The sequence below is a fragment of the Humulus lupulus genome, chromosome 6 (genome assembly GCF_963169125.1).
Source record: "Humulus lupulus chromosome 6, drHumLupu1.1, whole genome shotgun sequence".
NCBI classification, from domain to species: Eukaryota; Viridiplantae; Streptophyta; class Magnoliopsida; order Rosales; family Cannabaceae; genus Humulus; species Humulus lupulus.
In genome coordinates, this window is record NC_084798.1 from 115,845,580 (window position 1) to 115,989,758 (window position 144,179).

Below are 144,179 nucleotides of genomic sequence, written 5' to 3' on the forward strand. Positions count from 1 at the left end.
ATTTTGTGGTAGGGTTACCCAGAACCACCAAGCAGCACGACTCTGTGTGGGTAATATTTGATAGACTCACTAAGTCCGCCCATTTTCTGCCAGTCAAGACCACATACTCAGCGGACCAATATGCATAATTTTATGTAAATGAGATAGTGAGACTTCATTGGGTGCCAAAGTCGATAATTTCTGATCGAGGGTCAGTTTTCACATCGAACTTTTTTGGAAGGGGCTACAGAGAGCTATGGGATCAAGACTAAGGTTTAGCACCGCATTTCATCCTCAGACCGATGGGCAGTCTGAGAGGACTATACAAATTCTAGAGGACATGTTGAGGTGTTGTGCTTTGGACTTTTCATAGTCTTGGAACCGATACTTACCCCTAATGGAGTTCTCTTATAATAACAGTTACCAATCTACTATTGGGATGAAGTTGGGGAGAAATAGATTTTAGGCCCCGAGGCGGTTAGGGAAGCCAGTGAGTCAATAGAGAAGATTCGACAAAGGATGCTTACCGCGCAGAGTAGGCAAAAGAGCTACGCTGACCTTAAGATAAGGGACATCGAGTTTTTAGTGGGCGAGTTTGTTTTCTTGAAAGTCTCACTGATGAAGGGTTTTATGCGTTTTGGAAAGAAAGGGAAGTTAAGCCCTAGATATATAGGTCCATTTGAGATTTTGGACAGAGTAGGGAAAGTTGCTTATTGTTTGGCACTTCCTCTAGCATTAGCCGAAATGCATAATGTCTTTCACATCTCAATGTTGTGTAAGTATGTGTTTCCCCTCTCATGTTTTGAGTTATGAGCCGTTACAACTGAAGAAGGACCTAAGTTATGATGAACAGCCTGAGGGCGTTATTGAAAAGGGAACCAAGGAACTGAGATCCAAAAGGACTCCACTAGTTAAGGTCCTGTGGAAGAATAGTACAGAACGAGAAGCAACATGGGAGTTGGAGGAAGACATGAGAGAAAGATACCCTTAATTATTTGGTAAGAAAGAATTTCGGGACAAAATTCCTTTTAATTATTTTATTTATTTGTAGTGCACCAAAAAAATATAATTATTAAATTTTATGCTTTATTTTATTTAATTGTTAATTATTGTGAATTATTTTATTTATTTGTTTGTTTGTTTTAAATTAATTGTTAGAATTGTTTGGTAGAATTTTGGGAATTTAATTGTTAATTTTTATTTATTTATTTATTTTTAAAATGTGAATATTTGAGTTTTCATTAAATGCAGTAAGGTGCATAGTAGATAGTGATGCACCCTAGTTATTGAGTGTGTGCATGTGCATGGTTGCATGATGCACATGTGTAGAATTTCATACACACTTGTAGTTTCCTTTTTATTAGATTTAATTATTTATTTGAAAAAAAGTAAAAGAAAAGGGAAACAAGGGTGTGGACGTGTAAGCATAAGTGGGAAAGGAGGATTTCAAATCCTATTTTAGTTGGGACAATTCTAGTTAAAAATGGAAGAGATTTTGTCATCTTAATTCCATACCAATTAAAATAAAATCAATTAAATAAGAATTAAGAGAAAATAATTAGGAATAGGAAACTTACCCATTTATTTTTATTAGGCTATTATGAGTAGATTAGAATAAAGAGGGAAGAAAAAAGAGGGAAGAAAGCCATATTGTGCTTGGTGGCTGCCGAAACTAGAGAGAGAAGAGAGAGAGAGAGAAGCGTGTTCTAGAGAGAGAATGAGAGAAAGGAGGAAGAAGAAGAAGGTCTTAGGTATGGTTTTTTTTTTTTATATTGGTGATTCTTTTAATGATTTTAAGTCTAAGGTTTCTCTTCCCCGCCATCCTAAGTTTTTTTTTTGTTTTCTTCTTCTTCATGGGTTTCAAAAACCCTAGGGTATTCAAGAGTGATTGCCATTTGGGTGTTGATTTGTGTTCTTGATTTTACATTCAAGAGAGGTTGTAACGCCCTGGATAGCCAAAACTGTTACACTGTATACTTATAAAGGTGCAAGACTTGCTAATCAAGTCAATATTTTACGTGCCACTAAACATGTAAGAGCTAGGGTAAAAAGGTTTTGGTCTCAAAAGACACATTTCATATATTTAAACTATAATAAACACGGGATCCCATAAGAAAGTAGAGTTAAAATAAGTTTACAGACTCCCAAAAATACATGAGTATTCACTAGCCATACTACGGCAAAACAGACAGTCTTCAGGTTTCATGTCCTTGCCCAGACCTCAACCGTGGCGGCCGAGCACCTGGCTATGTACATTCTGCTCGTTGAGCTCTCCAATCAAGGTTGGTCTAATTTGCCCTTGCCTTTACCTGCACCACGTAGCACCCGTGAGCCAAGGCCTAGCAAGAAAAACATCTTAAACAACTCAATCAATGAAAACAGACAATTAACTCATTATGCATGTATTCCCATCAGATAATCCCCAACAGATATTCAGCGTATATAATCAGATTCAAGATACATTCTATCACATATAACACTCATATCACATAATATTCAGGGCCGACGACTTAGGCTGCACCCTCTGTTTAACCCACTGACTCCGACCCACTTAAACCGAGCTCAGTGCATAATAAGCTGTCCTCGGCTACCAGTGGCCGAGCCGCGCCCTGTGCACTAGTGAAACCCTTGGCACCCTTAGGCCGTTGGTTCACTAAATGGCTTGCATGGCATAATACCATCTTATCAAGCATTTACAATAGGGAGCCCTTAGTCCCGTCACATATATTCAACCAGGTGCAGTTTTCTTACCTTTAATCTGTGCAATTATTGAATTATGAGCAACGCCTCTCAAGCACGATCCGTTCCCGAGCCTAAGCCTTTATCACCTAGTCACAACCAAAGTATAGGGTTCCATTAATACTCCAATATAGGTTTCCAGTTACAAAACTAACTCCCGGGATTCCAAATTCCACCAAGCACGGTGGTGAAACCAAACCCGAGCACACTAGACCACTTTCCCGTGCCTAAAACCCTCAAAAACTCATGTGTGCAACCAAGGGCTGCGGCCCCTGGAGCCTAGCCGCGGCCCTTGCTTTCGGCGCCCTCCCATGGCCGAGCCTTCTTGGCTCTTTTTCATCCTAGGGCCACAGCGCTCTAGAACAGAGCCGCGACCCTCCCCTTCATGCCCAGAAAACCCATCATTTCTAAGCCTGAAACCTCACCTTAAACCATCCCAAAGCTCCCCAACTCCTAACCAATTAATCCCAACTCCTTTAGCGTGATCTAAACAACATAATTCCACAGAAAACACAGCCTAGCACACACTAATCTTCTCTTTTCAATTTCTGAAACTCAAGAGCTATAAACACTCAAACCATCCATTCAAACCCAATTTAAAACCTCTAAACCAAGAGTAGAAACTTACCTCTTCTGTTGAATCACCTCACCAAGCCAAAGCCAAGCTAAGTCCCCAAGTTTCCTCCTTAATTCTGCCTTAGGACATCAAAACCATGTTTGCTTAAAAAACTTGACCAAAACCCAGCTAGAACTCAGAATTCAACCACAGAAAAGAAGATTAGATGCTTACCTTAATCCCTGTTTTAGTTCTTGATTTACTCCTGAGCTAGACCTCCAAATCCTCACCACAAATCTCAAAAACTCCAGCTTGTTCCCCTTACATTTTCTGTGTTTTCCCCTTCCCTTTGTTTTCATTAGACCGAGTTTCTCACAATGGGGTTCTCTAGTGTTATTCGTCAAGAAGAATGATGGATCTCTTAGGATGTGTATTGACTATAGGGAGCTAAATTAGGTGACCATTAAGAGCAAGTACCCATTACCTAGGATCGACGACTTATTTGACCAATTACAAGGGAAAACAGTGTTCTCTAAGAAAGACCTTCAGCCAGGCTACCACCAGTTAAGAATTGAAGAGGAGGACATACCGAAGACCGCTTTCCACAAGAGAATTCCTGGACACTATGAACACTATGAATTCCTGGTTATGTCCTTTGGATTAACCAATGCCCAGTAGAATAGGGTTTTTAAGGACTATTTGGACAAGTTTGTGATTGTGTTTATTGACGACATACTACTGTACTCTCAATCAGAGGCAGAACATGAACAACATTTACGCCTGGTATTGCAGCGGTTGAGAGAGCACAGGTTATATGCTAAGTGCAGCAAGTGCGAGTTTTGGCTACCGCAAGTCATGTTTCTGGGCCATATTGTCAATAAGGAGGGGATTCTAGTTGACCAAAGTAAGATTGATGCAGTGAGGGATTGGCCTAGACCGAGTAGTGTCCTGGAAGTTAGGAGCTTTCTGGGATTAGTGGGGTATTATCGGCAGTTCGTAGAGGGGTTCTCTAGGATAGCCACACCGTTGACTGAATTGACGAGAAAGAAGACTAAGTATGTGTGGACAGGCAGGTGTGAGAATAGTTTCAAGGAATTGAAGCGGCGATTGATCACCGCCCCAGTATTGAGTCTGCCGTCAGACAATGAGATGTTTGTGGTTTATTGTGATGCTTCCAGACAGGGTTTAGGGTGTGTGCTGATGCAAGCCAGAAAGGTGATAGGCTATGCATCGAGACAGCTAAAGGAGTATGAGCAGAGATATCCCACACATGATCTGGAGTTGGCAATGGTGGTATTTGCACTTAAGGTTTGGAGACATTATTTATATGGTGAGAAGTGTGAAATATACACCGACCATAAGAGTTTGAAGTACTTTTACTCAGAATGATCTGAATATGCACTAGAGACGGTGGCTGGAATCGGTAATGGGTTATGAATGTGATAACCTATACCATCTTGGGAAGGCTAATGTAGTGGCTGATGCATTGAGTCGAAAGGGCCCATGATAATTGTTCAGTTCAAGGCAGATATCTGATAAGTTAGCTAAGGAGATGACTAGAGCGGGTATAGAGTTGGTGGTTGGTCAGTTAGCCAAATCACTCTTCAGTCAACACTCCTTGAGAAGATCAAGGAAGCGCAGGGGGACGATCCCCAGTTGAGAGGGCACAAAGAGAGTGTCTTAGTCAGAGCGGCTAAGGACTTCTCTATTTCGGTGATGGGACTACTGAAGTACAAGGGTTGGATCAATGTTCCGATGGATTTTGATATCCGACGAGATATCTTGGATGAATCACATTCCAGTCCCTATTGTTTACATCCAGGTACAACGAAGATGTACTAATAAGTACCTTGTATTGGTGGTCGGGAATGAAGAGGGACGTGGTGGACTATGTGGCTAAGTGCTTAACTTGTCAGCAGGTAAAGGCTGAACATTAGAGGCCAGCAAGGTTATTGCAGCCTCTAGGGATTCCAGAGTGGAAGTGGGAGGATATCACAATGGACTTCGTGGTTGGGTTGCCGAAGACCATGGGACAACATGATTCAGTGTGGGTGATCGTCGATAGGTATACTAAGTCCGCCCACTTTTTGCCTGTTAGGACGACTTATACTGTGGAGTAATATGCTGAATTATATGTGAAGGAAATTGTTCGACTCCATGGGGCTCCAAGGTTGATAGTATCCGACATGGACCTCACCTTCACCTCCAAGTTTTGGGAGAGCCTACAGAAGGCTATGGGCATGCAGTTGCGGTTTGGTACCACTTATCATCCTAGATGGATGGACAGTCTGAGAGGATGATTCAGATACTGGAGGATATGCTACGAGCCTATGTGCTGGATTTTGGGGGATCTTGGACTAATTATCTTCCTTTGATTGAGTTTTCATACAATAACAGTTATCAGGCGACTATCGGAGTGGCTCCGTATGAGATGTTATATGGGAGGAAGTGCAGATCACCTATCCATTGGGATGAGACGGGTGAGAGGAGATACTTGGGTCCTGAGATGGTTCAGAGGACCAATGAGGCGATTGAAAAGATTAGAGCTGGAATGCTCGCCTCTCAGAGTCGCCAAAAGAGTTACTCGGACTTGAAACGCAGGAGCGTAGAGTTTTAAGTCGGTGATCATGTGTTCCTTAGGGTTTCTCCCTTGAGGGGAGTGAAATGGTTTGGTGTTCGGGGCAAGCTGAGCTCGAGGTTTGTTGGCCCCTTTGAGATTCTGGAATGGGTTGGAGAGGTAGCTTACAGATTGGCGATGCCTCGAGCTCTATTAGGGGTTCATGATGTTTTCCACGTGTCCATGCTCCGAAAGTATGTATCAGATTCTAAGCATGTACTGAGTTATGAGAACTTGGAGTTGGACCAGGATTTACCATATCAAGAGAAACCGGTTCAGAATCTCGATCGGAAGGATAAAGTCTTGCGGAGCAAGACCATCGCCTTGGTGAAAGTGTTGTGGAGGAACAGCAAGGTTGAGGAGGCGAAGTGGAAACTTGAGTCAGATAAGCGGGAGCGGTATCCTGAGTCATTCAGGTAATTTCGAGGACGAAATTTCTGTAAGGAGGGGATAGTTGTAGTGTCCCAAATTTGCTAATAAGGCTTAGGGCCTTGATTAGCGTACCTGGAGGGCAATAAGTGATTTATTATATTAATATGTGAATTTGATGAGCATATGAATAGAAATACATGTTTAGGTGAATTAAATATGCATGTGGGCCCCATTTGGCTATTAGGGGCATGTTTGCAATTTTAGCCTATTGTGGGCAATAAATGCAATATTTTTTAATATTGTGATTTTTTCCACGGGCGAGTGGTGATATATTTGAGATGCACGATCTGAGACAGTCCTAGCGAGCAATTTAGCTAGGAAGTCACAACGGGACCCAATACTCGACTCAGGGTCAAGGGGTATTTCGGGTATTAGACATTTTACCGGGTTATGAAAATAAATATTTGGAGATATATTTTAAGTTAGAGCGTTTAGGAGGGAATGTCGGGGAAATTTTTGGTACCCTGAGCCTTGGAGTCAACTTAAGTGACCTAGGTTAAGTAAGAAAAAACATAAGAAACACTCAGAAACTTGGCATAAACCGATCCTATCTCCCTTCTCTCTCCCTCTTGTTTTCTCTAAACTTTACCAAAGGAAGCATTGAAGCTTAAGCAAGGAATTGGGGCTCTAGACTTGAGGATTAGCTCATTTTCAACTTGTGGATTCAAGCAGAGGTTAAGGTAAGATTTGAATTGTGATTATAGCCATTAAATTCTGTAGTTCTTGGCTGAATTTTAGTTTTCTTGAGTCTTTGAAGTTGAAGATTGAATTTGGGATTTGATGAGGTTTTAAGCTAGCTTTTTGTTAGGTTTTGTTGCTGAGACCATTCTAGAACTACTGTGGCGATTAAATTGCGTTGTTAGATTGGTTTTGGGGTAAACTGGCTGGGTTTTGGTTAAAATGGGGGATTTTTTGCGTTTGAAGAGGTCCAGTCGCGGCTCTGTTCTTGGTGAGCCACGACTCTCTAGAACAGATGGGAGGCCAAAATGAAGGGCGGGCCGCGGCGTGCATCTGCAGAAAGGGGAGGCTGAGCCTCTGGTTGAGGCGAGCCGCAACTCTTTAGGGGTTTTTCGACCCCGAGAAGGTTTTAGGCTCGGGAATCCAAAAGTTAAGGCTCGAGATGGATTTTATCACCTGGATTGATAGAATTCCAGGTTTTGGGGATTAGAATTTCATTCTAAAGTTATTTAATGGATTAGAACTTGATGGATAGATGTTGTTGATACGTTGTGACTAGGTTTTCAGTGAGGCTCAGACTAGGGGACTGTGCTCAGGATATAGGTTCTCAGGAAGCTTGGGATATCAGTAAGAAAATTATTGTACTCGTAGAGCAGGGTGTGGCCCTATAGTTGTATTGCAGGGGCACGACCCTATGTGAATGTGTTGTAGGGCGTAGTCCTATTGTTTATGTTTGTATCTGTTTAAGTATTTGTTAAATATATGCTATGTGTTGCATATTTATGAATGAACGGTGAAGGCCAGGAATGGCAAAGGTCGAGAACGGCAGGAAGCCGAGTACGACAAGGGGTCGGGAATGGCGTTAAGCACGTGGAGTGCATGGCCGAGTACGGCCAAAGCCGGGACAGTATTGAGCATACGGAGTGCAAGTCGCTAGGGTGAGACCCTTCTTGGATGCTTGAGACATCCTCATGATGTAGACCGCGAACCCAAGGCCTGGTAAAGCACCTAGGACAGCATGGCTGCTATGTGTTTAGCCTGTTGCCTGCCTTGTTATATGCTAATTGATAATTATTTATATGTTATTCTTTGTGTTGAGTTTTCTTGCGGGGCTTTTGGCTCACGGGTTCTCTTCGGTGCAGGTAAGGGCAAGGGAAAGGTCGACCAACCATGAGTATGGAGAGCGTGAAGCAACATGTACATGTTCAGCTTGCCATGGTTGTGAGAAGTCAACTTTTTATATCTGGTGTGATGTGTAGAGTCCTTATTGATTCTAAAGCGACTCATTCTTATGTTGCCAGGAAAATAATTGATAAATTAGGTTTGCCTTGTAAACGTTTTGGGAATAGTTTCGATGTTAGCATCAGGTGCGGTTATGTTGTCAACTAGGTGGTTACAATCAGTTTCTATAGTAATCGAGGGTAGTGAGTGTCCAGTAGACCGTATAGCATTAGATATACCAGACTATGATGTGATTCTTTGCGTGGATTGGTTAACTAAATTTGAGGCAGCTATTGACTGTAGAATGAAAGTAGTAGTGTTTAAACCAGATGAAGGTGAATCCTTTTCTTTTAAAGGAGAACTGACGAGATTCCAAACAACTATCATTTCGGTATTGAAAGTTCAGAATATGATGCAGCATGTGTGTTCAGCATACTTGGCAAGTTTTGTGGATAAGTCTAGAGAAACACAGTTGAAGCCAAAAAATGTCCACATAGTTTGTGAATTCTCAAAAGTGTTTCCCAAAGATCTACCAAGACTAGCCCCGAACAGAGAAATAAAGTCAAACTTGCACAAAAAACAACACCAATATTGATGAGGACACCAAGACCCAAGTATCAAGTCAAGTTCCAGTTGGTCCAGTGACGAGGGCACGAGCCAAGAGATTCAAGGAAGAACTTAACAGCCTAGTCCACAAAGTCCTAAAACAAGAGGAGACCGTGGTCAACATTGATGGAGAACAAAGACTTGTCTTACTCATCAAAGTTGACTGAGTTTAGGAGCTTAATGAGTCTTTTTATTTTTAGTCACGTTTTTTAGTCTTTGTTTATTTTGTGATAAGTCAAACATTTGACTTGTGTGAGTCCAATAGTCCTTTTGTCTTTAATTTTCGGTTTTCATGAGGAAGACAAAAGGCTTGTCTTTAATTTCGGTTTTCATTAGGAAGACAAAGGGGCTGTCCTTATTTTTTCGGTTTCATTAGGAAGACCAAGGGTCTTGTTTTCATGTAATTTTCGTCCTTATAAGGACTGCCAAAACAATGTGAAAAATCAGATTATGTTGAAAGAAATTGTGAGTTTATTTCTTCTTGAGTTCTTGAAGAAACTTTTGAACTTATCAAGGAGATTCCTTGTGGCGTTCATCCTGACTTATCAAACGGATTCCATCCCCGTTTGTGGCGTCTTCCTCATACCAAGGTTCGTGCTTGGCTAAGCATTGGGTCGCGGTTCCATTCCAATCTCGTGTGTTCTTGGTGGCTGTTCCATATTTGGTGTCGGGTTTCGTCACACTTGCTGGCGTGGTTCGTATCAGTTGGTATCAGAGCTTAGGATCATTCGGTTTGGCCTATCCTTTTTTTTATTATTATTCTTTCATTTGTGTTTCTATTCTAGTCGTATTTCAATTTTAGGGTTTCTGAAATCAAAAAAAAAAAAAAATCTATCTATTCGTGTTCTTGATTTTCTTAGTCTTTGTTCTTGTTTTCCTTCTAAAAATCCGAAACCATTATAGTTAATCTCTTTATTCCAGATTGTTTCTTTGTTCAAATCGTGTTCTTATTTCCTTGTTTATATTAGTTCTTTGTGAAATCCCTTGAAATCCGAAACTAATCAACTGAAATTGTTATTGAGTTTGTGAAAATCCTTGTTTCCTTTGTGAAAATCTGAGATTGTTATTGAGTCAATTGTTTACTTTGTGATAGTGCCACGGATTGATTGGTCCTTTTCTATTTTGGGGTTGTTATTTTTGGGAATATTTGTTCTCTGTTATTGGGAGTGTACCACCAATTGTTATAGTGCCACTGATTGAAATTTTGTTTCCCTTTATTTGGGAGAAATTCGAGATTGTTATAGTGCTACAAGTCTATTTGGGTTTTTCTAAAATTGGGATTGAGGGTTCTCTTATTCTTATTGTGAAATCTGAAATTGGGATTGAGAATCTGAATTGGGATCGAGTTTTTTTTTCTCTGGTTCTTGTTGTGAAATCCGAATTGGGATTGAGTTCTCTTTTCTTATTGTGAAATCCGAAATTGGGATTGGGGTCTCTTGTTCTTGTTGTGAAATATCTAATTGTTCTTGTTCTTGTTGTGCAATCCAAGTTGTATTGTTTTCGAATTGTTGTAATTCCACCAATTCTGATTCTTCTTGTGTCTTGTATCTGCATTTGAGAAAAAAAAAATAATAAATAGAAAAAAAAGAAGAAGAAAACAAAGAGTCTGGAAACCTCTCTTAAAATTTTTTGTTCTAATCTTGTTCCTTATGGTCTAGAGACCTTTTTGCCAAAACCCCACACAAGTGTTCCAAAAAATCATCATTTTTCGTCATTTTCACCAGTTTTCTTCGGTGTTCGTTTGGTTTGTTTGGTTGGATTTGCTGCTTGAACCTCCATATTACTGTTTGATTAGTTTTTAAAGGGCTTAAAGAAGAATACGAGTGGAAAAAGGCAGAGGTGTGAGCCTATTTGAGGGTAAAAGCCATTGAAATTGAGTGAAACACGAGGGGATTTGAGTGAAATATATTGTTCGAGTGAAACACGTGAGGGAGTGTGGTGAGGTCTTTTCTCCATATTATTCTAACCTTATTTTGCAGATTTCCATCATGGCACAAAATCCAGAGAAAAATGCAAGCAATGATATTCCACCACTTGAAGTTCCGAATCTACAAATGCAAGCACTAATTGGGGAGATGCGAAGGATGATGAGGGCGGAGTGTGAGCAAATACATGAGAGGTTGGATAGGGTAGAAGAAGGAACACAACGGAGGCCACGGGGGAATAAGGTGTACCAAAGGGAGGATGAGAATGAAGGGGATTTGGAAGGGTTAGTTTCTGATGATGAGTTTGATAGAATGTCGGCGGGTAACCATAGGAGGTATGGTGGGAATAGAGAAGATAGGAACCAGGTAGATAATTATTTGGGGAATATCAAAATGAGAATACCAGCATTTCAGGGGAAGAGTGATCCTGAAGCATACCTTGAGTGGGAGAAGAAAATGGAGCTAGTTTTTGATTGTCACAACTACTCCGACATGAAGAAGGTAAAACTTGCTGCCATTGAGTTTACTGATTATGCTATTGTTTGGTGGGATCAGTTGTGCATCAACAGGAGGCGGAGTGGAGATCGTCCTATTGACACATGGGAGGCAATGAAGAGGGTGATGAGGCGACGGTTTGTACCACCTCATTATTATCGAGATCTGTACCTTAAGTTGCAGGGTCTTCGTCAGGGCTACAGAAGTGTTGACGAGTATTACAAGGAGATGGAGATGGCTATGATTAGAGCCAATGTTGAAGAGGATCGGGAGGCAACCATGGCAAGGTTTTTGAATGGGTTGAACCGAGAGATTGCTAATCCAATTGAGCTACACCATTATGTGGAATTGGAGGATTTGGTGCATATGGCAATCAAAGTTGAGAGGCAGCTCAAGAGGGGTAGTACAAGTTCAAAGCCAAGACCGAGCCCACACAATTCAAGTGCAACACCTTGGCAGTCGAACTATCCAAAGAAGGAAGAAGACCAACCTACTTCATCCTTTACACCAAAACCAGCCACGACCCCTCAAGGTAACACAGCCCCTCCTTCGACCCGTTCTAGTGAGATAAAGTGTTTCAAATGTCAGGGGCGAGGACACATAGCTAGCCAATGTCCAAACAAGAGAGTTATGGTGATTCGAGAAAGTGGCGAGCTCGATTCTGAAGATGAAGATCTTGCTGACATGCCACCATTGGAAGATGTTTCTATCGATGATGAGGAGTTTGGGGCAGAATCTGGTGAGATGCTTGCACTAGTCACACGACGAGCCTTAAATTTGCAAGCAAAAGAAGAGGAAGAAGAGGTGCAGCGGGAGAACATCTTTCACACTCGTTGTCATGTGAAAGACAAGGTATGCAGTGTTATTATTGATGGTGGTAGTTGCACTAACGTTGCTAGTTTTTCCATGGTTGAAAAGCTAGGGCTCCCAACGCTTAAACATCCTCGTCCATACAAGTTGCAGTGGTTGAATGATAGTGGTGAAGTGAGGGTTACAAAACAAGTGCTGGTATCATTTCGAATTGGCAAGTATGAGGATGAGGTGTTGTGTGATGTGGTTCCCATGCAAGCTGGACACCTCCTTCTAGGAAGGCCTTGGCAATTTGATCGGCGGGTGCAGCATGATGGCTTCACCAATAAGTATTCATACACATTCTGTCAACGAACAATCACTCTAGCGCCATTGACACCAAAGAAAGTGTATGAAGATCAAGTGAGGTTGCAAAAATTGAGTGACAAAAAGAAAATGAGTGAGCAAAAAGAGAGTGAAAAGATGAATGAGAGTGAGAAAAAAGAGAGACAAAGAGAGAAAAGTGTGGAATCAAGTGAGAGAAAACAAAATAATTTTTATGCAAAAAAAAGTGAGGTTAAGAGAGCATTGTGTACAAAACAGCCCATGATTTTACTCATGTACAAGGAGGCTCTTTTAAATACTAACCAACTTGATTCTTCGCTGCCAAGTGTTGTTGTGTCTATTTTGCAGGAATTTGAGGATGTGTTTCCTGAGAAAGTACCACATGGTTTGCCACCTGTTCGAGGAATAGAACATCAAATTGATTTTGTTCCGGTGCTTCCATCCCAAACCGACCAGCCTACAGAAGTAATCCTGATGAAACAAAGGAATTGCAAAGGCAAATTGAAGAATTGATGGAGAAAGGGCATGTGAGAGAAAGCATGAGCCCTTGTGCTGTTCCAGTGATTCTAGTTCCCAAGAAGGATGGAACATGGAGGATGTGTGTTGACTGTCGAGCCATCAACAATATAACGGTAAAATATCGACATCCCATTCCTCGTTTAGATGACATGTTAGATGAATTGCATGCTTCTTGTGTGTTTTCCAAAATTGATCTTAAAAGTGGGTATCATCAGATACGTATGAAAGAAGGGGATGAGTGGAAAACTGCTTTTAAAACTAAACATGGATTGTATGAGTGGTTAGTCATGCCTTTTGGACTAACTAATGCACCTAGCACTTTCACGCGCTTAATGAATCATGTATTGCGTGCTTTCATTGGAAAATTTGTGGTTGTGTATTTTGATGATATTCTTATTTATAGTAAGAATTTGCATGACCATGTTTTGCATTTGCATTCTGTTTTGGATGTTCTTAGGAAACAGAGTTTATATGCTAACCTCAGTAAGTGTACTTTCTGCACCGATAAGCTTGTTTTCCTAGGCTTTGTTGTAAGTGCTACAGGTATTTAGGTGGATGAAGAAAAGATCAAAGCCATCCAAGAGTGGCCGACCCCTACAACTATAGGTAATGTAAGAAGTTTTCATGGACTTGCTAGCTTCTACAGGAGGTTTGTGAAAAATTTTAGCACCATCGCCGCACCACTTACAGAAGTTATCAAAAAGAATGTGATATTTAAATGGGGGTGAAGCTCAAGAGGAGGCATTTCAGCTACTGAAATACAAGCTTACTCATGCTCCTTTACTTGCTTTGCCTAACTTTTCTAACACTTTTGAAGTTGAATGTGATGCTTCTGGAATAGGTATTGGCGCTGTTCTTATGCAGGATGGGAGACCGCTTGCATACTTTAGCGAAAAGCTAAGTGGGGCTGCCCTCAATTACCCCACCTATGACAAAGAATTGTATGCACTTGTGCGTGCTTTAGAAACATGGCAGCACTATTTGTGGGCAAAGGAGTTTGTGATTCGCACAGATCATGAATCCTTGAAACATTTGAAAGGCCAACACAAGCTCAACAAGAGACATGCAAGATGGGTTGAGTTCATTGAGACATTTCCTTATGTCATTCGCTATAAACAAGGTAAGGAGAATGTGGTTGCTGATGCCCTTTCTCACAGGTATGCCCTAATCTCCACTCTTGATGCTAAATTACTTGGGTTTGAACACATAAAGGAGCTGTATTCTGCTGACCATGATTTTGGGGAAATTTATGGTGTTTGTGAAAAATCTGCTGAAGGAAAATTTTATAGGCATGAGGGTTTCTTGTTTAGGGAGCATAGGTTGTGTGTGCCTAATTGTTCTTTGAGGGATTTGCTAGTTAGAGAGTCCCACGGGGGAGGGTTGATGGGACATTTTGGAGTTGCTAAGACCCTAGCTATGTTGCAAGAGCACTTCTTTTGGCCCCACATGAAACGAGATGTTGAGCGAATTTGTGGTAGGTGTGTCACTTGTAGGCAAGCTAAATCAAGAGTTCAGCCAAATGGCCTTTACACACCCCTACCTATCCCTAGTTCACCATGGGTTGACATTTCAATGGATTTTGTGTTGGGTTTACCTAGAAGTAAGCGTGGGAGGGATTCAATCTTTGTGGTTGTAGACAGATTTTCTAAGATGGCTCATTTTATTCCATGTCATAAAACTGATGATGCCTCTAACGTTGCAGATTTGTTCTTTAGGGAGATTGTGAGATTACATGGTATGCCTAGAACAATTGTATCAGATAGGGATGCCAAGTTCTTAAGCTATTTTTGGAAAACATTGTGGGGAAAACTTGGGACAAAACTATTATTTTCTACTACTTGTCACCCTCAAACCGATGGTCAAACAGAAGTAGTTAATAGGACCCTATCCACCTTGTTGAGGGCTATCATAAGTAAAAATATTAAGACTTGGGAAGATTGTTTGCCACATGTTGAGTTTGCTTATAATCGTTCAATGCATTCTGCTACTAAATTTTCACCATTTGAAATTGTTTATGGTTTTAATCCTCTAACTCCTTTGGATTTATCACCTTTACCTGTTTCTGAGCATTTGAATTTAGATGGCGAGAAGAAGGCAGAATTTGTGAAGAAAATCCATGAGAGGGCGCGACTCAACATAGAGAGAAGGACTGAACAATACATTAAGCAAGCTAACAAGGGTCGTCATAAGCAGGTTTTTGAGCCCGGTGATTGGGTATGGTTACACATAAGGAAAGAGCGATTCCCAACACAAAGGCGTTCAAAATTGCTACCTCGAGGAGATGGTCCATTTCAAGTACTTGAAAGGATCAATGACAATGCCTACAGACTCGATTTACCAGGTGAGTATAATGTTAGTGCTACTTTTAATGTTTCTGATTTGAGTCCTTTTGATGCAGGTGACGATTTGAGGTCAAATCCTTCTAAAGAGGGGGGGAATGATGAGGACACCAAGACCCAAGTATCAAGTCAAGTTCCAGTTGGTCCAGTGACGAGGGCACGAGCCAAGAGATTCAAGGAAGAACTTAACAGCCTAGTCCACAAAGTCCTAAAACAAGAGGAGACCGTGGTCAACATTGAAGGAGAACAAAGACTTGTCTTACTCATCAAAGTTGACTGAGTTTAGGAGCTTAATGAGTCTTTTTATTTTTAGTCACGTTTTTTAGTCTTTGTTTATTTTGTGATAAGTCAAACATTTGACTTGTGTGAGTCCAATAGTCCTTTTGTCTTTAATTTTCGGTTTTCATGAGGAAGACAAAAGGCTTGTCTTTAATTTCGGTTTTCATTAGGAAGACAAAGGGGCTGTCCTTATTTTTTCGGTTTCATTAGGAAGACCAAGGGTCTTGTTTTCATGTAATTTTCGTCCTTATAAGGACTGCCAAAACAATGTGAAAAATCAGATTATGTTGAAAGAAATTGTGAGTTTATTTCTTCTTGAGTTCTTGAAGAAACTTTTGAACTTATCAAGGAGATTCCTTGTGGCGTTCATCCTGACTTATCAAACGGATTCCATCCCCGTTTGTGGCGTCTTCCTCATACCAAGGTTCGTGCTTGGCTAAGCATTGGGTCGCGGTTCCATTCCAATCTCGTGTGTTCTTGGTGGCTGTTCCATATTTGGTGTCGGGTTTCGTCACACTTGTTGGCGTGGTTCGTATCAAATATCTAAGGCACTCTTGATGAGGACACCAAGACTAAAGATCCAAGTCTAGTTCCAGTTAGTCTGGTGACGAGGGCGCAAGCCAAAAGACTCAGTTTAGGAGCTTGATGAGTCTTATTGTATTTTGTCATCTTGTATTTTTTATTTAGTCTTTGTTTTTTTTGTGAAAAGTCAAACACTTGACTTGTGTGAGTCCAAGAGTCCTTTTTGTCTTTAATTTTCGGTTTTTATTAGGAAGACAAAGGGTTGTCTTTAAATTTCGGTTTTCATTAGGAAGACAAAGGGTTGTCTTTATTTTTCGGTTTCATTAGGAAGACAAAAGGCTTGTCTTTAATTTTTCAGTTTTTAGGAAGACAAAGGGGCATGTCTTGATGTAATTTTCGGCTATATAAGGCCTTGAAAACATTTGGAAAAATCAGATTATTATGAAATGAAAATTTGTGAGTTTTTCTTCTTGAGTTCTTGAAGAAACTATTAGAACTTATCAAGGGATTCCTTGTGGCGTTCAACCCGACTTATCAAATGGATTCCCATCCCCGTTTGTGGCGTCTTCCTCATACCAAGGTTCGTGCTTGGCTAAGCATTGGGTCGCGGTTCTTCATTCCCATTTCGTGTGTTCTTGGTGGCTGCCATATTTGGTGTCGGTTTTCACCACAATCGTTGGTGTGGTTCGTATCAACTCTATAGAATGGCACCTGCAGAGTTGAAGGAACTTAAAACTCAATTACAAGAATTATTGGAAAAGGGTTTCATTCGACCAAGTCATTCATAATGGGGGGCACAGATGTTGTTTGTAAAGAAGAAAGACGGAAGTATGAGAATGTGCATCAATTACCAAGAACTCAATAAGGTCACAATCAAGAATAATTATCCATTTCCTAGGATAGATGACATTTTTTATCAACTGCAAGGGGCAGCAGTGTTCTCCAGGATTGATCTGCGATACGGGTACCATTAGTTGACAATATATAGGAGGAAGATATTCCCAAGATTGCATTCAGGACTCGTTATGGGCACTACGAGTTTTTAGTGAATTTGTTTGGATTCACCAATGCCCCAACGACATTCATGGATAAGATGAATAGAGTATTTAAGGATTTCTTGGACAAGTTCATAGTGGGGTTCATGGATGATATCATAATTTAATCTATGACTAAGGAAGAGCATGAAGATCATTTAAAGTTGATGCTCAATAGACTATGAGAGCATCAAATTTACACTAAGTTCTCCAAATGTGAATTTTGGTTGGAACAAGTAACTTTCCTAGGACATATAGGGTCCAAGAAAGGAATAGGAGTTGACCCAGCTAAAATTGAGGCTATAAAGAGATTGGCTGAAACCCAAGAATGCATTTGAGGTCCGAAGTTTCTTAGGGTTGGCGGGTTATTACTTGAAATTTGTTGAGGGCTTTTCTAAGTTCGCAACGTCCTTGACAAATATGACCTGCAAGCACCAGAAGTTCACCTGGACTGGGAAATGTGAAGAGAGTTTTTCAAAACATGTTGATGAGGACACCAAGACTAAAGATCCAAGTCAAGTTCCAGTTGGTCCGGTGATGAGGGCACGAGCCAAGAGATTCAAAGCAGAACTTAACAGCCTAGTCCACAGAGTCCTAAAACAAGAGGAGACCGTGGTCAACACTGAAGGAGAACAAAGACTTGTCCTACTCATCAAAGTAGACTTAGTTTAGGAGCTTGATGAGTCTTATTGTATTTTGTCATCTTGTATTTTTATTTTTAATCACGTTTTTTTTATTTAGTCTTTGTTTATCTTGTGAAAAGTCAAACACTTGACTTGTGTGAGTCCAAGAGTCTTTTTTTTGTGATTGTTAGGGATTTCATTAGGAAGACAAAGGGGCTTTTTCTTTCATGTAATTTCGGCCATAAGAGGGCTTAAAAACGTTTGGAAAATGAAAATTGAGAGGTTTTCTTCTTGAGTTCTTGAAGAGACTATTCGAACTTATCAAGGGTATTCCTTGTGGCGTTCAATCTGACTTATCAAATGGATGAGGGAGTGTGGTGAGGTCTTTTTCTATAACTGTTCTAACCTTATTTTTTTTGCAGATTTTCAAGCATGTCACAAAATACAGAAAGAAATGCAGGCAATGACACTCCACCACCTACAGTTCCAAATCTACAAATTGAAGCTTTGATGGGGGAGATGGGGAGGATGTTGAGGGAGGAGTGTGAACAAATACATGAGAGGTTGGATAGGGTAGAAGAGGGAACACAACGGAGGCCACGGTGGAATAGGGTGTACCAAAGGGAGGATGAGAATGAAGGGGATTTGGAAGGGGTAGTTTCTGATGAAGAGTTTGATAGGATGTCGGCGGGTAACCATAGGAGGTATGGTCGGGATAGAGAAGCTAGGAACCAGGTAGATAATTATTTAGGAAATATCAAGATGAGAATTCCAGTATTTCAGGGGAAGAGTGATCCTGAAGCATACCTTGAGTGGGAGAAGAAGATGGAGTTGGTTTTCGATTGTCACAACTACTCTGACATGAAGAAGGTAAAACTAGCTGCCATTGAATTTACTGATTATGCTATTGTTTGCTGGGATCAGTTGCGCATCAACAAGAGGTGAAATGGAGATCGTGCCATTGACACTTGGGAAGCTATGAAGAGGGTGATGAGGCGACGGTTTGTACCATCTCATTATTATCGAGATCTATACCTTAAGTTGCAAGGTCTTCGTCAAGGTTACAAGAGTGTTGATGAGTATTACAAGGAGATGGAGATGGCTATGAATAGAGCCAATATGGAAGAGGATCGGGAGGCAACAATGGCAAGGTTTTTGAATGGGTTGAACCGAGAGATTGCTAATCCAATTGAGCTACACCATTATGTGGAATTGGAAGATTTGGTGCATATGGCAATCAAAGTTGAGAGGCAGCTCAAGAAGGGGTAGTACAAGTTCAAAGCCAAGACCGAGCCCACACAATCCAAGTACAACACCTTGGAGGTCGAACTATCCAAAGAAAGAAGACCAACCTACTTCATTCTTTACACCAAAACCAGCCACGACCCCTCAAGGTAAAACAGCCCCTACTTCGTCCCGTTCTAGTGAGATTAAGTGTTTCAAATGTCAGGGGAGAGGATACATAGCTAGCCAATGCCCAAACAAGAGAGTTATGGTAATTCGGGATAATGGGGAGATAGATTCCGAAGAGGAAGATGATCTTGATGACATGCCACCATTGGAGGACGCTTGTATGGGAGGTGAGGAGTTTGGGGCAGAATCTGGTGAGATGCTTGCACTAGTCACACGACGAGCCTTAAATTTGCAAGCAAAAGAAGAGGAAGAAGAGGTGCAGCGGGAGAACATCTTTCACACTCGTTGTCATGTGAAAGACTAGGTATGCAGTGTTATTATCGATGGTGGTAGTTGCACTAACGTTGCTAGTTCTTCCATGGTTGAAAAGCTGGGGCTCCCAACGCTTAAACATCCTCGTCCGTACAAGTTGCAGTGGTTGAATGATAGTGCTTAAGTGAGGGTTACAAAACAGGTTCTGGTATCATTTTGAATTGGAAAATATGAAGATGAGGTATTGTGCGATGTGGTTCCAATGCAAGCTGGACACCTCCTTCTAGGAAGGCATTGGCAATTTGATCGGCGAGTGCAGCATGATGGCTTCACCAACAAGTACTCATTCACATTCCGTCAACGAACAATCACTCTAACTCCATTGACACCGAATCAAGTATATGAAGACCAAGTGAGGTTGCAAAAATTGAGTGATCAAAAAAAATTGAGTGAGCAAAAGAAGGAGAGTGAAAAGATGAATGAGAGTGAGAAAAAAGAGAGACAAAGAGAGAAAAGGGTCGAATCAAGTGAGAGAGAAAAGAAAGATAAGAGTTCGATCAATGAGGGAAAATTAGAGAGAAAACAAAATAATTTTTATGCAAAAAAAAGTGAGGTTAAGGAGGCTCTTTTAAACACTAACCAACTTGATGCTCACAAAGGTCGTCACAAGCAGGTTTTTGACCCCGGTGATTGGGTATGTGTACACATGAGGAAAGAGCGATTCCCAGCACAAAGACGTTCCAAATTGCTACCTCGAGGAGATGGTCCGTTTCAAGTGCTAGAAAGGATCAATGACAATGCCTACAGACTCGATTTACCAGGTGAGTATACTGTTAGTGCTACTTTTACTGTTGCTGATTTGAGTCCTTTTGATGCAGGTGAAGATTTGAGGACAAATCGTTCTCAAGAGGGGGGGAATGATGAGGACACCAAGACTAAATGATGAGGACACCAAGACTCAAAATCCAAGTCAAGTTCCAGTTGATCCAAGCCAAGAGGGGAGGAATGATGAGGACACCAGTTTAGGAGCTTGATCAATATTTAGCTTCTTGTAATGAGTCTTTTTATTTTTAATCACGTTTTTTAGTCTTTGTTTATTTTGTGATAAGTCAAACACTTGACTTGTGTGAGTCCAAGAGTCCTTTTTGTCTTTAATTTTCGGTTTTTATTAGGAAGACAAAGGGTTGTCTTGAAATTTCGGTTTTCATTAGGAAGACAAAGGGTTGTCTTTATTTTTCGGTTTCATTAGGAAGACAAAAGGCTTGTCTTTAATTTTTCGGTTTTTAGGAAGACAAAGGGGCTTGTATTGATGTAATTTTCGGCTATATAAGGCCTTGAAAACATTTGGAAAAAAATCAGATTATGTTGAATGAAAATTTGTGAGTTTTCTTCTTGAGTTCTTGAAGAGACTATCCGAACTTATCAAGGGTATCCCTTGTGGCGTTCAATCCGACTTATCAAACGGATTCCCATCCCCGTTTGTGGCGTCTTCCTCATACCAAGGTTCGTGCTTTGCTAAGCATTGGGTCGCGGTTCTTCATTCCATTTCGTGTGCTCTTGGTGGCTGTGCCATATTTGGTGTCGGGTTTCATCACAGTGTTGGTGTGGTTCGTATCACTAAAGATCCAAGTCTAGTTCCAGTTGGTCTGGTGACGAGGGCGCGAGCCAAAAGACTCAGTTTAGGAGCTTGATGAGTCTTATTGTATTTTGTCATCTTGTATTTTTTATTTAGTCTTTGTTTTTTTTTTGTGAAAAGTCAAACACTTGACTTGTGTGAGTCCAAGAGTCCTTTTTGTCTTTAATTTTCGGTTTTTATTAGGAAGACAAAGGGTTGTCTTTAAATTTCGGTTTTCATTAGGAAGACAAAGGGTTGTCTTTATTTTTTCGGTTTCATTAGGAAGACAAAAGGCTTGTCTTTAATTTTTCGGTTTTTAGGAAGACAAAGGGGCTTGTCTTGATGTAATTTTCGGCTATATAAGGCCTTGAAAACATTTGGAAAAATCAGATTTTGATGAAATGAAAATTTGTGAGTTTTCTTCTTGAGTTCTTGAAGAGACTATCTGAACTTATCAAGGGTATCCCTTGTGGCGTTCAATCCGACTTATCAAACGGATTCCCATCCCCGTTTGTGGCGTCTTCCTCATACCAAGGTTCGTTCTTTGCTAAGCATAGGGTCGCGGTTTACCATTCCAATTTCGTGTGTTCTTGGTGGCTGTGCCATATTTGGTGTCGGGTTTCATCACAGTGTTGGTGTGGTTCGTATCAGTTGAAGCAATGAGAGGAGTGAAGGGCTCGATCCTCTCATCAGAATCACAGTCGTCTTGATTTTTTTAGCACAAGAGATGCTTCATTTGCTCTTCCATCAGAGCGAGTCGCTCAAGGGTTGGATCTTTCACTTCCAAGTTATTTGGGAGCTGATTATTAGCTCCCATCCAGTTCTACGAGTTGTTTGGGTTATTGTTCGTCAAATCTTGAGCTTAGTAAATCGGGATGTTCCCATTTTCATGCCTTATCCAAGGATTTTCCCTCGTCTCATTATAACTCAAATTGTTACTGCGAGCTTGCTGTCCCCGATGGGTGTTCAAATGATCATGTAAGTCGAACTGATAGTTAGAGCGAAAACTCTGAGTTGAATTCAAATGACTCCTCAAGTTGGTTTCCTACCTTCGAGAGTGTATATTGTGCACACTTTCTGACCTACCCTCACTATGGTTGTTGAGGTCGCGGGGCTTGGTTGTTTGCATGAACTTGGACTCCAGTATCTCAAGATCATGAAATATACACATCTTCTCTTGGCATATAATTTCTTCGCAAGCTGTTGTATTCCTATTGATACGAACCACACCAACACTATGATGAAACCCGACACCAAATATGGCACAGCCACCAAGAACACACGAAATTGGGGATGAAGAACCGCGACCCAATGCTTAACCAAGCATGAACCTTGGTATGAGGAAGACGCCACAAACGGGGATGGGAATCCGTTTGATAAGTCAGGTTGAACGCCACAAGGAACCCCTTGATAAGTTCAAAAGTTTCTTCAAGAACTGAAGAAGAAAAAAAAAACACTCACAATTTTCATTCCACCTCATCTCCTTTTCCAATTGTTTTGGCAGTCCTAATAAGGATGAAAATTCCACACACACAAACCCCTTGGTCTTCCTAATGAAAACTGAAAATTACAGACAACCTTTTGTCTTCCTAATGAAAACCCTAACAAGCACAACAAAGAAAGACTCTTGGGCTCACACAAGTCAAGTGTTTGACTTGTACAAGAATAAACAAAGAAAGACCAAATAACAAAAAAAACGTGAATAAATTAAAAATACAAGATGAAAAATACAATAAGACTCATGAAGCTCCTAAACTTAGTCAACTTTGATGAGTAGGACAAGTCTTTGTTCTCCTTCAGTGATGACCACGGTCTCCTCTTGTTTTAGGACTCTGTGGACTAGACTGTTAAGTTCTTCCTTGAATTTCTTGGCTCGTGCCCTCGTCACTGGAACTTGACTTGGGACTTGGGTCTTGGTGTCCTCATCACCTTTGTGGTCGCAGGAGTGTCGGATGACGAATAGTGGTGGGTGCCTTATTGGCGAGGCAATCTGCCATTAATCATGGCGCACCAAACTAGGTTGCCTATTATCCACTCCAATATATCAGGTGGGTGGTAAAGTTTCCTCATTTCATTGTATGTGACTAGTTGGTCAAGGTGTTGGGGGGATTAACGGGGACTTCTAATCTCCTTGGCGTGGTCCTTGCTCGCTTTGTCTGACTAGGCTGGTTTTCGGAGACGTGAGTTGTCTGCTCATTGTTAGGATTATGGCAGGCTGTTTGTTTCAGGTAGTCCTTTCTAATGGAACAGAGCTCGGAGTTGTTGTCTGAATAGAGGGGATCGTATAAGGATGATTATGCCTATGGGATCTAGACCTGTGGGACCCACTTGCTCTGTAACGCCCAGGGTAGCCAAGACCGTTACACTGTGTATTTATAAAGGTGTGGGACTTTCTAATGAAGTCTTTAGTTGAAAACGTGTCACTAAAACCATTAATGAACTAGGGTTAAAAGGCTTTGGTCGTAAAAGACACATTTCATATAATTAAACGTTTTGTACAAGGGATCCCAAAAGAAACAACGTTTGAAAGTCAGTTAACATTGTTTCAAGGTATTAACAACTGCTAGCCACTCTAAGGGCAAAATAGACATTTATGGTCCTCCTGTTCCTGTCCCTCCCTCATGAAACGAGATGTTGAGTGAATTTGTGGCAGGTGTGTCACTTGTAGGCAGGCTAAATCGAGAGTCCAACCAAATGGTCTTTACACGCCACTACCTATTCCTAGTTCACCCTGGGTTGATATTTCGATGGATTTTGTTTTGGGTTTACCTAGGAGTAAGCGTGGGAGGGATTCAATCATTGTGGTTGTAGACCGGTTTTCTAAGATGGCTCACTTTATACCTTGTCATAAAACTGATGATGCTTCTAATGTTGCAGATTTGTTCTTTAGGGAGATTGTGAGATTACATGGTATGCCTAGGACAATTGTGTCAGATCGGGATGCTAAGTTCTTGAGTTACTTTTGGAAGACGTTGTGGGGGTAAACTTGGAACGAAATTGTTGTTTTCTACTACTTGTCATCCTCAAACTGATGGTCAAACAGAAGTAGTTAATAGAACTTTATCCACTTTGTTGAGGGCTATCTTTAGTAAGAACATTAAGACTTGGGAGGATTGTTTACCACATGTTGAGTTTGCTTATAATCGTTCTATGCATTCTTCTACTAAGTTTTCACCGTTTGAAATTGTTTATGGTTTTAACCCTTTAACTCCTTTGGATTTATCACCATTACCTGTTTCTGAGCATGTGAATTTAGATGGCAAGAAGAAGGCAGAATTTGTGAAGCAATTCCATGAGAGGGCACGCCTCAACATAGAGAGGAGGACAGAGCAATACATCAAGCAAGCTAATAAGGGACGTCACAAGCAAGTTTTTGAGCCCGGTGATTGGGTGTGGTTGCACATGAGGAAAGAACGATTTCCAGCACAAAGATGTTCGAAATTGCTACCTTGAGGAGATGGTCCGTTTCAAGTGATAGAACGAATCAATGACAATGCCTGCCGACTAGACTTACTAGGTGAGTACAATGTTAGTGCTACTTTCAATGTTTATGATCTGAGTCCTTTTGATGTAGGTGATGATTTGAGGACAAATCCTTCTCAAGAGGGGGCGAATGATGAGGACATCAAGACTAAAGACCTAATTCAAGTTCCAGTTGGTTCGGTGATGAGGGCGCGAGCTAGGAGATTCAAAGTTGCCTCAGAAAAGGATCTCGTGAGTGCTCGTTCTGCCTACGAGGATGCCACCAGAGTTGTGGCATGTAATTTGCAAAATGTTGAAGCGTGGAAGATTCAGCATAACACCATCGACGTGTTTCTCATGGTTGAGCGTGTCAAATCCCGTCGTGAGGTTGAGGCGGCTCGTAGAGGTGGCAGCGAGAAGACTAATAACATGTTGTTTTCTCTATGGTGCTTCATTCTTCGTCTCAACTTTAGTTTAATGGGCGAGCCAACTGCTACGAACATTTTGGCTTACTATTAGACTTGCCTAGCAAAGGAGACATGCGAGGAGGAGATTGACGACGGTGTCGCCAAGGATTTAGGGAACACCATTATTGAGGTTGTTGGTGACGATGGAACTGATCAGGCTTCTATCGGGGAGGTGGTCATTGATGAGGACATCACCGACAAGGGCACTACTGGCGAGGGTACCATCGGCGAGGGCACCACTGGCGAGGACATCACTATTTTACTTTGCTTTTGTTGCTCTTTACATTGAGGTATGCTCTTATCTATATGAACATTTTCCTTGACTTGGCCGCTTTTTGACGTATATTGATGATGACTTCTACTTACTTTTTGCATCCATGCTTGATGTTCCTTCGCAAAAGTTTTTGAATTTGGTCATTTTTTCTATTATTTGATTGCATGCTTCATTCTAAATGCGCCTTGTGCGAAAATTTACATGTTCTGAATTGCTCCATACGCACTTCTCAATAAATTCTCACTACAGCTGCTTTGTTGCATGTGCATGGTATCCCTTGTGCCCCCAAGTGACTAGGAGAGTTGGGGAGTCTGATCACTTGTGTTGTGACTGGCCCTCTGATTGATGGGGGAACCTACAAGGGGCCCCTCCCGCGCCTATGACGGCTCTCATGAAAATAGGGTGAACTGCTTATTTTCACCAGACATTTGTAATGGCTAGCATGGAGGGCAAGTTGCTTGTGGTTCTACCCTGGTCGCCTACAATGGCTCTCGTGATCACGACCGGACTTGAGATCGGGTTGCGGCCCCTTATGTTCTTTGTAAAATGTCACTTTCTCTTTATCACCTGGCCTTACTCAACGAGTTTCGCCATTCAACATTAGACCTTATAGGGGACTTAGAGAAATTAAGACTATTTTGAGGATGTCTATTTTGATTTCCATAAACTTTGCGTACGGGCCATTACATGGAGGTCACCTCAGGGTGATGCCAAAAACATAAAATAATAATATTAAGAGGGACCACCTAGAGGTTGGTCTTTGATTACAAAAGTGGGGCATCGGCCCTGTTATAGGTAGTACTTCCTCAAGTGCTCTCATTTCCAATGCCTTAGAATTGCTTCGCCATTGAGCCTCACTAGCTTGTACGTTCCTGGTTGCGTGACCCCTTCTACCAAGTAGGGCCCTTCCCAGTTCCAACATAGGACCCTGGAAGATGGGTCCCGCGTGTTGGGGAACACATGGAATAGGACAAGGTCGCCAATGGAGAATTTTTGTCCGTAAACCGTGCATTGAAGTAGCGAGCCACCCTTTGTTGGTATGCTACCACCCGCAAGTTAGCTTGCTCCAACCTTTCTTCAATGAGATCTAGGGACTCGACAAGTAGTGCATTTTTCCCCCATTTATATGGTAGTTCATTCTTCTGTGCGACGGGATGTCTACTTCAATGCATCGCATGGCTTCGCAGCCATAGGCGAGCGCAAAAGGCATGTGGCCAGTTGAAGTCTGGGCGGTGATCCTGTAGGACCATAGCACCTACGAAAGTTCGTCAGGCCAAGCTCCTTTCTCTTCCTCTAGGCATTTCTTCAGAGTATCTTTGAGGGTCTTGTTGATGGCCTTAACTTGTCCATTTTCCTAGGGGTGTGCCATTGTTGGACACGATCTTGTACAGCAACCTGTAACGGCAAATGATATTCTTCACGAAAAATTCAATTACTTTCTAGGAAGCAATGGTCGCCAATGGCTCTACCTCACACCACTCAGTGAAATAGTCAATGACGACCACTGCATACTTGACTCCACCCCGACCTGTAGGAAGTTGGCCTATCAAGTCAATCCACCATACTGTGAAAGGCCATGGGCTTTGCATCTGCTATAGCTCTTTCACAGGGGCTCTCGGGATTTTGGTGAACCTTTGGCACTTGTCGTACTTTCTTACGTACTCCGTGAAATCCTCGCTCATTGTTGGCCAAAAGTAACCTTGCCACAGTATCATTTTGGAGAGGCTCTGGCCCTAGCATGGTCACCACAAAATCCTTCATGAACCTCTTGCAACAAGGTGTGGTCTTCTCCTTGGTAACACATCATACTAGTGACATTGAATGTCCCCTTCAGTATAGGTGACAGTCCTGTATGACGTAGAGGGGTGCTTGCTAAAGCATCTTCCTTGCCAAGTTACAGTCTGATGGAAGGACACCCTCACTTAGATATTTGATGATGGGGTTCATCCACGTCTCTTCCTCATCAATTTGCATCGAGGTGTTGTGGTTGTTGGAAAAACAATCAGAGTGCACAACAGAATTGGCATGGTGGGCCCAGTGTATAACCACAAAAAATTTCCATCTCTCATATAAACAATTTATATGTTCAAGAAAAGACTCAGACAGAAAAATTAATATGCAATATCATTAATCATTCAACATAAATATATATATAAATATACACATACTTATATACATACCATATGCACATTTATACAAATATTCAAGAACAGAAATATTACCTCTTGAAACATATCAAGTGTTCTTGAGTCTTTTCGTATATATATCGATCTTCGTATGCAATGCTTTGAGTACTCAAACCACGATCTTCTGGAGTGTTCTCTACACCTCAAGATGTGTGTGGGCACATAGAGAACATGGGTTTATAATTTAGAAATCACAAGTATATCTCACCACATGAGAACATGGATTATGGCTTGAGAAGGGTTATAATAAAAGAAGAAGATGATGATAATTTCTTGTCTGACAAATTCTGAAACTATTTCTGAATTCTCACTCTCATGTTTTTCTTCTTCTTACACAATATATATATAGAGAGATTATATATTACCTTATTATTCCTAATCATAATAGTAATGTATTAATAATATCATAATGATGATAGGAATTGATTTAGGTAAATATCTAACTTACCAAATTTGAAAATATCTATTTTCAAATTATTAAATAAATAATAAAATAAAAATAATATTGATACTTTATCAGTACACTACTACATGCACGGCACAATCCTTGGACTGTGTCATGCGTGTACAGCAGTATTCCCTTTCAGGGATATTGCATTTTTCTTTTATTTATTTATTTAATTAAAATCAATCCTTCTACAAAATATATAGTATTATATTTTTAAGGAAAAGACTACAACCATATTTCAAATTTTAAATTTTAAATTTTAAATTAAAAATTCAAATTCAAATTGATGATCATCATTATCATCATCTTTTTAAAATTCAATAAATCAAAAACTATTTTGACTTACCAATTTTATTTTCTCTCACTCAAATAAAATAATTAATTTCAAAAATTAATTTATTTATGTATATATTTCAAAATTATATATTTCAATTGATAAACATATTTTCAAAAATTTAATAATTAATTCCAAATTAATTATTCAACCTCAATTATCATATAATTGTATATTTGACCCGACGAATAAACTTCTTCTCAACTTTCCAAATTACTGATTTACCCTGGTATCAACTCTTACCTTAATATGGTGTTGATAGAGCCACCCTAGGACTTATAATATCAAGCTCCAATAAATATTAGATTATTAATCAAAGCTTTTTGATTAAATAATCATATTAATTAATCTTATGATTACTCAACTATAAATATGAGATTGAACTCTTGATAATTATAGACATACATTTACATAGTACTTTATTAAAGCATAAAGTGTCTGTTGATATAGTCATTACATACAACGTTAATCCTCTATTAATGGTTCATAATTAAAAGGGAATAAAATTACCGTTTTACCCTTTTAACTATATCTTATTCCTAGTGTACCCTTGACTTTACTAGTGAAGGTTGTGTCACAACAAGTTTACAACGTGAGCGCTCATAACCTTTTCAGTGCCAAAATTCAACCCAATAGGGAACCCTTATTCAATCTATCAGAAGGTATAGATTCCATGTCTGTTAAACTATGTCCCCAGCCATATATATCATTGAATCCCCAAAACAATTATTCTTAGCCTAATCATTTTGACAAACCTTAACACATGAATCAAAAGATCAGATGACATATACAGGAGTTCATAGTAACCTTAGGATTAAGATCATCGTGTATATGATCATTGTTTGATGTGTTTAATTAATACTATGAAATGGTGTTTAAACAAGTATGAACAAATCACATCTTGTCCAGTTCTATATATCACTATATATAAAGTACCTTCACTAAAGTGTCCTACTACACTAGTGACCTAGAACTAGGTCACTTGTATTCATAATACTAGTGATCCGTACTAGCAGTAATTAATCTAAAGATTCCACAACTTTATTTTACTGCAAACTGTTTCAAGTTTATTATCATAATCTCGATCCTCTCATACCAATATGAGATTAAGACCACATAGATAAACATTGGAATTTTCTGATATTTACTTAATATTATCAACATAATATCGGACATATTCTATATATATAATTATTAAATTCAATTATTTATTTAATACATTTGTCAACTACAATTGCTTTAAGGGAACTATTCCCAATAGTGGTCTCCACCGGTGGCGTCCCAATGGCGAGGTCATCGTTGGAAGAGGCCGCCAAAGGCTAAGTCACCAATGGAGCGGTCACCAATGGCGTGCTTTCCAATGGCGTCATCTGCGATGAAGTTGATGTTGGGCGCCGCTAGGAACTCGATTTGAACAACATTGATGGTCTCTGCATCTCTTGTGCTTGCTAACTTTGCTAATTCATCGGCGTTGGAATTTTTTTCTCTAGGGACTTGTTCGTTCATGTAGCGATCAAACTGAGCAAGCATGTCTTTGCCTTTGTTGAGGTAGGTGGTCATGTGAAGTCTGTGGGCCTAGTACTCACCAAGGATTTGGTTGACCAACAACTTCAAGTTGTTTTTGATTGCTAGGCACTTAGATTTCAATTCCTTCACCATATGCAATCCCGTTAGTAATGCCTCATACTCGGTTTCATTGTTTGCTGCAATAAAACCAAACCTTAACATGGAATGGATACGGTGACATTCCAGGGTTACTAAGATTAGGCCTGCCCCAACATTGTGTTTGTTGGAGGCATCGTCCACATAGACTTTCCAAAGGTCTTCTTGATATGAACCACACCAACACTGTGATGAAACCCGACACCAAATATGGCAGCCACCAAGAACACACGAAATTTGGAATGGTAAACCGCGACCCTATGCTTAGCAAAGCACGAACCTTGGTATGAGGAAGACGCCACAAACGGGGATAGGAATCCGTTTGATAAGTCGGATTGAACGCCACAAGGGATACCCTTGATAAGTTCGGATAGTCTCTTCAAGAACTCAAGAAGAAAACTCACAAATTTACATTTCATCCAAATCTGATTTTTCCAAATGTTTTCAAGGCCTTATATAGCCGAAAATTACATCAAGACAAGCCCCTTTGTCTTCCTAATGAAACCGAAAAATTAAGGACAGCCCCTTTGTCTTCCTAATGAAAACTGAAATTAAAGACAAGCCTTTTGTCTTCCTCATGAAAACCGAAATTAAAGACAAGCTTTTTGTCTTCCTAATGAAAACCAAAAATTAAAGACAAAAGGACTATTGGACTCACACAAGTCAAATGTTTGACTTATCACAAAATAAACAAAGACTAAATAAAAAACGTGATTAAAAATAAAAAGACTCATTACAGGAAGCTAAATATTGATCAAGCTCCTAAACTGGTGTCCTCATCATTCCTCCCCTCTTGACTTGGATCAACTGAAATTTGACTTGGATTTTTAGTCTTGGTGTCCTCATCATTCCCCCCCTCTTGAGAAAGATTTGACCTCAAATCGTCACCTGCATCAAAAGGACTCAAATCAGAAACATTAAAAGTAGCACTAACAGTGACCTGGTAAATCGAGTCTGTAGGCATTGTCATTGATCCTTTCTAACACTTGAAACGGCCCATCTCCTCGAGGTAGCAATTTGGAACGTCTTTCTGCTGGGAATCGCTCTTTCCTCATGTGTAACCATACCCAATCACCGGGGTCAAAAACCTGCTTGTGACGACCCTTGTTAGCATCAAGTTGGTTAGTGTTTAAAAGAGCCTCATTCACCTCACTTTTTTTTTTTGCATAAGAATTATTTTGTTTTCTCTCTAATTTTCTCTCATTGATCGAACTCTTCTTTTTCTTTTCTCTCTCACTTGATTCGACCCTTTTCTCTCTTTGTCTCTCTTTTTTCTCACTCTCATTCATCTTTTCACTCTCCTGCTTTTGCTCACTCAATTTTTTTTTATCACTCAATTTTTGCAACCTCACTTGGTCTTCATATACTTGCTTTGGCGTCAATGGAGCTAGAGTGATTGTTCGTTGATGGAACGTGAATGAGTACTTGTTGGTGAAGCCATCATGCCGGACTCGCCGATCAAATAGCCAAGGCCTTCCTAGAAGGAGGTGTCCAGCTTGCATGGGAACCACATCGCACAATACCTCATCCTCATACTTGCCAATTCGAAATGATACCAGCACCTGTTTTGTAACCCTCACTTCACCACTATCATTCAACCACTGCAACTTGTATGGACAAGGATGTTTAAGCGTTGGGAGCCCTAGCTTTTCAACCATGGAAGAACTAGCAACGTTAGCACAACTACCTCCATCAATAATCACACTACATACCTTGTCTTTCACATGACAACGAGTGTGAAAGATGTTCTCCCGCTGCACTTCTTCTTCCTCTTCTTTTGCTTGCAAATTCAAGGCTCGTCGTGTGACTAGTGCAAGCATCTCACCAGATTCTGCCCCAAACTCCTCACTACCCATAGAAGCTTCCTCCAATGGTGGCATGTCATCAAGAGCATCTTCTTCTTCGGAATCTATCTCCCCATTATCCCGAATTACCATAACTCGCTTGTTTGGGCATTGGCTAGCTATGTGTCCTCGCCCCTGACATTTGAAACACTTTATCTCACTAGAATGGGACGAAGTAGGGGCTGTTTTACCTTGAGGGGTCGTGGCTGGTTTTGGTGTAAAGGATGAAGTAGGTTGGTCTTCTTCCTTCTTTGGATAGTTCAACCGCCAAGGTGTTGCACTTGAATTTTGTGGGATTTGTCTCAGATTTGAACTTGTACTACCCCTCTTGAGCTGCCTCTCAACTTTGATTGCCATATGCACCAAATCTTCCAATTCCACATAATGGTGTAGCTCAATTGGATTAGCAATCTCTCGGTTCAACCCATTCAAAAACCTTGCCATTGTTGCCTCCCGATCCTCTTCCACATTGGCTCTAATCATAGCCATCTCCATCTCCTTGTAATACTCATCAACACTCTTGGAACCTTGACGAAGACCCTGCAACTTAAGGTATAGATCTCGATAATAATGAGATGGTACAAACCGTCGCCTCATCACCCTCTTCATAGCCTCCCAAGTGTCAATGGCACGATCTCCATTTCGCCTCCTATTGATGCACAACTGATCCCACCAAACAATAACATAATCAGTAAATTCAATGACAGCTAGTTTTACCTTCTTCATGTCGGAGTAGTTGTGACAATCAAAAACTAGCTCCATTTTCTTCTCCCACTCAAGGTATGCTTCAGGATCACTCTTCCCCTGAAATGCTGGGATTCTCATTTTGATATTCCCCAAATAATTATCTACCTGGTTCCTATCTTCTCTATTCCCACCATACCTCCTATGGTTACCCGCCGACATCCTATCAAACTCATCATCAGAAACTACCCCTTCTAAATCCCCTTCATTCTCATCCTCCCTTTGGTGTACCCTACCCCTCCTTGGTCTCCGTTGTGCCCCCTCTTCTACCCTATCCAACCGCTCATGTATTTGCTCACACTCCTCCCTCAACATCCTCCTCATCTCCCCCATTAAAGCTTCAATTTGTAGATTTGGAACTGTAGGTGGTGGAGCGTCATTGCCTGCATTTCTATCTGTATTTTGTGACATGATGTAGAATCTGCAAAACAATAAGGTTAGACAATTATAGAAAGGACCTCACTGCACTCCCTCACGTGTTTCACTCAAATAAAATGGTCACTCAAGTACACTCGTGTTTGCACTCAATGATGGCTTTTACCCTCAAATAAGCTCACACCTCTGCCTTTTTCCACTCGTATTCTTCTTTATGTTCTTTCAAAACTAATCCAACGGTAATATGGAGTATTCAAGCAGCAAATTCAACCAAACAAACCAAACGAACATCGACGAAAACTGGTGAAAAATGACGAAAAACGATGATTTTTGGAACACTTGTGTGGGGTTTTGGCAAAAAGGCCTCTAAACCATAGGGAACAAGAATAGAATAAATTTTTTTAAGACGGGTTTCCAGACTCTTTTTTTTTTTTTTTTTAGAATTCGGATCCTCTTGGTTTTCTTCTTCTTTCTTTTCTTTCTTTCTTCTTTTCTTTTCTTTTTCTTTGATTTCTCAAATGCAGGTACAAGACACAAGAAAAAAAAATTAGACTTGGATTCGAAAACAAAACAACTCGGATTTCACAAAAGAGCAAGAGATTCTCAATGCAAATTCGGATTTTCACAATGAAAAACTAGAGAAACTCACTGTCAATTCAGATTTCACAATAAAACTAGAGAAACTCGATGCCAAATCAGATTTCACAATAAAACAAATTCGGGTTGTACAATAAGAACAAGAGAAAAAACTCAATGCCAATTCGGATTACACAATAAGAACAAGAGAAACTCAACCCCAATTCAGATTTCACAATAAGAACAAGAGAAACCCAAGGTAAAATTCGGATTTCAAAAGCAAAGCAAGAGAATCTCAATGAAAATTCAGATTTCACAATAAGAACTAGAGAAAACCAATGCAAAGTCCAATTCCACAAATAGAACAAGATAAAACTCAAAGCCCTAATTCACGTTAAGAACCCTAATTCATGATTTCAGAAATGAAAAGAAAACAAAATATGGGATTACAAAGGAATTGAAACTTTGTGTAGACTAGTTTCAGATTTCAAGGGATTTCACAAAGAAATAATGGGAACTAGGAAATAAGAACACGATTTGAACAAAGAAACAATCTGGAATAAAGAGATTAACTATAATGGTTTCAGATTTTTAGAAGGAAAACAGGAACAAAGACTAAGAAAATCAAGAACACGAATTGATAGATTTTTTTTTTTTTCAAGAATTCCTAATATAATAACACGAACTGAATAGAAAAAAAATGAAAAAGGATAGGCCAAACCGGATGATCCTAAGCTCTGATACCAACTGATACGAACCACACCAACACTGTGATGAAACCCGACACCAAATATGGCAGCCACCAAGAACACACGAAATTTGGAATGGTAAACCGCGACCCTATGCTTAGCAAAGCACGAACCTTGGTATGAGGAAGACGCCACAAACGGGGATGGGAATCCGTTTGATAAGTCGGATTGAACGCCACAAGGGATACCCTTGATAAGTTCGGATAGTCTCTTCAAGAACTCAAGAAGAAAACTCACAAATTTTCATTTCATCCAAATCTGATTTTTCCAAATGTTTTCAAGGCCTTATATAGCCGAAAATTACATCAAGACAAGCCCCTTTGTCTTCCTAATGAAACCGAAAAATTAAGGACAACCCCTTTGTCTTCCTAATGAAAACTGAAATTAAAGACAAGCCTTTTGTCTTCCTCATGAAAACCGAAATTAAAGACAAGCTTTTTGTCTTCCTAATGAAAACCGAAAATTAAAGACAAAAGGACTATTGGACTCACACAAGTCAAATGTTTGACTTATCACAAAATAAACAAAGACTAAATAAAAAACGTGATTAAAAATAAAAAGACTCATTACAGGAAGCTAAATATTGATCAAGCTCCTAAACTGGTGTCCTCATCATTCCTCCCCTCTTGACTTGGATCAACTGGAATTTGACTTGGATTTTTAGTCTTGGTGTCCTCATCACTTCTCGTGGTCATTGGTTGCCATCCATAGCATCTGATCGCCAATAGCATTCGACTATGAAATCATCGAGGGCCTATCCCTTTATTGTTGTCCTTTGCTGATAGGCGATCTTAAACTATCCTAACTCAATGGCCAATTTCAATAGGCGACCTGAGGCGTCAGGTCACTGCAACACTTGTCGGAGGGGTTGGTTCGTTAATACTTTGATTGGATGAGCTTGGAAGTATGGGCGCAACTTTTGGGATGCCAACACCAAACAGTAAGCAAGCTTCTCCATCTGAGGGTATCGAATATCAGTGTCTATCAATCACTTGCTGACATAATAGACATGATGTTGTATGTTACCTTCATCTCGAACTAGCACTGCGCTCAATGCATTGTCAGAAACGACAAGTTACAGGTACAAATTCTCGCCATTGACAGGTTTGGACAGGACGGGCGGCTGTGCCAAATGTTGTTTTATCACCTAAAAGGCCTGGTCACATTCCTCTGTCCATTCAAATTTCTTGCATCCCCTAAGAAGGTTGAAGAACAGAATGCACTTATTAGTTGACCTTGAAATGAAGCAACTCGGAGCAACGACCCTCCTAGTCAGGCTTTGTATGTCCTTCGTTCATTTAGGAGACTCCATATCAATGAGGTCCCTGATCTTGTCGGGGTTTGCTTTGATTCCTCTTGAATTGATGATATACCCTAGGAACTTTCTGGAGGCAACCCTAAATGAACATTTCTGCGAGTTCAATGATACGAACCACACCAATGATTGTGGTGAAACCCGACACCAAATATGGCAGCCACCAAGAACACACGAAATTGGAATGAAGAACCGCGACCCAATGCTTTGCCAAGCACGAACCTTGGTATGAGGAAGATGCCACAAACGGGGATGGGAATCCGTTTGATAAGTCAGGTTGAACGCCACAAGGAACCCCTTGATAAGTTCTAATAGTTTCTTCAAGAACTCAAGAAGAAAAACTCACAAATTTCCTTTCATCATAATCTGATTTTTCCAAACGTTTTCAAGCCCTAATATAGCCGAAAATTACATCAAAGACAATCCCCTTCGTCTTCCTAAAGAAAAAGCGAAAATTACATCAAGACAAGCCCCTTGTCTTCCTAATGAAAACCAAAAATTACATCAAAAAAGACTATTGGACTCACACAAGTCAAGTGTTTGACTTTTCACAAAATAAACAAAGACTAAATAAAAAACGTGATTAAAATAAAAAATACAAGATGACAAAATGTAATAAGACTCATCAAGCTCCTAAACTAAGTCTACTTTGATGAGTAGGACAAGTCTTTGTTCTCCTTCTGTGTTGACCACGGTCTCCTCTTGTTTTAGGACTCTGTGGACTAAGCTGTTAAGTTCTTCTTTGAATCTCTAGGCCCGTGCCCTCATCACCGGACCAACTGGAACTTGTGATACGAACCACACCAACGATTGTGGTTAAACCCGACACCAAATATGGCAGCCACCAAGAACACACGAAATGGGAATGAAGAACCGCGACCCAATGCTTAGCCAAGCACGAACCTTGGTATGAGGAAGACGTCACAAACGGGGATGGGAATCCGTTTGATAAGTTGGATTGAACGCCACAAGGAATACCCTTGATAAGTTCAAATAGTCTCTTCAAGAACTCAAGAAGAAAACCTCTCAATTTTCATTTCATCAAAATCTGCCTTTCCCAAATGTTTACAAGACCTAATATAGCCGAAAAATTACATCAAACAAGCCCCTTTGTCTTCCTAATGAAAACCAAAAATTAAAGACAACCCCTTTGTCTTCCTAATGAAAACCGAAAATTAAAGACCCCCTTTGTCTTCCTAATGAAAACCGAAAATTAAAGACAAAAGGACTATTGGACTCACACAAGTCAAATGTTTGACTTTTCACAAAATAAACAAAGACTAAATAAAAAACGTGATTAAAAATAAAAAGACAAGATGACAAAATACAATAAGACTCATTACAAGAGGCTAAATATTGATCAAGCTCCTAAACTGAGTCTTTTGGCTCGCGCCCTCGTCACCGGACCAACTGGAACTATACTTGGATCTTTAGTCTTGGTGTCCTCATCATTCCCCCTCTTGAGAAGGATTTGTCCTCAAATCATCACCTGCATCAAAAGGACTCGTATCAGAAACATTAAAAGTAGCACTAACCGTATACTCACCTGGTAAATCGAGTTTGTAGGCATTGTCATTGATCCTTTCTAGCACTTGAAACGGACCATCTCCTCGAGGTAGAAATTTGGAACGTCTTTGTGCTGGGAATCGCTCTTTCCTCATGTGTAACCATACCCAATCACCAGGATCAAAAACCTGCTTGTGACGACCCTTGTTAGCATCAAGTTGGTTAGTGTTTAGAAGAGCCTCCATGTACATGAGTAAGTTCTTTGGCTGTTTTGTACGCAATGCTCGCTTAACCTCACTTTTTTTTGCATAAAAATTATTTTGTTTTCTCTCTAATTTTCCCTCATTGATCGAACTCTTCTCTTTCTTTTTCTCCCTCACTTGATTCGACCCTTTTCTCTCTCTGTCTCTCTTTTTTCTCACTCTCATTCATCTTTTCACACTCCTTCTTTTGCTCACTCAATTTTTTTTTATTACTCAATTTTTGCAACCTCACTTGGTCTTCATATACTTGCTTTGGCGTCAATGGAGCTAGAGTGATTGTTTGTTGACGGAACATGAGTACTTGTTGGTGAAGCCATCATGTTGGACTCGCCGATCAAATAGCCAAGGCCTTCCTAGAAGGAGGTGTCCAGCTTGCATTGGAACCACATCGCACAATACCTCATCCTCATATTTGCCAATTCGAAATGATACCATAACCTGTTTTGTAACCCTTACTTCACCACTATCATTCAACCACTACAACTTGTATGGACGAGGATGTTTAAGCGTTGGGTGCCCTAGCTTTTCAACCATGGAAGAACTAGCAACGTTAGTGCAACTACCACCATCAATAATAACACTGCATACCTTGTCTTTCACATGACAACGAGTGTGAAAGACGTTCTCCCGCTGCACCTCTTCTTCCTCTTCTTTTGCTTGCAAATTTAAGGCTCGTCGTGTGACTAGCATCTCACCAGATTCTGCCCCAAACTCCTCACCACCCATAGAAGCGTCCTCCAATGGTGGCATGTCATCAAGATCATCTTCCTCTTCGGAATCTATCTCCCCATTATCCCGAATTACCATAACTCGCTTGTTTGGACATTGGCTAGCTATGTGTCCTCCCCCTGACATTTGAAACATTTTATCTGATACGAACCACACCAACGATTGTGGTGAAACCCGACACCAAATATGGCAGCCACCAAGAACACACGAAATTGGAATGAAGAACCGCAACCCAATGCTTAGCCAAGCACGAACCTTGGTATGAGGAAGACGCCACAAACGGGGATGGGAATCCGTTTGATAAGTCGGATTGAACGCCACAAGGAATACCCTTGATAAGTTCGAATAGTCTCTTCAAGAACTCAAGAAGAAAACCTCTCAATTTTCATTTCATCAAAATATGCCATTCCCAAACGTTTACAAAGGCCTAATATAGACGAAAATTACATCAAGACAACCCTTTGTCTTCCTAAAGAAAACCGAAAATTAAAGACAAGCCCTTTGTCTTCCTAATGAAAACCGAAAATTAAAGACAAGCCTTTTGTCACCCTAATGAAAACCGAAAATTAAAGACAAGAGGACTCTTGGACTCACACAAGTCAAGTGTTTGACTTTTCACAAAATAAACAAAGACTAAATAAAAAAAATACAAGATGACAAAATACAATAAGACTCATCAAGCTCCTAAACTGAGTCTTTTGGCTCGTGCCTCAGGATCACTCTTGCCTTGAAATGCGGGGATTCTCATCTTGATATTTCCCAAATTATTGTCTACCCAATTCCTCGCTTCCCTATCTCGGCCATACCTCCTATGGTTACCCTCTGACATCCTATCATATTCTTCCTCTAAATCGCCCCCATCAAACTCTCCTTCACCCACAACATCCCGTTGTTGCACCCTATTCCTCCGTGCCCTCCATTGCGTTCCCTCTTCTACCCTATCTAACCTCTCATGTATCTGCTCACACTCTGCCCTCATCATCCTTCGCATCTCCCCAATTAATGCTTGCATTTGTAGATTCGGAACCTCAGGTGGCGGAATATCATTGCTTGCATCATTCTCTGGATTTTGTGCCATGATGGAAATCTACAAAATAAGGTTAGAATAATATGGAGAAAAGACCTCACCACACTCCCTCACGTGTTTTCACTCAAAAATTGTCACTCAAGTCCACTCGTGTTTCACTCAACTTTGATGGCTTTTACCCGCTCACACCTCTGCCTTTTTCCACTCTTATTCTTCTTTAAGTTCTTTCAAAACTAATCACACAATATCATGGAGGATTCAAGTAGCAAATCAAACCAGAACAAACCAAACGAACATAGAAAAACTGATGAAAAATGATGATTTTTGGATCACTTGTGTGGGGTTTTGGCCAAAAGGCCTCTAGACTATAAGGAACAAGATTAGAACAAAATTTTTTAAGAGAGGTTTCCAGACTCTTTTTTTTGTTTTTTTTGGTTTGGATCCTCTTGATTTTTCTTTTCCTTTCTTCCTTTCTTTTTTTTTTTTTTTTTTTTATCTCTCAAATTTGATAAACCAGATACTCAATTCCTGAAAAAAGAAAAAAAAATGAATACCAAAGAGCCAATCCGAAAACCAAGCAATTTGTGTTACTAAAACATATTCAAGAACAAACCAATCTATGATTCAACAACACTCCCAATAACATGAAAACCAATCTGTGAAACCCAATACTCCCAATAACAATCTGTGGTACACGCCCAATAACAGAGAACCAATATTCCCCAAAACCAATAATAGAGAACCAATCTCATATTTCACCACAACTAAAGCAACAATTGAAACCAGGGACACAATTGAAACAAGGGAATTAACAATACCAATTTGTGGCTCTAGAGTACTTTCGGATTTCACAAAGAAATAATGGAAACTTTGGAAATAAGGAAATGATTGAACAAGGAAACAATTCGGTTTTTACAATAAGAACCCTAATTCACGAATTCAGAAACAAAAAGAAAACAAATTAGGGGAAATTTCAAAAACCCTAATTCAATTGCACGATTTGAACAACGAAACGAAAAAGAAAAACAAGGAAACAAATGAAATAAGGAAATCAGATTTCACAACAAATAAGGGAAACAACGAAAACAATTGAAACAAGGAAATTAACAAGCTCTAGAATAGAAAAACACTAATTGAATAGAAAAAAAAAACACAAGGAAAGGATAGGCCAAACCGGATGATCCTAATCTCTGATACCTACTGATACGAACTACACCAACGATTGTGATGAAACCCGATACCAAATATGGCAGCCACCAAGAACACACGAAATGGGAATGAAGAACCGCGACCCAATGCTTAGCCAAGCACGAACCTTGGTATGAGGAAGACGCCACAAACGGGGATGGGAATCCGTTTGATAAGTCGGATTGAACGCCACAAGGAATACCCTTGATAAGTTCAAATAGTCTCTTCAAGAACTCTCAATTTTCATTTCATCAAAATCTGCCTTTCCCAAATGTTCACAAAGGCCTAATATAGGCGAAAATTACATCAAGGCAGCCCTTTGTCTTCCAAAAGAAAACCGAAAATTAAAGACAAGCCCTTTGTCTTCCTAATGAAAACCGAAAATTAAAGACAAGCCTTTTGTCTTCCTAATGAAAACCAAAAATTAAAGACAAAATGACTCTTGGACTTGATGAGGACACCAAGACCCAAGTATCAAGTCAAGTTCCAGTTGGTCCAGTGACGAGGGCACGAGTCAAGAGGTTCAAGGAAGAACTTAACAGCCTAGTCCACAAAGTCCTAAAACAAGAGGAGACCGTGGTCAACATTGAAGGAGAACAAAGACTTGTCTTACTCATCAAAGTTGACTGAGTTTAGAAGCTTAATGAGTCTTTTTATTTTTAGTCACGTTTTTTAGTCTTTGTTTATTTTGTGATAAGTCAAACATTTGACTTGTGTGAGTCCAATAGTCCTTTTGTCTTTAATTTTCGGTTTTCATGAGGAAGACAAAAGGCTTGTCTTTAATTTCGGTTTTCATTAGGTAGACAAAGGGGCTGTCCTTAATTTTTCGGTTTCATTAGGAAGACCAAGGGTCTTGTTTTCATGTAATTTTCGTCCTTATAAGGACTGCCAAAACATTTGGAAAAATCAGATTATGTTGAATGAAATTGTGAGTTTATTTCTTCTTGAGTTCTTGAAGAAACTTTTGAACTTATCAAGGAGATTCCTTGTGGCGTTCATCCTGACTTATCAAACGGATTCCATCCCCGTTTGTGGCGTCTTCCTCATACCAAGGTTCGTGCTTGGCTAAGCATTGGGTCGCGGTTCCATTCCAATCTCGTGTGTTCTTGGTGGCTGTTCCATATTTGGTGTCGGGTTTCGTCACACTTGTTGGCGTGGTTCGTATCAGGACTCACACAATTCAATTGTTTGACTTTTCACAAAATAAAAAAGTCTAAATAAAAAATACAAGATGACATACAATAAGACTCATCAAGCTCCTAAACTGAGGCTTTTGGCTCGCGCCCTCGTCACCGGACCAACTGGAACTATACTTGGATCTTTAGTCTTGGTGTCCTTATCACTCAGGTGGCAGAATATCATTGCTTGCATTTTTCTCTGGATTTTATATCATGATGGAAATCTGCAAAATAGGGTTAGAATAATATGGAAAAGACCTCACCACACTCCCTCACGTGTTTTCACTCAAAAATGGTCACTCAAATCCACTCGTGTTTCACTCAACTTTGATGGCTTTTACCCTCAAATAAGCTCACACTTCTGCCTTTTTTTCCACTCGTATTCTTCTTTAAGTTCTTTCAAAACTAATCAAACAGTAATATGGAGGTTCAAGCAGCAAATCCTACCAAACAAACCAAACGAACACCGATGAAAAATTGGCGAAAACTGATGATTTTTGGAACACTTGTGTGGGGTTTTGGCAAAAAGGCCCCTAGACCATAGGGAACAAGAATAGAACAAAAATTTTTAAGAGAGGTTTCCAGACTTTTTTTTTTTGTTTTTTTGGTCTCGAATCCTCTTGGTTTTGTTTTCTTCTTCTTTCTTTCTGTCTTTCTATTTTTTTTTTCAAATGCAGATACAAGGAACAATTCGAAAACAAAATGAATCGGTTTTCACAAGAGAAACAATAGAGACTCAAAAAGAAAAGAGAAACAATGCATATTCGGATTTCACAAAAAGAAAAGAGAAAACTCAACCCACATTCGGATTTAACACTAAGAATAAGAGAAACTCAATCCCAATTCAGATTTCACCATAAGAACAAGATAAAACCCAATCTCAATTCAGATTTCACTACAAGAACAAGAGTGATGAGGACACCAAGACCCAAGTATCAAGTCAAGTTCCAGTTGGTCCAGTGACGAGGGCACGAGCCAAGAGATTCAAGGAAGAACTTAACAGCCTAGTCCACAAAGTCCTAAAACAAGAGGAGACCGTGGTCAACATTGAAGGAGAACAAAGACTTGTCTTACTCATCAAAGTTGACTGAGTTTAGGAGCTTAATGAGTCTTTTTATTTTTAGTCACGTTTTTTTAGTCTTTGTTTAATTTGTGATAAGTCAAACATTTGACTTGTGTGAGTCCAATAGTCCTTTTGTCTTTAATTTTCGGTTTTCATGAGGAAGACAAAAGGCTTGTCTTTTATTTCGGTTTTCATTAGGAAGACAAAGGGGCTGTCCTTAATTTTTCGGTTTCATTAGGAAGACCAAGGGTCTTCTTTTCATGTAATTTTCGTCCTTATAAGGACTGCCAAAACATTTGGAAAAATCAGATTATGTTGAATGAAATTGTGAGTTTATTTCTTCTTGAGTTCTTGAAGAAACTTTTGAACTTATCAAGGAGATTCCTTGTGGCGTTCATCCTGACTTATCAAACGGATTCCATCCCCGTTTGTGGCGTCTTCCTCATACCAAGGTTCGTGCTTGGCTAAGCATTGGGTCGCGGTTCCATTCCAATCTCGTGTGTTCTTGGTGGCTGTTCCATATTTGGTGTCGGGTTTCGTCACACTTGTTGGCGTGGTTCGTATCAAAGAGAAAACTCAATCCCAATTCAGATTTCACAATAAGAACAAGGGAACTCAATCCCAATTTGGATTGCACAATAAGAACAAGAGAAACCCAAAAGCACATTCGGATTTCACAACAAAACAAGAGGAACTTAATGAAAATTCAGTTTTTACAACAATAAGAACCCTAATTCACTAATTCAGAAACAAAAAGAAAACCAATTAGGGGAAATTTCAGAAACCCTAATTCAATTGCACGATTTGAACAATGAAACGAAAAAAAAAAACTAGGAAACAAGGAAACAATTGAAATAAGGAAATCAACAAGCTCTAGAATAGTTTCGGATTTCACAACAAATAAGGGAAACAAGGAAACAATTGAAACAAGGAAATTAACAAGCTCTAGAATAGAAAAAAAAAAAACTAGATGAACACGCATTGAATATAGGAACACGAATTGATTTTTTTTTTTAATTTTTTCAGAAACCCTAATATAAGAACACGAATTGAATAGAAAAACAAATGAAAAAGGATAGGCCAAACCGGATGATCCTAAGCTCTGATACCAACTGATACGAACCACACCAACGATTGTGGTGAAACCCGACACCAAATATGGCAGCCACCAAGAACACACGAAATGGGAATGAAGAACTGCGAACCAATGCTTAGCCAAGCACGAACCTTGGTATGAGGAAGACACCACAAACGGGGATGGGAATCCGTTTGATAAGTCAGATTGAACGCCACAAGGAATACCCTTGATAAGTTCAAATAGTCTCTTCAAGAACTCAAGAAGAAAACCTCTCAACTTTCTTTTCATCAAAATCTGCCTTTCCCAAATGTTTACAAGGCCTAATATAGCCGAAAAATTACATCAAACAAGCCCCTTTGTCTTCCTAATGAAAACCAAAAATTAAAGACAACCCCTTTGTCTTCCTAATGAAAACCAAAAATTAAAGACCCCCTTGGTCTTCCTAATGATAACCGAAAATTAAAGACAAAAGGACTATTGGACTCACACAAGTCAAATGTTTGACTTTTCACAAAATAAACAAAGACTAAATTAAAAACGTGATTAAAAATAAAAAGACAAGATGACAAAATACAATAAGACTCATTACAAGAGGCTAAATATTGATCAAGCTCCTAAACTGAGTCTTTTGGCTCGCGCCCTCGTCACCGGACCAACTGGAACTATACTTGGATCTTTAGTCTTGGTGTCCTCATCAACTTGACTTGGATCTTTAGTCTTGGTGTCCTCATCATTCAACTTTGTATTATACCGGTGCAGAATTGCAAATGCATCCTCTAGGTCAGCTATGTGTCCCCCAACCTTCTTGGACTTTACCAGCATATCATCGACGTAAACCTCTATATTCCTTCTAATTTGATCCTTGAACATCTTGTTGAATAGTCGCTAGTAGGTGGCTCCGGGGCTCTTCAAGCTAAAAGGGCATGACCCTGTAGCAATATTGGCTCATGTTTGTCATGAATTATGTGTGCTCTTGATATGGGGGATGCATCGCTATCTGATTGTATCCTAAGTAGGCATCCATGAATGATAGCAACTCATGTCCAGAGGTGGCGTCGATGAGCTGGTCAATTCAAGGAAGTGGAAAGCAATCCTTGGAGCATGATTTGTTGAGGTCGCTAAAGTCAATACATACTCTCCAGGTGTCGTTTGGTTTGCGCACAAGCACCGGGTTAGCGACACATAGGGGATAGAAGGCCTCTTGGATGAATTTATTCTCTTCCAACTTATTTACTTCTGCTTTTAGCGCTCCATACCTCTTGGCATCTAGGGATCATCGCTTCTGGCGGACTGGGGGTACCTTCGATTTTATGTTCAGTATGTGGCTAATGACCGATGGACTGATGCCTACCATGTTGTTGTAGGGTCATCATCCTTCAATTCTACTTATTCAAGATCTTCAACTGATCCAACTAGCCTCTATTCGTCCCCAAAGTGAGGATCCAACTCCTCTCTGCTTTGGTACTCGCTTCCACTCTGCTTTGGTACTCGCTTCATAAGATGTGTGGACTTGGGTCGCCATTGGTGACGATGTTGTCCTTGCAGTCGTTGTTGGCGGTGGAGCTAGCCCTGTGGTCTCCATCACTAGTGGCGCTGTCTCTGTAGTCGCCATCGGCGACCATGCCAGGGTTGGCCTCGCCCATCAGGGCCTCGCCTCCCATGGCGCACATTTCTATGGCCTCTCCCATTTGGGACTCACCAATGTCAGCCTCGCCCATCAGGGCCTCACCTTTCAAACTTGTCTTTGTCGTCGCAATGGTCTTCTCCTCGAATAACTCCCTTATACCTTGGAGTTCTGGGTCATCAAAGATCATGTTGATGCAAGCAGCGCTTCCTTTCTTGGCTTTGTTGATCAAGGCATTGGTTCACGTGCCTCTCGCTAGTTTCCTCTCACGCAGTTGATGCCTTCGCCCATGGGAAACTTTATGTGAGGTGCCAAATGGACATTATGTCGCGTAGAAAATTGAGTACGGGAAGGCCAAGCACGATGTTGTACGCTGACGGGCAGTCGATGACCATGAACGTCTCCATGCAAGTGGCTCTCCGAGGGGGATTGCCTAGACTTACCGAGATCTTGATGGATCCAATGGGGGCAAGCCCTCGCCATTGAACCCATAGATCGTGCCGAGCATGGCAGGAGGTCACAAAAGGATAGTTTATGTAACGCCCTACTACTCAGGGACCATTACACTGTGTATTTTAAATAGTGTTAAACTCGCTAAATGAGTCTTTTGGCCATAATCGTGTAACTAAACGTGATTAATTGTTTCAACCATTTCATTAAAACATTTACTTCGTACATGGGATACCAAAATACATTTAAAATGGTTAACCATAATTAAGAAGATATAACTAGCCAACCTACGCGAAAAAATAGAGTTTTACCCTAGTTCCTCTTTAAACCCTTGGTCGTGGTGGTCGAGCAGCCGCATATGTACACTTCGTCACCTAAGCTCTCCAATTCAAGGATGGTCTAGCTTTCTTTCCCTTTACCTACACCACAAAGCACCCGTGAGCCAAGGCTCAGCAAGAAAACTTAAACATGCTCATAAGCAGTTAATAATATATTTCCAAATCATAATAAGCATGCCTAGCAGTAATAACCATACTCATGCATGCATATCGTTCATATAAATGGTTATAGTATAATATGGGGCCAACAACCCAAGATAAATGATCAATGAATCACACCGAGGCCCAATGCCCAAAATACATGATTACTGAATCATACTGGGCCTCAACACCCTAATACATGATTATTAAATCATACTAGGGCTCAGCACTGTAGGATATGGGGCTGATGAGTCACCCCGGGGTCCTTTGCCCTATCCTCTGTATAACCAACCCTGGAGCTGGCCCAGTGTACCTGGCGCCTTAGTTTCCCATGACCAATAGGTTGGACAAGCGTATGATGCGCTCCTGGTTAGACATAACCATATCGACCAGCACTCAGCGCTATTGCCGCCCTTGACTGATAAGTCAATGTTTTTCGACCAGCGACAGCGCCATTTCCTTCCTTGACTAATAAGTCAATGCTTTTCAACCAGCGTTCAACGCTATTGCCGTCCTTGACTTATAAGTCAATGCTTTTGACAGGCACTCAGCGTTCTAATGTCGTTCTTGACTCATAAGTCAAGTCCGGGGCCCATTGTCATATCCTGAGTTTTCCACGACCATTAGGGCGGACGAGCGTATGATGCACTTCTGGTTAGGCATAACCATATCGACCAGCGCTTAGTGTGCTATTTCCACCCTTGACTGATAAGTCAATGCTTTTCAATCAGTGCTCAGCGTGCTATTGATGTCCTTAACTCATAAGTGAAGCCTTTCTCAATCAGATAACGCATACAGGCATATATCATATATCAGATATCCAAATACAAAGCATTCAACTTGCTTAATCAATAATCACAAGCATAATCATAATCATGCACATTCTCAGTCATTCATGCCCTATTCATATTCCTATTCAATATTTTGAGCCAAGCCATAATCACATGTATCACATACCGGGTGTAGTATTTTTACCTTTGGTCCGAGAACAAGTTATATATAAACGACCCTTGAGCACGATCCTGTCCCGAGCCCTAGCGATAACCTAGTTACAACCATAAATAATAATCTCATAAGATTCAATCCTTAAAATAGGACTTCCAATCCCACCCAACGGGGTGGTGGAACCATCCCCCGAGCCCCCAAAGTCCTCCCAATCCCTAAAATGGGCTTTGTTGAAACAGGTATAGTGCTGGGGCACCAAGGATAGCGCTGGGGAGCCATCCCTATAGCCCAAAATTTCTCTGGTTTTCCCCTGCGTTTTCCCCTGAGTTCAAGTCACCAAAACCTCAACTAAACATAATCCAAACTCCCAATTTAAGCGCAAATCCTCATCAAAACCCAAGTTTAAACACATTCAAAACACCACCAAAAAACTCAATCCAATACCTTGAACCTTAATGCTCAAGAACAGCCATAAAACAAAAACATAACACCATTAAAACATAAATTGAAACAAACCTCAGCTGTGAATTAATCCTCCGAGTTGTAGCTAACCAAATTCTAGGCCTCAAATCTTCAATTCCAAACCTTAGCCTCCAAAATTTCAAGAACTCCAAGGCACCACCCAAAGAACTTAGAGAGAAAGAAAGAATCAGTTGAGAGAGAGAAAAGGTTGCAAGTTACTCTGTTTTTGAGGTTTCCTTCAGCTGAAGAAACTAGGATCTTAAGTCACTAATTTATGCCCAAAAGACCTATATGCCCCCAAGGCCAACTCTCTCTCTCAAAGCCCTTCAAGGGAAATTTTTTCATTAGCCACATACCTCGTTAATCCTAATTAATGCCTTATAATTCCCGCTACTTCCAATATCCTCAAAAAATTAAAAAATAATTTCCCCATTACCCGATCCCATTAATGTATTAAATTACCAAATTACCCCTAGGCTCACCCTGAGCCTGGTATTTGACCCTGTTATGACCAAACCACTACTTTTCTTTCTAGGATTATCTCACGCTGAATAACCCAAATATATCCACTTAATGATGTGGTTCCACACATATATCACATTTATGGCAAATATACCCGTAACAGACCAAATTACGAAAAATTGCCCTTTTAATCAGAAATGGGCTCACATGCATATTTAATACACATAAACATGCAAATCAAGTCATATTATAATATAATTCATATAATCATATAATGATACACATATATCACATAATCACATAACTTCCATAATTTGCCATCCTGGCCCCCTAATCAAGGCCCTAAGCCTTATTAGGTAATTTGGGACGTTATAGTTTCATTTTATCCAAACATGACTTGTACGGGATATTGACGGAACTTTCGTTGTCAACTAGAACTCTTAGCACCATTAGGGTAGCGATCTTAGCTGCGATGACCATGGGATCGTTGTGCGGGTACGGAATGTGTCTTGAGTCGCTGTTGAAGGCGATGTCTTGGTCTTCCATGCATGAGACCTTGCTTGGTTTCTCTTCATTCATCATTAGTTTGTCTGTTTGATGTCAAAGCTCATGCACATACCTCTCTCGATGCTTGTTATTGTCCCCCATGAGGTGTGCTCTTCCATAAATCGTGATGAGGACACCAAGACTAAAGATCCAAGTCAAGTTCCAGTTGGTCCGGTGACGAGGGCGCGAGCCAAGAGATTCAAAGAAGAACTTAAGAACCTAGTCCACAGAGTCCTAAAACAGGAGGAGACCGTGGTCAACACTGAAGGAGAACAAAGACTTGTACTACTCATCAAAGTAGACTTAGTTTAGGAGCTTGATCAATATTTAGCTTCTTGTAATGAGTCTTATTGGATTTTGGCATCTTGTATTTTTATTTTAATCAGTCACTTAATCACGTTTTTATTTAGTCTTTGTTTTTGTGAAAGTCAAACATTTGACTTGTGAGAGTCCAAGAGTCTTTCTATTTGTGCTTGTTAGGGTTTTCATTAGGAAGACAAAGGGGCTTGTCTTTGATGTAATTTTCGGCTATATTAGGCCTTGTAAACATTTGGCATGGCAGATTTTTGATGAAATGAAAATTGAGAGGTTTTCTTCTTGAGTTCTTGAAGAGACTATGTGAACTTATCAAGGGTATTCCTTGTGGCGTTCAATCTGACTTATCAAACGGATTCCCATCACCATTTGTGGCGTCTTCCTCATACCAAGGTTCGTGCTTGGCTAAGCATTAGGTCACGGTTCATCATTCCAGATTCGTGTGTTCTTGGTTGGTGGCTGCCATATTTGGTGTCGGGTTTCACCACAATCGTTGGTGTGGTTCATATCAAATCGTGACGACAGTAGCTATCACGTCCGGCACCTTGCCTACATAGGTTGGTGATTGTGGCCAGTTTTGCTGTGACTCCTGCCTTTGTCTCCTGTCGTTTCGACCACCATTCTTATTTTGGCTTTGGCAACTGTAGACAATGAGAACTCGTCAACGATGTTAGGTTAGAAAACTCAAAGCTTGTTATGAAAACAACTTAGAAAAAACTTGAAGAAGAAAAGTATAGAACAACAATGGAGAAAAACTATCATATATTGCTTAATGACGTGTGTATTTAATGAATTTTCCAACCCCTTTGTCTGAGGGGTGATGATCTGATGGCTTCTGATACATAGTGGTCCTGGGGGACAAGATTGCACATAGGTACATTGTCAGGGTAGTGGCAATGAACGTAGTGGTGCAAAAGGTTGTGGTGTCGGTCCTGGTACATGGTCAGAGGTGTGCAGGTTATGCCTCCACTCTTTTTACTTATTCATACCACCACTACATGTGTGATATGGATGTCAAAGTCATGCCTCTGTTCTCCATATGGTCGTACATCCCGTACCCGTACGCTTACCTTGTACCTAGTGGTTGCTCTCACATGTCCAAGATACACCCTTGCTCCAAGTTTCGTCATATTTGGTTAAGTGTTGGGGAACTCAATGGGGTAGCACAGGTCTCCTTAAAACAACCCTCATATTCCTCATATTGAGGTGTTTGTTGGGAACCATTATGCTGAGCTCGTGACATTAGGCTCGGGAGGCTCGGACATCCTTTCTCGCATTAGGGGTGCATCTTGGCTCTTAGGCGAGGCCCTTGTTTCTTTAGGGAACAAGGCATGTTGCGCCTATGGGAGGCCCTTACCCCATCAGGGTACGCGGCATGTGGTTGTGGGAGCACGCCTTGGCACCTATGCGAGTTAAGCCTAGCTATGCGAGGCCCTTATCCTCTTAAGGTACACAGCATGTGGTGGTAGGGGCATACACAGTGTCTGGGAAAGTTGGGCCTCATATAGCTAGGTCCTTGTGCATTCAGTACTTAGGCACTCGTGGAGGAGGCCTAGCGAGGCCCTTGTTCCTTCGGGGCATGCGGCACGTGGCCGCGGGGACGTATGTCACATCTAGGCACGTTAGGCCTCAAATGCATTGGGACTGTGGCACGCACGCGGAGGCCTAGCGAGGCCTTTAGTTCCTCGGTGGCACATAGGCAAAAGTGCCTTGTGCACCTGACCTCACATAGCAAGGCCCTTAGTTGGGGGTGCCCTGTGCACCCAGCCTCATACGGTGAGACACTTGGGCATCGCGAGGCCAAAATTTGTGGCTTGGCATGGGATGCTTTAAGGGATAATTTCCCACATTCACACTTTCCCCGAGTCTATAAGTATACTTTTAAGTGTTTGTGTAGACTTCTTCATATGTTCCTCGTGTGATATGTATGGCATTCATGCTTCACTTTACTTTAAGAGTCATGGAAGGCTTAAGGTTGGTGTGGTGTATGGAGAAACACAAAATGCATTTGGGTGGTCTGTTACTTTATAGTGTATAAAGAAACAGAAAAACCAAATAGCTTGGGTGGTGATCCAAGTGTTTCCTTGTGATTGAATGAGAGCTAATTATTTTTAGGTGCGGATCCTAAAGCTACCAATGCTCTTGATCTCCACCATTCTAGATTTGATCCAAAGGCTAGGAAGTCTTGGCTCTCCCTATAAATACCTCAAGGCTTGGACTCATTTTTTCACATAAAACTTACTTAGCCTAGTGGTATTTCTTCTAAGTCATTTCCAAGGGCTCCTAGGTTCTATCCTCCTTAGAAGCCCTTTTGAAGTAATTTTCACCCCTTTTAAATTTCCTCTCATCTTTTTTTTTTTGCTCATTCATCCTCATCCTATGCGAGTTTTGTAGGGATCGTGAGGTGTTTTATCTTAAAAGAGCTTCTTTGCATTTCCAAAGGTCCACCCTTGCATACCCAATGATTCCTCGTGCACATCCAAAGATTTGCCCTCACATATCCAAGGACCTGCTTACACACATACAGGTATGCCTTTCTTTGTCGATGACCCATGTGTGCTTTTCTTTGTTTTTATACGAGGGTAGAGGTCGCAGGTTCTTATTAATTTTTTCCTTAAGAGTTACCTGTGTCCAAGGTGTGCTAGGCATGTATGCGTAGGGTCTTATTTTACGTTAATTGCACCTTATTCATTTTGTAGACAGAGGGTTATTTTCAAGCACACACGTCCGTCGAGTCTTTGTTTGCCCATGGCGTCTGGATAGTCCTTTAAAATTCCTCCTAGTGTCGAACCTATCGAGTTGTCATCCTCTAACTTCAAAACCGATACCCAAAATCCCTCCACGAATGCAGGTGTGTGAATGCTCTACCTGCAGCGACTATCCAACCTTAGGCAGAAGGTATGGGGCCTTGAGAGTGAACTTGAATTCGTCACTAGTGGTGAGGGTTCAGGATTGTACTCGTGGTATGAGACATACGTAGCCTAGCTAAAATCAACTATTCAGGACTGTATAACTGAGATTGCATACCTTGAAGAAAACTTGCCTCCCGAATCTCCATCCCATTATGGCGAATATTGTGTCGGCGCCCCTAACTCCGAGGGCCCTGCCCACGGGGGCTTTGATGGCGATTCACATGAGCCTGAGTTTCTCTCCATAGTCTTTCCCTCATTTCTTCCTCCGCCATTGGCTAGACGTTATAGGGCTAAGCATTATGCGGGTAGACACAGGACACACATGTAGCCTTCTAGGGGATTGACGAAGTCAATTGCTCAAAAACCACGTGTTGTTTGTATTCAGAACTAAATATGCCAAGGGGATCCCCAAAGATTTTAAGAATGTGGACATCATGTCCACCATGACTCGGACTAAGCTTTCCAACATGTTGAAGACCCATCAACTACACTATTTCGACTCGCAACTGTCGCGCGTATAACCCGCCAGAGGGGCTTGTAGCTTTTAGCAATTCTGTGATCAGATCTTGGGGGGCCTTGCCACTCCATCCCTTCTTTGTGAAGGTACTTGACTACTTCAAACTTGAACCTCCCTAGTTTTCACCTAACTTATGGATCGTGTTGAGTTTTTTGTATGTTTTGTACAAGTAAGTGTACCAGTGTGGGCCCTTGATGAAGGAGATCCATCATCTGTTTACTTTGAGGGCGATCCCAATGGATCCTAGCTTTTACCAGCTCCAAAAGGTCGTAGCCCTCACAGGGTACCCTCTCGTGAAGGGTTCTATCTCCAACTGGGGTTCATGGAAAAGTGACTTTTTCTTTATCAATAGAGTGTCTACATAGCATACCAATTTTAACCAGTCACGTAAGCTTGTTCTTTTCTACTTTTTTCCTTACTTTTTTTATTTATCTTTATCCTTTTCTTCAGATTCATCTTATTGTATTCTTTCCTTTCTTTTGTGTTTTAGGTCTTGAGGGGGTAGTTGGCCCTAACTTGAGTCCTGCAACATCCGAGCATGTAATGAGAATCCTGGTCGTGCCATCCGCATGCAAGCAGGCTAGCAGTCTTTTCAATGAGGGCAACCTCCATTCATTTGGGTTTGTTGTCTCCTAATCAGACAATCTCCTTGTGTTATGTCTCATTCAAACTTTCTGATCCAGAGGGTTCAGATGATGACGACGACGATGAAGTCTACCACTGATACGAACCACACCAACAATTGTGGTGAAACCCGACACCAAATATGGCAGCCACCGAGAACACACGAAATTGGAATGAAGAACTGCGACCCAATGCTTAGCCAAGCAAGACCCTGGGGGGCAATTCTGATTGGTCAATAAAAATATATTTCAATGCTATTTCTTTTTTCGTTTTCCTCGGTTTAGCCACTCTACCATGAAAATCAAAAAGGGGAAAAGTGCCTTTGTGTTGATTGTTTTCTAAATGGAAGTTTTCTTCTTCGGCATGTAAAAAGGGAATCAATAAATCAATCAAATTTCTGGAGGCCTCATGAAGTGCTTATTTAGGAGTTAACCTTGGTATGAGGAAGACGCCACAAACGGGGATGGGAATCCGTTTGATAAGTCAGGTTGAACACCACAAGGAACCCCTTGATAAGTTCTAATAGTTTCTTCAAGAACTCAAGAAGAAAAACTCACAAATTTCCTTTCATCATAATCTGATTTTTCCAAACGTTTTCAAGCCCTAATATAGCCGAAAATTGCATCAAAGACAAGCCCCTTTGTCTTCCTAATGAAAAAACGAAAATTACATCAAGACAAGCCCCTTTGTCTTCCTAAAGAAAACCGAAAATTACATCAAAAAAGACTATTGGACTCACACAAGTCAAGTGAATGACTTTTCACAAAATAAACAAAGACTAAATAAAAAAACGTGATTAAAATAAAAAATACAAGATGAAAAAATGTAATAAGACTCATCAAGCTCCTAAACTAAGTCTACTTTGATGAGTAGGACAAGTCTTTGTTCTCCTTCAGTGTTGACCACGGTCTCCTCTTGTTTTAGGACTCTGTGGACTAGGCTGTTAAGTTCTTCTTTGAATCTCTTGGCTCGTGCCCTCGTCATCGGACCAACTGGAACTTGACTTGGATCTTTAGTCTTGGTGTCCTTATCATTCCCCCCCTCTTGAGAAGGATTTGACCTCAAATCGTCACCTGCATCAAAAGGACTCAAATAAGAAACATTAAAAGTAGCACTAACAGTATACTCACCAGGTAAATCGAGTCGGTAGGCATTGTCATTGATCCTTTCAAGTACTTGAAATGGACCATCTCCTCGAGGTAGCAATTTGGAACGTCTTTGTGCTGGGAATCGCTCTTTCCTCATGTGTAACCATACCCAATCACCGGGCTCAAAAACCTGCTTATGACGACCCTTGTTAGCTTGCTTAATGTATTGTTCAGTCCTTCTCTCTATGTTGAGTCGTGCCCTCTCATGGATTTGCTACACAAATTCTGCCTTCTTCTTTCCATCTAAATTCAAATGCTCAGAAACAGGTAAAGGTGATAAATCCAAAGGAGTTAGAGGATTAAAACCATAAACAATTTCAAATGGTGAAAATTTAGTAGCAGAATGCATGGAACGATTATAAGCAAACTCAACATGTGGTAAACAATCTTCCCAAGTCTTAATATTTTTACTTATGATAGCCCTCAACAAGGTGGATAGAGTCCTATTAACTACTTCTGTTTGACCATCGGTTTGAGGATGACAAGTAGTAGAAAACAATAGTTTTGTCCCAAGTTTACCCCACAATGTTTTTCAAAAGTAGCTTAAGAATTTAGCATCCCTATCTGATACAATTGTCCTAGGCATACCATGTAATCTCACAATCTTCCTAAAGAACAAATCTGAAACGTTAGAAGCATCATCAGTTTTATGACAAGGGATAAAATGAGCCATCTTAGAAAATCGGTCTACCACCACAAAGATTGAATCCCTCCCACGCTTAAGGTAAACCCAACACAAAATCCATCGAAATATCAACCCATGGTGAACTAGGAATAGGTAGGGGTGTGTAAAGGCCATTTGGTTGAACTCTCGATTTAGCTTGCCTACAAGTACCTACCACAAATTCGCTCAACATCTCGTTTCATGTGGGGCCAAAAGAAGTGCTCTTGTAACATAACTAGGGTCTTAGCAACTCCAAAATGTCCCATCAACCCTCCCCCGTGGGATTCCCGAACTAACAAGTCTCTTAAAGAACAATTAGGTACACACAACCTATGCTCCCTAAACAAGAAACCCTCATGCCTATAAAATTTTCCCTCAGCAGATTTTTCACAAACACCATAAATCTCCCCAAAATTATGGTCAACAGGATAAAGCTCCTTAATGTGTTCAAAACCAAGTAACTTAGCATCAAGAGTAGAGATTAAGGCATACCTGTGAGAAAGGGCATCAGCAACCACATTCTCCTTACCTTTTTTATACCGTATGACATAAGGAAATGTCTCAATGTACTCAACCCATCGTGCATGTCTCTTGTTGAGCTTGTGTTGTCCTTTCAAATGTTTCAGGGATTCATGATCTGTGCGAATTACAAACTCTTTCGGCCACAAATAGTGTTGCCATGTTTCTAAAGCTCGCACCAGTGCATACAACTCTTTGTCATAGGTGGGGTAATTAAGGGCAGCCCCACTTAGCTTTTCGCTAAAGTATGCAAGCGGTCTCCCATCCTGCATAAGAACAGCGCCAATACCTATACTAGAAGCATCACATTCAACTTCAAACGTGTTAGAAAAGTTAGGCAAAGCAAGTAAAGGAGCATGAGTAAGCTTGTATTTAAGTAGCTGAAATGCCTCCTCTTGAGCTTCACCCCATTTAAATGCTACATTCTTTTTGATAACTTCTGTAAGTGGTGCGGCGATGGTGCTAAAATTCTTCACAAACCTCCTGTAAAAGCTAGCAAGTTCATGAAAACTTCTAACATTACCTATAGTGGAGGGGGTCGGCCACTCTTTGATGGCTTTGATCTTCTCTTCATCAACCTCAATACCTGTAGCACTCACAACAAAGCCTAGGAAAACAAGCTTATCGGTGCAGAAAGTACACTTACTGAGGTTAGCATATAATTTCTGTTTCCTAAGCACATCCAAAACTGAATGCAAATGTGAAGCATGATCATGGAAACTCTTACTATAAATCAGAATATCATCAAAATACACTACAACAAATTTTCCAATGAAAGCACGCAAAACATGATTCATTAATCGCATGAAAGTGCTAGGTGCATTAGTTAATCCAAAAGGCATGACTAACCACTCATACAATCCTTGACTAACCACTGATACCAACTGATACGAACCACACCAACGATTGTGGTGAAACCCGACACCAAATATGGCAGCCACCGAGAACACACGAAATTGGAATGAAGAACCGCGACCCAATGCTTAGCCAAGCACGAACCTTGGTATGAGGAAGATGCCACAAACGGGGATGGGAATCCGTTTTATAAGTCAGGTTGAATGCCACAAGGAACCCCTTGATAAGTTCTAATAGTTTCTTCAAGAACTCAAGAAGAAAAACTCACAAATTTCATTTCACCATGATCTGCCTTTCCCAAACGTTTACAAGGCCTAATATAGCCGAAAATTACATCAAAGACAAGCCCCTTTGTCTTCCTAATGAAAAACTGAAAATTACATCAAAGACAAGCCCTTTGTCTTCCTAATGAAAACCGAAAATTACTAAAACAAGACTATTGGACTCACACAAGTCAAGTGTTTGACTTTTCACAAATTAAACAAAGACTAAATAAAAAACGTGATTAAAATAAAAAATACAAGATGACAAAATGTAATAAGACTCATCAAGCTCCTAAACTAAGTCTACTTTGATGAGTATGACAAGTCTTTGTTCTCCTTCAATGTTGACCACGGTCTCCTCTTATTTTAGGACTCTGTGGACTAGGCTATTAAGTTCTTCTTTGAATCTCTTGGCTCGTGCCCTCGTCACCGGACCAACTGGAACTTGACTTGGATCTTTAGTCTTGGTGTCCTCATCAACCACTATTCTGATGACGATGTAATGGATACAGAGGATGAGGTTGAGGTGGATTCAGAGAATTACTCATGTTTAAGGTCCTTGAAAAATAGGGAAAATGAGGATGCAGATGATGTTACTTCTTGAATTCCATCATCGGTAATAGGTGATGAGTTTATCTTCATCGCTCCTCCTCCTTCTTCCTCTGTTCTGAAGAGGAACTTCCTCCTGCCCTTTTTTGACGATACTATTCTGCCCTCGAGGCCGCACTTGGGACGAGGACCCTCAGGTGCCTCACTTTCTAAGGAGGTTACTCCTTGTAATCCCCCCCACCCCCCCACCCCCCCCCCCCCCCCCCGGTGCTCGATGGGTTAGGACCCTCTCGATCTCCTTCTCTATATAGACATGTGTAACGCGCTTCGCCCCATCAAGCCACCTCTGCCTCTTGGTGGCATCCTTTGGCGCCCTGGTATGGAGAGGCCATGGGCCACCACATGGGGAGGATTCTTGAAGCTGACTGGCAATCAATGTACGATGTTTCAGACACCAATTTGGGCGAGGCACACACTATATGCATGCCATTTTTATTAGCACTCGATTGTTGGCATTTTCTTATTTTTACTTAGGCTTCCAACTTAGGACATCGCTTCGTTACCTCCAGCTCTTCCTCAACACAACGTTTGCAGTCCAAGCTTGAAGTGGCAATGAGGGACTTTTCCTTGGTCAGGACAGAGAAAGACAATTTGACTGCCCGGGTTAGTGATTTGGAGGGCCATCTTACTGAGGCGGTTCACAATAGAAAAGGCCGCCTCGACCTCCCGATCTAACACTAGGCTTGAAGCTACAATCTGGCCCCTCAATGAGAAAATTGGTGTTCTTGAGGCTGAGCTGGTGAATGTTGAGAACATCATAGTCAAGCGAACATTGCATGTCGTGTAGAGGATCAACCCCAGCATGCACCTGTCTCCCTTTGGTGACTATGTTGTTGAGAACATTGCCAAATGGAAAGGTTGAGGTGGGAACCCATAGGGCCATCTTCAAGGCTCTTCTTTTGTCTTCTCAGGTGGGGTGTCACGTGACCCTCTACCTTCTCTGTTTTTTTTTTGAATGGAACTTCTAAAGCCTTTTATTATGTGTGGAACTTTTATGTTTGGGATCCTTTTAAGTCTGCTTTCATGTGTGGAACTTTTTGAAGTCTGCCATCATGTGTAGGGCTTTTATGCTTGGAATCCCTGTTTATTATTATAGTGGCTTTGAAGATGTATTGACCTCTTGAGCCTTTATCATCTTCCTTTGATATTGTGTGTAAGGAGCTTTGCTAAGCCCCCCTCATTTATGATGAATTCTTTATACCTTTTTGGTGCACCTTGACTATATTTTCTTTTGTAAGGACATATTAACCATTTGGATTTTGACATCCTTTTATAATCTATGCGCGCGCTTGTTATTTTGTGCGAGAAGCGTCCTTCTCGCCATTATGCATAGTACTATTTTTACAAGGTTCTCTTTTAGGACCCTTTTTGGCTAAACAGATTGGTGGACGTCCTCCTTGAGGCCTTACCCCCATGGAGGTATTAGCTTTTATCAGGAGAATGTCCTTGTGGAACCTTTAGACTCCTTTTTACAAGCGTCTCTTTTAGGACCCTTTTTGGCTAGATGTTGGTGGCTGCTCTAGGCTTATCGGTGGACGTCCTGCTTGAGGCCTTACCCCCCGTGGAGGTATTAGCCTTTATCACGAGGTTGTCCTTGTGGAACCTTTTTACTCCCTTGATATCCATAATGGTAGCTAATCCTCATTAATTCAAGAGATTTCTTGCAATGTTTTTTTTTTCTTTTCATTTTTTGCTATATACCCTGCCCCCCCCGGGATTTATCTTGTCTAACACTTTGATCATTTTTCTCTTGTATGCACTTTGACAATTTTAATTGGCAATCGGTGCACAAGAGTTAGATATGTACTTGCATAAAAGAGAAATGTAATATGCAAATAAGAAACATATTCATTGAGGATGAGTAGGATACAAAGGTATGCGCGTCAATGATGCATCTACTACATCATGAGGGCAACTAGGTGACCTTTTTAATTCATAACTACCACGGCAAGGAGGACTTACTACTACGTTGGGAGGTTAACTAGGGTAACCTCTTTGATTCATCGTACTAAACGTAAAGCCTTACCAGATAGATATTCCCTCGTAGGTGCATATGTTGGTGGGAATTACTTGGGTTGCAATGTAGGTCTCTTCGCCCTCACAACCACTAACATCACGAGCTCTCAGGGCTTGGTGAATCTTCATAGCAGGATGTTTAGTTTCTTAGAGTGTTTGTGGGTGTTTATCAGGGGTGGCTTAAAGCAAAGCTCTGGTCTACCTATCTTTAGGTTGTCATGGTCATCTTCCACTCGGATGTTGCTTATGTCTACCTATCTTTCATAGAAGTTGCTTATGTCCTCTATTTCTCTCTTGAGCATACTCCCCCACATTCCACTCTTCGAATGTACCCCTGCGGTGATGGCCATTTTTAACTCGTCCTTAGACAATCTGCATTGAATGTACTTTCTTAGACTTTCATTTTCACCTTTCTTTACATAGACGTGGCAATCAGTGGCTGCCGTATAGTCATGGAAGGTGCAGTTTTGCGGAGGAATTCCAATTCATAAGGCATCATGAATGGTTCTTTGAGGTGGGATGGGAGAGATTCTGCTTGGATCTCCCTTGAAAGTGAAGATTCTTCATCGAACTCATTGGCTCCTAGCTTCCTTTTTTGCGCAACTGCTATCTTGCTTCTGAGATCCTTCATTGTGTTGTCTAGCTCCTTCCTCTACCTGTTTAACAAGTTTAGAAGGTTGTTGGTGGGCAGAGCTTGGGTTTTATTATTCTTCTTCATGAAAGAAGCTATGAGGACCTTCTTTCATTTTACTCCATCTTCTCTTTGTTGGGACATGTGTCTCTCATCCATCGATGTCTTCTTGGAGGAGGAGGTGTTCACACCATGTGTTTGCTCCCAACTTCTTGGTCGCGCCTTTGGCACAGAACCTCCATTGTGCTCTGGACGTGGGGAACTGCTCCTTGGAAGTTGGGTCCTTCCACCGCCAAAGGGGAAGGTTGTTTTCTTCCTTCCTTTTTCTTCCCCTGCATACATGGTGAAAGGTACGCCAGACTTTGCTTGTGCCATGCAGCTAAGTACTTCTAGCATTTTCTGCACTGTTTCCTCTAACTTCTAGTTTTTTAGGCGTAGCCCATCTATCTTTCTCTCATTGGTTCGAGGTCTGATCTCCTCAGTGACTCGAGGGTCTAATTCTTGTGGGTTAGGTTCCCCATGAATCACCATTGCCATGGGTTCCCGTGGTTTGGCAACGATCCTGGGAGAGGTGTTGTAACACTCCCTGGCTTTTCTTTGCTCTCCTTTCAAGCTTGCTACTCCTCCCAGGGTGGGGAACTTAATGGACAGGAAATGAATGAAGGTCACTGCTTTCAATTCTCTCAGAGAAGGTCTCCCTAATACCGCATTGAAGGCCGAGGAACAATCAAATATGATGAAATTTGACATAACGGTTGTTTGTTTGGTTGCTCTCCCATGGTGAGGGCTAGCTTAATCATCCCCAAAGGTTTTATTGAGTCTCCAATGAATCCATATAGGGAGGTGCTGCATGATTTCTGATTCCTGTTGTCCAAGCCCATCTTCTCCAAGGCGAGGCGATAAAGGATAACCACGGAACTGTCGTTATCCACTACAATTTGGCTTGCCCTCATGTTTTCTAATTGAACAGTTAGTACCACAGGGTCATTGTGGGGGAAGTGCACCCCCCATGCATCCTCCTCTGTGAACGTTATCGAATCGTTTTCCCCTTTAAAACTCTTAAGGGCTCAATGTTCCAAGCTCATGGTGCATGGGGGTGGGCTTCGCCTAGCTCCCCTGACATACCTATCTCTTCCCTTTCTCGACTCTCCTCTAAATCCAGGACCTCCGAAGACTGTTCTTACTTCCCATTGTATCTCCGGGGCTCGTTCATGAGCTCGTGGTGAGGCTGGCCTATTCTCTGGTCTCGGGTTTTCCCTCCTAACATACCTGCCTAGGTGCCCTCTGCATATGAGCTCCTCAATTTCCTCTTTAAAATGGGTACACTCCACCGTGGTGTGGCCTAGATCCTTGTGGTATTGGCAAGATTTGTTGGGTCCCTTTTGGATCGATCTCTCTTCATTGGCGGAGGCCTCTTGAATGGGACCCGATTTTCATTCGTGAGGAAGATGTGTTCCCTGGTATCTGTCAAGTCTGTATAGAAGGTATACGATACTCGCCTGGGTTCACCTCTGCGTTTATGTTTCCTCTGTTGGTCATCTTTCAACCCTTCATATGCTTTTACCAAGTTGAAGGAATACCTAGGGAAGCCACCCTTGCTGGCTAAACCTGAAAAGGGCGAAAGGCTATACTTATAGTTGGCAGTATCCGAGCATGCCATAAGCGCTGCCCTGGTTAAAGGAGAGAAGAAGCATCAACAACCCGTGTACTACGTCAGTAAACGGCTGGTAGATGCAGAAAATCGATACCCAGAGATAGAGAAGTTAGCATACACATTAGTCATGGCCTCAAGAAAGTTAAGGCCCTACTTCCACGCCCATGCAATTGAGGTACTCACTGATAGCCCTTTAAGACAGGTCTTGCACAAACCTGAAACCTCAGGGAGGCTAATGAAATGGTCGATTGAGTTAAGTCAATTCAACTTCACATATACCCCGAGGACCTCCATCAATGGGCAAGTGCTTGCAGACTTCATAGAGGAGTTCACCTATCGACCAAATAAAGAAGGAGATATAGGAGAGGGTCAGTCGGTCGGAAATGGAGAGGAAAGGAAGTTTGAAGAATGGAGCCTCCTGTGGATGGAGCATCCAACGAAGGGGGAGCTGGAGTGGGTATCGTGATGACTGGACCCGGAGGACACAAGATGTATTGCACGATACGATTTGGGTTTGAAGCCTCGAACAACGAGGCGGAGTACGTAGTGCTGCTTAGCTGGATTGCGGTTGGCCCAGGGGCTAAAGGTAACGCATTTACACATTTCTAGCGACTCAAAGTTGGTGGTATTCCAGGTGAAGGGTGAGTATCAGGCAAGGGGTCCTAAGATGGCCGCATACTTAAAAAGGGTAAAAGGCTATCTGGAGCAATTGGAGGGTATAGCTGATGAGGACACCAAGACCCAAGTATCAAGTCAAGTTCCAGTTGGTCCAGTGACGAGGGCACGAGCCAAGAGATTCAAGGAAGAACTTAACAGCCTAGTCCACAAAGTCCTAAAACAAGAGGAGACCGTGGTCAACATTGAAGGAGAACAAAGACTTGTCTTACTCATCAAAGTTGACTGAGTTTAGGAGCTTAATGAGTCTTTTTATTTTTAGTCACGTTTTTTAGTCTTTGTTTAATTTGTGATAAGTCAAACATTTGACTTGTGTGAGTCCAATAGTCCTTTTGTCTTTAATTTTCGGTTTTCATGAGGAAGACAAAAGGCTTGTCTTTTATTTCGGTTTTCATTAGGAAGACAAAGGGGCTGTCCTTAATTTTTCGGTTTCATTAGGAAGACCAAGGGTCTTGTTTTCATGTAATTTTCGTCCTTATAAGGACTGCCAAAACAATGTGAAAAATCAGATTATGTGGAATGAAATTGTGAGTTTATTTCTTCTTGAGTTCTTGAAGAAACTTTTGAACTTATCAAGGAGATTCCTTGTGGCGTTCATCCTGACTTATCAAACGGATTCCATCCCCGTTTGTGGCGTCTTCCTCATACCAAGGTTCGTGCTTGGCTAAGCATTGGGTCGCGGTTCCATTCCAATCTCGTGTGTTCTTGGTGGCTGTTCCATATTTGGTGTCGGGTTTCGTCACACTTGTTGGCGTGGTTCGTATCAGTTGGTATCAGAGATTAGGATCATCCGGTTTGGCCTATCCTTTTTTTTTTTCATTTGTGTTCTATTCGTATTTCAATTTTAGGGTTTCTGAAATCAAAAAAAAAAAAAAATCTATCTATTCGTGTTCTTGATTTTCTTAGTCTTTGTTCTTGTTTTCCTTCTAAAAATCTGAAACCATTATAGTTAATCTCTTTATTCCAGATTGTTTCTTTGTTCAAATCGTGTTCTTAATATCCTTGTTCCAATTGTTTGTTGTGAAATCAGAAACTATTCTAGAGTTTGTTGAAATCGTGAATTAGGGCTTTGAGTTTTTCTCTTGTTCTAATTGTAGAATCTGAATTTTCATTGAGTTTCTAGTGCTGTTTTGTTTTGAAATCCGAATTTTGCCTTGGGTTTCTTGTTCTTGTTGTGAAATCCGAAATTGGTATTGATAATTCCCTTGTTTCAATTGTGTCCCTGGTTTCAATTGGTTCCTTTATTTGTTGTGGAATCCGAGACTGTTATAGTGCCACCAATTATTTTGGTTTTGATCTTATTGTTTGAATCACAGATTGGATTTTGGGAATATTGGTTTATGTAATTGGGATTGAGTTTTCTCTTGTTCTTGTAGTGAAATCTGAATTGAGATTGGGTTTTATCTTGTTCTTATGGTGAAATCTGAGTTGGGATTGAGTTTCACTTATTCTTATTGTTAAATCCAAAAGTGGGTTGGGTTTTCTCTTTTCTTTTTGTGAAATCTGAATCTGCATTGTTTCTCTTTTCTTTTTGAGTCTCCATTGTTTCTCTTGTGAAAACCGATTCATTTTTTTGCTTTCAAATTTGTTCCTTGCATCTGCATTTGAGAAATCAAAGAAAAGAAAAGAAGAAAGAAAGAAAGAAAAGAAAGAAGAAGAAAACCAAGAGGATCCGAAAAAAAAAAAAAAAAGTCTGGAAACCTCTCTTAAAAATTTTTGTTCTATTCTTGTTCCTTATGGTCTAGAGGCCTTTTGGCCAAAACCCCACACAAGTGTTCCAAAAATCCTCATTTTTTTCGTCATTTTCACCAGTTTTCGTCGGTGTTCGTTTGGTTGTTTGGTTGGATTTGCTGCTTGAATACTCCATATTACCGTTTCATTAGTTTTCAAAGAGCTTAAAGAAGGAAATAGAGTGGAAAAAGGCAGAGGTGTGAGCTTATTTGAGGGTAAAAGCCATCATTGAGTGCAAACACGAGTGTACTTGAGTGACCATTTTTTTGAGTGAAACACGTGAGGGAGTGCAGCGAGGTCCTTTCTATAATTGTCTAACCTTATTGTTTTGCAGATTCTCTATCATGTCACAAAATCCAGAGAAAGATGCAAGCAATGATAATCCGCCACCTGAGGTTCCGAATCTACAAATGCAAGCATTAATCGGGGAGATGCGAAGGATGATGAGGGCGGAGTGTGAGCAGATACATGAGAGGTTGGATAGGGTAGAAGAGGGAACACAACGGAGGCCACGGAGGAATAGGATGTACCAAAGGGAGGATGAGAATGAAGGGGATTTGGAAGGGTTAGTTTCTGATGATGAGTTTGATAGGATGTCGACGGGTAACCATAGGAGGTATGGTCGGGATAGAGAAGCTAGGAACCAGGTAGATGATTATTTAGGAAATATAAAGATGAGAATTCCAGCATTTCAGGGGAAGAGCGATCCTGAGGCATACCTTGAGTGGGAAAAGAAGATGGAGTTAGTTTTTGATTGTCACAACTACTCCGACATTAAGAAGGTAAAACTAGCTGCCATTGAGTTTACTGATTATGCTATTGTTTGGTGGGATCAGTTGTGCATCAACAGGAGGCGGAGTGGAGATCGTCCTATTGACACATGGGAGGCAATGAAGAGGGTGATGAGGCGACGGTTTGTACCACCTCATTATTATCGAGATCTATACCTTAAGTTGCAGGGCCTTCGTCAAGGTTCCAGGAGTGTTGATGAGTATTACAAGGAGATGGAGATGGCTATGATTAGAGCCAATGTTGAAGAGGATCGGGAGGCAACCATGGCAAGGTTTTTGAATGGGTTGAACCGAGAGATTGCTGACCCAATCGAGCTACACCATTATGTGGAATTGGAGGATTTGGTTCATATGGCAATCAAAGTGGAGAGGCAGCTCAAGAAGGGTAGTTCAAGTTCGAGGTCAAGACCGAGCCCACACAATCCAAGTACAACACCTTGGAGGTCGAACTATCCAAAGAAAGAAGACCAACCCACTTCATCATCTACACCAAAACCAGCCACCACAGCCACACCACCTCAAGGTAAAACAACTCCTACTAAGTCTCATTCTAGTGAGATAAGGTGTTTCAAATGTCAGGGGCGAGGACACATAGCTAACCAGTGTCCAAACAAGAGAGTCATGGTGATTCGAGAAAGTGGAGAGATAGATTCTGAAGATGAAGATGATCTTGCTGACATGCCACCTTTGGAAGATGCTTCTGACAATGAGTATGGACCAGAATCTGGTGAGATGCTTGCACTAGTCACAAGGCGAGTCCTGAATTTGCAAGCAAAAGAAGAGGAAGAAGAGGTGCAGCGAGAGAACATCTTTCACACTCGTTGTCATGTGAGAGACAAGGTATGTAGTGTCATTATTGATGGAGGTAGTTGTACTAATGTTGCTAGTGCTTCCATGGTTGCCAAGCTGGGGCTTACAACGCTTAGGCATCCTTGTCCATACAAATTGCAATGGCTGAATGATAGTGGTGAAGTGAGGGTTACAAAACAGGTGCTAGTCTCATTTCGAATTGGCAAGTATGAAGATGAGGTGTTGTGTGATGTGGTTCCCATGCAAGCTGGACACCTCCTTCTAGGAAGGCCTTGGCAATTTGATCGGCGGGTGCAGCATGACGGCTTCACCAACAAGTATTCATTCACATTCCGTCAACGAACAATCACTCTAGCGCCTTTGACACCAAAGCAAGTGTATGAAGATCAAGTGAGGTTGCAAAAATTGAGTGACAAAAAGAAAATGAGTGAGCAAAAAGAGAGTGAAAAGATGAATGAGAGTAAGGAAAAAGAGAGACAAAGAGAGAAAAGTGTGGAATCAAGTGAGAGAAAACAAAATAATTTTTATGCAAAAAAAAGTGAGGTTAAGAGAGCATTGTGTACAAAACAGCCCATGATTTTACTCATGTATAAGGAGGCTCTTTTAAATACTAACCAACTTGATTCTTCGCTGCCAAGTGTTGTTGTGTCTATTTTGCAGGAATTTGAGGATGTGTTTCCTGAGAAAGTACCACATGGATTGCCACCTGTTCGAGGAATAGAACATCAAATTGATTTTGTTCCAGGTGCTTCCATCCCAAACCGACCAGCCTACAGAAGTAATCCTGATGAAACAAAGGAATTGCAAAGGCAAATTGAAGAATTGATGGAGAAAGGGCAGGTGAGAGAAAGCATGAGCCCTTGTGCTGTTCCAGTGATTCTAGTTCCCAAGAAGGATGGAACATGGAGGATGTGTGTTGACTGTCGAGCCATCAACAATATAACGGTAAAATATCGACATCCCATTCCTCGTTTAGATGACATGTTAGATGAATTGCATGGTTCTTGTGTGTTTTCCAAAATTGATCTTAAAAGTGGGTATCATCAGATACGTATGAAAGAAGGGGATGAGTGGAAAACTGCTTTTAAAACTAAACATGGATTGTATGAGTGGTTAGTCATGCCTTTTGGACTAACTAATGCACCTAGCACTTTCATGCGCTTAATGAATCATGTATTGCGTGCTTTCATTGGAAAATTTGTGGTTGTGTATTTTGATGATATTCTTATTTATAGTAAGAATTTGCATGACCATGTTTTGCATTTGCATTCTGTTTTGGATGTTCTTAGGAAACAGAGTTTATATGCTAACCTCAGTAAGTGTACTTTCTGCACCGATAAGCTTGTTTTCCTAGGCTTTGTTGTAAGTGCTACAGGTATTCAGGTGGATGAAGAAAAGATCAAAGCCATCCAAGAGTGGCCGACCCCTACAACTATAGGTAATGTTAGAAGTTTTCATGGACTTGCTAGCTTCTACAGGAGGTTTGTGAAAAATTTTAGCACCATCGCCGCACCACTTACAGAAGTTATCAAAAAGAATGTGATATTTAAATGGGGCGAAGCTCAAGAGGAGGCATTTCAGCTACTGAAATACAAGCTTACTCATGCTCCTTTACTTGCTTTGCCTAACTTTTCTAACACTTTTGAAGTTGAATGTGATGCTTCTGGAATAGGTATTGGCGCTGTTCTTATGCAGGATGGGAGACCGCTTGCATACTTTAGCGAAAAGCTAAGTGGGGCTGCCCTCAATTACCCCACCTATGACAAAGAATTGTATGCACTAGTGCGTGCTTTAGAAACATGGCAGCACTATTTGTGGCCAAAGGAGTTTGTGATTCGCACAGATCATGAATCCTTGAAACATTTGAAAGGCCAACACAAGCTCAACAAGAGACATGCAAGATGGGTTGAGTTCATTGAGACATTTCCTTATGTCATTCGCTATAAACAAGGTAAGGAGAATGTGGTTGCTGATGCCCTTTCTCGCAGGTATGCCCTAATCTCCACTCTTGATGCTAAATTACTTGGGTTTGAACACATAAAGGACCTGTATTCTGCTGACCATGATTTTGGGGAAATTTATGGTGTTTGTGAAAAATCTGCTGAAGGAAAATTTTATAGGCATGAGGGTTTCTTGTTTAGGGAGCATAGGTTGTGTGTACCTAATTGTTCTTTGAGAGATTTGCTAGTTAGAGAGTCCCACGGGGGAGGGTTGATGGGACATTTTGGAGTTGCTAAGACCCTAGCTATGTTGCAAGAGCACTTCTTTTGGCCCCACATGAAACGAGATGTTGAGCGAATTTGTGGTAGGTGTGTCACTTGTAGGCAAGCTAAATCAAGAGTTCAGCCAAATGGCCTTTACACACCCCTACCTATCCCTAGTTCACCATGGGTTGACATTTCAATGGATTTTGTGTTGGGTTTACCTAGAAGTAAGCGTGGGAGGGATTCAATCTTTGTGGTTGTAGACAGATTCTCTAAGATGGCTCATTTTATTCCTTGTCATAAAACTGATGATGCCTCTAACGTTGCAGATTTGTTCTTTAGGGAGATTGTGAGATTACATGGTATGCCTAGAACAATTGTATCAGATAGGGATGCCAAGTTCTTAAGCTATTTTTGGAAAACATTGTGGGGAAAACTTGGGACAAAACTATTATTTTCTACTACTTGTCACCCTCAAACCGATGGTCAAACAGAAGTAGTTAATAGGACCCTATCCACCTTGTTGAGGGCTATCATAAGTAAAAATATTAAGACTTGGGAAGATTGTTTGCCACATGTTGAGTTTGCTTATAATCGTTCAATGCATTCTGCTACTAAATTTTCACCATTTGAAATTGTTTATGGTTTTAATCCTCTAACTCCTTTGGATTTATCACCTTTACCTGTTTCTGAGCATTTGAATTTAGATGGCGAGAAGAAGGCAGAATTTGTGAAGAAAATCCATGAGAGGGCACGACTCAACATAGAGAGAAGGACTGAACAATACATTAAGCAAGCTAACAAGGGTCGTCATAAGCAGGTTTTTGAGCCCGGTGATTGGGTATGGTTACACATGAGGAAAGAGCGATTCCCAACACAAAGGCGTTCAAAATTGCTACCTCGAGGAGATGGTCCATTTCAAGTACTTGAAAGGATCAATGACAATACCTACAGACTCGATTTACCAGGTGAGTATAATGTTAGTGCTACTTTTAATGTTTCTGATTTGAGTCCTTTTGATGCAGGTGACGATTTGAGGTCAAATCCTTCTAAAGAGGGGGGGAATGATGAGGACACCAAGACCCAAGTATCAAGTCAAGTTCCAGTTGGTCCAGTGACGAGGGCACGAGCCAAGAGATTCAAGGAAGAACTTAACAGCCTAGTCCACAAAGTCCTAAAACAAGAGGAGACCGTGGTCAACATTGAAGGAGAACAAAGACTTGTCTTACTCATCAAAGTTGACTGAGTTTAGGAGCTTAATGAGTCTTTTTATTTTTAGTCACGTTTTTTAGTCTTTGTTTAATTTGTGATAAGTCAAACATTTGACTTGTGTGAGTCCAATAGTCCTTTTGTCTTTAATTTTCGGTTTTCATGAGGAAGACAAAAGGCTTGTCTTTTATTTCGGTTTTCATTAGGAAGACAAAGGGGCTGTCCTTAATTTTTCGGTTTCATTAGGAAGACCAAGGGTCTTGTTTTCATGTAATTTTCGTCCTTATAAGGACTGCCAAAACAATGTGAAAAATCAGATTATGTGGAATGAAATTGTGAGTTTATTTCTTCTTGAGTTCTTGAAGAAACTTTTGAACTTATCAAGGAGATTCCTTGTGGCGTTCATCCTGACTTATCAAACGGATTCCATCCCCGTTTGTGGCGTCTTCCTCATACCAAGGTTCGTGCTTGGCTAAGCATTGGGTCGCGGTTCCATTCCAATCTCGTGTGTTCTTGGTGGCTGTTCCATATTTGGTGTCGGGTTTCGTCACACTTGTTGGCGTGGTTCGTATCAATAGCATAGAGCAAATCCCGAGAGAGAGGAATACTGATACGAACCACGCCAACAAGTGTGACGAAACCCGACACCAAATATGGAACAGCCACCAAGAACACACGAGATTGGAATGGAACCGCGACCCAATGCTTAGCCAAGCACGAACCTTGGTATGAGGAAGACGCCACAAACGGGGATGGAATCCGTTTGATAAGTCAGGATGAACGCCACAAGGAATCTCCTTGATAAGTTCAAAAGTTTCTTCAAGAACTCAAGAAGAAATAAACTCACAATTTCTTTCAACATAATTTGATTTTTCCAAATGTTTTCAAGGCCTTATATAGCCGAAAATTACATCAATACAAGCCCCTTTGTCTTCCTAAAAAAAACCGAAAATTAAAGACAAAAGGACTATTGGACTCACACAAGTCAAATGTTTGACTTATCACAAAACAAAGACTAAATAAAAAACGTGATTAAAAATAAAAAGACTCATTACAGGAAGCTAAATATTGATCAAGCTCCTAAACTGGTGTCCTCATCATTCCTCCCCTCTTGACTTGGATCAACCGGAACTTGACTTGGATTTTTAGTCTTGGTGTCCTCATCATTCCCCCCCCTCTTGAGAAAGATTTGACCTCAAATCGTCACCTGCATCAAAAGGACTCAAATCAGAAACATTAAAAGTAGCACTAACAGTATACTCACCTGGTAAACCGAGTCTGTAGGCATTGTCATTGATCCTTTCTAGCACTTGAAACGGCCCATCTCCTCGAGGTAGCAATTTGGAACGTCTTTGTGCTGGGAATCGCTCTTTCCTCATGTGTAACCATACCCATTCACCGGGATCAAAAACCTGCTTGTTAGCATCAAGTTGGTTAGTGTTTAAAAGTGCCTCCTTAACCTCACTTTTTTTTGCATAAAAATTATTTTGTTTTCTCTCTAATTTTCCCTCATTGATCGAACTCTTCTCTTTCTTTTCTCTCTCACTTGATTCGACCCTTTTCTCTCTTTGTCTCTTTTTTTTCTCACTCTCATTCATCTTTTCACTCTCCTTCTTTTGCTCACTCAATTTTTTTTTATCACTCAATTTTTGCAACCGCACTTGGTCTTCATATACTTGCTTTGGCGTCAATGGAGCTAGAGTGATTGTTCGTTGACAGAACGTGAATGAGTACTTGTTGGTGAAGCCATCATGCTGGACTCGCCGATCAAATAGCCAAGGCCTTCCTAGAAGGAGGTGTCCAGCTTGCATGGGAACCACATCGCACAATACCTCATCCTCATACTTGCCAATTCGAAATGATACCAGCACCTGTTTTGTAACCCTCACTTCACCACTATCATTCAACCACTGCAACTTGTATGGACAAGGATGTTTAAGCGTTGGGAGCCCTAGCTTTTCAACCATGGAAGAACTAGCAACGTTAGTACAACTACCTCCATCAATAATCACACTACATACCTTGCCTTTCACATGACAACGAGTGTGAAAGATGTTCTCCCGCTGCACCTCTTCTTCCTCTTCTTTTGCTTGCAAATTTAAGGCTCGTCGTGTGAATAGTGCAAGCATCTCACCAGATTCTGCCCCAAACTCCTCATCACCCATAGAAGCGTCCTCCAATGGTGGCATGTCATCAAGATCATCTTCCTCTTCGGAATCTATCTCCCCATTATCCCGAATTACCATAACTCGCTTGTTTGGACATTGGATAGGTATGTGTCCTCGCCCCTGACATTTGAAACATTTTATCTCACTAGAATGGGACGAAGTAGGGGCTGTTTTACCTTGAGGGGTCGTGGCTGGTTTTGGTGTAAAGGATGAAGTAGGTTGGTCTTCTTCCTTCTTTGGATAGTTCGACCGCCAAGGTGTTGCACTTGAATGGTGTGGGCTCGGTCTTGGCTTTGAACTTGTACTACCCCTCTTGAGCTGCCTCTCAACTTTGATTGCCATATGCACCAAATCTTCCAATTCCACATAATGGTGTAGCTCAATTGGATTAGCAATCTCTCGGTTCAACCCATTCAAAAACCTTGCCATGGTTGCCTCCCGATCCTCTTCAACATTGGCTCTAATCATAGCCATCTCCATCTCCTTGTAATACTCGTCAACACTTCTGTAGCCCTGACGAAGACCCTGCAACTTAAGGTACAGATCTCGATAATAATGAGGTGGTACAAACCGTCGCCTCATCACCCTCTTCATGGCCTCCCATGTGTCAATAGGGCGATCTCCATTCCGCCTCCTGTTGATGCACAACTGATCCCACCAAACAATAGCATAATCAGTAAACTCAATGGCAGCAAGTTTTACCTTCTTCATGTCGGAGTAGTTGTGACAATCAAAAACTAGCTCCATTTTCTTCTCCCACTCAAGGTATGCTTCAGGATCACTCTTCCCCTGAAATGCTGGGATTCTCATTTTGATATTCCCCAAATAATTATCTACCTGGTTCCTATCTTCTCTATTCCCACCATACCTCCTATGGTTACCCGCCGATATCCTATCAAACTCATCATCAGAAATTACCCCTTCCAAATCCCCTTCATTCTCATCCTCCCTTTGGTGTACCCTACCCCTCCTTGGTTTCCGTTGTGCCCCCTCTTCTACCCTATCCAACCTCTCATGTATCTGCTCACACTCCGCCCTCATCATCCTTCGCATCTCCCCAATTAATGCTTGTATTTGTAGATTCGGAACCTCAGGTGGCGGATTATCATTGCTTGCATCTTTCTCTGGATTTTGTGACATGATGGAGAATCTGCAAAATAATAAGGTTAGACAATTATAGAAAGGACCTCACTGCACTCCCTCACGTGTTTCACTCAAAGAAAATGGTCACTCAAGTACACTCGTGTTTGCACTCAATGATGGCTTTTACCCTCAAATAAGCTCACACCTCTGCCTTTTTCCACTCTATTTTCTTCTTTAAGCTCTTTGAAAACTAATGAAATGGTGATATGGAGGTTCAAGCAGCAAATCCAACCAAACATACCGAACGAACACCGACGAAAACTGGTGAAAATGACGAAAAATGATGATTTTTGGAACACTTGTGTGGGGTTTTAGTTCGGATCCTCTTGATTTTTCCTTTCCTTTCTTCCTTTTTTTTTTTTTTTTATCTCTCAAATTTGATAACCCAGATACTCAATTTTTGAAAAGAAAAAAAAAAAATTTGAACACCAAAGAACCAAACGGATACCAAGAACCAATCCGAAAACCAAGCAAACTGTGGTACTATAACAGATTCAAGAACAATCCCAATAACAGAAAACCAATATTCCCAAAATCTAATCTGTGATTCAAACAATAAGATCAAAACCAAACTAATTTGTGGCACTATAACAGTCTCGGATTCCACAACAAATAAAGGAACCAATGGAAACCAGGGACACAATTGAAACAAGGGAATGATCAATACCAATTTCGGATTTCACAACAAGAACAAGAAACCCAAGGCAAAATTTGGATTTCAAAACAAAACAGCACTAGAAACTCAATGAAAATTCAGATTCTACAATTAGAACAAGAGAAAAAAACTCAAAGCCCTAATTCACGATTTCAACAAGCTCTAGAATAGTTTCTGATTTCACAACAAACAATTGGAACAAGGATATTAAGAACACGATTTGAACAAAGAAACAATCTGGAATAAAGAGATTAACTATAATGGTTTCAGATTTTTAGAAGGAAAACAAGAACAAAGACTAAGAAAATCAAGAACACGAATAGATAGATTTTTTTTTTTTTTGATTTCAGAAACCCTAAAATTGAAATACGAATAGAACACAAATGAAAAAAAAAGGATAGGCCAAACCGGATGATCCTAATCTCTGATACCAACTGATACGAACCACGCCAACAAGTGTGACGAAACCCGACACCAAATATGGAACAGCCACCAAGAACACACGAGATTGGAATGGAACCGCGACCCAATGCTTAGCCAAGCACGAACCTTGGTATGAGGAAGACGCCACAAACGGGGATGGAATCCGTTTGATAAGTCAGGATGAACGCCACAAGGAATCTCCTTGATAAGTTCAAAAGTTTCTTCAAGAACTCAAGAAGAAATAAACTCACAATTTCTTTCAACATAATTTGATTTTTCCAAATGTTTTCAAGGCCTTATATAGCCGAAAATTACATCAATACAAGCCCCTTTGTCTTCCTAAAAAAAACCGAAAATTAAAGACAAAAGGACTATTGGACTCACACAAGTCAAATGTTTGACTTATCACAAAACAAAGACTAAATAAAAAACGTGATTAAAAATAAAAAGACTCATTACAGGAAGCTAAATATTGATCAAGCTCCTAAACTGGTGTCCTCATCATTCCTCCCCTCTTGACTTGGATCAACCGGAACTTGACTTGGATTTTTAGTCTTGGTGTCCTCATCAAATACCCATGCCAATGCCCTCACAAAGCTGGCTTCCACTAAAGATGGAGATACCCTCAAATCCGTTCCTATGGAATACTTATCCAGGCCAAGCAGCATTGAAGCAGACGTTCATATGATCAGCATCTCAGAGGGGTCGTGGGCTGACCCAATTATATAAACTACCTGAAGGATGGAGCTCTACCAATAGATAAGAGGGAGGCTCGGAGGCTAGTGTATAAGGCCTCCCGGTACACCTTAGTAGACAGAGTCTTATACAAGAGAGGGTTTTCTGTGCCTCTCTTGCGATGTGTTGATGAGGAGGAGGCGATGAAAGTTCTATATGAAATACATGAGGGCGAATGCGGCAACCATGCAAGTGGACCATTCACGGCCAGGAAAGCCATGAGGCAGGGGTACTACTGGTCCTCTATGGAGAAGGATGCAAGTGACTTTGCGAGAAAATGTGACAAATGTCAAAGACACACAAACTACTCCTCGAAGCCCCTAAATAGCTAACTAGCCTGACCAGCCCTTGGCCTTTTGCTATCTAGGGGATAGACCTGATCGGCGCCCTTGCCGCAAGCAAGGGTGGAGCGAAGTATGCAATCGTAGCGATAGATTACTTCACCAAGTGCGTTGAAGCAGAACCTCTAGTAAAAATAACGGCCAAATAGATCACAACTTTTGTAAAAAAATTCATTGTCTGCAGGTACGGAGTACCCTAAAAAATCATTTCTGACAACGGCACCCAGTTTGAGGGGGAAATGTTCGAGGAGTATTGTAAGGAGAAAGGAATAAGAAGAAGATTTTCAGCTGTTGTGCATCCACAGGCCAATGGGCAGGTGGAGGCCATTAACAAAGTCTTGAAGAAGAACCTAAAAACGAAGCTAGAGAAGATGAAGAGAGCCTGGGTCAAGGAGCTACTTAATGTGCTTTGGGCCTATAGGACCACACCGCGCACAACCATTGGCGAGACCCTTTTTGCCTTAGCATATGGATGTGAGGTTGTTATTGATGAGGACACCAAGACTAAAGATCCAAGTATAGTTCAGTTGGTCCGGTGACGAGGGCGCGAGCCAAAAGACTCAGTTTAGGAGCTTGATCAATATTTAGCCTCTTGTAATGAGTCTTATTGTATTTTGTCATCTTGTCTTTTTATTTTTAATCACGTTTTTTATTTAGTCTTTGTTTATTTTGTGAAAAGTCAAACATTTGACTTGTGTGAGTCCAATAGTCCTTTTGTCTTTAATTTTCGGTTTTCATTAGGAAGACAAAGGGTTGTCTTTAATTTTCGGTTTTCATTAGGAAGACAAAGGGGTTGTCTTCAATTTTCTGTTTTCATTAGGAAGACAAAGGGGCTTGTTTGATGTAATTTTTCGGCTATATTAGGCCTTGTAAACATTTGGGAAAGGCAGATTTTGATGAAATGAAAATTGAGAGGTTTTCTTCTTGAGTTCTTGAAGAGACTATTCGAACTTATCAAGGGTATTCCTTGTGGCGTTCAATCTGACTTATCAAACGGATTCCCATCCCCGTTTGTGGCGTCTTCCTCATACCAAGGTTCGTGCTTGGCTAAGCATTGGGTCGCGGTTCTTCATTCCCATTTCGTGTGTTCTTGGTGGCTGCCATATTTGGTGTCGGGTTTCACCACAATCGTCGGTGTGGTTCGTATCAGTTATCGCGGTTGAAATGAAGGTTAACTCCTTCACGATACAGGCATACGAGGACCAAGTCAACCATACAGCAATGCCCGAAAACTTGGATATGTTAGAAGAAATAAGGGAAAGGGCGCAGATGAGAGTGGTGGTATACCAGCAACGGGCAGTAAGATACTACAACTCAAGGGTGCGAGAAAGAATGTTCAGGGTTGATTACTTGGTGCTGAGAAAAGTACTCCCCAACACGCGAGACCCAGGGGCAGGGGTAATAGGGGCGAACTTGGAAGGACCCTACCAAGTCACCCAATGCATACCACCAAACACTTATAAATTAGCACGCATGGATAACACCATAATACCCCGAGCATGGAATGCGAAACACCTCAAGAAATACTACTAGTAAGACTTCCATATCCGATGCAAAGAATATTCGTATTTAGTTTATTGCATGTTATGCTAACTTAGCAGATAAGAATCAAAGAGACCCAGATAACCTCACAAGTAAATGCAATCACTTCATATATGTCATTGTAACTTGCCTACTATGAATGAAAGTGTTCGCAACTTTGCTTGCTATATATCCTCTCTATGCAAACATCCACCAAAGTGCTTGATGGAATAAATTTCACCAAGCACTTAGGGGGTAGGACAGGAGGCACGCATATATATATAAAAAAAGAGTAAACTCGACAACCTGTCTCTTATATTCAAAAGGATTAGCTACCCTTACAAATATCAAGGGAATAGTAAAACAAAAGGAATTTTTGTTAAAAATATGACCTCCAACCAAAGGTTGATGCCTCCACAAGGGGTGAGGCTGTAAGGAAGGCATCTCTTAATAAGTCTAGAACGGCCACTAAGCCAGCTAGCCAAAAAGGGTCCTAAAGAAGAGCCTTGTAAAAATAGTACTATACATAATGACGAGAAGGACGCTTCTCGCAAGAAATAACAAGCGTGCACAAAGCATATAAAAGGATACCGAGAACCCAAGGGGTTAACGTGTCCTTACAAGTATAGTCAAGGTGCACCAAAAGGACTATCATCATCGGATCAAGGAAGAGATATGTAATCCATGAAAAATAATAATAAGAGGGACTTACCAAAGTCCCTTAAGTCTGATAATCAAAAGAGAACGACAAAGGATAGAAAGGCCAATTCATCCTCATAATCGATATAAAGAATAAACAAGGACATATAAGTCAAGAGTTCCACACACCATTAAGGAATTATGAGGATTTCAAAAAGAAAAGAGAAAAACAATATGGAGGATTACATGGCAGCAACATATATGTATTCATATATGCTTTGAAGAGAGGTCTACGGGGCTCCACCCTGACCCTTCCACTCAGAAATTTTCCCAATTGCATAATCTCCAAAGGGAGACAGGTCAACGTCGGGGTTGGTCCTCCATACGACATGCAACGTGCACTCAATTATGTCGTTCTCGACATTTACAAGCTCAGCCTTAAGCGTAGTAATCTTCTCATTCAAAGTGTGGATGGTAGCTTCAAGCCTAGTGTTGGATTGAGAAGTTGATGCAACCTTGACTAATGCAGCGTCTCTCTGGCAAACCGCCTCGGCAAGTTGACCCTCCAAGTCACGGACCCGTATGGATAAACTATCCATCTGTCTCGGCCATCGAGAGATTCCTCATTGCCCCTTCGAGCTCGAGTTGTAGTCGTTGTGTGGATGAAGAGCTCAAGGCGACAAATCGGTGACCCAGGATAGAAGCCTAAGTAAGGACAAAAATAAAATAAAATAAAATCCCAAAGGCCAAACGATATCAAAACCAAAAGAAAACATACATCGAGTGTTTTGAAAAATACCTGCAAGGAGGCTCGCATGTAAGCCTCTCCCAACTCAGCATCGAGAATGTCGTGGATAGACCCCCACTCGCCTTCAGGAATGTTTCCCATGTAGTGGCTTATGGCTTCCCCATACTGGCTTGCCAGAGGATGGCCCCCAGAAGCGGAGGTGTAAGCTTGACGGAGGAAGGAAACCGAGAAGGTCTTGATCCATCTTCGGATGCACGTGGGGCAGAGGGGCATGGATTCACCTCTTTAGGAAGAGAGGCACCCGAAGATCCCAGTTCGAGTGCCCCCCCCCCCCCCCCCCCTCCGAGGGTGGAAGGGCCTCAGCAAAAGAAGGAATGACAAAATTCCTCTTAGGCATAGAAGGGGGGGAGCATGGGCGTTGAAAGCATGCTCGCCACCAGGCATCGACGGTGGAACCCAAGAAGTAACACCGTCGGTGTGTCCATCATCAGCAACATCCCTAGCCCCGCCGGACAAGGACCGTAAGCATGAGTAATTCTCGGACTCCACCTCCTCCTCCATGTCCATATGGTCATCCGACAGGTAAACGTAGCCTTTATCAGTTTGCCTCATCATAATTGGCTTCATCATGACCATATATCCACGAAACGGTGGATTCGGATGAGACAGAGCATAAGGAGATAACTTGGTCCGAGGATAGCAGCTTCTATGAATAAAGATTACCCTGTGAAAAGGGCACAGGCTTGTTTGCACTGGGCCGGCACATCTAGGATCTTCGTCACTCGATCACGGGTCGAGGATTTCAAGGTAGGGCCGACAACCCCTACGAGACTTGCGGTCAAGAGAAAAGAAATAATCATACTCAGATAAACCAGAAAAAGGAGGAGTAAAAGAGAAATTTCTCGTATACGAACTCAAGGTGGGAATTAGCATACTTGAAGCGTTGAAGCGAGTATGTTGGGTGGACACGCTGGGGGTGAAGAAGAAGTCACTTTTCCACAAGCCTCTGTTGGAAATGGAGCCCTCCATGAGGGGAAATCTTGTATGGGCCACAGCTTTCTGGAGCTGATAGAAGCCGGGAGCTAATGGGTTCACCCTAAGGGTGTAGAGGTGATGGACCTTGCTCATGGAGGGCCCTCTAGAGTGCACTTGTTTATACAGTACGTACAAGCAACTGAGCACCACCCACGAGTTGGGGGACAGTTGGAGGGGTGCCAGCTCAAAGCAGTTAAGTACTTTGACAAAGAAAGGGTGAAGCAGCAATGCTCCATCGGATTTGATTATGGAGTCGCTGAAGGCAACGAGCCCTTCGAGCGGCTCAGATGCATGGTCCTCGCGCTTTGGAATTATGAATTTGATGTCCGACGATAGCTGATGGGCCTTTAGCATGTTGGCAAGCTTCGCACTAGTAAGGGTGGACCTGCACGCATCTTCAGAATTGTCAAAAGTCCTCCTTGACATGTCGAATACCTGGAGAGATATAGGCAATTTGTGAGCGACAGACTTCCTCAACCCACTAGAAGGTCCCCTGCGCGTCTTACGTCTACCAGCACTCTCCTTGACCCTAGGACGTGTGACTAGGGACAGGTGGGGAAGTGTGGGGAGAATCATAGAAAGAAACTCAGGTTCAAGGGGTTCACAGTCAGCACTTTCATGGATGGGACCCCTACGGCTTGAGGATTCGTCACCACAGAAAGAAAAAGGTTCATGTGGCAGGTTTTCCTCTAGACAAGCGATTTCGGATATGCAATCCTGAAGGGTTGATTTTAGTTAGTAGACATACATTTCAAGCCATGGGGAGAAACCTAAACCCTCATCATTAGTAATAGATTTAAGTTAATTTTAAGGCCACGCGCCTTCTGCCTAAGGTAGGATAGTCTCTGTAGGTAGAGCATTCGCACACCCCCATGGTTAGAGGGTTTGCAAACGTCGGCCACATAGTCGGAGGATGACAACTCGATAAATTTGATATTAGATGGACCTACAGAGCACCGCCTAGATGCCATGGGCCAGCTAAGACATGGGGACATATGTGCGTGAAGATAACCCTATATCTACAACATAAGTATGAGGGGTATAAGAAAAGGACCCATGGTTATGTACTTGAAGGGCCATAAAAACAAAAAACCTCTAAGGAACGGGTGCATTCCAACCAGTGACCCTACCCTCGTATAAGAGATAAAAGAAACATGCGTATCAATAGAGAATGAAGTTATACCTGGGTGTGTATGTATGGATCCGTAGATGTGCAAGGATAAACTTTTGGGAACGTAAAGAAGGGCCAAGTGACAAGCAAGAGCGGATCCTTAGCAGCAAGAGAATGCCTAGCGCCACAACAATGCAAACCAGATATGAGAAGAAATAAGCAAAAAAATGAATGAATAAATGAAAAGGGGCAAAAATTACCTCAAGAATGCGTCTAGGGAGGATAGAACTTGGAGCTCTTGGAAGTGGCTTAGAAGGAATACCACTAGGCTAAGCAAGTCTTGGTGTGAGGAAGTGGGTTCAAGTCTTGGGGTATTTATAAGGAAAGTCAAGGTTTCCTAGCCATTGGATCAATTTAGATGGATGGTGGAGATCAATAGCCTTGACAACCTTGGGATCCGTGATTGGAAATAATTGGTTCTAATCATATCTTAAGAACATACTTGGATCACAACCAAAATTAGTTGGTTTTTGTGTTTCTTTATGAATTACAAATAAACACACCACCAAGGCTCATTTTGTGTTTCCTCATTCATTCCAATATAGCATTCAAAAGGTTAGTCATCCATACCCCTTCAAGGAAGAGTGAAGTATAAATGCCACACTCGTCACACAGAACACATGTTAAAGAGTCTATAAGAACACTTGAAAGTATACTCATAAACTCGGGGGCAAGTGTGAATGTGGGATGATTTCCCAAGAAATATTTAAAGTAGAGTTCATGCTAGAAGACCTTGTGCATGGAGGTGTCACACTATGCGAAAAGCTACTTGCCCAGACGCCGCCAAGTGAGGCCAATGTTAAAGATGGCCTCGCAATGTGAGGCCCGACCTACCTAAAATACGAAGGTGCAAAGCTCGAGTACACCCGAACACCTGCACGCAGAGTCGCTCGTCAAAAGATGCCTTGCTGAGAAGCCGCAGCGAGATCCTCATAAAGCTTTCCGTGCGTCATGCGAAGAGGTCTCTAGATGAAGACCCTCATAAAGACGCCTAAGGACCCACATACGGGTTCCCTGAGAAGTCATCCTCGCTATGCAAGGCCCACGGAGAGAAAAGTGCCACGTCGTTGCACCGCTGAACAAACATAGGGCGACACCTCGCTAGGCGCCATTGCGCGAGGCCTAGAACCTCATTGGACTTGGTACAAGGCCCGCGAGGAGGATAGTCCCTCGTTGTGCGAGGGATCGCTGTGTGAGGCGAGAGGGATCATTGCGCGAGGGGCCAGGGTCGTTGCGCGACGGGCCGTTGTGCAAGGGGTCACCACGCAAGGGGTTGTTGTGCGAGGGGTCGTTGCGCGAGGGGTCGTTGCGCGAGGGGTCATCGCGCGAGGGGTCACTGCGTGAGGGGTCGCTGCACAAGGGATCGCTGTGCAAGGGGTCGTTGCGCGAGGGGTCGTTGCGCGAGGGGTCACCGCACAAGGGGCCTCCGTGCGAGGGGCCACCGTGCGAGGCTTTGGGCCTTGTTTGACTTGCCACAAGGCCCACGAGTAGGAAGATTCTTCGAGTTGTGAGGCCGAGTAAGTGAAGGAGGCGCCTCGTTATGAAAGGCATTGCGTGCCCAAATGCTAAACTCCATCATTGCTGGAACCACATGCCTAGATGCCTCATTGTGTGAGGTTCCGTTCTCCGCACCCCATGACGTGAGGTCGATACGCGACAGGGGCTCACTACCTGAGGCCCACCTCTTAGAAGTGCCTCAACGTGGAAACTTGGTAAAGGAAGTTCCTTCTACGTTAACAGAGCCCACACTATTCTCTAACCCTCGGCAGAATATAAGGAAGATTGGAGGGAAATTGTACCTTGAAGATGAAAGATGGACCATCAGGTACAAAGCGTGCATATGAGTACAGAATATACAACTCTAAAGGTGGCAAATGCATGATTCTGACATCCGTGTCTGACATGTAGTGGCAACACGAATGAGTACATGGAGTGGTGGCACGTTCTGCATGCCTCTGACCAAGTACGAGAGCCGACACCACTACATACTGCACCACTACCCTGATAATGTACCTACGTACTGCACCATTACCCTGACAATGTACCTACCTACGATTTTGTCCCTAGGGACCACCTTGTATCAAAGGCCAACAAAGCCCATCTATAAATAGGCTTCCACCCCTCAGGCTAAGGGGTTGGAAAAATATTTGTATGCTCAGACAATTAAGGAATATACGATTTTTGCTCCATTGTAGTTCTACATTTTTCTCCTTCAAGTTCTTTCTATCTTCTTCCTACATATTTTTTACAATACAGTCTGAGTTTTCTGATCCTATATTGTTGACAAGTTCTCACCGTCAACAGTTATGTTCGTGGAGTATTCTTGTTGGGTCTCAACTCACGGGTGCTCTATGCTGCAGGTAAGGGCAAAGGAAAGGCTGACCAAGCATGAGTTGGAGGGCATGGAGCGACACGTAAATGTTTGGCCTACCTGGCAGCCATGGCTGGGATAGTTTTGAGGGGCGTGTTATAAATGATTGGTTTTGTCGCCTAGGTCGACCGTGTAAAGACTTTTGAGTTGTAAATATGCTTTAAACCGATATTTTGGGATCCTAGTGTAACACTTTTATGATTTAAATTAATGTCCAACATTTTATATTTAAACTTCATTAAACTAGTATTTACTATAATTTAATCACACTTTTTGGTCTAAAACCTCGATTAGCGAGTTAGTGGCACATTTTAAAATCACATGGTAACGACTCTAGGGTAGTAGAGCATTACAACGTCCGCTATCGGAAGCCACAACCCATCCGAAGGGACAAGGAAAGGAGAGATTCCAACAAATTTTGGTGGTTCCATAATGACGTGGGGCACCTCAACAACGAGTGCCGACAACTCAAGGATGAGATCGAGAACCTCATCAAGTTAGGGCATCTGCATCAATATGCTCGGGGTGGAGTATGGCCAGTTCAGGCCCCGGCCGTTGGAGTACCTCCTTAGCCGGCAACCCCCTACCTCCCAGAACAGTACCCACGGCCCCACAGTAGCAAATAGTCCATGGGCTTCCCCCAATGACTGGAAGAGTGGGAACTATCTCCGTAGGACCTCACTTGGGGGGCACCTCCCGGGGTTCGCTGAATAGATATGCGCGAGCCTTGAATCGTGATGATGAAGTGCTGGTGTTAGCAAAGCTGCCATCACAAATGCCAAGGACGACTGACCAAGTCATCACATTCTTCGAGGACGATGCTCGAATGGTCCATTTTCCCCACCACAATCCTTTTTTGGTTGAGAGCTAGATTTCCAATATGATGGTGGCTTAAATCCTGGTGGACAACAGGATTTCGGTGAACATCCTGTTTAAGTCAGCCTATGAGAAGATTGGGCTAACCATGAGTGACTTGTCCCTGTGCACCTCGACTATAGACAGGCTTTCAGGGGAAGGGCTCATTCCGATGGGGCAAATCAAGCTACCCGTGACAATCAAAGAAGTGGCTCGTCAGGCCATCCAGTACTGCACCTTCATTGTAGTGGATTGCCCCTCGGCGTACAATGCCGTCTTGGAGCGTCCAGCCTTGGTAGAATTTGGACTGGTCACTTCAATTCGCCACTTGTTCATGAAGCTCCCCATGGAGGCAGGAATCAGCACAGTCAATGGCAAACAGAAGGAGGCCAAGCAATGCTACTATGTATCATTCAAGCAACCAACATTGGTGATCGAGGCAGCAGACCCGGAGTAGCATCCTCCCGAGGAGATGGAAGTACAAGCTGTTCAAGCTAGGGTGTCTGACGAATTGGACTCTCATGTTCAAAAAGAGAGGGTTGTTGAGCCAATGGAGGAGGCCGAGGAGGAAACTTTAGACGTATCCCTCCCCGATAGAAAAATCAAGGTTGGGAAGAACCTCAAGGCAGAGGTCCGAGAAGGGTTAGTGAGCTTCCTCCAGGAGAACCAAGATGTTTTTGCTTGGTCTCACTCTAACATGACGAGAATTGACCCAAATATCATATGCCCTGCCCTAAACATCAATCCCAACGTAGCTCCAATCCAGCGAAATCCTAGGACTATCGACCCAACCTAGGCGCTGGCTTTGAAGTCTGAGGTGGACAAGCTTCTCGCGAATGGATTCATTCGAGAAGCTCAGTATCCAAAATGGGTGTATAATCAAGCCCTAGTGCCCAAGCCAAATGGCACTTGGAGGACCTGTATAGATTTCTCCGACCTCAACAAGGTCTGCCCAAAGGATTGCTTTCCTTTAGCAAAGATAGATCAAATGGTCGACGCCACCTCTGGATAGAAACTTTTGTCCTTCATGGACGCGTACTCGGGGTACAACCAGATTTTCATGAGTTTCCGGACTTACAAAGGAGTGTATTGCTACAAAGTGATGACCTTTGAGATTAAGAATGTTGGTGCCACTTATCAAACGCTAGTACGTCGTATGTTCAGAAACCAATTAGGGCGAGACATGGAGGTTTACGTGGATAACATGTGCTGGTTAAATCCAGAATAGCCCTCGATCACGTAAAAGACCTGGCAGAAGTGTTCTCGATACTCCGTAGGTTCAGGATGAAGTTGAGTCCTCAAAAGTGCACTTTTGGAGTCGCCTCCGGGAAGTTCTTGGGTTTCATTGTTAGCGCCTGAGGAATAGAGGAGGATAGTGGCCTTGAGTCGCTTTGTCTCCAAGGTAATAGACAAATGCATACCTTTCTTCAATGTACTCTGGGGGGTCAGAGGGTTGAATGGAGGAAGGTGTGCGAACAGGCATTCCAGTAGTTGAAGGTGCACATGGCCAACACATTGATCATCTCGAAGCCTGTAGATGGAGAACCCCTCCTCCTCTATATGGTTGTGTCAGATAATGCCATCAATGCCGCCTTGGTGCACAAAGAAGGTCGGGTCCAGCACCCCCATGTACTGTACAAGTAAGAGACTCCTCAAGGCAGATTATAGATATCCACTTATGGAGAAGTTAACTTTTTGTCTTATGGTGGCCTCTCGAAAATTACGACCCTATTTCCAAGCGCATCCCTTCAAGTTCCTAACTAACCATCCATAGCGACAGGTCCTTCAGAAGCCGAAATCATCTGGGAGACTTCTTAAATGGACAATTTAACTGAGTCAATTCGACATCACCTATCACCCGAGGACAGCCATCAGGGGGCAAGTACTGGCAGATTTCATCATCGAGTGCACGGGAAGTCACGAAAGACCTGGGGAGGCCCCAGTGGTCGGGCCTACATTGAAGCTATATATGGACTGAATTCCAATGAGAACGGAGCCAGAGCGGGTCTAATCTTGGTCTCCCCCGAGGGACACAGGGTCCACGGTGCCCTGAGGTTTTGGGTGTGATGCTTCAAACAACGAGGCTGAATACGAAGCATTCATCACTGGACTCTGAGTGGCCATGGAACTTAAGGTTGAGGGTCTCAAAATCTTCAGCGACTCATAGTTGGTAGTTAATCAGGTGCTTGGAAAATACTAGGCCCGGGGGATGAAGATGGCTACTTATGTGATGAAAGTCCAAGAAATGCTACACATCTTCAAGAAATTTACCATACAACAAGTACCACAGGAACATAATTCTAACGTTGATGCCTTGGCTAAGCTTGCTACCCCCAAGGATGTCGAGTTAATCAATGTAGAAGCATTCCAGCCCCAGGATGGTTGGATGGAGCCCATTGTGAGATATCTTGTGTCCGGGGAGTTTCTGAGCTGCTTTACCAAGCGCCCCAGTACATCATCATGGACAGTAAGTTGTACAGGCTAGAATATTTGTTGCCCTTGCTCAGATGTGTTTCCGAGCAAGAAGACAGTCTTATACTCTGGGAAGTACATGAGGGATTTTGCGGAGACCACGCTGGGGGCAGAGCCTCACCAAGAAAGTGTTGAGACAAGGGTACTTCTGACCCACTATGAATGGTGATGTGATGGATTATGTCAAGAAGAGTGATAAGTGCCAACGCTTCACCAACATACCCCTAGCTCCTCCAACTGAGCTCACTAAGATGACTAGTCCATGGCCCTTCACAGTCTGGGGCATCGACCTTATCGAGTCATTGTCCATGGGGAAGGGAGGAGTGAAATATTCAATTTTGGTAGTTGACTACTTCACAAAGTGGGTTGAGGCCAAACCTCTTTCTACCATCACCTCCAAGAAGGCACTAGACTTCGTCGTCAAGAATATCGTTTGCTGCTACAGGCTGCCAAGGAAGATAGTCTCCAACAATGGCCTATACTCTGGGTGGTAAAGAGCTTTTCCTCGCTCACCCACAGGAAAATGGGCTGGTGGAAGCAGTCAACAAGACGCTCAAAGCCACCTTGAAGAAAATACTGGAGCAAGCGAAAGGAGCTTGGCCTGAGGAGCTGCCTAGAGCATTGTGGAGTTACCGCACCACTGCCAGGACCTCCATTGGCCACTCACCATTCTCCATGAGCTACGGGTACGAAGCCATGCTCCCAATTGAGGCAACTATCTTCACGCACCGAAGAGATACGTATAATCCAACCATAAATCACACTTTACTTCAAGAGTCTCTGGACCTCGTGGAGGAGCTCCGGGAAGCTTCTAAGCTTCAAGTAGCTTCCTACCAACAGAAAGTAGCTAGAAATTTTAACTCCAAGGTGAAGGATAGAAAATTTGGGGTCAGAGATTTGGTGTTGTTAAGAGTTTTCTTAGCCACCCGAGATTCTGGTGCTGGAGTGTTGTGCCCTAACTGGGAAGGTTCGTACCAAGTCGAGAGTGTTGTATGTCTAGGGACTTACAAACTTGCCTGACTTGGTGGGGAGTTTGTACCCCACGCCTAAATGCTGAGCATCTCCGCCGGTATTACTAGTAATGTGAGCATTGTATTTTTTTATTAAATTCTGTAATCATTTTGTAGCCTCCAGGCACAAGTAATGGAAACTCTGTAAACAAAACACGATAGAGAATTTAAAAGAATTTGCTTATATTTTAGTTTCCTTTTTTAATCTATTTGTACTACTCGTAGATCACCCGCTCACTGCCCTAGACAACTGAACACATACTACTAGCCTCCAATCACTTGGGGGCATGGGGTTAGGGCAGTTTCGTAGAGTATAGTGTCCCGTGGAGGATGACCTAGGAAACTAAGCTTCTCACTAAGCAGAGTAAACCTAGTGTCAATACCCAGGGAATAGAAAAATCTAGGGAACTAAACAAAGTCTAGGGAAGCCCATGAATAGATCTTAGTAGTGCGAGAGCAAACTTGGGTTATCTCCTGAGGAATTTGAGCTCGAGGATCCATGACCAAGTTCTTAGATCTCGAGATGCGAACAGAATCCCGAGTCATCTGTACTCAGGCCTAAAGACCTAGGAAACTAAGCTGGGCATGAGCGAAGTAGGCCTAGTGTCACGGGAATTCAAAGATTAAAAATCCTAGTAGCATGAGGGCGGACTTGGGTTACCTCTCGAGGACATTGAGCCTGAGGAGCTATGACCAAGTTCCTAAAACTTGAAATGCGAACGAAAGCCCAAGTCATCTGTACTGTGGCCCAAAACTTCGGGCTGTCAAAACTTGAGCACCGAAAGGTTAATCCTAGCGTTGGGAGTCAATGACATGGGAAGCTAAGCTATTAGATGAGTGAAGCAACCTAAGTGTAATGGGACCCCTAAGCCAAGACCTGGGAAAGATCATAGCATCGGAAAAATCCAAGTACAACAAGGATAGACCTAAGGTATTCTCCCGAGGACTCTACGCGCCTAAGGAATGAAAACCAGGTCCCAATCCTTGAGATGTGAATGGAATCTCGAGTCGTTTGTACTCGAGCATGGGCTTGGCCCTGGTCATTCTCTTCCATGGCATGTATCTCTTGGCTAGCCAACATCTCTGACCTTCGAGGAAGCATATTGATAACTATCCCACTCTGTAGTGATAAAATTTCTCGTTAGGTAAGTAATAACTATACCTCTTGCCGCGTGACGGTCCAAGACTGAACAAACAAACAAATGCAATACTAATAAGCATGCCAACACGTAATACATTCAAACCTGATGCAAAAAATCACTTCATGATATTCATCAGCAAATAACAATGCTAATAAGCATTTCTTGGCCTATATGCAAATGACAACGCTAATAAGTGTGTCTTGACCTACATGTCCATATAACAACACTACTAAGTGGTTCCTTTGCGTTCACAAGCAATAATAATGCTAAAAAACATACCTTTATCATTCATGCAACAGTCAAGGCCCAGGCCCTAATATCTCATGCTCCCTCATAAGGCATGCAGATAAGGAGTAATATTTATTTTAAACAATTACTCACATAAGTAGTTACCAAACCCTGAGTCGAGCTTGTCTTTAGTGGCGAATGTACATGCCCAGCCAGTCTTTAGGAACCCTTAAACCTTGGCAACTCTGATACCAAGTTTTAATGACCTCCTAATCCAGGACCATTACACTGTGTACTTTAAATAGTGTCAGACTTGCTAATTAAATCATTTGGTTATAAACGTGTTGCAAAGGTTAATGTCAAAGGATAGGATTAAAATTTTTGGTCAAAAGAAATGTTGACTTTTCATTTAAAAGTTTAATACATACATGGGATCTCCAAGAGGTTACAAACAGATGTTTGAAAAGGTATATACAATCAAAAGTTACAACCAGCCGGTCTAAGCGGCAAAATAAGGGATACATCCTTTGTTCCTTTGAGATATCCTCGGGCGTGGTGGATGAGTAGCCGCATACGTACACGCCGCCATCGAAGCTCTCCAACTAATGGCTGAACTAGCTTTCCCTTCCCACCTGCACCACATACACCTGTGAGCCAAGGCTCAACAAGAAAACTTAAACATGTGCATGAATAGAAAATACAGATTCCAAATACATATCTAGCATGCCCAGCAGTAATAACCTACTCATGCATGCATACAATTACAAATAAATGATCATTGGATCATTCTTGAGCCCGCTACCCTGAATAGATGACCATAGAGTCAACCGGGGCCTCCATGCTTATCTAGTACTCATAAACATGCATTTCACATAATCATGAATTTTCACCATTAATTCACATAACTTCCAATTATGCCCTCTCGGCACACTAATCAAGGCCCTTAAGCCTTATTAGTAATTTTGGGTCGTTACAAATATCCTTCAATTACTATCTCAATTCAACTAGAATCCATCACTCAAAACCCATAATTGAACCTACTCTAAGCATCTGAATACTCATCTCAATTCTATATAATTAAACTAAATTCATCAAAATTGAATCTACTCTAAGCTTCAGAATACCTTGACGCAAGCAGAGGCCGAGGCTAGTCCCTCGGTGGTGACAGGTTAGCTTTCTAGCACTGGCTTTCCTTTTACTGTATTGATTGACTCCGGTGCTACACATTCATTTGTTTCTAGTAAGGTGATTGATAGGTTGTGTAGACATAGTGAGTACTGTACTGCGGGGTTCAGGACTATATTACCTACAGGGGAACTGGTAGTTTCTAGGAGATGGATTAGAGCACTGCCAGTGATGGTTGATAGTAGGGAGCTATCAGTGGACTTGATTGAGTTAGGTATGGAAGACTTTGATATTATTCTTGGGATGGATTGGCTGCTCAGATATGGGGCTACTATTATTGATTGTAGGAAGAAGATGGTGACCTTTGAGCCAGAGGGAGAGGATCCCTTTTTCTCGTGGGTGCAGTATGTGGACCCCGCATACCCATGATATCAACATTGAGAGCCAGGGACCTATTACAGGGAGGATGTATAGGTTTCCTGGCTAGTGTGGTGGATACTACTAAAGCTTTTCCAACAGGGCCAGGAGACACCAGGTTAGTTCGTGAGTTCTTGGACGTGTTTCCTGAGGATTTACCGAGGCTGCCGCCTCATAGGGAGATTCAGTTTGTTATTGGGTTGGCACCGGGGACAAAGCCAGTGTCAAGGGCACCGTATAGAATGGCACCAGCAGAACTGAAGGAATTGAAGATACAGTTACGAGAGCTTCTTGATTTAGGGTTTATCAGGCCTAGCTACTTGCCTTGGAGTGCTCTGGTTTTGTTTGTGAAGAAGAAGGATGGGACTCTGAGGATGTGAGAGTTGAAGAAGTTGACCATCAAGAATAAGTACCCTCTACCAAGGATCGACGACTTGTTTGATCAGCTATAGGGAAAGACGGTATTCTCAAAGATTGATCTTCGATTTGATTATCACAATCTGAGGATCAAGGACGAGGATATATTGAAGACGGCCTTCCGAATGAGGTATGGGCACTATGAGTTTATGGTTATGTCATTTGGTTTGACCAATTCCCTAACAGCCTTCATGGACCTAATGAACAGGGTTTTCAGGGACTTTTTGGATCAGTTTGTGATTTTCTTCATCGACGACATCCTAGTATACTCTAGTTCAGAGGCTGAGCACAAGAGACATCTTTGACAGGTCTTGTAGAGGCTGAGAGAGCACCGGTTGTATGCCAAGTTTAAGAATTTTGAGTTTTGGCTACCAGAAGTGACATTCCTTGGACATATTGTTGGTGAGGATGGGATTAAGGTGGATCCATCTAAGGTGGAGGCAGTTAGAGATTGGCCGAGGCCAAGGAACACCTCAAAGGTTAGGAGTTTTCTCGGACTAGCGGGTTATTACAGATGATTTGTGGAAGGGTTCTGGAAGATTGCTTCACCGATGACAGAATTAACACGGAAGAATTTGAAGTTCGTCTGGTCAGACAAGTGTGAGAACAGTTTCCAAGAATTGAAGCGACGACTTATTATAGCACATGTGCTGAGTCTTCCTTCAGAGGAAGGAAAGTTTGTAGTATATTGTGACGTGTCAAGGTTGGGTTTAGGCTGTGTGTTGATGCAGAACGAGAAGGTTATAGCTTATGCATCACGACAGCTTAAGGAATATGAACCGCAGTACCCTACCCATGATCTAGAATTGGCAGCGGTGGTGTTCGCACTGAAGGTGTGGCAACATTATCTGTATGGAGAGAAGTGCAAAATATACACCCATCACAAGAATTTGAAGTACTTCTTCACCCAGAAGGACCTGAACATGAGGCAGAGGCGTTAGCTGGAGTTGGTAAAGGATTATGACTATGATATTCTTTACCACCCAGGGAAAGCCAATGTAGTGGCAGATGAATTGAGCCGGAGAGGCCCAAGACAGTTGTTTAGTTCTACTCAGATATCGAGAGAGTTGGCAAGAAAATGTCCAGAGCGAGGATAGACTTGGTAGTGGGCCAATTGGCCAATATTACTTTGCAGTCGACCCTGCTAGAGAAGGTCAGTTGGTAGATGCACAGTTACAGGAAGTTAGAGGTAATGTCTTAGCGGGAGCGGCTAAGGACTATTCTATTTTTGAGGTTGGCTTGCTACGGTATCAGGGGCAAATCTGTGTTCTGAATGATATGGGGATTAGACGTGAGGTACTAGATGAATCCCATACTACATCGTACTCACTTCATCAAGGCACCACGAAGATGTATCAGGATTTACGAATGTTGTACTGGTGGCCTGGGATGACGAAGGATGTGGTTGAGTACGTGGCCAAGTGTTTGACCTGTCAGCAAGTGAAGGCTGAGCATCAGCAACCAGCGGGGTTGCTACAACCTTTGGGTATTCCCAAGTGGAAATGGGAGGATATTAAGATGGATTTTGTGGGAGGTTTTGATGTGTGTCATATGCCGTATCAAATTTAAATATATATATTTTATTTTATTCACTTACACCAGCTACTTCAGTATAGCGGTAAATAAGGATCGAACCCACGAGGAATATGATCAAATTATTATTCAAAATAATACTAGATTGAAATTAAAAAGGGGTTTTAGTTTTAATAGCTGAAAACATAAAATGAAATAAATATCAACGATTGAATAACTAAGGATATAACGATATTAAAGAAATAGTCAAGAATTACTCTCCACCTTCAAGAATCAATCTATCAACAATGACGAATAATATTCCCTATTGCCAATAAAACTATTAACCCCACCGATAACACTTAAGCAATCAATTATCCCAGTTTCCCTAATATAATTAATTAAAGCTAAGTGCTCTTAATTAACGCTTTTTACCCAGCAATAAACCCATTAAGCATGCAATCTATTTAACCTAGTAAAAGCATTACACTTTGTGGAAACAGGTTAATCTAGGCAACAAATTCATTAAGCATGCAATTCATTTAACCTAGGTTCTATTTTTCCTCACAATTAAAATACATGTCACAATACCTTAATTGCAATTTATCACTTTACTTAAAATCCTAAACTATTAGGTGAATAGAAATCCTAAGATGATAGTAGAACAATGCAAAACCCCAATTAGTGGCCATCTAAACAAGATTTTACAAGATCCATGACATTCAAATAGAAAAATAGAAGCAAGTTAATATAAGGGAATAAAAGGAATAAAATTAATCAATGCATTCAAGATTTCATGTCTAGGATTTTGAAATAACCCTTAACTATAAAGAAAACTACTCCACAATCATATTCATAAACATAAATATTCAATGAAAATAAAAGAGTTTTTGAGAAGAAAGAAAAACTAGATTGAAGAATATAGATGATGATGTTTTTTCCTCCTCCTCTGCTACTCTAGCCTCTAAAAATCGCAATCCCAAGTTATAATAAAAGTTAACCCTAATCCCTTTTATAGCCCATGAAATAAAATTTGAATTTTAAGGAAAATTTTGTCGCACGGCCGCCGCCAGTGTTTCTTGGCGGCCGCGGCCACTAGAAAAATGCATTTTCCAAAAAATCGGGCTCTAGCTGCGGCCTGGGACATTGCTGGCCGCGGCCACTACGGTCTGTCCCCCAGGCCGCAGCCGTAGCAAGTTTTCCCATTTTTCGGTTTTCTTCTGCTGCAGTGACCGGAAAGTGTTTTAAGCATAAATTCCTCGATATAACTCGGAATTGGACTATTCAAAAGTTATAGAAAGCTAAGAAAAAGATTGAAAACTTTTATTTCTAGGTATATTTCCAAAAGATTAATAGAAATTTATCAAAATCAATTGTGAAGTTTCAGACTTGTAATTTCGAGCTTAACCATTGCTTGTAAAACATCACAAATTCATTCATTTTCACCCCAAATGTCTTGAAAATCCTAAAAACACAAAATAACTAATTAAACATATATAAATAAATAATCAAGTGCATAATAATAGAAGAATAATAAATTAAAAATAGACAAATTCGGTACTTATCAAATTCCCCCACACTTGACATTTGCTCGTCCTTGAGCAAACAAAATAAAATCTAAACACCTGAGCAAATAAAAACATAAACAATGGTTTTGTCAAAAGCGTTAGTTGTCTCAAAGATTAATCAACCAAATACGTTATAAGAAAAATTTGAATTCCACATTCCTCAAAATTTCAACTCAATGTCTAGTCACAACTTAAACTCGATCTATTTATGATTATGCACAATTAAACCTACCAAAACACAATCATTTGAATCAATTTATACATGCCATAATATGTTTTAAAGTCTCGTCTATAATAATATTTTGATGAAAAACAACCACTCCATAGATATTAACCAATTGTTATCCACTAATGTAAACACACATAATCAAGAATCAAAAGGTCTTTAAAAGCTTGTAATGTGAGGCTAAGGTTAGAGGTAGATGAAAAATGAATATTTAAGCTTAAATCACACCATAGCCTATAATTTTCTTTTTTCAATTCTCTAGATCTTCCCACAAATTTCCCATACAATTCAAGAAAATACATAATATTTCCATTTTTTCTTTCCACGTTGATCTTACTACTTCCCCCACACTTATACTTTTGCAATACTTTTTTTTTCATATTTCTCAGTGCAGATTTTTTTTTTCTATTTTTTTTTCTTTTCAATTCAACTCATTGGAAGAAATAGTAAATCATATACTTTCACATTATAATCCAACAAACCAATACAACTTCCCATTCTTACAACCCATAATCCAACCCACCAAATCAAACAATCATATAAAACTATGGTGTAATGGGTCACAAAAAGGATAAAAATTTTAAGCTGCAAAAGGTTTAGATATTGGCTTATAAAAGAAAAAGATTAGTCATTACGGCTCAAAAATGGGAAACTAGGATATTCAATTTCATTACGGCTCACAGGTGTTGGAAGAGATGCTTAGAGCATGTGTGATAGATTTTGAGGGGTCTTGGAGTAAGTATCTCCCATTGATTGAGTTTTCATACAACAATAGTTATCAATCAACGATTGGAGTATCTCCATATGAGATGTTATATGGGAGAAGATGTAGATCGCCCATTCATTGGGATGAGATGGGTGAGATGAGGTATTTGGGACCGAACATGGTTCAGAAGACTAATGAGGCCATTGAGATGATCCAAGCTCGAATGCTCGCTTCGTATATGTTGATCCTAAGTGTAGGGACGTGGAGTTTCAGGTTGGGGACCACGTGTTTCTGCGAGTCTCACCATTGCGAGGGGTGAGAAGGTTTGGGAAGAAGGGCAAGCTAAACCCTAGATGATACGAACCACACCAACACTGTGATGAAACCTGATGAGGACACCAAGACTAAAGATCCAAGTCTAGTTCCAGTTGGTCTGGTGACGAGGGCACGAGCCAAAAGACTCAGTTTAGGAGCTTGATGAGTCTTATTGCATTTTGTCATCTTGTACTTTTTATTTAGTCTTTGTTTTTTTTGTGAAAAGTCAAACACTTGACTTGTGTGAGTCCAAGAGTCCTTTTTGTCTTTAATTTTCGGTTTTATTAGGAAGACAAAGGGTTGTCTTTAAATTTCGGTTTTCATTAGGAAGACAAAGGGTTGTCTTTATTTTTCGGTTTCATTAGGAAGACAAAAGGCTTGTCTTTAATATTTCGGTTTTTAGGAAGACAAAGGGGCTTGTATTGATGTAATTTTCGGCTATATAAGGCCTTGAAAACATTTGGAAAAATCAGATTTTGATGAAATGAAAATTTGTGAGTTTTTCTTCTTGAGTTCTTGAAGAGACTATCCGAACTTATCAAGGGTATCCCTTGTGGCGTTCAATCCGACTTATCAAACGGATTCCCATCCCCGTTTGTGGTGTCTTCCTCATACCAAGGTTCGTGCTTTGCTAAGCATAGGGTCGCGGTTTACCATTCCAAATTTGGTGTGTTCTTGGTGGTTGCCATATTTGGTGTCGGGTTTCATCACAATGTTGGTGTGGTTCGTATCAGTTGGTATCAGAGATTAGGATCATCCGGTTTGGCCTATCCTTTACTTTGTGTTTTTTTTTTCTATTCAATTCGTGTTCTTATATTAGGATTTCTGAAAAAGAAAAAAAAAATTCAATTCGTGTTCCTATAATCAATTCGTGTTCATCTAGTCTTGTTTTCTATTCTAGAGCTTGTTAATTTCCTTGTTTTTTTTTTTTTTTTTTTTGTGAAATCCGAATGTGCTTTAGGTTCTCTTGTTCTAATTGTGGAATCTGAATTTGCATTGGTTTTTTTTTTCTAGTTCATATTGTGAAATCCGAATTTTCCTTGAGTTTTCTCTTGCTTTGCTTTTGAAATCCGAATTTTACCTTGGGTTTCTCTTGTTCTTGTAGTGAAATCTGAATTGAGATTGGGTTTTATCTTGTTCTTATGGAGAAATCTGAATTGGGATTGAGTTTCTCTTATTCTTAGTGTTAAATCTGAATGTGTGTTGAGTTTTCTCTTTTCTTTTTGTGAAATCCGAATCTGCATTGTTTCTCTTGTTTTTTTTTTTGAGTCTCTATTGTTTCTCTTGTGAAAACCGATTCATTTTGTTTTCGAATTGTTCCTCGTATCTGCATTTGAAAAAAAAAATAGAAAGAAGAAGAAAAGAAAAATTCAAAGGGATCCGAACCTAAAAAAAAAAAAGAAGAGTCTGGAAACCCGTCATAAAAAACTTTGTTCTATTCTTGTTCCCTATGGTCTAGAGGCCTTTTTGCCAAAACCCCACACAAGTGTTCCAAAAAATCATCATTTTTCGTCATTTTTCACCAGTTTTCGTCGGTGTTCGTTTGGTTTGTTTGGTTAAATTTGCTGCTTGAATACTCCATATTACCGTTGGATTAGTTTTGAAAGAACTTAAAGAAGAATACGAGTGGAAAAAGGCAGAGGTGTGAGCCTATTTGAGGGTAAAAGCCATCATTGAGTGAAACACGAGTGGACTTGAGTGACAAATTTTTGAGTGAAAACACGTGAGGGAGTGTGGTGAGGTCTTTTCTCCTTATTATTCTAACCCTATTTTGCAGATTTCCATCATGGCACAAAATCCAGAGAAAGATGCAAGCAATGATATTCCGACACCTGAGGTTCCGAATCTACATATGCAAGCATTAATTGGGGAGATGCGAAGGATGATGAGGGCGGAGTGTGAGCAGATACATGAGAGGTTGGATAGGGTAGAAGAGGGAACGCAATGGAGGGCACGAAGGAACAGGGTGCAACAACGGGATGTTGAGGGTGAAAGAGAGTATGATGGGGGCGATTTAGAGGAAGAATATGATGGGATTTCAGAGGGTAACCATAGGAGGTATAGCCGAGATAGAGAAGCTAGGAACTGGGTAGACAATAATTTGGGAAATATCAAGATGAGAATCCCCACCTTTCAAGGCAAGAGTGATCCTGAGGCATACCTTGAGTGGGAGAAGAAGATGGAGTTGGTTTTCGATTGTCACAATTACTCTGACATGAAGAAGGTAAAACTAGCTGTCATTGAATTTACTGATTATGCTATTGTTTGGTGGGATCAGTTGTGCATCAATAGGAGGCGAAATGGAGATCGTGCCATTGACACTTGGGAGGCTATGAAGAGGGTGATGAGGCGACAGTTTGTACCATCTCATTATTATCGAGATCTATACCTTAAGTTGCAGGGTCTTCGTCAAGGTTCCAAGAGTGTTGATGAGTATTACAAGGAGATGGAGATGGCTATGATTAGAGCCAATGTGGAAGAGGATCGGGAGGCAACAATGGCAAGGTTTTTGAATGGGTTGAACCGAGAGATTGCTAATCCAATTGAGCTACACCATTATGTGGAATTGGAAGATTTGGTGCATATGGCAATCAAAGTTGAGAGGCAGCTCAAGAGGGGTAGTACAAGTGCAACACCTTGGCGGTCGAACTATCCAAAGAAGGAAGAAGACCAACCTACTTCATCCTTTACACCAAAACCAGCCACGACCCCTCAAGGTAAAACAGCCCCTACTTCATCCCGTTCTAGTGAGATAAAGTGTTTCAAATGTCAGGGGCGAGGACACATAGCTAGCCAATGTCCAAACAAGAGAGTTATGGTGATTCGAGAAAGTGGCGAGCTCGATTCTGAAGATGAAGATCTTGCTGACATGCCACCATTGGAAGATGTTTCTATCGATGATGAGGAGTTTGGGGCAGAATCTGGTGAGATGCTTGCACTAGTCACACGACGAGCCTTAAATTTGCAAGCAAAAGAAGAGGAAGAAGAGGTGCAGCGGGAGAACATCTTTCACACTCGTTGTCATGTGAAAGACAAGGTATGCAGTGTTATTATTGATGGTGGTAGTTGCACTAACGTTGCTAGTTCTTCCATGGTTGAAAAGCTAGGGCTCCCAACGCTTAAACATCCTCGTCCATAGAAGTTGCAGTGGTTGAATGATAGTGGCGAAGTGAGGATTACAACACAGGTGCTGGTATCATTTCGAATTGGCAAGTATGAGGATGAGGTATTGTGCGATGTGGTTCCCATGCAAGCTGGACACCTCCTTCTAGGAAGGCCTTGGCTATTTGATCGGCGAGTCCAGCATGATGGCTTCACCAACAAGTACTCATTCACGTTCTGTCAACGAACAATCACTCTAGCTCCATTGACGCCAAAGCAAGTATATGAAGACCAAGTGAGGTTGCAAAAATTGAGTGATAAAAAAAAATTGAGTGAGCAAAAGAAGGAGAGTGAAAAGATGAATGAGAGTGAGAAAAAAGAGAGACAAAGAGAGAAAAGGGTCGAATCAAGTGAGAGAGAAAAGAAAGAGAAGAGTTCGATCAATGAGGGAAAATTAGAGAGAAAACAAAATAATTTTTATGCAAAAAAAAGTGAGGTTAAGGAGGCTCTTTTAAACACTAACCAACTTGATGCTAACAAGGGTCGTCACAAGCAGGTTTTTGACCCCTGTGATTGGGTATGGTTACACATGAGAAAAGAGCGATTCCCAGCACAAAGATGTTCCAAATTGCTACCTCGAGGAGATGGTTCGTTTCAAGTGCTAGAAAGGATCAATGACAATGCCTACAAACTCGATTTACCAGGTGAGTATACTGTTAGTGCTACTTTTAATGTTTCTGATTTGAGTCCTTTTGATGCAGGTGAAGATTTGAGGAAAAATCCTTCTCAAGAGGGGGGGAATGATGAGGACACCAAGACTAAAGATCCAAGTCTAGTTCCAGTTGGTCTGGTGACGAGGGCGCGAGCCAAAAGACTCAGTTTAGGAGCTTGATGAGTCTTATTGCATTTTGTCATCTTGTATTTTTTATTTAGTCTTTGTTTTTTTTGTGAAAAGTCAAACACTTGACTTGTGTGAGTCCAAGAGTCCTTTTTGTCTTTAATTTTCGGTTTTATTAGGAAGACAAAGGGTTCTCTTTAAATTTCGGTTTTCATTAGGAAGACAACGGGTTGTCTTTATTTTTCGGTTTCATTAAGAAGACAAAGGGGCTTGTCTTGATGTATTTTTCGGCTACATAAGGCCTTGAAAACATTTGGAAAAATCAGATGATGTGAAATGAAAATTTGGGAGTTTTTCTTCTTGAGTTCTTGAAGTAACTATTAGAACTTATCAAGGGATTCCTTGTGGCGTTCAACTCGACTTATCAAACGGATTCCCATCCCCGTTTGTGGCGTCTTCCTCATAACTTGCAAGCAAAAGAAGAGGAAGAAGAGGTGCAGCGAGAGAACATCTTTCACACTCGTTGTCATGTGAAAGGCAAGGTATGTAGTGTGATTATTGATGGAGGTAGTTGTACTAACGTTGCTAGTTCTTCCATGGTTGAGAAGCCTTGGTATGAGGAAGACGCCACAAACGGGGATGGAATCCGTTTGATAAGTCAGGATGAACGCCACAAGGAATCTCCTTGATAAGTTCAAAAGTTTCTTCAAGAACTCAAGAAGGAATAAACTCACAATTTCATTCAACATAATCTGATTTTTCACATTGTTTTGGCAGTCCTTATAAGGACGAAAATTACATGAAAACAAGACCCTTGGTCTTCCTAATGAAACCGAAAAAATAAGGACAGCCTTTGTCTTCCTAATGAAAACCGAAATTAAAGACAAGCCTTTTGTCTTCCTCATGAAAACCGAAATTTAAAGACAACCCTTTTGTCTTCCTAATAAAAACCGAAAATTAAAGACAAAAAGGACTCTTGGACTCACACAAGTCAAATGTTTGACTTATCACAAAATAAACAAAGACTAAAAAACGTGATTAAAAATAAAAAGACTCATTAAGCTCCTAAACTCAGTCAACTTTGATGAGTAAGACAAGTCTTTGTTCTCCTTCAATGTTGACCACGGTCTCCTCTTGTTTTAGGACTTTGTGGACTAGGCTGTTAAGTTCTTCCTTGAATCTCTTGGCTCGTGCCCTCGTCACTGGACCAACTGGAACTTGACTTGATACTTGGGTCTTGGTGTCCTCATCATTCCCCCCCTCTTTAAAAGGATTTGACCTCAAATCGTCACCTGCATCAAAAGGACTCAAATCAGAAACATTAAAAGTAGCACTAACATTATACTCACCTGGTAAATCGAGTCTGTAGGCATTGTCATTGATCCTTTCAAGTACTTGAAATGGACCATCTCCTCGAGGTAGCAATTTTGAACGCCTTTGTGTTGGGAATCGCTCTTTCCTCATGTGTAACCATACCCAATCACCGGGCTCAAAAACCTGCTTATGACGACCCTTGTTAGCTTGCTTAATGTATTGTTCAGTCCTTCTCTCTATGTTGAGTCGCGCCCTCTCATGGATTTTCTTCACAAATTCTGCCTTCTTCTCGCCATCTAAATTCAAATGCTCAGAAACAGGTAAAGGTGATAAATCCAAAGGAGTTAGAGGATTAAAACCATAAACAATTTCAAATGGTGAAAATTTAGTAGCAGAATGCATTGAACGATTATAAGCAAACTCAACATGTGGCAAACAATCTTCCCAAGTCTTAATATTTTTACTTATGATAGCCCTCAACAAGGTGGATAGGGTCCTATTAACTACTTCTGTTTGACCATCGGTTTGAGGGTGACAAGTAGTAGAAAATAATAGTTTTGTCCCAAGTTTTCCCCACAATGTTTTCCAAAAATAGCTTAAGAACTTGGCATCCCTATCTGATACAATTGTTCTAGGCATACCATGTAATCTCACAATCTCCCTAAAGAACAAATCTGCAACGTTAGAGGCATCATCAGTTTTATGACAAGGAATAAAATGAGCCATCTTAGAAAATCTATCTACAACCACAAAGATTGAATCCCTCCCACGCTTACTTCTAGGTAAACCCAACACAAAATCCATTGAAATGTCAACCCATGGTGAACTAGGGATAGGTAGGGGTGTGTAAAGGCCATTTGGCTGAACTCTTGATTTAGCTTGCCTACAAGTGACACACCTACCACAAATTCGCTCAACATCTCGTTTCATGTGGGGCCAAAAGAAGTGCTCTTGCAACATAGCTAGGGTCTTAGCAACTCCAAAATGTCCCATCAACCCTCCCCCGTGGGACTCTCTAACTAGCAAATCTCTCACAGAACAATTAGGTACACACAACCTATGCTCCCTAAACAAGAAACCCTCATGCCTATAAAATTTTCCGTCAGCAGACTTTTCACAAACAGCATAAGTTTCCCCAAAATCATGGTCAGCAGAATACAACTCCTTTATGTGTTCAAACCCAAGAAATTTAGCATCAAGAGTAGAGATTAGGGCATACCTGCGAGAAAGGGCATCAGCAACCACATTCTCCTTACCTTGTTTATAGCGAATGACATAAGGAAATGTCTCAATGAACTCAACCCATCTCGCATGTCTCTTGTTGAGCTTGTGTTGGCCTTTCAAATGTTTCAAGGATTCATGATCTGTGCGAATCACAAACTCCTTTGGCCACAAATAGAGACATGCAAGATGGAACCGCGACCCAATAAGTGTGATACCAACTGATACGAACCACGCCAACAAGTGTGACGAAACCCGACACCAAATATGGAACAGCCACCAAGAACACACGAGATTGGAATGGAACCGCGACCCAATGCTTAGCCAAGCACGAACCTTGGTATGAGGAAGACGCCACAAACGGGGAAGGAATCCGTTTGATAAGTCAGGATGAACGCCACAAGGAATCTCCTTGATAAGTTCAAAAGTTTCTTCAAGAACTCAAGAAGAAATAAACTCACAATTTCATTCAACATAATCTGATTTTTCACATTGTTTTGGCAGTCCTTATAAGGACGAAAATTACATGAAAACAAGACCCTTGGTCTTCCTAATGAAACCGAAAAAATAAGGACAGCCCCTTTTGTCTTCCTAATGAAAACCGAAATTAAAGACAAGCCTTTTGTCTTCCTCATGAAAACCGAAATTTAAAGACAACCCTTTTGTCTTCCTAATAAAAACCGAAAATTAAAGACAAAAAGGACTCTTGGACTCACACAAGTCAAGTGTTTGACTTATCACAAAATAAACAAAGACTAAAAAACGTGATTAAAAATAAAAAGACTCATTAAGCTCCTAAACTCAGTCAACTTTGATGAGTAAGACAAGTCTTTGTTCTCCTTCAATGTTGACCACGGTCTCCTCTTGTTTTAGGACTTTGTGGACTAGGCTGTTAAGTTCTTCCTTGAATCTCTTGGCTCGTGCCCTCGTCACTGGACCAACTGGAACTTGGCTTGATACTTGGGTCTTGGTGTCCTCATCATTCCCCCCCTCTTTAGAAGGATTTGACCTCAAATCGTCACCTGCATCAAAAGGACTCAAATCAGAAACATTAAAAGTAGCACTAACATTATACTCACCTGTTCCTTCGTGCCCTCCATTGCGTTCCCTCTTCTACCCTATCCAACCTCTCATGTATCTGCTCACACTCCGCCCTCAGCATCCTTCGCATCTCCCCAATTAATGCTTGCATATGTAGATTCGGAACCTCAGGTGTCGGAATATCATTGCTTGCATCTTTCTTCGGATTTTGTGCCATGATGGAAATCTGCAAAATAGGGTTAGAATAATAAGGAGAAAAGACCTCACCACACTCCCTCACGTGTTTTCACTCAAAAATTTGTCACTCAAGTCCACTCGTGTTTCACTCAATGATGGCTTTTACCCTCAAATAGGCTCACACCTCTGCCTTTTTCCACTCGTATTCTTCTTTAAGTTCTTTCAAAACTAATCCAACGGTAATATGGAGTATTCAAGCAGCAAATTCAACCAAACAAACCAAACGAACACCGACGAAAACTGGTGAAAAATGACGAAAAACGATGATTTTTTGGAACACTTGTGTGGGGTTTTGGCAAAAAGGCCTCTAGACCATAGGGAACAAGAATAGAACAAAGTTTTTTTAAGACGGGTTTCCAGACTCTTTTTTTTTTTTTTAGGTTCGGATCCCTTTGAATTTTTCTTTTCTTCTTCTTTCTTTCAGTCTTTCTATTTTATTTATTTATTTTTTTCAAATGCAGATACGAGGAACAATTCGAAAACAAAATGAATCGGTTTTCACAAGAGAAACAATAGAGACTCAAAAAAAAGAGAAACAATGCAGATTCTGATTTCACAAAAAGAAAAGAGAAAACTCAACACACATTCGGATTTAACACTAAGAATAAGAGAAACTCAATCCCAATTCAGATTTCACAATAAGAACAAGGGAACTCAATTCCAATTTCGGATTTCACAACAAGAACAAGAGAAACCCAAGGCAAAATTCGGATTTCAAAACAAAACAGCAAGAGTAACTCAATGAAAATTCAGATTCCACAATTAGAACAAGAGAAAAACTCAAAGCCCTAATTCACTTTAAGAACCCTAAAACAAGCTCTAGAATAGTTTCAGATTTCACAACAAATAAGGGAAACAAGGAAACAATTGCAACAAGGAAATTAACAAGCTCTAGAATAGAAAAACACGACTAGATGAACACGAATTGAATATAGGAACACGAATTGATTTTTTTTTTTTTTTCAGAAATCCTAATATAATAACACGAACTGAATAGAAAAAAAAAATGAAAAAGGATAGGCCAAACCGGATGATCCTAAGCTCTGATACCAACTGATACGAACCACACCAACACTGTGATGAAACCCGACACCAAATATGGCACAGCCACCAAGAACACACGAAATGGGAATGAAGACCGCGACCCAATGCTTAGCCAAGCACGAACCTTGGTATGAGGAAGACGCCACAAAGAGGGATGGGAATCCGTTTGATAAGTCGGGTTGAACGCCACAAGGAATCCCTTGATAAGTTCTAATAGTTTCTTCAAGAACTCAAGAAGAAAAACTCGCAAATTTTCATTTCACATCATCTGATTTTTCCAAATGTTTTCAAGGCCTTATATAGCCGAAAAATACATCAAGACAAGCCCCTTTGTCTTCCTAAAAACCGAAAAATAAAGACAACCTTTTGTCTTCCTAATGAAAACTGAAATTTAAAGACAACCCTTTGTCTTCCTAATGAAAACCGAATATTAAGGACAAAGGACTCTTGGACTCACACAAGTCAAGTGTTTGACTTTTCACATAATAAACAAAGACTAAATAAAAAATACAAGATGACAAAATACAATAAGACTCATCAAGCTCCTAAACTGAGTATTTTGGCTCGCGCCCTCGTCACCAGACCAACTGGAACTAGACTTGGTGATGAGGACACCAAGACTCAAAATCCAAGTCAAGTTCCAGTTGATCCAAGTCAAGAGGGGAGGAATGATGAGGACACCTGTTTAGGAGCTTGATCAATATTTAGCTTCTTGTAATGAGTCTTTTTATTTTTAATCACGTTTTTTAGTCTTTGTTTATTTTGTGATAAGTCAAACACTTGACTTGTGTGAGTCCAAGAGTCCTTTTTGTCTTTAATTTTCGGTTTTTATTAGGAAGACAAAGGGTTGTCTTTAAATTTCGGTTTTCATTAGGAAGACAAAGGGTTGTCTTTATTTTTCGGTTTCATTAGGAAGACAAAAGGCTTGTCTTTAATATTTCGGTTTTTAGGAAGACAAAGGGGCTTGTATTGATGCAATTTTCGGCTATATAAGGCCTTGAAAACATTTGGAAAAATCAGATTATGTTGAATGAAAATTTGTGAGTTTTCTTCTTGAGTTCTTGAAGAGACTATCCGAACTTATCAAGGGTATCCCTTGTGGCGTTCAATCCGACTTATCAAACGGATTCCCATCCCCGTTTGTGGCGTCTTCCTCATACCAAGGTTCGTGCTTTGCTAAGCATTGGGTCGCGGTTCTTCATTCCATTTCGTGTGCTCTTGGTGGCTATGCCATATTTGGTGTCGGGTTTCATCACAGTGTTGGTGTGGTTCGTATCAGTTGGTATCAGAGATTAGGATCATCCGGTTTGGCCTATCCTTTACTTTGTGTTTTTCTTTCAATTCGTGTTTCTATATTAGAAAAAAAAAATAAAAAAATTCACCATCTACTCGTGTTTTGATTTCTTTGTCCTTGTTTCCTTGTGAAATCTGAAACTATTTTAGAGCTTGTTGTTTTCCTTATTTCAATTGTTTCTTGTTTGAAATCCGAGCCTAGGTTCATACGGTTTTCCTATCTTTTTTTTTTTTTTTTCTTGTTTTTCCATTTCGTTTCTTTGTTCAAATATTGCAATTGAATTAGGGTTTCTGAAATTTCCCCTATTTTGTTTTCTTTTCGTTTCTAAAATCTTGAATTAGGGTTCTTAATTGTGAAAACCGAATTTTCATTGAGTCCTCCTGTTTTGTTGTTAAATCCGAATGTGCTTTTGGGTTTCTCTTGTTCTTATTGTGCAATCCGAATTGGCATTGAGTTTTCTCTCATTCTCATTGTGAAATCTGAAATTGGGATTGAGGTTCTCTTATTCTTATTGTGAAATCCGAAATTGGGATTGAGATTCTCTTATTCTTATTGTGAAATCTGAAATTGGGATTGAGTTTCTCTTGTTCTTATTGTAAAATCTGAAATTGGGTTTGAGATTTCTCTTGTTCTTACGGTGAAATCTGAGTTGGGCTTGAGTTTCTCTTATTCTTATTGTTAAATCCGAATTTTGCCTTGGGTTTCTCATGTTCTTGTTATGAAATCCGAAATTGGCATTGATAATTCCCTTGTTTCAATTGTGTCCCTGGTTTCAATTGGTTTCTTTATTTGTTGTGGAATCCGAGACTGTTATAGTGCCACAAATTAGTTTGGTTTTGATCTTATTGGTTGAATCACAGATTAGATTTTGGGAATAATCGTTTTCTGTTATTGGGATTGTTCTTGAATCTATTATAGTACCACAGTTGCTTGGTTTTCGGATTGGTTCTTTGGTGATCTTAATTTCAAGGGGATCCGAACTCAAAAAAAAAAAAAAAAAAAAAAAAAAAAAGTCTGGAAACCCTTCTTAAAAATTTTTGTTCTATTCTTGTTCCTTATGGTCTAGAATCCTTTTGGCCAAAACCCCACACAAGTGTTCCAAAAATCCTCATTTTTTTCGTCATTTTCACCAGTTTTCGTCGGTGTTCGTTTGGTTTGTTTGGTAGAATTGGCTGCTGGAACCTCCATATCACTGTTTCATTAGTTTCAAAGAGCTTAAAGAAGAAAATAGAGTGGAAAAAGGCAGAGGTGTGAGCTTATTTGAGGGTAAAAGCCATCATTGAGTGCAAACATGAGTGTACTTGAGTGACCATTTTATTTGAGTGAAACACGTGAGGGAGTGTGGTGAGGTCTTTTTCTAACCTTATTTTTTTTTGCAGATTTTCAATCATGTCACAAAATACAGAAAGAAATGCAGGCAGTGACACTCCACCACCTACAGTTCCAAATCTACAAATTGAAGCTTTAATGGGGGAGATGAGGAGGATGTTGAGGGCGGAGTGTGAGCAAATACATGAGAGGTTGGATAGGGTAGAAGAGGGAACACAACGGAGACCAAGGAGGGGTAGGGTACACCAAAGGGAGGATGAGAATGAAGGGGATTTAGAAGGGGTAGTTTCTGATGATGAGTTTGATAGGATGTCGGTGGGTAACCATAGGAGGTATGGTGGGAATAGAGAAGATAGGAACCAGGTAGATAATTATTTGGGGAATATCAAAATGAGAATCCCAGCATTTCAGGGGAAGAGTGATCCTGAAGCATACCTTGAGTGGGAGAAGAAAATGGAGCTAGTTTTTGATTGTCACAACTACTCCGACATGAAGAAGGTAAAACTTGCTGCCATTGAGTTTACTGATTATGCTATTGTTTGGTGGGATCAGTTGTGCATCAACAGGAGGCGGAGTGGAGATCGCTCTATTGACACATGGGAGGCCATGAAGAGGGTGATGAGGCGACGGTTTGTACCACCTCATTATTATCGAGATCTCTACCTTAAGTTGCAGGGTCTTCATCAGGGCTACAGAAGTGTTGATGAGTATTACAAGGAGATGGAGATGGCTATGATTAGAGCCAATGTTGAAGAGGATCGGGAGGCAACCATGGCAAGGTTTTTGAATGGGTTGAACCGAGAGATTGCTGACCCAATCGAGCTACACCATTATGTGGAATTGGAGGATTTGGTTCATATGGCAATCAAAGTTGAGAGGCAGCTCAAGAAGGGTAGTTCAAGTTCGAGGTCAAGACCGAGCCCACACAATCCAAGTACAACACCTTGGAGGTCGAACTATCCAAAGAAAGAAGACCAACCCACTTCATCTACACCAAAACCAGCCACCACAGCCACACCACCTCAAGGTAAAACAACTCCTACTAAGTCTCATTCTAGTGAGATAAGGTGTTTCAAATGTCAGGGCCGAGGACACATAGCTAGCCAGTGTCCAAACAAGAGAGTTATGGTGATTCGAGAAAGTGGAGAGATAGATTTTGAAGAGGAAGATGATCTTGCTGACATGCCACCATTGGAAGACGCTTCTATGGGTGATGAGGAGTTTGGGGCAGAATCTGGTGAAATGCTTGCACTAGTCACAAGACGAGCCTTCAACTTACAAGCAAAAGAAGAGGAAGAAGAGGTGCAGCGAGAGAACATCTTTCACACTCGTTGTCATGTGAAAGGCAAGGTATGTAGTGTGATTATTGATGGAGGTAGTTGTACTAACGTTGCTAGTTCTTCCATGGTTGAGAAGCTAGGGCTCTCAACGCTTAGACATCCTTGTCCATACAAGTTGCAGTGGTTGAATGATAGTGGTGAAGTGAGGGTTACAAAACAGGTGCTGGTATCATTTCGAATTGGCAAGTATGAGGATGAGGTATTGTGCGATGTGGTTCCCATGCAAGCTGGACACCTCCTTCTAGGAAGGCCTTGGCTATTTGATCGGCGAGTCCAGCATGATGGCTTCACCAACAAGTACTCATTCACGTTCCATCAACGAACAATCACTCTAGCTCCATTGACGCCAAAGCAAGTATATGAAGACCAAGTGAGGTTGCAAAAATTGAGTGATAAAAAAAAATTGAGTGAGCAAAAGAAGGAGAGTGAAAAGATGAATGAGAGTGAGAAAAAAGAGAGACAAAGAGAGAAAAGGGTCGAATCAAGTGAGAGAGAAAAGAAAGAGAAGAGTTCGATCAATGAGGGAAAATTCTAGAGAAAACAAAGTAATTTTTATGCAAAAAAAAGTGAGGTTAGGGAGGCTCTTTTAAACACTAACCAACTTGATGCTAACAAGGGTCGTCACAAGCAGGTTTTTGATCCCGGTGATTGGGTATGGTTACACATGAGGAAAGAGCGATTCCCAGCACAAAGACGTTCCAAATTGCTACCTCGAGGAGATGGGTCGTTTCAAGTGCTAGAAAGGATCAATGAAAATGCCTACAGACTCGATTTACCAGGTGAGTATACTGTTAGTGCTACTTTTAATGTTTCTGATTTGAGTCCTTTTGATGCAGGTGATGATTTGAGGTCAAATCTTTCTCACGAGGGGGGGAATGATGAGGACACCAAGACTCAAAATCCAAGTCAAGTTCCAGTTGATCCAAGTCAAGAGGGGAGGAATGATGAGGACACCAGTTTAGGAGCTTGATCAATATTTAGCTTCTTGTAATGAGTCTTTTTATTTTTAATCACGTTTTTTAGTCTTTGTTTATTTTGTGATAAGTCAAACACTTGACTTGTGTGAGTCCAAGAGTCCTTTTTGTCTTTAATTTTCGGTTTTTATTAGGAAGACAAAGGGTTGTCTTTAAATTTCGGTTTTCATTAGGAAGACAAAGGGTTGTCTTTATTTTTCGGTTTCATTAGGAAGACAAAAGGCTTGTCTTTAATATTTCGGTTTTTAGGAAGACAAAGGGGCTTGTATTGATGTAATTTTCGGCTATATAAGGCCTTGAAAACATTTGGAAAAATCAGATTATGTTGAATGAAAATTTGTGAGTTTTCTTCTTGAGTTCTTGAAGAGACTATCCGAACTTATCAAGGGTATCCCTTGTGGCGTTCAATCCGACTTATCAAACGGATTCCCATCCCCGTTTGTGGCGTCTTCCTCATACCAAGGTTCGTGCTTTGCTAAGCATTGGGTCGCGGTTCTTCATTCCATTTCGTGTGCTCTTGGTGGCTGTGCCATATTTGGTGTCGGGTTTCATCACAGTGTTGGTGTGGTTCGTATCACTTGGATCTTTAGTCTTGGTGTCCTCATCACTAGTTTCATTGGACCCTTTGAGATCCTGGAGAGGATCGGGCAGGTGGCTTACAGATTCGCTCTGCCACCATCGTTGTCAGGAGTTCATGACGTATTCCATGCCTCTATGCTTTGAAAGTACGTCTCGGATACGACTCATGTTATGAAGTATGAAGACTTAGAATTGTAGGCAGATTTTTCTTATGAGGAGCGACCAGTTAAGGTCTTAGACAGGAAAGATAAGGTTCTAAGGAACAAGACAATTCCTCTAGTTAAAGTGTTATGGAGGAATAGCAAGTTCGAGGAAGCGACCTGGGAGCTTGAGTCAGCGATGTGGGATCAGTATCCCGAGTTATTCAGGTAAATTTTGAGGACAAAATTCTCAGTAGGAGGGGATAGTTGTAACGACCCAAAATTACTAATAAGGCTTAAGGGCCTTGATTAGTGTGCCGGGAGGGCATAATTGGTTTATTATGTGTGATTTTATGATTAAATGCATGATTATATGATTATGTGAAATGCATGTTTATGAGTATTAAATATGCATGTGGGCCCTATTTAGTTTATAAAGGCATATTTGTAATTTTGGCCCGTTGAGGGCATAAATGTGATTATATGTGATAAATTTTTGAGACCACATTATTATGTGGATATATTTGCAGTATATGGCTCGAGACAGTCCTAGTGAGCGGATTGGCAAAATAGTCACGGTGGGGATTTATACCCAGCTCGGGGAGCCTGGGGTATTTTCGGGAATTTAGAAAATATATCGGGGATTATTAGACATTGGGTAAATAATTGGTGATTAACTGGGTGATGGGATTTAAGTGGTAAATATTAGGAACACTCGAGGAATTAGCGGGAATTGGGAGCAAATGACTATTATACCCCTAGATTGAGTAAATGATTAGTTTTATTTGGGAGGGTAAAATAATCTTTTGATTATTAGAGGATATAACCTATTTTTTTTTAGATTATAACATAAAGCTGTAGAAATATTGAAGGAAAGAAAGAGAAAGAAAACTCTCTCTTAGCTCACCCCTTCTCTCTCTCACGTTCTCCTCTCTATCTCACTCTCCCTTGTGGAATTTGAAGCTAAGAATCAAAAGGAGCCTAGGCTAGTCTTTGGGCCTGTGATCTTTGAAGTAATTGAAGGGGAATTAAGCTGGAATTGGAGCTGGAGATCAAAGGAAAAGTCAGAGATTTGAGCTGAGTTGGTGTGAGGATTCAGCTGGAAAATTTAGCTCCAAATTGAGGTAAGAACTTTGATCTTAATCTCTGAATTTTGATGGATTGGTTTGGGTAAACTATAGGTTCTTGAGTATAAAAAAAAAAATTATGATGTGTTAGACTGAGATTATTGGGTATTTATGGCTAGTGAATTGAGATATTGATTCTTGTGTTGAAGCTAATCTTTTGGGTGATTAAAATGTGTAATTTAGTTATGATTTCGTAGCTGAATTTGTATTGAATTGAAGGGATAAGTTGGAAAAAATTATGGGTTGTTGGTGTTCTTGTCTTGGGAGAAGGAGGAAAAACCCAGTTTATCTGGGTTCAAAGGAGGCGCGTCGCGACCTAGCCTGGGGGCTCCGCGGCGCGTGTGGCCCTTCTAGCCTGGGTTGCTCTCTGACTTAGGGGCACACTGCGACTCACTAGGCCAAGTTGTGGCCTGCCTCCCCTTTTGGCTGGGGTGCTTGATCTTTGACTTGGGGGCAAGTCGCGACCTGCTTGTGGCTTTTAGCCTTAGAATTGTTTTAAGAATTGTTAGGGCTGGGGGGTTCGAACCTAAGCGCTCGGGACAATTTCTACTACCGGGTTTAGTAAAAATGGAGGTCCCAGAGGTTAGTTTCTGTCTTCTAGGTATTTGATTTCAAATGGAAGTTGACGAATACCATTGGCCCTTGTGACTAGGTTTATCGCCAAGGCTTGGGGCTAAGGATCGTGCTCTGAACCATTTCACTTTCTCCGCTCGGAAGTATAGGTAAGAAAACTGTACCCGTTTATGTGGCTATGTTGGGACTAAGTTTCCCTATATTTGAATACAAATATTGTATGATAATGATATGCCATGTGAGCATGAAATAAACGGCCTAAGAGTGTCGGGGTTGATATTTGCGCACAGGACGTGGCTCGGCCACTTAGAGCTGAGGTCAGCTAAATAATCAATGAGCTCAACCTAAGCGAGCCGGAGTCAGTGGGTTAATTAGAGGTTACCTTGAGTATTGTATGATGAGTATACTATGTTTATTATTGTTAAGCTGATGTTTATGGCTTATTGAATACTGAGATGAATGGCTTGTGATTCATTGATTTCCATTACTAATTATGTGTCTGTTATAACATGTTGAATACTTGGTTAACTGTTTGATGGATCATTTGATTGTTTGTATTTTTTGTGCTATGCTATATGGTTTTCTTGCTGGGTCTTGGCTCACAGGTGCTACGTGGTGTAGGCTAAGGCAAGGGTAAAATCGACCAATCCTGAGTTGGAGAGCTCTAGGGGCAGGTTGTACATAGTCAGCTGCTCGTCTGCCATGGTCGAGGGATAGTACAGGGATAGTAAAACCTAAAAATGTGTATTTTGCCATTAAAGTGGCCTTTGCTTGTATATAACTTTTGAAAGCTGTAAATTTGTCCGTTAAACCCTGTTTTTGGGATCCTATGTTCTAATAAATGTTTATTTAAATGAAAAATTATCTGTTTATGACTAAAATCTTTTAACCCTGGCTCGATTATGACTATAGGGTCACATTTTTAACTAAACGACTTGATTACCAAGTCTTGCACGATTATAAACACACAGTGTAGCGGTCTTGGTAATCCAGGGCATTACAACTTCAATACCAAATATGGTATCAACCTCTCCAAGGTCCTTCATCTTGATGTTAGAAGATAGAAACCTCTTCGTTTCTATTATGTCTTTCATGTCATTACTCAGTATCAACATATCATCAACATATAGACACACTTAGATGACTTAGTAAAAGCAGTTGTCCGCACTATTGCATCTAAACCCATCTGAAACAATTGCCTCGTCGAACTTCTCATGCCAATGTTTTGGTGCTTACACACCTTATGTTCATTTCCCCTTTGAACAAACTTTTAGTTGTTCCATGTACACCTCCTCATCGAAGTTTCCATTTTGAAATGTCGTTTTGACATCAATTTGATGAACATATAGGCTGTGTATTGATGATAAGGTAAACAACAATCTTATAGATGTTGTCCTTACTACCGGTGCATAGGTATCAAAATAATCTATACCCTCCTTTTTTCTAAACCCTTTAGCCACCAATCTTGCCTTTTAGGCTTGAATGCTCCCATTAGTATTGTATTTCTTTCGAAATACCAACTTGCAACGTCTTGGCTTTGATCCTTGTGGTAGATCAACAATCTCCCAAGTGTGGTTAGACATAATTTAATCCATCTTATCATTTATTGCCTCTTTCCAAAAGTTAGAATCCCTTGAGGACATAGCTTCTTGGAAAGTTTTAGGATCATCCTCCACTTGAAGTAGCGTAGGATACTTCCAAGTAACTCTCTTATGGTTTCTCTCTACTAGGTAAAGAGTCTCCACTTGAGAGGTTTCATTTTGTGATCCACTCTCTTTAAGTGTTTGGCTTATTCTAGGCAATAACAGTTGCTCTACAACCCTTGAAGGTAACTCCTCTTGAGTTCCTTCTAATGAGATTGGTTCTTGAGGCTTATTGTCACTATACAACAAACCCTCAAAGAAATCCATATCTCTTGATTCATTTATCACATTAGACTCCAAGTCTAATAGCCTATAGGCGTTGCTATTTGAGGCATAGCCTATAAACACACATTTGATGGCCCTTAGACCCAACTTGGTCCTTTTAGGCTCTTTGCTCTTGCAATAAGCAAGATACCCTCACACTTTGAGATACCCTAGGTTAGTCCTCTTTCCGTTCCATATCTCATATGGTGAAATTTGATTCTTCTTTAGTGGAATCCAGTTTAGAATATGACATAGCATTCTCAATTTCACATGTAATAACATAGCATTAATCACTTCTAATCACTTTTGTTTTCTTTTCCAATTGATTTTTAATTTTGGCTTTATTGATTTTAGACATGTTAAAGGCCTCATCCTTATTCTTAAGCAAGTATACATATGTGAATCTAGAACAATCATCAATAAAGGTAATAAAATACATATGTCCACCTCTTGTAATTATTCCATTCAATTCACACAAATCACTATGTTTCAAATCTAGCAAGTTATTTTTCCTTTCAACACTAGGAAAATGTCTCTTTACTATCTTGGATTTAACACATAATTCGCATTCATCATGCTCAACATCATTGGATACAATTTAACAAAATTTGATAATCATTTTAATTGCACTAAATTCTATATGAGCAAGTATATTATGTCACAAAGTAATAGAATCAAAATAAAACACATAAGAGGAAGATGAGCAGGTATTATTATCAAAACCATTGTCATTGGTACACAATTTTATCAACCCATCACAAACATACCATTTTCCCACAAAGTAGCCTTTGGATAAACTTAGCTTACCAGCCTCAAACACTGTTTTGATGCCCAGTTTTCTCAACAAATGCCCACACACAAAGTTCCTGAATCTGGAACATACAACACATTGATTAAGAGAACCTTCTTTCAGGATGTGAAGTAAAGATCAACTTTCCTCTTGCCCAACTGGACCTTTGCTCATTCCCCATTTGGATCTCATGCCCATCCTTTGATTCCTCAAAGGTCTTGAAGACCATTCTTTCTTAAGCTACATGAATGGTCGTACCACCACCCTTGCACCTTTCCTTGGATGGCATTCACCTCACTCAAAGTTGCAACCAACTCCTCTTTGGTTGTGTTGACTTTGGATCCATGGTTATGGGGCTTTCGATACTTGCATTCTCTAGCCATGTGACCACTCTTGCCACAAACAAAACAAGGGCCTCTCACACCCAGTTAGACACCTCCAAATTGCACGAAATTCTATATGTAGTGGCCTAAGAAAGAGGGCAACAACTATTGTGGGTACAACCTTTGAGGATATAATAATTTTTCATTTTCTAAAAATTGCTCAAATGTAGTATATTAAAATCGATTTTTTCTGAAAGGGATACCGCTTTGAAAATTTAGGCCTGAACAAATTTTGACATGATTTCTTCTATATGCTTTTAAATCGTTCGATTTTTGTCACCTTCACATATCATGGGGAAAAGCTTCTTTTATTGTGAAAATGAAGCTCTAACTCCATAGTTGAAAGCCAATGTTCACATGTCTTTGGTTCTTTGTCAGACATCTCCTAGTATTTTTTTCGTACCTCCAGTTAGGCACCTTCAAAATGCTCAAAAATTTATATTTAGAGGCCTATGAAAGAGGGCAACAACTATTGTGGGTGCAACCATCGAGGATAGCGTAGTTTTTATTTTCTAAACCTTGCTCCAATTTAGTATATTTAAATTGAATTTTTCTCAACTATTGTGGGTGCAACCATCGAGGATAGCGTAGTTTTTATTTTCTAAACCTTGCTCCAATTTAGTATATTTAAATTGAATTTTTCTCAACTATTGTGGGTGCAACCATCGAGGATAGCGTAGTTTTTATTTTCTAAATCTTGCTCCAATTTAGTATATTTAAATTGAATTTTTCTGAAAGGGTTAACGCTTTGGAAATTTAGACCTGAACTAATTTCAACAAAAAAAATTTCTATATGCTTTTAGATCGTTCAATCTTTGTCACCTTCACATATCATGGGGAAAAACCTCTTTCACTTCGAAAATGGAGATCTAACTCCACAGTTGAATTTTTTTTACTTTTCAAAGCCAATGTTCACAAATGTTTGGCTCATCGTCGGATATCTATCAATAGTTTTGTCGTAGCTCAATTTAAACGACTCCAAATTGCAGGAAATTTTATATTTTGAGGCCTAAAAAAGAGGGCAACAACTATTAAGGGAACGACCTTCGAGGATAGTTTAGTTTTTATTTTCTAAAAATTACTCAAATTTAGTATAGTTTTGTTTTAGGGGCTTGTTTTTGCGCATATTTCATTAAAAAACTTGACATGGTTAAATGCTTAGAAATTCAACTACAAATATAGAAAAGAAAATTCAAAATGGTACCTTAAATTGGACAAGGACGAAGATCATTGGAAGTCAAGGAAACAAGTATAAAGAAATAAAGGAAAGGAGCTCCAAAATTTTCAACCCATTCTATATGTACATTGTTCTTTCTCTCTGTTTGTCCCAACATTTTTCAAATTTTCTTCAGCAAATCTCTGCGATAATACCATTTTTGTTATTTGTTCTTTCTCTCGTTTTTCTTTCTTTTATATATATATATATATATATATATATCTTTAATATTAATTTGATCCGATCTTGTTCATATAACCATTGTTCCTCTTTAGTTGATTTGTTTATGTGTTTAAGTTTCCTTGATACATTCTTTCTTGTGGTTAGTGGTTATTTATATAGTCATCTTTTCTTACCTATGAAATTTATTTGAGTTATTATATCTATAATTTATAACATTTGTTTTGGGGATCGGGTGAAATTAAGGGTGATGAATCTTGTTTTCATTGTTTGTTTTAAATATATACATCTATAGTTACTATTTGGTTTAATTAATTAAAAATTTGACAATTAAACATAAAATTTTATTTGGTAACTCTATTTTTATTTATTATTTTTTAAAAATTTAATTAAAATTCATTAAATTTTGAAAATAGAATTTTTTTCACTCTCAAATTTTTTTTAAACCATTTTCAAATTTTCGTTTCTTCTCTTCTTCAAATCAATATCTCATTTTGTATTGTTAAACAAAAAATAAAAATTATCAAACACATTTATTTTTTTTTTTAAACAAAAACAAAAAAAATAGTTATCAAACATATTTTTATTTTTAAAAAATAAAGAAACAAAAATAAAAATAATATTTCTATTTTTATGTTTAAAAAATTCAAAAACAAAAATTTTCCCAAACACAACTATAATTTATAACAATTTCAATTCATTATTTGTGTGGTCTGGATGGGACTTTTTTCCATACTAATGGTGTCATTTTTCAGTACAACAAGACTTTGTTGAGTCATATATTTGGCTGCTTCATTTTGATTGTATTTACTTCTATATTTGAAAATATATGTTTCTCTTGGTTATTGGATAATATATTTCACTCTTTTTTAATTAAATTTTGGTTGGTAATGATCGGATCATTACAAGATATGTTTTCAAGGTCCCGATGTTACCAATTATTCAAACAATTTCTTGGAAATTCTAGTACTTTCATAGTTTATATTTCCACAAGTTCTGCATTATGTTCATTTGTATATTTATTTACACATTTTAAGATATATTTTATTCATCTAATTTGTGTATTTATTTTTTCATCCGTTTTTGTTAATTTCTGTTCTCATTCTATTTTGTCTTGTTTCTCGTTTTTGTTTCATAAATAAAAAATATTTTTTAAGATTTATTTCATTTTCTTGAAAATGATTTTCTGGAAACTTTCAATGTTGAAATCGTTGTTGTCAATTTGTAGTGATGTTTTAATTTTGGTAGTTATTATAATAGTAAATTATATATTTTAAATAAATATTATTATATTTTACATTTATACTTGCATTTAAAAACATTAGATAGTTAGTTATGGATAGTTTCTTAGATTTTTTATGAACATTTTCTTATTTTATTTATTTATTTTAATTTTTGAGATAGAAAATTTCAAATTTTGACAATTTAAAATTAGTTAATACAAATTACCTACAAATTTTTAAAATTAAATTTTCATTAAATTGAGTTAGTTATGATTTCTTCTATATAAAAATTGTGTAAATAATGGAAATTCTTGATTTTAACGGTATGTTTTGTTTACTTTAGCAGAATATTCTAAATATTTAACGAAATATACCTTTAAAACCAACTAAAAATATATATTTATTAATTATATTAGTATAAATTTAAATATTATAAAATATTATTATTATTATAATAATATTTAATATAAGACTACATATATAATAATTATATTAATATAAATTTAAATGTTATAAAATATCATTATTATAATAATATATAATACAATACTAGATATTTAATAATAATATTAATATAAATTTAGATGATATAAAATATTATTATGATTGTCGAGTGTCTTTTTCGCTATCAACCTAATCTAACAACTTGACTGAAAATAGAAGAAAATAACACAGAGGTTTTACGTGGTTCAGGCTATAAAACAGCCTCAGTCCATGAGTTGTATTAGTGAGTATGAAGCTTGTTTAAGCATGCTTAAACGAAGTCTTAGGCAGCATATATATTGCTCTGAGTTTACAATGCTTATGTAGCGTCTCAAATTTGCTAATAAGGCTCAGGGCCTTGATTAGTAATTGATTTAATTATGTTAATTAATGAATTTGATGATTATGTGATTAGAAATGCATGTTTAGGTGAATTAAATATGCATGTGGGCCCCATTTGGCTATTAGGGGCATGTTTGTAATTTTAGCCCGTTGAGGGCATAAATGCAATATTTGTGTTTATTGTGAGTGATACCACGAGTAAGTGGTGATATATTTGTGATGCACGATTTGAGAAATTCCTAGGGAGCAAATTAGTTAAAAGTTACAACGAGGTCAAATACTCGGCTCGGGAGGAGCCCAGGGGTACCTTGGGTGTGTTATATGTGTTTGGAAATTATTGAGTAATAGATAGTAATTTATCAATTATTTGGATATTTCGGGATTAAACGGGATTTATAGGAACATTTGAGGAATTAACAGGGTTTGGCAATTGATGAAATTGCCCTTGATGATATTTGGGGACTTAATTAACTTAAGGGGCATTTTAGACTTTTGCTAAGATTGAATATGCATTCAGATTATTTGAGAAAACACTAGACTTAAGTGAAGGATAGCATCAACACTCTCATCTTCTTCTCTCTCTCGGTTCTCTCTCATCCTCTAGAAGACTCAACTGGTTTTTTTGGGGATTTTGTTGGAGAAACTCAGAAACTAAAGCTTGGAACTTGGGAAAGATAAGCTTAGGGTGCTGGAGTACTAGTCTAAGCTCTAAATCATCCTTGAGGTAAGGAACATAGCACTAAATTATTTGAGTTTCTGTTGAGTTTTGTTAGAGTTATAGGTTTGCATGTGAATTGGATTTTTAAGTTTAATTTTTTATATTGGCTGAGTTTATGATATTATCTATGGACTTGTTAAGGAACCTAGATTGTGTGGAAGGAAAGTCTAGGCTTAATTCTGGGTTTAGATATTGAGGTTGGTTGATTTCAGAGGAATTGGCTCGAGGAAAACATAGGAAGAAATGGTGTTTTTCAGGGTTTGGAGGCTCAAGTCGCGGCCCTATTATTCAGGCACTACGATCTGTGTGTGTCGAAGAGGCTGGAAGCCTCTGTCTGCCCAGGTGCGCCGCGACCAAAGGATGGGAGAGCTGCTGCCCGTGTCCCACAACTGTGAGGCATTTTGCCTCTGACTTGGGCGCGCCGCAGCCCTTAGGGGCTGGGCTGCGACTCAAGTTCGAAGTATTGACTGTTTAAAGGTGTTTGGCTCGGGAACCCAAAAGTTAAGGTTCAGGAAGAATTTTACCACCTGGATTGGTAGAATCAAAGGTCCCGGAGGCTAGATTTATACCCCTGAAGTTATTTATTGGATTAGAGCCTGATGGATGGCTATTGTAATTGCGTTGTGACTAGGTTTTCAGCGAGGCTCGGGTTAGAGGACTATGCTCGGGATTGTGGTGCTCAGGAAGCTTGGGGCACAGGTAAGAAAATTGTTGTGCCTGTAGAGCAGGGCATGGCCCTATTGATTGGATTACAAGTGTAGCCCTATTGTTTATGTTTAGTATATGTTTAAATATTTGTTGATATTATGTTGTGTAGTGCATATTTGTGAATGAACGGCGAAGGCCGGAAACGGTGAAGGCCGAGAATGACAGGAAGCCGAGTACGGCAATGGGCAGGGAAATGCATTGAGCACGTGGAGTGTAGAACTGAGTACGGAAAGGGGCCGGGAGCGACATTGAGCACGCAGAGTGCAAGCCGTTAGGGCGAGACCCTCCTAGGATGCTGGAGTCATCCTCACAGTGAAGATCGCGAACCCAGGGCCTGGTAAAGCGCCTGGGACGACATGGCCGCTATGTGTTTAGCCTATTGACTGTTTTGTTATATGTTGATTGATAGATATGCATATGTTAATCGTTTTGTGTTAAGTTTTCTTGTTGGGCTTCGACTCACGGGTGCGTTATGGTGCAGGTAAGGGCAAAGGAAAGGTCGACCAACCATGAGTACGGGGAGCGTGGAGAGATGGGTACATGTTCGACCTACCTGGCTGCCACTGCCGGGGTTATTTTTGGGAAAATGTTATGTAATGACCTGAATTTGTCGCCTAGTCGACCCTGAATGTATTTTGAGTTGTAAATATTTTCTAAGCAGTATTTTGGGATCCCAAATGTTTAAATATTTAGTAATTTCAACGAATGATTACATTTTTATACTTAATGCCTTTAAACGACCCTCAACACAGTTTAGCTACACTTTTAACCTAAAACCTCGTTTAGCGACTGATTGGCACATTATAAACTCACTTAGTGACGGTTCTAAGGAAGTAGGGCGTTACAACTTGGTATCAGAGCGATCCAAGGTTTATCGTTCCTGGAGATCGACCGAACATGTACGCTCACTGCCAATGACAAGCTCGACTCAGGGTTGGTTGGTAATTATTGAATTATATGCTTGAATGCTTGTTAAAGTGTCATGTTTGCCTGATTATTTTATATAGAGCATGATGAATGAGTTGGCATATGCATGGTGTTAGGGCATGGCCCCTTAATTGTTGCATGTTGCCTATGCTATGTGAATTTGCTCGTTGTGTTTGGTTGATGTGAATTGGGAGGTGGTTTTGGATGTTGTTATCATGTTTGATGAACGGCATCATTGATTGCAAGCATATTGTTGAGATGCCTCGCAATCAATCAGACTCCGCGGCAATAGAGCCGAGGATGAAAACCAGGGTCAGGACCCTCGACCTGCCCCACCAAATTGGCAACAGTTATTTGCTGAGATGGAAGCTAGACTTCACTGACCAAAAGAAGAGCTTTGACAGTTTAGGCAATAAGCCCTCCTTAGTGTTAGGAGTATGTCCTAAAAGCATGTAAGAGACATTTATTATTTCAATGAATAAATAAATACAATGGTCTATTATTGTTATATTTAGATTATTAAATTATTGTTTGAATAATTTTTGTAAATATCAGAAAAATTCCATATTTATTATTGAGGATGTGATATTGTATTAGTACGAGAGAATTAAGATCACATGGATGAATAAAAATAGTCAACAACAAATTGAAGTTATGGAATTCTTTAATTGGGGTTGTAAGTACGGTTTACTGAGTATCATGTTGATACAAATAATCTAGATTTGGATTATTGATGTGGTAAGACATCTCGGTAAATGTGCTTTATATAATATGATTATATATGACAATGGCCGATATGAATAAAAGTCTTTATCCAAAAACCATTTAATAATAAAGATTTGTAATTCATATCATAACTGATGATCATTTATAGATCAACCTAAATCATGAGTGTTCATGAACTCCTGTTTATGTTTATTAAATCTTTTTATTCATTCGTTAAGGTCTCTTCATAGAATGAGGCTAATGACTTTTGTTTTGGAGATTTAATATCATGGATGGTTGGGAACATGTATCAACAATATAGAATCTAATCTTTCCTAACGGATCGTATATTGGTTCCCTTAAGGGTTAATTCTGGGACTGAATGATTTTGAGCTCAAATCTATAATTAGATTATAGATTAATTGTTCACTAGTGAATTAATGGTACTTAAGGAATAAGAAGTAAATTAGAAAGGTAAAATGGTAATTCTTCCATTCTAATTTATGAACTAATTAATTAGAGGGTTGAACTATTGTAAGAAGATTTCTGTAAAAGTATATCTATAACATAAAGAGTTCAATTATGAATTTATAGTGGAGAAATATCATAATTAATAAATTAACTATTATGATTAAAGAGTTTAATTATTTAGTTTTAATTTATTGGAGCTTAATGTTATAGGTACATGGTCCCCAAAATGGCTCAAACAAATACTGACAAAGATAAATACAAAAATGGGTAAAAGGACTTATTTGATAAGTGAAATATTTTTCTATGCACTAAACATTATTATTGTATAATCAAGTGTAATTAATTAATTGAGAATTAATTAATTATTTGATTTAACAAAATATAATTAATTTTGAATTAATTTATTTTTGGGATTTTTTGGTATTTAAATAATAAACAAAATTGGAAAAATCACATCCCTGGCATGAAGTGGGCGTGTAGCACAGTGCACAGTCACTGTGCTACACGCACTAGAAGGTTCTAGAAGGATCTTAGTTCAACAATTTTAGTTATTTAAATATTAAAAAAACAATGAGATATTTTAATATGATTAAAATATTATTATTTAAACAAAAATTTGATAACTAATTAGTTATTTTTAAATTGTTTAAAATAAATAATATTATTTAATTTTAATATATTGGATATATTAAATATAGGAGATCAGTTTTTCAGAGCGATACTTTTCAATGATAGAAAACATATCGTGAAATCTCCCTGAGAGAAAGAGAATAGTGCTACATGCATAGGTCACTATTCTTCACAAATTTAAGGTCCAAACTTTATCAGATCTCATGTGTTGAGAACATCTGATAAATAGATCTTGCCTATTGTTTTGTATAACGAACCCACACTCATTCTTTGTGTGTTGAGAATATTTTGGAAGATCCTGGTGTGAGATCTCAAGGATTTTGTCGTACAAAAAGATAGCAGCAAGGAAGGACTTGGGGTAATTTTCTATTCACTTCTTTGATTCAATATATATATATATGTATGTGAAGAAGTAGATCTATAAATCTTGTGGGGTTAAATTAACAATTTTGATTGTTGTTCCGCTGCGTATAATCTTTGATTTGATCTATAAAAACCAACACTTAGGGCATTTGGTTGCAGGTTCCACAGGCTAATGCACCAGTGCCAGCCTAGCCTGCTGTGGAAAATAGATGGGAACCTTTGTATGAGAGGTTCAGAGAGCAGCATCCTCTCTCACCTTTAAGGGTGGACCAGACCCACTGCGGGCAGGGTAGTGGATGAACATGATTTCTTCCATTCTGGATTTCATGAGGGTGGAAGGGAATGAAATGGTAGCCTGCGCTAGCTATATGTTAAGAGAAGATACTCGGATCTGGTGGGATGTAGTGTCGCAGAGAAGGAATGTTGTAGATATGACTTGGGAAGAATTCAGGAACATTTTCAACAAGAAGTATTACAATGTCGCAGTCTGGGCTGCTAAGGTCGATGAGTTTACCAATCTGACTCAGAACCGGATGACAGTTACTGAGTATGCTTTAAAGTTTGACCGGTTAGCAAAGTTTGTTCCGAATTTGGTGCCGACTGATATGGCACGAAGGGATCAGTTTGTGCGGGGATTGAATGTTATGATCTCCCGTGATGTTAAGATAACCTTGGATCCGGGGACTACTACGTATGCACAGGCAGTGGCCAAGGTGATACGAACCACACCAACGATTGTGGTGAAACCCGACACCAAATATGGCAGCCACCAAGAACACACGAAATGGGAATGAAGAACCGCGACCCAATGCTTAGCCAAGCACGAACCTTGGTATGAGGAAGACGCCACAAACGGGGATGGGAATCTGTTTGATAAGTCGGATTGAACGCCACAAGGAATACCCTTGATAAGTTCGAATAGTCTCTTCAAGAACTCAAGAAGAAAACCTCTCAATTTTCATTTCATCAAAATCTACCTTTCCCAAATGTTTACAAGGCCTAATATAGCCGAAAAATTACATCAAACATGCCCCTTTGTCTTCCTAATGAAAACCAAAAATTAAAGACAACCACTTTGTCTTCCTAATGAAAACTGAAAATTAAAGACAACCCTTTGTCTTCCTAATGAAAACCGAAAATTAAAGACAAAAGGACTATTGGACTCACACAAGTCAAATGTTTGACTTTTCACAAAATAAACAAAGACTAAATAAAAAACGTGATTAAAAATAAAAAGACAAGATGACAAAATACAATAAGACTCATTACAAGAGGCTAAATATTGATCAAGCTCCTAAACTGAGTCTTTTGGCTCGCGCCCTCGTCACCGGACCAACTGGAACTATACTTGGATCTTTAGTCTTGGTGTCCTCATCACCCAATAGTACCATATAATTAACAATCCATCATTCAACCATACATTCAAAAAACATATCCATCCATTCAATATACATATCAACATACATATAACAAATGCAAGAAACCCACACAATATTTAATATATATATATGTATAGACTACTCTAGTACCAATTGTTGATATTAAATGATCAAATGATCAAATCAATGGTACGCAGTGGAATATATGGACCCATTTTTATAAATATTAATACCAGGCAGGATCATGCACATATATAAAATATTAAATCACATACAAATAGATCAGGGATTACCTTTTGTAGCCTATCAAGTGTCCTTGATTCTTTCTGTATAAATCAACTATCTTCCTATCCAGTGTTCTGAGATCTCACACCCTGATCTTCCAAACGAATCCTCAAATACACAAGGATGTGTGTGGGCACGTAGGATTCAAACAGTTGATTTATGTGACTCTCTAGATGTACTCAACACATGAGATCTAGAGAGTTTTGACGGAGAGAATGTTGATAATAGTTTTCACGTTTAGAGAAAACTATCGCTTTAGAGAGAGAGAGAGAGTCTAATTTTCATTTTTTTTAATATCACGTATATCAGATATATAATGATGTTTAATCTAATTAAATAATCTTTATTTAATTAAAACATAATTTAATTTAAAAAGATTAGATATTTTCATTTAATTATCTATTTAAATCATATTTAAGAGAATAATTAAATAACTGATTAAAAAATTTTATTTGAAATTCAAAATTCATATCCTAGGGATAAAATCCCTGATGCTAGGCGCCACACACTGTACTGTACAGTGTGTGTCGCCTAGCCCTATTATGGTTGCTCTAATTTTCTCATTTGTTTATATAATCAACTTTTAAGACAAGATATTTCTTCCAACATAAATATCAGTTAATTAAAAATTAACTTTATCATAAAATATCAGTTTTCAATTAAATAAATAAATATCATATTATAAATAAGATATTTATTATTTTCTCTCTTTATATTAATCCATACAAGATTAATATTAATTTTAACCTATAGTTTTACAAAATAAAAACTATATAGTTAAATAGTTTATTAATTGACAATTAATCAATTGCCCATAATTATTTCCTTGCCCTCAAAAATTAATTCCTTTGCAATTTGGTCATTTCTCTTAACAAATCTTTCTTTTGACATCCGTACCCTTGATAGTGTAGGACAAAGGTGATCTGGGGACCATGGACCTATAATACAAAGCTCCAATAAACCATATTATTAATTAAACTATTTAATCTAATAATCTTATTTATTAATTCCATGATTACTCTACTATAAATATGGAATTGCACTCTAAGTATTTATAGAATTATATTTAGATAGTTTTCTCTAATAGTCCATTGATATAATCAATATATGTAGTTATGTCCTCCATTATTGGTTCGTTAATTATAGCTGGTCAAAATTACCATTTTACCCTTCTAATTATCTCTTGATCCTTAAGTGCCATTAATTTCACTAGCGAATAATTAATCTATAATCTAATTATAGATTTGAGCTCAATAACTATTCACTTCCAAAATCAACCCTTAAGGGAACCAATATTCTATCCGTTAGGAAATCATGGATTCCAATATTTTAATTCATGTTCCCAGCCATCCATGATATTGAATCTCCAAAACAAAAGTCATTAGCCTCATTATTCTAAGAAACATGAACGAGTGAATCAAAAGATCCAATAAACATAAATATGAGTTCATGAATACTCAGGATTTAGACTGATCTACAAATGATCATCTATAATGACAAGAATTAAATCTTTACGTCAAACAAAAAGTTTATAAAAATAGTTAATTCTCATCTGTCCTTTCATATATAATCTCTATTATATACAACACCTTTACTAAAATGTCTATCCACATCAGTAATCCAAATCTAATTTACTTGCATCTCGTATGTTTATCAAACCGTACTAGTAACCATTATTTAAAGATTCCTTACTATAATGTTACTCACCATTTTATTCATTATATATGATCTTAATTATCTCGTACTAATACAAGATCATATTCTTATCAATGAAAAAGGAGTTTTGTTGATATTATTATGTAATTAATTCAAACAATAATTATAACATTCAAATATAATAAAATTGTAATTTTATTTGAAACCAATAAAATGACTTTACATGCTTTTAGGGAATTAATCCTAACAGTACCTTCACTTTGAGAAATAACACTAATCATGAAACCTAACCTATAGTGTGATCGGATATCCTCATACACCCCGTTACAAGATGGGATCGTTCCAACGATCCAGATAACCACTAAATGAGTGAGGTAGGCTCGATTTAGGATCTCATTTCAAGATCGGAGTTAGGACCTTGTAGTACCTTCGATTTGAGAAATAACATTAATCATGAAACCTGCCCTATAGTGTTATCGACTATCCTAGGAGAACTCGTTACAAGATTGGACCGTTCGAAAGGTCCAAAATACCCCCTAAATGGGTGAGGTAGGCTCGATTTAGGATCTCAATCCAAATCGGCGTCAAGCCCTAGAAGTACCTTTCCTAGGACCGATTGTCCTCAGAGACCCTATTACAAGATCAGACCCTTCCAATGGTGCAAAATACCCCCTAAATGGGCAAGGTAGGCTCAATTTAGTATATCATTGTGAGATTAGAGTCAGCCCCTAGTTGTTTCTTCACTTTGAGAAACAACACTATTCACGAAACCTAACCTATAATGTGATCGTCTATCCTCGGAGACCCCGTTAAACGATCGGATTGATGGAACTGTCCGAGATAACCCCTAAATGGGTGAGTTATGCTCGAATTAAGATCTCTTTGGACAACAAAGTCAGCCCCTAACAGAACCTTCTCTTGAGAAATAACACTTATCTTGAAACCAGACCTATTGTGTGATCGGCAATCCAAAGACCCCGTTAAAAAAATTGGATCGTTGCAAGGGTCTGAAATACCCACTAAATGGGTGAGGGTAGGTTCCATTTAGGATCTTGTTGCAAGATCGGAGTCAGCCCCCACTAGTACCTTCGCTTTGAGAAATAACTCTAATAAGGAAACTTGACCTATGGTGTGATCGGATATCCTCGGACACCCTGTTACAAGAAGGGACCGTTCCAACGATATGAAATACACCCTAAATGAGGGAGGTTCGGGCCCTACTAGTATCTTCGATTTGAGAAATAACACTAATCAAGAAACCTGGCCTATTGTGTGATCGGATATCCTTGGAGATTGAAATACCACGTAAATGGGTGAGTTAGACTCGATTTAGGATCTCATTGTGAGATCGGTGTCGACCCCTATTAGTACCTTCTCTTTAAGAAATAACACTTATCATGAATCCTGATCTATAGTGTGACGGGCTCTCCTCGGAGACCTTGTTACAAGATTGGATTGTTCCAACAATCCGAAATACCCCATAAATGGGTGAGGTACGTTCAATTTTGGATCTTGTTGCAAGATAGGAGTAGAGCCCTAGTAGTACCTTCGTTTTGAGTAATAACACTAACAATGAAACCTGACCTATAATGTGATAGGCTATCATTGGAGACCCCGTTACAAGATCAAACTATTGCAATGGTTTGAAATACCCCCTAAATGGGTGATGTAGGTTCAATTTAGGATCTCATTGTGAGATCAGAGTTAGCCCCAACTAGTACCTTCGATTTGAGAAATAACACTAATCAAGAAACCTGACCTATAGTGTGATCAGAAATCCTCGGAGATTGAAATACCCCGTAAATGGGAGAGGTAGGCTAGATTTAGGATCTCATTGCGAAATTGACGTCGGGTCCTAGTAGTACCTTCGCTTTTTAGAAATACACGATTCATGAAACCTGCTCTTTAGTGTGATCGATTGTTCTCAAAGACCCCGCTACAAGATTGGACCGTTCCAATGGTGCAAAATATCACCTAAATGGATGAGGTAGGCTCAATTTAGGATATCGTTGCGAGATTGGAGTCGGCCCCTAGTAGTACCTTCACTTTGAAAAATAACACTAATCGTGAAACCTGACCTACAGTGTGATCGTCAATCCTCGGAGACCCTGTTAATGATCAGATCGTTGGAATGGTCCAAAATAATCCATAAATGGGTAAGTTAGGTTTGATTTTGGATCTCATTGCCAGATCAGAGTCGAGCCCTTCTAGTACCTTCAATTTATTAAATAACAATAATAAAAAAACCTGACCTTTAGTGTGATCAGATATCCTCGGAGACCCAAATACCCCATAAATGGGTGAGTTATGCTCGATTTAGGATCTCGTTGCGAGACTAGAGTCAGCCCCTAATAGTACCTTCTCTTTGATAAATAACACTTATCATTAATCTTGAGGAATAGTGTGATCGACTATCGTCGGATATCCCGTTACAAGAGTGGACCATTCCAACATTCCGAAATAACCCCTAAATGGGTGAGGTATGTTTAATTTAGGATCTTGTTGCAAGATAGGAGTCGACTCCTACTAGTACCTTCATTTTGAGAAACAAAACTAATCGTGAAACCTAACCTATAATGTGATCGGATATCCTCGGAGACCCCGTTACAAGATCAGATCGTTGCAAAAGTCTGAAATACCTCCTAAATGGGTGACGTAGGTTCAATTAAGAATCTCCTTGCGAGATTGGAGTCGGTCCCTAGTAGTACCTTCGATTTGTGAAATAATACTAATCCAGAAACTTGACCTATAGTATGATCGGATATCCTCAAAAAATGAAATTCCCCATAACTGGGAGAGGTAGGCTTGATTTAGGATCTCGTTGCAAAATTGGCATTAGGCACTAGTAGTACCTTCGCTTTGAGAAATAACACTTTGCACGAAACATGCCTATAGTGTAATCGGATATCTTCGAAGACCCCATGAGAAGATCGGACAGTTCAAACGGTCCAAAATTCCCCTTAAATGGGGAGGTAGGCTCGATTTAGGATCTCGTTGCAAAATTGGCATTAGGCACTAGTAGTACCTTCGCTTTGAGAAATAACACTTTGCACGAAACATGCCTATAGTATAATCGGATATCCTCGAAGACCCCATGAGAAGATCAGACAGTTCAAACGGTCCAAAATTCCCCTTAAATGGGGAGGTAGGCTCGATTTAGGATCTCGTTGTAAAATCGGCATCGAGTCCTAGAAGTACATTCGCTTTGAGATCGGCTATCCTTGGAGACCCCGTTACCAGATCAGACCATTGCAACGATTTGAAATACTCACTAAATGAAGATGGTAGGATCAATTTAAGAAATCATTGCCAGATCGGTGTTGGCCCCTAGTGATACCTTCACCTTGAAAAATAACACTAATGACGAAACCTGGCCTATAGTGTTATCGGCTATCCTCGTAGACCCCTTAAACATTCAAACTATTGGAATGGTCCAAGACAAACCCAAAATGGGTAAGGAATGCTTGATCTAGGATATAGTTGTGAGATCGAAGTCTGTCCCTAGCATTACCTTCACTTTGAGAAATAACACTTGTCTTGAAACCTGACTTATAGTGTGAACGACTATCTAGAGCCCCCGTTAATAGATTGGATCGTTGCAAGGGTCATAAATACCCAGTAAATGGGTAATGCAGGTTCAATTTAGGACCCTGTCGTGAGATCATAGTCGGTCGTACTAGTACCTTCTCTAACGACCCAAAAATCACTAATAAGGCTTAAGGGCCTTGATTAGTGTGCCGGGAGAGCACGATTGGTTTATATGTGAATTCAGTAGTTTAATGCAAGATTCTGTGTTAAGCATGCTTGTATGATTATATGAATATATGAACTGCATGTGGGCCCCATTTGGTTGCTAGGGGCATATTTGTAATTTTAGCCCGTTGAGGGCATAAATATGGTTTTTGTATATACTGTGATTGATACCACGTGTGAGTGGTGATATAATTGTGATGCACGACCCGAGATGGTCCTAGGGAGCCGTTTAGCTAGAAAGTCAAAATGGGGTTAAATACCCAGCTCGGGAGGAGCTTAGGGGTATTTTGGGAATATTATAATGTGTTCAGGAATTATTGAGTAAGGGTTAGTAGCTTATTAATAATTTGGTATGTCATGATTAAATGTGAATTTATAGGAATACTTGAGGACTTAGCGGGATTTGGGTGAAATGACGGAATTGCTCTTGAGGTTGTATAAGAATTTTATTAAGGCAAAGAGCAAATTGGTAATTTGGCTTTAGGAGAGGATAACCTTGGCTGAGAGTGATACGAACCACACCAACGATTGTGGTGAAACCCGACACCAAATATGGCAGCCACCAAGAACACACGAAATTGGAATGAAGAACCGCGACCCAATGCTTAGCCAAGCACGAACCTTGGTATGAGGAAGACGCCTCAAACAGGGATGGGAATCCGTTTGATAAGTCGGGTTGAACGCCACAAGGAACCCCTTGATAAGTTCTAATAGTTTCTTCAAGAACTCAAGAAGAAAAACTCACAAATTTCATTTCATCATAATCTGCCTTTCCCAAACATTTACAAAGCCTAATATAGCCGAAAAATACATCAAAGACAAGCCCCTTTGTCTTCCTAATGAAAAACCGAAAATTACATCAAGACAAGCCCCTTTGTCTTCCTAATGAAAACCGAAAATTACAAAAAAAAGACTATTGGACTCACACAAGTCAAGTGTTTGACTTTTCACAAAATAAACAAAGACTAAATAAAAAACGTGATTAAAATAAAAAATACAAGATGACAAAATGTAATAAGACTCATTACAAGAAGCTAAATATTGATCAAGCTCCTAAACGGGTGTCCTCATCATTCCTCCCCTCTTGACTTGGATCAACTGGAACTTGACTTGGATCTTTATTAGTCTTGGTGTCCTCATCAGAGAGGAAGTCATTTACGTTTTTTTTTTCTACACTTAGGCTTATTCTAGAGTTTTGCTCCGGTGACGAGTCCGCGAGCTAGGAGATTCAAAGAAGAGCTTAACAACTTAGTCTGGAGAATTCTACAATAGGAAGAGGTCGAGTTCACTACTGAGGGTGAACAAAGGCTTGTGCTGCTCATCAAAGTTGATTCAGTTTAGGAGCTTGATTAAGATTTGGCTTCTTTGTAAATTATTTGTTTTAGTTTGAACTATATTTTCATGTTTTATTAGAGTCTTTGTTGGAGTCAAAGACATGTCGTTTTGGGCTTTTTCATTATGGGTATTTTAGGGTTTTTTATATGTCAAAAAAACCCTCTTTGTAATTTTCGGCTATATTAGGCCTTGTGGACGGTTTGGAATGCAGATAGTTTTTTTGGTTAATGAAAAACATTGTGAGTTTCTTCTTGAGTTCTTGAAGAAACTTTCGAACTTATCAAGGGTTTTCTTGTGGCGTTCAAATCTGACTTATCAAACGGATAATCCATCCTCGTTTGTGGCGTCTCCACCATACCAAGGTTCGTGCTTTGCTAAGCATTAGGTTGCGGTTTCCATTCCAAATTCGAGTGTTCTTGGGTTTTTTTTCCAGATATTGTTCGGGTTTCGTCACAATTGTTGGCGTGGTTCATATCAGTTGGTACCAGAGCCTAGGTTCATACGGTTTGGCCTATCCTTTTCCTTGTTTTTCTTTTCGTTTCTTTGTTCAATTCGTGCATTTGAATTAGGGTTTCTGAAAATCTCAATATTTTTTTTTTCTGAAATCGTGAATTAGGGATCTTATTGTGAAATCTAAATTTGCATTGAGTTTCTCTTGTTCTTATTGTGAAATCTGAATTTGCATTGAGTTTCTCTTGTTCTTATTGTGAAATCCGAATTTGCATTGAGTTTCTCTTGTTCTTTTGTGAAATCTGAGTTTTTCTTGTTTTCGAATCGTTTGAGTTCCACAAATTCTGATTCTCTTGTGTCTTGTAACTGCGTTTGAGAAATAAAAAAAAAATAAAAAAAGAAAGAAGAAGAAAAATCAAGGGGATCCGAAAAAAAAAGAGTCTGGAAATCTCTTTTAAATTTTTTTGTTCTAATCTTGTTCTTTATGGCCTAGAGGCTCTTTTGCCAAATCCTCACGCAAGTGTATCAAAAATCATCAGTTTTTGCTATATTCGTTTGGTTTGTTGTGGTTTGATTTGCTACTAGAATCCTCCATCATATCGTTTGTTGATGGCTCGACAGTCAACACACATCCTCCATGTTCCATCCTTCTTGGGAACTAGAATCACTGGAACAGCACAAGGGCTCATGCTTTCTCTCACATGCCCTTTCTCCATCAATTCTTCAATTTGCCTTTGCAATTCCTTTGTTTCATCAGGATTACTTCTGTAGGCTGGTCGGTTTGGGATGGAAGCACCTGGAACAGAATCAATTTGATGTTCTATTCCTCGAACAGGTGGCAACCCATGTGGTACTTTCTCAGGAAACACATCCTCAAATTCCTGCAAAATAGACACAACAACACTTGGCAGCGAAGAATCAAGTTGGTTAGTATTTAAAAGAGCCTCCTTATACATGAGTAAAATCATGGGCTGTTTTGTACGCAAAGCTCTTTTAACCTCACTTTTTTTTGCATAAAAATTATTTTGTTTTCTCTCACTTGATTCCACACTTTTCTCTCTTTGTCTCTCTTTTTTCTCATTCTCATTCATCTTTTCACTCTCCTTCTTTTGCTCACTCAATTTTTTTTTATCACTCAATTTTTGCAACCTCACTTGGTCTTCATATACTTGTTTTGGCGTCAATGGAGCTAGAGTGATTGTTCGTTGATGGAACGTGAATGAGTACTTGTTGGTGAAGCCATCATGCTGGACTCGCCGATCAAATATCCAAGTCCTTCCTAGAAGGAGGTGTCCAGCTTGCATGGGAACCACATCGCACAATACCTCATCCTCATACTTGCCAATTCGAAATGATACCAGCACCTGTTTTGTAACCCTCACTTCACCACTATCATTCAACCACTGCAACTTGTATGGACAAGGATGTCTAAGCGTTGAGAGCCCTAGCTTCTCAACCATGGAAGAACTAGCAACGTTAGTACAACTAGTTTTACATACCTTGCCTTTCACACTACATACCTTGCCTTTCACATGACAACGAGTGTGAAAGATGTTCTCTCGCTGCACCTCTTCTTCCTCTTCTTTTGCTTGCAAATTTAAGGCTCGTCGTGTGACTAGTGCAAGCATCTCACCAGATTCTGCCCCAAACTCCTCATCATCGATAGAAACATCTTCCAATGGTGGCATGTCAGCAAGATCTTCATCTTCAGAATCGAGCTCGCCACTTTCTCGAATCACCATAACTCTCTTGTTTGGACATTGGCTAGCTATGTGTCCTCGCCCCTGACATTTGAAACACTTTATCTCACTAGAACGGGACGAAGTAGGGGCTGTTTTACCGTGAGGGGTCGTGGCTGGTTTTGGTGTAAAGGATGAAGTAGGTTGGTCTTCTTCCTTCTTTAGATAGTTCGACCGCCAAGGTGTTGCACTTGTACTACCCCTCTTGAGCTGCCTCTCAACTTTGATTGCCATATGCACCAAATCTTCCAATTCCACATAATGGTGTAGCTCAATTGGATTAGCAATCTCTCGGTTCAACCCATTCAAAAACCTTGCCATTGTTGCCTCCCGATCCTGATACGAACCACGCCAACAAGTGTGACGAAACCCGACACCAAATATGGAACAGCCACCAAGAACACACGTGATTGGAATGGAACCGCGACCCAATGCTTAGCCAAGCACGAACCTTGGTATGAGGAAGACGCCACAAACGGGGATGGAATCCGTTTGATAAGTCAGGATGAACGCCACAAGGAATCTCCTTGATAAGTTCAAAAGTTTCTTCAAGAACTCAAGAAGAAATAAACTCACAATTTCATTCAACATAATCTGATTTTTCCAAATGTTTTGGCAGTCCTTATAAGGACGAAAATTACATGAAAACAAGACCCTTGGTCTTCCTAATGAAACCGAAAAATTAAGGACAGCCCCTTTGTCTTCCTAATGAAAACTGAAATTAAAGACAAGCCTTTTGTCTTCCTCATGAAAACCGAAAATTAAAGACAAAAGGACTATTGGACTCACACAAGTCAAATGTTTGACTTATCACAAAAATAAAGAAAGACCAAATAACAACAATAACGTAAATAAATTAAAAATGACAAATACAATAAGACTCATGAAGCTCCTAAACTCAGTCAACTTTGATGAGTAAGACAAGTCTATGTTCTCCTTCAATGTTGACCACGGTCTCCTCTTGTTTTAGGACTTTGTGGACTAGGCTGTTAAGTTCTTCCTTGAATCTCTTGGCTCGTGCCCTCGTCACTGGACCAACTGGAACTTGGCTTGATACTTGGGTCTTGGTGTCCTCATCATTCCCCCCCTCTTTAGAAGGATTTGACCTCAAATCGTCACCTGCATCAAAAGGACTCAAATCAGAAACATTAAAAGTAGCACTAACATTATACTCACCTGGTAAATCGAGTCTGTAGGCATTGTCATTGATCCTTTCAAGTACTTGAAATGGACCATCTCCTCGAGGTAGCAATTTTGAACGCCTTTGTGTTGGGAATCGCTCTTTCCTCATGTGTAACCATACCCAATCACCGGGCTCAAAAACCTGCTTATGACGACCCTTGTTAGCTTGCTTAATGTATTGTTCAGTCCTTCTTTCTATGTTGAGTCGCGCCCTCTCATGGATTTTCTTCACAAATTCTGCCTTCTTCTCGCCATCTAAATTCAAATGCTCAGAAACAGGTAAAGGTGATAAATCCAAAGGAGTTAGAGGATTAAAACCATAAACAATTTCAAATGGTGAAAATTTAGTAGCAGAATGCATTGAACGATTATAAGCAAACTCAACATGTGGCAAACAATCTTCCCAAGTCTTAATATTTTTACTTATGATAGCCCTCAACAAGGTGGATAGGGTCCTATTAACTACTTCTGTTTGACCATCGGTTTGAGGGTGACAAGTAGTAGAAAATAATAGTTTTGTCCCAAGTTTTCCCCACAATGTTTTCCAAAAATAGCTTAAGAACTTAGCATCCCTATCTGATACAATTGTTCTAGGCATACCATGTAATCTCACAATCTCCCTAAAGAACAAATCTGCAACGTTAGAGGCATCATCAGTTTTATGACAAGGAATAAAATGAGCCATCTTAGAAAATCTGTCTACAACCACAAAGATTGAATCCCTCCCACGCTTACTTCTAGGTAAACCCAACACAAAATCCATTGAAATGTCAACCCATGGAGAACTAGGGATAGGTAGGGGTGTGTAAAGGCCATTTGGCTGAACTCTTGATTTAGCTTGCCTACAAGTGACACACCTACCACAAATTCGCTCAACATCTCGTTTCATGTGGGGCCAAAAGAAGTGCTCTTGCAACATAACTAGGGTCTTAGCAACTCCAAAATGTCCCATCAACCCTCCCCCGTGGGACTCTCTAACTAGCAAATCTCTCAAAGAACAATTTGGTACACACAACCTATGCTCCCTAAACAAGAAACCCTCATGCCTATAAAATTTTCCTTCAGCAGATTTTTCACAAACACCATAAATTTCCCCAAAATCATGGTCAGCAAAATACAGCTCCTTTATGTGTTCAAACCCCAAGTAATTTAGCATCAAGAGTGGAGATTAGGGCATACCTGCGAGAAAGGGCATCAGCAACCACATTCTCCTTACCTTGTTTATAGCGAATGACATAAGGAAATGTCTCAATGAACTCAACCCATCTGGCATGTCTCTTGTTGAGCTTGTGTTGGCCTTTCAAATGTTTCAAGGATTCATGATCTGTGCGAATCACAAACTCCTTTGGCCACAAATAGTGCTGCCATGTTTCTAAAGCACGCACTAGTGCATACAATTCTTTGTCATAGGTGGGGTAATTGAGGGCAGCCCCACTTAGCTTTTCGCTAAAGTATGCAAGCGGTCTCCCATCCTGCATAAGAACAGCGCCAATACCTATTCCAGAAGCATCACATTCAACTTCAAAAGTGTTAGAAAAGTTAGGCAAAGCAAGTAAAGGAGCATGAGTAAGCTTGTATTTCAGTAGCTGAAATGCCTCCTCTTGAGCTTCACCCCATTTAAATATCACATTCTTTTTGATAACTTCTGTAAGTGGTGCGGCGATGGTGCTAAAATTTTTCACAAACCTCCTGTAGAAGCTAGCAAGTCCATGAAAACTTCTAACATTACCTATAGTTGTAGGGGTCGGCCACTCTTGGATGGCTTTGATCTTTTCTTCATCCACCTGAATACCTGTAGCACTTACAACAAAGCCTAGGAAAACAAGCTTATCGGTGCAGAAAGTACACTTACTGAGGTTAGCATATAAACTCTGTTTCCTATAAAACAGAATGCAAATGCAAAACATGGTCATGCAAATTCTTACTATAAATAAGAATATCATCAAAATACACAACCACAAATTTTCCAATGAAAGCACGCAATACATGATTCATTAAACGCATGAAAGTGCTAGGTGCATTAGTTAGTCCAAAAGGCATGACTAACCACTCATACAATCCATGTTTAGTTTTAAAAGCAGTTTTCCACTCATCCCCTTCTTTCATACGTATCTGATGATACCCACTTTTAAGATCAATTTTGGAAAACACACAAGAACCATGCAATTCATCTAACATGTCATCTAAACGAGGAATGGGATGTCGATATTTTACCGTTATATTGTTGATGGCTCGACAGTCAACACACATCCTCCATGTTCCATCCTTCTTGGGAACTAGAATCACTGGAACAGCACAAGGGCTCATGCTTTCTCTCACATGCCCTTTCTCCATCAATTCTTCAATTTTCCTTTGCAATTCCTTTGTTTCATCAGGATTACTTCTGTAGGCTGGTCGGTTTGGGATGGAAGCACCTGGAACAAAATCAATTTGATGTTCTATTCCTCGAACAGGTGGCAAACCATGTGGTACTTTCTCAGGAAACACATCCTCAAATTCCTGCAAAATAGACACAACAACACTTGGCAGCGAAGAATCAAGTTGGTTAGTATTTAAAAGAGCCTCCTTATACATGAGTAAAATCATGGGCTGTTTTGTACACAATGCTCTCTTAACCTCACTTTTTTTTGCATAAAAATTATTTTGTTTTCTCACTTGATTCCACACTTTTCTCTCTTTGTCTCTCTTTTTCCTCACTCTCATTCATCTTTTCATTCTCTTTTTGCTCACTCATTTTCTTTTTGTCACTCAATTTTTGCAACCTCACTTGATCTTCATACACTTGCTTTGGTGTCAAAGGCGCTAGAGTGATTGTTCGTTGACGGAATGTGAATGAATACTTGTTGGTGAAGCCATCATGCTGCACCCGCCGATCAAATTGCCAAGGCCTTCCTAGAAGGAGGTGTCCAGCTTGCATGGGAACCACATCACACAACACCTCATCTTCATACTTGCCAATTCGAAATGAGACTAGCACCTGTTTTGTAACCCTCACTTCACCACTATCATTCAGCCATTGCAATTTGTATGGACAAGGATGCCTAAGCGTTGTAAGCCCCAGCTTGGCAACCATGGAAGCACTAGCAACATTAGTACAACTACCTCCATCAATAATGACACTACATACCTTGTCTCTCACATGACAACGAGTGTGAAAGATGTTCTCTCGCTGCACCTCTTCTTCCTCTTCTTTTGCTTGCAAATTCAGGACTCGCCTTGTGACTAGTGCAAGCATCTCACCAGATTCTGGTCCATACTCATTGTCAGAAGCATCTTCCAATGGTGGCATGTCAGCAAGATCATCTTCATCTTCAGAATCTATCTCTCCACTTTCTCGAATCACCATGACTCTCTTGTTTGGACACTGGCTAGCTATGTGTCCTCGCCCCTGACATTTGAAACACCTTATCTCACTAGAATGAGACTTAGTAGGAGTTGTTTTACCTTGAGGTGGCGTGGCTGTGGTGGCTGGTTTTGGTGTAGATGATGAAGTGGGTTGGTCTTCTTTCTTTGGATAGTTCGACCTCCAAGGTGTTGTACTGGGATTGTGTGGGCTCGGTCTTGACCTCGAACTTGAACTACCCTTCTTGAGCTGCCTCTCAACTTTGATTGCCATATGAACCAAATCCTCCAATTCCACATAATGGTGTAGTTCGATTGGGTCAGCAATCTCTCGGTTCAACCCATTCAAAAACCTTGCCATGGTTGCCTCCCGATCCTCTTCAACATTGGCTCTAATCATAGCCATCTCCATCTCCTTGTAATACTCATCAACACTTCTGTAGCCCTGACGAAGACCCTGCAACTTAAGGTAGAGATCTCGATAATAATGAGGTGGTACAAACCGTCGCCTCATCACCCTCTTCATGGCCTCCCATGTGTCAATAGGACGATCTCCACTCCGCCTCCTGTTGATGCACAACTGATCCCACCAAACAATAGCATAATCAGTAAACTCAATGGCAGCAAGTTTTACCTTCTTCATGTCGGAGTAGTTGTGACAATCAAAAACTAGCTCCATTTTCTTCTCCCACTCAAGGTATGCTTCAGGATCACTCTTCCCCTGAAATGCTGGGATTCTCATTTTGATATTCCCCAAATAATTATCTACCTGGTTCCTATCTTCTCTATTCCCACCATACCTCCTATGGTTACCCGCCGACATCCTATCAAACTCATCATCAGAAACTACCCCTTCTAAATCCCCCTCATTCTCATCCTCCCTTTGGTGTACCCTACCCCTCCTTGGTCTCCGTTGTGCCCCCTCTTCTACCCTATCCAACCGCTCATGTATTTGCTCACACTCCTCCCTCAACATCCTCCTCATCTCCCCCATTAAAGCTTCAATTTGTAGATTTGGAACTGTAGGTGGTGGAGCGTCATTGTCTGCATTTCTTTTTGTATTTTGTGACATGATGGAGAATCTGCAAAACAATAAGGTTAGACAATTATAGAAAGGACCTCACTGCACTCCCTCACGTGTTTCACTCAAAGAAAATGGTCACTCAAGTACACTCGTGTTTGCACTCAATGATGGCTTTTACCCTCAAATAAGCTCACACCTCGGCCTTTTTCCATTCTATTTCCTTCTTTAAGCTCTTTGAAAACTAATGAAACGGTGATATGAAGTATTCAAGCAGCAAATCCAACCAAACAAATCAAACGAAAACCGATGAAAAAGTGGCGAAAAATGGTGATTTTTGGAACGCTTGTGTGGGGTTTTGGTAAAAAGGCCTCTAGACCATGGGGAACAAGAATAGAACAAAATTTTTTAAGAGAGGTTTCCAGACTTTTTTTTTTTTTTTAGGTTCAGATCCCCTTTGAATTTTTCTTCTTCTTTCTTTTCTTTCCCTTTTTTTTTTTTTTAACCTCTCAAATTTGAGAAACCAGATACAAATTTCTGGAAAGGAGAGAAAAAAAATGAATACCAAAGATTCAAGAATCTGAGTTACTAACACAGATTCAAGAACAAACCAATCTGTGAAAACCAATACTCCCAATACAATCTGTGATTCAAGAACACTTCCCCAATAACATAAAAAACAATCGGTGATTCACCCAAAACAGAATACCAAAAACAATCCCAATTACAGAAAACCTAAATAGACTTGCATCACTATAACAATCGGTGGTACACTCCCAATAACAGAGAACAAATATTCCCAAAAATAACAACCCAAAATAGAAAAGGACCAATCAATCCGTGGCACTATCACAAAGTAAACAATTGACTCAATAACAATCTCAGATTTTCACAAGGAAACAAGGATTTTCCCAAACTCAATAACAATTTCAGTTGATTAGTTTCGGATTTCAAGGGATTTCACAAAGAACTAATGTAAACAAGGAAATAAGATCACGATTTGAACAAAGAAACAATCTGGAATAAAGAGATTAACTAAAATGGTTTCGGATTTTTAGAAGGAAAACAAGAACAAAGTCTAAGAAAATCAAGAACACGAATAGATAGATTTTTTTTTTTTTGATTTCAGAAACCCTAAAATTGAAATACGAATAGAATAGAAACACAAATGAAAGAAATAAAAGGATAGGCCAAACCGAATGATCCTAAGCTCTGATACCAACTGATACGAACCATGCCAACAAGTGTGACGAAACCCGACACCAAATATGGAACAGCCACCAAGAACACACGTGATTGGAATGGAACCGCGACCCAATGCTTAGCCAAGCACGAACCTTGGTATGAGGAAGACGCCACAAACGGGGATGGAATCCGTTTGATAAGTCAGGATGAACGCCACAAGGAATCTCCTTGATAAGTTCAAAAGTTTCTTCAAGAACTCAAGAAGAAATAAACTCACAATTTCATTCAACATAATCTGATTTTTCCAAATATTTTGGCAGTCCTTATAAGGACGAAAATTACATGAAAACAAGACCCTTGGTCTTCCTAATGAAACCGAAAAATTAAGGACAGCCCCTTTGTCTTCCTAATGAAAACTGAAATTAAAGACAAGCCTTTTGTCTTCCTCATGAAAACCGAAAATTAAAGACAAAAGGACTATTGGACTCACACAAGTCAAATGTTTGACTTATCACAAAAATAAAGAAAGACCAAATAACAACAATAACGTAAATAAATTAAAAATGACAAATACAATAAGACTCATGAAGCTCCTAAACTCAGTCAACTTTGATGAGTAAGACAAGTCTTTGTTCTCCTTCAATGTTGACCACGGTCTCCTCTTGTTTTAGGACTTTGTGGACTAGGCTGTTAAGTTCTTCCTTGAATCTCTTGGCTCGTGCCCTCGTCACTGGACCAACTGGAACTTGGCTTGATACTTGGGTCTTGGTGTCCTCATCAGATCCTCTTCCACATTGGCTCTAATCATAGCCATCTCCATCTCCTTGTAATACTCATCAACACTCTTGGAACCTTGACGAAGACCCTGCAACTTAAGGTATAGATCTCGATAATAATGAGATGGTACAAACCGTCGCCTCATCACCCTCTTCATAGCCTCCCAAGTGTCAATGGCACGATTTCCATTTCGCCTCCTATTGATGCACAACTGATCCCACCAAACAATAGCATAATCAGTAAATTCAATGACACTAGTTTTACCTTCTTCATGTCAGAGTAGTTGTGACAATCGAAAACCAACTCCATCTTCTTTTCCCACTCAAGGTATGCCTCAGGATCACTCTTGCCTTGAAAGGTGGGGATTCTCATCTTGATATTTCCCAAATTATTGTCTACCCAGTTCCTAGCTTCCCTATCTCGGCCATACCTCCTATGGTTACCCTCTGACATCCTATCAAACTCTTCATCAGAAACTACCCCTTCCAAATCCCCTTCATTCTCATCCTCCCTTTGGTGTACCCTACCCCTCCTTGGTCTCCGTTGTGCCCCCTCTTCTACCCTATCCAACCGCTCATGTATTTGCTCACACTCCTCCCTCAACATCCTCCTCATCTCCCCCATTAAAGCTTCAATTTGTAGATTTGGAACTGTAGGTGGTGGATCGTCATTGCCTGCATTTCTATCTGTATTTTGTGACATGATGTAGAATCTGCAAAACAATAAGGTTAGACAATTATAGAAAGGACCTCACTGCACTCCCTCACGTGTTTCACTCAAATAAAATGGTCAATCAAGTACACTCGTGCTTGCACTCAATGATGGCTTTTACCCTCAAATAAGCTCACACCTCTGCCTTTTTCCACTCTATTTTCTTCTTTAAGCTCTTTGAAAACTAATGAAACGGTGATATGGAGGTTCCAGCAGCCAATTCTACCAAACAAACCAAACGAACACCGACGAAAACTGGTGAAAATGACGAAAAAATGAGGATTTTTTGGAACACTTGTGTGGGGTTTTGGCCAAAAGGGCCTCTAGACTATGGGGAACAAGAATAGAACAAAAAAATTTAAGACAGGTTTCCAGACTCTTTTTTTTTTTTTTTTTTAGAGTTCGGATCCTCTTGGTTTTCTTCTTCTTTCTTTTCTTTTTTTCTTTGATTTCTCAGATGCAAGGATGATTCGAAAACAAAACAAATCAGATTTCACAAGAGAAACAATAGAGACTCAATGCAGATTCGGATTTCACAAAAAAAGAAAAGAGAAAACTCAACCCACATTCGGATTTAACAATAAGAATAAGAGAAACTCAATCCCAACTCAGATTTCACCATAAGAACAAGAGAAAACTCAATCCCAATTCAGATTTGACAATAAGAACAAGAAAAAAACTCAATCCCAATTCAGATTTCACAATAAGAACAAGAGAAATCTCAAACCCAATTTCAGATTTTACAATAAGAACAAGAGAAAACCAATGCAAAGTCAGATTCCACATGTAGAACAAGATAAAACTCAAAGCCCTAATTCACATTAAGAACCCTAATTCATGATTTCAGAAATGAAAAGAAAACAAAATAGGGGATTACAAAGGACCCTAATTCACGATTACAAAGGAATTGAAACTTTGTGTAGACTAGTTTCGGATTTCAAGGGATTTCACAAAAAAAAGATAATGGAAACTTTGGAAATAAGGGAATGATTGAACAAGGAAACAATTGAAATAGGGAAATTAACTATAGTAGTTTCGGATTTCACAAGAAAAAAATAAACAAGGACAAAGAACTCAAACACGACTAGATGATGAATAATTTTTTTGTTTTTTTGTTTTTTTTTTTATTTCAGAATTGAAAAACGAATTGAATAGAAAACACAAATGAAAAAAAAAAAAGGATAGGCCAAACCGGATGATCCTAAGCTCTGATACCAACTGATACGAACCACGCCAACAAGTGTGACGAAACCCGACACCAAATATGGAACAGCCACCAAGAACACACGAGATTGGAATGGAACCGCGACCCAATGCTTAGCCAAGCACGAACCTTGGTATGAGGAAGACGCCACAAACGGGGATGGAATCCGTTTGATAAGTCAGGATGAACGCCACAAGGAATCTCCTTGATAAGTTCAAAAGTTTCTTCAAGAACTCAAGAAGAAATAAACTCACAATTTCATTCAACATAATCTGCCCTTTTCACATTGTTTTGGCAGTCCTTATAAGGACGAAAATTACATGAAAACAAGACCATTGGTCTTCCTAATGAAACCGAAAAATTAAGGACAGCCCCTTTGTCTTCCTAATGAAAACCGAAATTAAAGACAAGCCTTTTGTCTTCCTCATGAAAACCGAAAATTAAAGACAAAGGACTATTGGACTCACACAAGTCAAATGTTTGACTTATCACAAAATAAACAAAGACTAAAAAACGTGACTAAAAATAAAAAGACTCATTAAGCTCCTAAACTCAGTCAACTTTGATGAGTAAGACAAGTCTTTGTTCTCCTTCAATGTTGACCACGGTCTCCTCTTGTTTTAGGACTTTGTGGACTAGGCTGTTAAGTTCTTCCTTGAATCTCTTGGCTCGTGCCCTCGTCACTGGACCAACTGGAACTTGACTTGATACTTGGGTCTTGGTGTCCTCATCACCAGAGCTTAGGTTCATACGGTTTGGCCTATCCTTTTTTCCTTGTTTTTCTTTTCGATTCTTTGTTCAATTGGTGCGTTTGAATTAGGGCTGTTGAAAATCCATCTAATTTTTTTTTTTCTGAAATCATGAATTAGGGTTCTTCACGTGAATTAGGGCTTTGAGTTTTCTCTTGTTCTAATTGTGGAATCTGAATTTGCATTGGTTTTTTTTTCTAGTTCTTATTGTGAAATCCGAATTTTCATTGAGTTTCTCTTGCTTTTCTTTTGAAATCCTAATTTTGCCTTGGGTTCTCTTGTTCTTGTTGTGAAATCCGAATTGGGATTGAGTTCTTTGTTCTTATTGTGAAATCCGAAATTGGGATTGAGTTCTCTTTTTCTTATTGTGAAATCCTAAATTGGATTGAGTTCTCTTGTTCTTATTGTGAAATCCAAAATTGGGATTGAGTTCTCTTTTTCTTATTGTGAAATCCGAAATTGGGAATTGAGTTCTCTTGTTCTTGTTGTGAAATATCAAAATTTTGCATGAGTTACTCTTTTTCTTTTGTGCAATCTGAGTTGTATTGTTTTCAAATCGTTGTAGTTCCACCAATTCTGATTCTTCTTGTGTCTTGTACCAACATTTGCAAAAAATAATAGAAAGAAAGAAAGAAAGAAGAAGAAAAAAACCAAGAGTCTGGAAACCTCTCTTAAAATTTTTTGTTCTATTCTTGTTCCCTAAGGTCTAGAGGCCTTTTGGCCAAAACCCCACACAAGTGTTCCAAAAATCATCATTTTTTTGTCATTTTTCATCGATGTTCGTTTGGTTTGTTTGGTTGGATTTGCTGCTTGAATACTCCATATTACCGTTGGATTAGTTTTGAAAGAACTTAAAGAAGAATACGAGTGGAAAAAGGCAAAGGTGTGAGCCTATTTGAGGGTAAAAGCCATTGAAATTGAGTGAAACACGAGGGGATTTGAGTGAAAATATTGTTCGAGCGAAACACGTGAGGGAGTGTGGTGAGGTCTTTTCTCCATATTATTCTAACCTTATTTTGCAGATTTCCATCATGGCACAAAATCCAGAGAAAAATGCAAGCAATGATATTCCACCACCTGAGGTTCCGAATCTACAAATGCAAGCATTAATTAGGGAGATGTGAAGGATGATGAGGGCGGAGTGTGAGCAGATACATGAGAGGTTGGATAGGGTAGAAGAGGGAATGCAATGGAGAGCACGGACGAACAGGGTGCAACAACGAGATGTTGAGGGTGAAAGAGAGTTTGATGGGGGCGATTTAAAGGAAGAATATGATAGGATGTCAGAGGGTAACCATAGGAGGTATGCCCGAGATAGAGAAGCTAGGAACTGGGTAGACAATAATTTGGAAAATATTAAGACGAGAATCCCCGCATTTCAAGGCAAGAGTGATCCTGAGGCATACCTTGAGTGGGAAAAGAAGATGGAGTTGGTTTTTGATTGTCATAACTACTTCGAAGTGAAGAAGGTAAAACTTGCTGCAACTGAATTTACTGATTATGCTGTTGTTTGGTGGGATCAGTTGTGCATCAACAGGAGGCGAAATCGAGATCGTCCTATTGAGACTTGGGATGATATGAAGAGAGTGATGAGGCGGCGTTTTGTACCAGCTCATTACTATCGGGATCTATACCTTAAGTTGCAGGGTCTTCGTCAAGGTTCCAAGAGTGTTGATGAGTATTAAAAAGAGATGGCTATGATTAGAGCCAATGTGGAAGAAGATCAGGAAGCGACAATGGCAAGGTTTTTGAATGGATTGAACCGAGAGATTGCTAATACAGTTGAGCTACACCATTATGTGGAATTGGACGATTTGGTGCATATGGCAATGAAAGTTGAGAGGCAGCTCAAGAGGGGTAGTACCAGTTAAAATCCCACAAAATTCAAGTGCAACACCTTGGCGGTCGAACTATCCAAAGAAGGAAGAAAACCCTTTCACGCCTGATACGAACCACGAATAGATAGATTTTTTTTTTTTTTGATTTCAGAAACCCTAAAATTGAAATACGAATAGAACACAAATGAAAAAAAAAGGATAGGCCAAACCGGATGATCCTAAGCTCTGATACCAACTGATACGAACCACGCCAACAAGTGTGACGAAACCCGACACCAAATATGGAACAGCCACCAAGAACACACGAGATTGGAATGGAACCACGACCCAATGCTTAGCCAAGCACGAACCTTGGTATGAGGAAGACGCCACAAACGGGGATGGAATCCGTTTGATAAGTCAGGATGAACGCCACAAGGAATCTCCTTGATAAGTTCAAAAGTTTCTTCAAGAACTCAAGAAGAAATAAACTCACAATTTCATTCAACATAATCTGATTTTTCACATTGTTTTGGCAGTCCTTATAAGGACGAAAATTACATGAAAACAAGACCCTTGGTCTTCCTAATGAAACCGAAAAATTAAGGACAGCCCCTTTGTCTTCCTAATGAAAACCGAAATAAAAGACAAGCCTTTTGTCTTCCTCATGAAAACCGAAAATTAAAGACAAAAGGACTATTGGACTCACACAAGTCAAATGTTTGACTTATCACAAATTAAACAAATACTAAAAAACGTGACTAAAAATAAAAAGACTCATTAAGCTCCTAAACTCAGTCAACTTTGATGAGTAAGACAAGTCTTTGTTCTCCTTCAATGTTGACCACGGTCTCCTCTTGTTTTAGGACTTTGTGGACTAGGCTGTTAAGT

The 144,179-nt window shown here is 40.1% G+C and overlaps 1 protein-coding gene across 1 annotated transcript; it reads left to right on the forward strand.

The window, feature by feature from the left end:
- Positions 1-64,317: 64,317 nt before the first annotated feature.
- Positions 64,318-68,310, forward strand: LOC133784166 (uncharacterized; the record flags this gene model as incomplete). The annotated part of the gene is made up of 5 exons (XM_062223636.1): positions 64,318-65,439; positions 65,809-66,061; positions 66,503-67,136; positions 67,269-68,037; positions 68,173-68,310. Coding segments are annotated over 5 exons (2,916 nt in total), but the record flags the coding sequence as incomplete, so codon positions are not given.
- Between the last annotated feature and the right edge of the window lie 75,869 nt (positions 68,311-144,179).